This window comes from Bos mutus, chromosome 15, assembly GCF_027580195.1.
Source record: "Bos mutus isolate GX-2022 chromosome 15, NWIPB_WYAK_1.1, whole genome shotgun sequence".
Lineage (NCBI taxonomy): Eukaryota > Metazoa > Chordata > Mammalia > Artiodactyla > Bovidae > Bos > Bos mutus.
The window spans coordinates 75,851,239-75,995,417 of record NC_091631.1 but is presented as its reverse complement, the minus strand read 5'-3'; positions in this window follow the sequence as shown (position 1 = coordinate 75,995,417).

Sequence of the window (144,179 nt, the reverse complement as noted above, 5' to 3'; positions counted from 1 at the left end):
ATGCTGCATTAAGTTGAGTGTTTCTTTCCCTTTCTCCTTTGCTTTTTGCTTGACTTCTTAGCTATCTTTAAGGCTTCCCCAGACAACCATTTTGCCTTGTTAATTTTTTTTTTCTTGAGGATGGTTTTGGTCACAAAAAAACTCCTATTTTTAACTTAAGATAATAAATCATATTAATAAGCTTCTTAATGTTTAACCATCTTCACCTACCCTGATAATGCATAATTAGTCATATTTATCAGTATTTAATTAGCTAGAGAAAGTAAATACATTTTACTAATATTTTACTTAATACTTTAATTCTATACTCATGAGTGGCTCTGGTTTATACTTCTTTGTCCATGACTAAATAGTTAAGCATTATTTTTCTATGTGCTCTAAAAATGCTCCAATAAAACTTAAAGTTTTGCCAGTTTAATTTTAACTCTAAAAATTATCAGCACATACTCTTGTTAATTGTACATTAATCAAGTTAATAATTCATTAGGTCACCAAGTTTTCAAAGCACAATCTAAACTATCTAGAAATAAAGTTAGTACTAAAATTTACCAAAGTGTTTCAACCTTTCTTAATGACTCAAATAAAAAAACTTCAATATTTTCCGAGACTGAAAGGATCCCAATAGAAAACAGATGGCACACTTAAATTATTATAATTTATCAAAATTTTCTTTGCAAATGGCTTATAAAAAGCCTAAGAATGTGGTATTGAGGAACCACATGGAATAAAGATCCCTGGGACCAGGAGCAGAGGACTATTTCCACCTACAAGAATCAAAAGGATGAGGGAGGGGAAGGGCCAGGAGAGAGAAAGTCATGTAAAAGATGCCACCTAGTGAAGTCTATGTGTTAACAGACTCAGGCAGCTTGAAGTAATCCCTTAAGGAAGGCAGCTAGAAGCAGGAGAGCTCGGAAGCTGCTGGTGTATTCTATAGGGGTCAGCTTCCTGAGATAGTAGAGCAGAAATGGAGATGAAGTACATTTATGAACAGACAAAGAAAGATATTCTTTCTGCACATCTTTCCAAGGGATCAGGGACTTCCTGTGCTTTGCTTTTTGTTGTATCCCTACTGCTTACAGTACTGCCATAAGTATTTTTGGAATAAATATGTAAACAATTAATTATAAGAAATATTCAGTGGACATTAGGTTAAAACTAAAATTTTAAAAAGCATTCTTACCTGCAAATATTTTCCATTTACCCTCCATATAATTACTTGATTTGTTAAAGCATTGATATGAAAATGTCCAACCCAATAAATTCTTTGTATCTATGTAAACACAAATTAATAAAAATTTGCTTTTGAAAATAAGTGCATCAGGTGCTTTCTTAACAGATCTCTAATTAATTGAATCTCTTCTCATAAAGTTCTCCCTTGTCCCTGGAAACACATACTCTGTTGCTTACAACACATGCAACATAAATGGCCAAAGGATGGTACCACTCCTACTTCCCCAGTGGAATATGAATTCACCAAGAGCCTGATACTTGCTTGCAAATCTTGTTGTACTTGTCAATATATTATTTAATTAAAATATATGTAAACAGATGATATGTAATACAAAAAAGGAAGTTTTTTATAAAAATTAAGTTGTATATTAGGAAAAGATAATGAAACTGAGTCACAAAAAAACGGTATTGGTTTAGGTGTAGAAAAGTAATGAAAATCCAGACATCTCTCCATGTAAGTACTGCTTTTCAATATTTTTAGGTATTTTCTCTGTTTTAAATAGATTTAAGTTAAAGATCACTGAAGAAGAGATAAGAAAGCCTTCCTCAGTGATCAATGCAAAGAAATAGAGGAAAACAACAGAATGGGAAAGACTAGAGATCTCTTCAAGAAAATTAGAGATACCAAGGGAACATTTCATGCAAGGATGGGCTTGATAAAGGACAGAAATGGTATGGACCTAACAGAAGCAGAAGATATTAAGAAGAGGTGACAAGAATACACACAAGAACTGTACAAAAAAGATCTTCACGATCCAGATAATCACGATGGTGTAATCACTCATCTAGAGCCAGACATCCTGGAATGTGAAGTCAAGTGGGCCTTAGAAAGCATCACTAGAACAAAGCTAGTGGAGGTGATGGAATTCCAGTTGAGCTATTCCAAATCCTGAAAGATGATGCTGTGAAAGTGCTGCACTCAATATGACAGCTAATTTGGAAAACTCAGCGTGGCCACAGGACTGGAAAAGGTCAGTTTTCATTCCAATCCCAAAGAAAGGCAATGCCAAAGAATGCTCAAACTACCTCACAATTGCACTCATCGCACATGCTAGTAAAGTAGTGCTCAAAATTCTTCAAGCCAGGCTTCAGCAATACGTGAACTGTGAACTTCCAGATGTTCAAGCTGGTTTTAGAAAAGGCAGAGGAACCAGAGATCAAATTGCCAACATCCGCTGAATCATGGAAAATGCAAGAGTTCCAGAAAAACATCTATTTCTGCTTTATTGACTATGCCAAAGGTTTTGACTGTGTGGATCACAATAAACTGTGGAAACTTCTGAAAGAGATGGGAATACCAGACCACCTGACCTGCCTCTTGAGAAATCTGTATGCAGGTCAGGAAGCAACAGTTAAAACTAGACATGGAACAACAGACTGGTTCCAAATAGGAAAAGGAGTACATGAAGGCTGTATATTGTCACCCTGTTTATTTAACTTCTAAGCAGAGTACATCATGACTAACGCTGGAATGGAAGAAGCACAAGCTGGAATCAAGATTGCTGGGAGAAATACCAATAACCTCAGATATGCAGATGACACCACCCTTATGGCAGAAAGTGAAGAGGAACTCAAAAGCCTCTTGATGAAAGTGAAAGTGGAGAGTGAAAAAGTTGGCTTAAAGCTCAGCATTCAGAAAACGAAGATCATGGCATTTGGTCCACTCACTTCATGGGAAATAGATGGGGAAACAGTGGAAACAGTGTCAGACTTTATTTTGGGGGGCTCCAAAATCACTGCAGATGGTGACTGCAGCCATGAAATTAAAAGACGCTTACTCCTTGGAAGGAAAGTTATGACCAACCTAGATAGCATATTCAAAAGCAGAGACATTACTTTGCCAAAAAAAAGTCCGTCTAGTCAAGGCTATGGTTTTTCCTGTGGTCATGTATGGATGTGAGAGTTGGACTGTGAAGAAGGCTGAGTGCCGAAGAATTGATGCTTTTGAAAAAACTGGTGTTAGCAAAAACTCTTTAGAGTCCCTTGGACTGCAAGGAGATCCAACCAGTCCATTCTGAAGGAGATCAGCCCTGGGATTTCTTTGGAAGGAATGATGCTAAAGCTGAAACTCCAGTACTTTGGTCACCTCATGCGAAGAGTTGACTCATTGGAAAAGACTCTGATGCTTTGAGGGATTGGGGGCAGGAGGAGAAGGGGATGACAGGGGACACTACTGAGTGACCAAACTGAACTGATCTGATGATATAGTCAGGGTATGATTAATGCCAGGAAGATGATTTTGAAATTCAATCATAAGACAACATTCAAAGAAAATCTACTGAACTTCCAACAAAACCTTCTAACTGAATGGTTACATATAAAACTACAACGTTATTATATCTATAAACTTTATTATAATTCCTTATTTAATAAGAATTTCTAGTTATGTCAGTTAAGAAATATTCTATTAAAGTTGCATTTTCACATAAATGAATCAGAAAAGCATTATTTGTCATAAAATTGCACATGACTGTATTTATTTTCATATCCATGCTTATTGATTCAAAACGTATTTGAGTTCAGTTCATTTCAGTTCAGTCGCTCAGTTGTGTCCGACTCTTTGAGACCCCATGAATCGCAACACGACAGACCTTCCTATCTATTACCATCTCCCGGAGTTCACTCAAACTCACGTCCATTGAGTCAGTGATGCCATCCAGCCATCTCATCCTCTGTTGTCCCCTTCTCCTCCTTCCCCCAACCCCTCCCAGCATCAGGGTCTTTTCCAATGAGGTGAGCAAAGTATTGGAGTTTCAGCTTTAGCATCATTCCTTCCAAAGAACACCCAGGGCTGATCTCCTTTAGAATGGACTGGTTGGATCTCCTTGCAGTCCCAGGGACTCTCAAGAGTCTTCTCCAACACCACAGTTCAAAAGCATCAATTCCTCAGTGCTCAGCCTTCTTCACAGTCCAACTCTCGCATCCATACATGACCACTGGAAAAATCATAGCCTTGACGTATTTAGTAAGTACCTAATATATTCACATCATAATATAGCCAATGAATAGTAATGAATAAAACAAGTTCTGCCTCGTCTCTAAAACCTGCTTGCTAATAGGAAGGAGCATAAAATATTCATAAATACATACATGTATACCTGCATGGTGCTGCTACTAAGTCGCTTCAGTCCTGTCAGACTCTGTGCGACTCCATAGACAGCAGCCCATGAGGCTCCCCAGTCCCTGGGATTCTCCAGGCAAGAACACTGGAGTGGGTTGCCATTTCCTTCTCCAATGCATGAAAGTGAAATGTGAAAGTGAAGTTGCTCAGTTGTATCTGACTCTTTGCGACCCCATGGACTGCAGCCTACCAAGCTCCTCTGTCCATGGGATTTTCCAGGCAAGAGTACTGGAATGGGGTGCCATCACCTTCTATACATGCATACATGCCATACACCTTCTATATATGCATGTATGCAGGTATACCTGCATACATGCATATATAAACAAACAAGCAATGAAAGGAAGGAAGCACAGGGGCAAGGAAGGAAAAATAACATAATCTCAAATATAGAAATGTTATATAATAAAGTAGAGTAAAGGGAGTATGATCTCTTTTAATGGAAGTAATCTCTGAAAATATTTATGGTACATTATAAAAGAATGAAGTTTTTCACTATGTGAGCATAGATTATTACAGAAAAGGACCTGAGAGCATTGATTATTTTACAGAAGGATACAAGCATAGACTATAATAGAGAAGAACCCAGTAAAATAGGCAGTAGGGGATCCAAATTCAACCAATAGGTCAATTATAAATTTTGGAAGCATTTGGAAGCATTCAAAAAAGAAATGTGAGTGTGATTCTGAAGACAAAACCCTGATTATTGTGAGTTAAGGAAAGAATAGATAATGAAGAAGAAAGAGTGAGTATAGATCATTCTATTGAGAATTTTGTTGTCAATATGGAAATAACACCCTCTTTCTACCACTCACTCAGTTAGGAAAATGTGAAGAAGAGGGAATTGAAAACTTTTTGTTTTAATTGTTTTCATCTATATAAGGATCCACAACTATGTATGCAAATAAACATCGTATCATTCAATGTGAACATTACACATTTCATAGGTATATAGTTTTACATTACATTTCATATAGCATACAGTTTGTATATAGTCATCATACTATAATGGCATATGATGTCTACCAAAATAAAGATTTATAAAGCTACTCTGATTTGTGTTATTCTGAGAAAAAAAATCTCCAAATGGTCATTCCCCTGGAAAAATAAAAGTTGGTTTTATAATATGGTGAATTTTCCCTCAGAGGTCTATAAAATTTGAGCAAATCAGATCATAAGACAAATTATAATGAAAATGGATGGCATCATCTTTTCCCAACTGTATGGAATATTGCTGAAGTGGAATCCACTCTAATTTTTCTACTGTCTCAGAATTTTCCAGTAGAAAAAAATGTCCTGTTATATATTACAGTGACAGATATCTTTTATTTCAGATTGTGCGCTTCACTTGACATACATAGAATAAAATAAATCATGACTATATACCTAGTTATCCTCCATAGTTGTTGTTGTTTTATTTTTCCTTCAACCAAGACACATTTTATCGTGCTTTTAAAAAAAGAGTTTAAAATATCCAACTTAAATCCAGTTTAGAAAGCTTAGTCACTTTATTTTTTTTTCCTTCTAATTCTAGTTTATTGAGTGTTTTGGTTTTTTTTTTTTTTTTATTGTTTTTTATTATTTTTTTACTTTACAATATTGTATTGGTTTTCACTTTAAATAAACATACAGATAAAAAGGAAAGAAAATTTCTGTGTTTTTAATCATATGAAATCATAAATGACTTTGAGACTACAAAAATTAAAATAATTGCACAAACATGTTAATAATATCTAGATAATATCCCAGGAATGATGGATAATAACACATAATTTATGAGCAAATACTTTCCTCTGAATATTAAATATATTAGATTGGAATACGAGAGCAAATAGCTCTGTCAAACTTTCAAAAATTCTCTTTGTTTTAGAATCATCTCACAAAGTATTGTTAGTTAAGTACACTGGTTATATCAATAATAAAATAAATCAAGTTATTTTCAGAATAGGGAGCACAAAACATTATAGGTTTGTTCAGAAATATTTCAAATCATAAATATGATCACATCAGGAACAGAAACATGCAGTTTTGTAAGAGTGTGAAGGTCATGAGGAGCCATTTATCTAGAGGAAAACAACTTGGCATCATGGGAAGTTACAGGTTCTGGAGACAGGCAGGGTTTGATATGACCTGGAGACAGGCCATATCACTGTATGGCTTTTGGATTCCATCAGAAGAGGACTCTAAAGTAGGAATTTGTGTGCAAGGAGTTTATTTTGGAGCTAGAAGGTCACTTGCAATGATGTGAGAAAGTATTAGAGCAGGAATTCAGTTCAGTTCAGTTTTGTCACTCAGTCCTGTCTGACTCCTTACGACCCCATGAATCGCAGCATGCCAGGCCTCCCTGTCAATCACCATCTCCCGGAGTTCACTCAAACTCATGTCCGTTGACTCAGTGATGCCATCCAGCCACCTCATCCTCTGTCATCCCCTTTTCTTCTTGCCCCCAATCCCTCCCAGCATCAGAGTCTTTTCCAATGAGTCAACTCTTCACATGAGGTGGACAAAGTACCGGAGTTTCAGCGTCAGCATCATTCCCTCCAATGAAATCCCAGGGCTGATCTCCTTCAAAATGGACTGGTTGGATCTCCTTGCAGTCCAAGGGACTCTCAAGAGTCTTTGCCAACACCACAGTTCAAAAGCATCAATTCTTCAGGGCTCAGCTCTTTTTATAGTCCAATTCTCACATCTATACATGACTAGTGGAAAGTCCATAGCTTTGACTAGACGGACCTTTGTTGGCAAAGTAATGTCTCTGCTTTTCAATATGGTACCTAGGTTGGACATAACTTTCCTTCCAAGGAGTAAGCGTCTTTTAATTTCATGGCTGCAGTCACCATCTGCAGTGATTTTGGAGCCCCCAAAAATAAAGTCTGACACTGTTTCCACTGTTTCCCCATCTATTTCCCATGAAGTGACAGAACCAGATGCCATGATCTTCATTTTCTGAATGTTGAGCTTTAAGCCAAATTTTTCACTTTCCTTTTTCAATTTCATCAAGGAGCTTTTTAGTTCATTTCACTTTCTGCCATAAGGGTGGTGTCATCTGCATATCTGAGGTTATTGATATTTCTCCCAGCAATCTTGATTCCAGCTTGTGCTGCTTCCAGCCCAGTGTTTCTCATGATGTACTCTGCATAGAAGTTAAATAAGCAGGGTGACAATATACAGCCTTGATGTACTCCATTTCCTATTTGGAACCAGTCTGTTGTTCCATGTCCAGTTCTAACTGTTGCTTCCTGACCGGCATATAGGTTTCTCAAGAGGCAGATTAGGTGGTCTGGTATTCCCATCTCTTTCAGAATTTTCCACAGTTTATTGTGATCCACACAGTCAAAGGCTTTGGCATAGTCAATAAAGCAGAAATAGATGTTTTTCTGGAACTCTCTTGCTTTTTTGATGATACAGTGGATGCTGGCAATTTGATCTCTGGTTCCTCTGCCTTTTCTAAAACCAGCTTGAACATCTGGAAGTTCACAGTTCATGTATTACCGAAGCCTGGCTTGGAGAATTTTGAGCATTACTTTACTAGTGTGTGAGATGAGTACAGTTGTGCGGTAGTTTGAACATTCTTTGGCATTGCCTTTCTTTGGGATTGGAATGAAAACTGACCTTTTCCAGTCCTGTGGCCACGCTGAGTTTTCCAAATTTGCTGACATATTGAGTGCAGCACTTTCACAGCATCATCTTTCAAGATTTGAAATAGTTCAACTGGAATTCCATCACCTCCACTAGCTTTGTTCTAGTGATGCCTTCTAAGGCCCACTTGACTTCACATTCCAGGATATCTGGCTCTAGGTGAGTGATCACACTATCGTGATTATCTGGGTTGTGAAGATCTTTTTTATACAGTTCTTGTGTGTATTCTTGTCACCTCTTCTTAATATCTTCTGCTTCTGTTAGGTCCGTACCATTTCTGTCCTTTATTGAGCCCATCTTTGCATGAAATGTTCCCTTGGTATCTCTAATTTTCTTGAAGAGATCTCTAGTCTTTCCCATTCTGTTGTTTTCCTCTATTTCTTTGCATTGATCACTGAGGAAGGCTTTCTTATCTCTCCTTGCTATTCTTTGGAACTCTGTATTCAGATGGATATATCTTTCCTTTTCTCCTTTGCTTTTCACTTCTCTTCTTTTCACAGCTAATGTAAGGCCTCTCCAGGCAGCCATTTTGCTTTTTTGCATTTCTATTCCATGGGGATGGTCTTGATCCCTGTCTCCTGTACAATGTCACGAACCCCCTTCCATAGTTGATCAGGCACTCTATGTGTCAGATCTAGTCCCTTAAATCTATTTCTCACTTCCACTGTATAAACATAAGGGATTGATTTAGGTCATACCTGAATGGTCTAGTGGTTTTCCCTACTTTCTTCCACTTAAGTCTGAATTTGGCAATAAGGAGCTCATTATCTGAGCCACAGTCAGCTCCTGGTCTTGTTTTTGTTGACTGTATAGAGCTTCTCCATCTTTGGCTGGAAAGAATATAATCAATCTGATTTCAGTGTTGACCATCTGGTGATGTCCATATGTAAAGTCTTCTCTTATGTTGTTGAAGTGGCTGTTTGCTATGACCATTGTGTTGTCTTGGCAGAACTCTAATAGTCTTTGCCCTGCTTCATTCTGTATTCGAAGCCAAATTTGCCTGTTACTCCAGATGTTTCTTGACTTCCTACTTTTGCATTCCAGTCCCCTACAATGAAAACGACATCTTTTTTGGGTTTTAGTTCTAAAATGTCTTGGAGGTCTTCATAGAATCATTCAACTTCAGCTTCTTCAGCGTTACTGGTTGGGGCATAGACTTGGATTACTGTGATATTGAATGGTTTGCCTTGAAAATGAACAGAGATCATTCTGTCATTTTTGAGATTGCATCCAAGTACTGCATTTCAGACTCTTTTGTTGACCATAATGGCTACTCCATTTCTTCTAAGGGATTCCTGCCCACAGTAGTAGATATAACGGTCATCTGAGTTAAATTCACCCTTTCCAGTCCATTTTAGTTTACTGATTCCTAGAATGTCAACATTCACTCTTGCCATCTCCTGTTTGACCACTTCCAATTTGCCTTAATTCATGGACCTGACATTCCAGGTTCCTATGCAATATTACTCTTTACAGCATGGGACCTTGCTTCTGTCACCAGCCACATCCACAACTGGGCATTGTTTTTTCTTTTGCTCCATCACTTCATTCTTTCTGGAGTTATTTCTCCACTGATCTCCAGTAGCATATTGGGCCCCTACTGACCTGGGGAGTTCCTCTTTTAGTATCCTATCATTTTGCCTTTTCATACTGTTCTTGGGGTTCTCAAGACAAGAATACTGAAGTGGCTTGCCATTCCCTTCTCCAGTGGATCACATTCTGTCAGACCTCTCCACCATGACCTACCCATCTTGGTTGGACACACAGGCATGGCTTAGTTTCATTGAGTTAGACAAGGCTGTGGTCCTAGTGTGATTAGATTGACTAATACAAATGCCTTTTTTATTTCTTTTAAAGCTAATTCAGAACACTATATATTCATGTGCATATGGGCAATGCATTACAAATAAATATATGGATTCATGTATTTAATAAAAGTTGAATAAACTGGGTGTTACTGATGAAGGCTTCCTCCATTATAGTATGGTCTTTGCCCTAACTTCTTTCATCTTTAATGCTCCTAAAAAATATACTCAGAAATTTCCCTTTACTTTTTTTCTAACTGAATCCCCAACTTCTCTATCTCAACTTACCAAATTCTGACTTTTTCTTTTCAAAAATATGTATAAAAATAAAACTTCTTTCATGAATTGTTTCTTTTCATGTGGTTAGAATCGATCTTACTCTCCTTTGAATCCCTCAGTCTTTTAGTTATTATTGCTGTTATCACACCTATAATAAACAGGTGCATATTCATATGTCTCTCATTAATATGTAAACTCATTTAAGAGCAAAAGTTGACTTGTTTTTTTGTAGAAGTTTCATAAGTTAAAAAAAATGCTTTCCTCTATTTTACTTTGTTTTATTAAAATACAGTTGGTTGGGACTTCCCTGGTAGTCCAGTGTTTAAGACTTCACTTTCCAATGCAGGGGTTTGAAGGTTTGACCCCTGGCTAGGGAGCTAAGAACCCATATACCTCATGGCCAAAAAAGCAAAACATCAAACAATATTGCAATAAATTCAATAAAGAATTTAAAAATGGATCATATTAAAAAAATAGTAATAAAATACAGTTGATTTATAATACTGTGTTTGTTTTATTTTGTTTTCTGATCAACTTTGAATCATCTAGGCATTTAGCATGTGTCCAGATCCATGCAAACATTCCAGAAATGCTTATTTAATTTTGATATTAATTTAAAACCCCTTTCAATATTTAGCAAACTAACTAAACTACTAGGTGTGTAAAAATGTTTATTTAATCAATTGTTTCTCAAGGAGTTAGCTAAACTCTATAACACAGGGCATCTACATTGCTTGGTTTCAGTGTGTATGTTAATAATGCTACTAAGGATTATTTTCATAATGCTTTAAGTTCAAGTTGTCTCATTTTAGACACTGTAATTTTAATTAAAAAAAAAATTGATTCAGGTTTCCTGAGAACAAAAGAAAAGAAAAGCCTGAAAAGCGCATTTATTTTGGGGGTTAATCATTGAACCATATCACACTATGATGAGGTATTTGTTTCTGTGGCATGAGTACAACTGCATCTTTGGTTCAATATATGCTCATAGAATAAGATTAAAGCAGATAAATAGGCATTTCATGTGATATGCAAAGAATCTTTATTCCTGAGAGTGTGAAGTTTAAACTTTTTTTTAAATTTTTTAAAAAATATTCCATAGTTCCACTTTGGCTTTCAAATAAGTGTCTACTTCCTTGATTACATGAGTGTAGTTCTGAATTTCCAGGTTTTTAATGTAGATTTTTTAGTTGAAAACAATTCATAAGGAAATAATTTTTAATAATACACTGGATATAGCTTATGTATTAATTTAACTGCCATCAGCATCGTTCACTTAATAAGCAGTTATTTATCCACTATTATAGGTGTTGGTTGATGAAGAAATACAGCAGCAAAGGGGAAAAAAAGAAACACAAAACTCCTGCTCTCCTGGAGTTTCTGCATGTCAAGGAGTGGTCTCTCATAAGAACAGAGCAGGGTAAGAGGCCAAAGACTGTCCAACTCACGGCATGATTATGTTCAATTTTGGAAAGCTTCATCAGGGTAGCTCATCTGATAAGACGACATTGAAGTAAAACCTTGAAGGAAGGAATGGAGAAAATTGTGGAGATACTATGTATGTAAAGGGTAAGACAAGGGTAATTCCCAAAGAGATAGCACCCATGCAATGACTCTGTTGTAGAAGTTGATTGACATATCTATAAAATAGTAATGTGGTCTTTATGGCTAGAATGCTACAAGTGGAAGGTGGAAAATGACAGAATAAAAGATCAGAGCATTAACAAGAGAACCAGTCCTCTTACAGTGGTCTCTTATAGGACATTTATTTCTTTCTGAATAATAAAAAAAGATACTGCAAGATTCTAAACTGAGGAGTAGCATGACCTAACTTATAGTTTCAAAGATCTCATATTTCTGTGTGGAGGATATTCTGTATAGCAAAGATAGAAGCAAGATATTTTAGAAGACTTTTGGAACTTCTAAGTTGAGAAATTAATGTGGCTAGGTTGGAGATGACAGTAATGGAGGTGGTTAGAAATGGCAAGATGCTGAATATACTTTTGACGTATTTAAAATATTTTTCCTTGCTGGCCTGTGTTTAGAGTGTGAATGAAATTCAAGAGCAACTGAAGGTATTTTGAATTGAGCCAGTGGTAGAATGGAATAGACATTACTAAATCAAGAAGTGGGGAAAGAACAAAAGTGTATGACTGGAGTTTAGGAGTAGATGAGAGTTATTAACATAGTTACGGTACAGAATTCTTTGAGACTGAATAAGATCTCCAAGGAAGTTAGAGAAAATAGACAAGACCAGCTGTCCAAGAACTGAATGTGGAAGATTACAATATTTAGAGCTTGGCAATATGGGAAGAATGGAGAAAAGGAGGCAAAAGTGGCCTGAGAGGAGGAGAAAAAGCTAAATTAAGAAAAGGAGTCAACAACTGATCAACCTTATCAGATGTTGTGGATAACTTGGGGGGCTTTTCTGGTGGCTCAGTGGTAAAGCATCTGCCTGCAATGCAGGAGATGCTGCAGGTTCGATCTCTGGGTTGTGAAGATCCCCTGAAGAATGGCATGGCAATGCAATAAAGTATTCTTGCCTGGACAATCCCATGGACAGAGGAACCTGGGGGGCTACAGTCCATAGTGTTGCAAAGAGTCGGACATGACCTAAGAGACTGAGTACACACTTATGGATAACTTGAATAAGACAGGGAAAGATTATTGGCAATTGGTTAGATAAAGTGTAGGTCATTAGGTAATACAAAAGGAGAAATTTCATGGAGGGTAGAGAGGAAAACCTCATTGGAAGGAATTCAAAAGACAGGGAGGAGATAAAGTGGATATAGAAAATAGTGACAGTTTTCAAGGTGTTTTGTAAAAAACAAACAAACAAAAAACAAAACAACAAGAAGGTTGCAAACAATGGCCCAACAAGTGAAAAACCATTCACCAATACAATTTCTAATCAATCTTTTAACTACTCAAAGAATCTGTGTTTAGACAGTTTAGAACATCTCCTGCCTCTCACAGTTGGGAGGCTCTGAACAATCACATGTGGCCGGAAAAACCTATTCAGGCAGGCTAGAGGATTTCAAAGGAGTTTGTAGGTTAAACACTGTCACACCCAGGAATTATTAACTGGAACTGTAAGCTAACTCTTTTTTCAGAGAGAGGTAGTGGGGGAGAGCCCCCCGTAAAGTCAGAGGTTTAGGTGAAAGCACAAGCAGAAAGGAGGCAGACTCTGGTTTTGGGGTATATGCTCGAGAATTTCAGGGGACTCCTGAAGCTCGATCCCCGCTTTGCGTATGCGAGCCTCCTTCCTCATGACCTTTGTCATGGGCGGAGTTCCTCACTGGCTCCCAGCAGTGATAGAATTCCAGTTGAGCTATTCCAGATCCTGAAAGATGATGCTGTGGAAAGTAATGGTAGCATCCTAAGCAGACCATTCTCTGCTGTGCCTGTTCTCCCTTGTGCTAACACACTTCAGTCGTGTCCAACTCTGTGTAACCCTGTAGTCTGTAGCCTGCTAGGTTCCTCTATCCATGGGATTTTCCAGGCAAGAATATTGAAGTGGGTGGCAATTTCCTTCTCCAGGGGAACTTCCTGACCCAGGGATTGAACCGATGTCTCTTATGCCTCCTGTATTGGCAGGTGGGGTCTTTACCACTGGTGCCACCTGGGAAAAGCTGGTTCTCTGGCATTCAGGTACACCCTATGATTTACTTAGTACTTTTCCACTATATGACTTCTACTTTTTATGATAACCAGAATTGGTTTCTATTATTTGCAAATATGTTAACTGGCAAATATTAGTTGGAGCTACTCAAGAATCATGGCAAATATCTAGGGCCTTGGAAGGAATTCTATCATAAATTAGTAAACTATGATTATTGTTTACAAAGTTTACTTAATCCAATTAACAGGACATCTTTTTCAGCTGGATGATTCCCTATCACAGTCTGTTTACAATTGTCTCTAAAGTTATAATATAACAAGGACATAGGGTGATATATTTAGGAATTTAACCATCACTGTCAGGTATGAAATGACATTTTAATCAAATCCACCAAGAGTATTTTGTAACTAGATCAAGGTAGAAACATATTTTCCTCTAATGAGCTGTATCATGCAAACCACTCCCAAAGGACACACGGGAGGTAGAAGTATTAGCTATTACTTGTAAAAGGTAAATGCTCCAGAAGGGAACTCTCTTGAAAGTTGAATCTCTTGTAGTTTAAAACTGAGAAAACTGAGGAAGGTAAATATGATTCAAGCCTACAACTGTAACATATCCAGGAATAACATTTTCTGAAGACTAGATTGACCTTTAGTTAACTCACGAAAGTGTTCCCTATATAGATTATCTGTCACTGGCTCATAGATCACATGTTCTTTATTGTTCAGGACAGCCCAGATTATTTAAGTTTTATCACAGCCCCCCATATTTCCTCTTACACATGTAGAATTTAAAGGGTCTAAAAATTTCTATACCACTTATGTCAAAGTGCATCCCCAGACAGACTCTGGAAACTAGAAAAACACAAAATTCTTTATTACATTTTTTTCATCCAACTTAAGAGTTTGAAAAAATGTGATTTTTCCATAAAGATATATTTTATTTAAAATTACATAAGCACACATTCCACTTTAGTATTCAGTAAGGATACTGTTATCAGCTGCTTTTATTAAAATTCATTTGGTTTTCAGTCATGGTCTCTTAAATTATTCTTGAATGAATATCTTCTTTCAGCCTTTTCCAAGGAAGATAACAGCCTTTTTCATCCCATCATTTTCTTTTTTTCACTTACCTTCCAATCTGTTTATTTACTTTGCTATCTAATTTTAAAAATGCTTATTTTGACAGGAAGGACATTTTCATTTGAAGTGAAATCAGTAGAATATTAATTTGACTTTAATAATAATAACTTCCTTTCATTTTTCTAAGCAAGATCCTCATAGGAAAAAAGTGAACCCAGGCAAAATCATAAAGTGAAATGTAATTTGACTCTAATTTGAGGTCGATACTCTATCTGTGACTCCTCCATTGTTAGTGGTTTGGCAACTACCATTATTATACTAAACTGAAGCTTGATCCTCTCAGAGCATTGTCTCATATTCTCAAATTAGGATATATCTTTCTCTATCCCATTCTCACCCATAAGGTAATAATTTCAAGTGACTCATTAGGTAATAATAATTGTCAACACTGCCTGAGTCCTTTAGCTTATGTCTGATACTATTCTTAGTGTTTTACATGAATCAACTTGCTTAAAGGTAAAAAAACACCCTAAGAGTTAGGTACTATTATTCCTAGTTTACCCATGATGACCATGTGTTCTGATTTACAAAAATGGATGCACGGAAAAAAAAAAAAAACTTATTATGATTATTTCAAAGTATAGCATTTGAAATATTAATACTATTTATGAATTTAAGTAGTAGTGTGAATAAATAGTGGTGTGAATAAATAAAGATAACACATGAGCATTTCTGTCTCATCTCTTTTTGCTAAACACATGAAGAGGATTTTAAAAAGAGTTAAAAATGAAATTGCTGTTATGAAATTTTTTATAGAAATAGCCATCATAGCCTTTCTCTGAGCCATTTGTAAATATATATTAATTTTTTCCCAATCTTCTATTGTGAAAAAAATTTCAAGTGTTCAAATGCTATGTTCAGAGTTAATTGCACTTGCAAAGTTCTTTCTGTATAGGGTTTATGTAGTTTGCAAATAGGCTGATATGGAAGGAAAATTTACTTTCTAGCCAGTATTTCTCTCTAAAAGAGGTCATCTTTCTTTAATTCTCTGAAGATAAAGCCTAAGAAAACTATATTTGGCCAGGCCAACTCAAATGGCAGACCAGAGAGGAAGCTGTAAAACACAGTCTGAAAGGATTGCCAAGACTCATTCTAGTTCTGTGTACCTCCTTCCTCCCAACCTGACTTCATGACAAAGAAAATCCACAGGAAACCAGATGGGGGAAAAAGTGCTATGGTCTCTGATCATTTGATCTATTCTGTATCAGACTGAGTTAAATTTAATTTTTTACACCTTTACTGAAACCTTTATTAACAAAATGGTTTCTATATTTCTAACCTACATTTGATTCTGGCAAGCGGTACCTGATTTTAGCTATTCCCATGATGTAATCTCATTTTGACTATAAAAAATGGAAAGATAAAAACGGTTTATATTTTTTTTCTAAAGCTACATCTGTTGAGCACAAAATATAAAGAGAATCAGCTGCTTCATATGATCATATTTAGACAAATATTTTTAAAGGACCTAAAAATGAGTGTTTTCTGTTTATATTTTTCCTTTATTCTCTAAATTGGCTTGCTGAATTATAGCAAACAATCAAAACAAAATGGCTAATTTGTTCTTTCTCTTTAAGCTAACCTGAGAAATGAACTACTCACACGAATACAGAACCAATTATTGTGTAGAACGAATCATTTTGACAACAAACTCCTTGAATAATATTGATCTGGGCATCTTGTCATGGATAGGTAGGGGCATAGTATTTTTAGTGCATTAGCTATGATCTAAGCAAAGGCTTGATGCTAAAGCTGAAACTCCAGTACTTTGGCCACCTCATGCGAAGAGCTGACTCATTGGAAAAGACTCTGATGCTGGGAGGGATTGGGGGCAGGAGGAGAAGTGGACGACAGAGGATGAGATGGCTGGATGGCTTCACTGAGTCGATGGACATGAGTCTGAGTGAACTCCAGGAGTTGGTGATGGACAGGGAGGCCTGGTGTGCTGTGATTCATGGGGTCGCAAAGAGTCAGACACGACTGAGTGACTGAACTGAACTGAACTGAACTGAAGGCTTTAGATAACATTAAATATCACGCTTTTTTTTTTTCTTTTAGAAGGTTAAAACACAGAAATAGAGACATTTTTTAAATGTACCATTGCGAAGAAAAACTCATTTTTAAGGTAATATTAAAAAAAAACAAAATAACTTATAGCAATGATACTATGCTATAAAGATAGCTTAAATGTAGCATTTTAAATTCAATACCCTTGAGTACTTCAAGAAGAAAAAAATGAAATAGAAAAGAAAAATATTTCTTAATGCCAGATTTGCTAGTATTCCAAAAAGTTATCATTTCTCTTTACTTGTGTTTCGTCAAAGCCACATTGTCAAGTCTGGATTAAATGCTCATGTATTATTTTCCTTTTCTCTAGGAATACATGTCGATTTTTGATTATTCTATAAAAATAATGTGTGAACCTATGGACACCTTATCTTTGACAAAGGAGGCAAGAATATACAGTAGAGCAAAGGCAATCTGTTTAACAGGTAGTGATGGGAAAACTGGTCAATTACCAGTAAAAGAATGAAACTAGAACACTTTCTAACACCATATACAAAAATAAACTCAAAATGAATTAAAGATATAAATGTAAGACCAGAAACTATAAAACTCCTAGAGAAAAACATAGGCAAAACACTCTAGGACATAAATCACAGCAGGATCCTCTATGACCCATCTCCCACAATAATGGAAATAAAAGCAAAAATAAGCAAATGGGGCCTAATTAAACTTGAAGGCTTTTGCACAATGAAGGAATCTATAAGCAAGGTGAAAAGACAGCCCTCAGAATGGGAGAAAATAATAGCAAATGAAGCAACTGACAAAGAATTAATCTCAAAAATATACAATCAGCTCATGCAGCTCAATACCAGAAAAATAAACGACCCAGTCAAAAAGTGGGCCAAAGGGCTAAACAGACATTTCTCCAAAGAAGACACACAGATGTCCAACAACCATATGAAAAGATGTTCAACATCACTCCTTATCAGAGAAGTGCAAATCAAAACCACAATGAGGTACCATCTCATGTGGGTCAGAATGACTGCTATCAAAAATTCTACAAACAATAAATGCTGGAGAGGGTGTGGAGAAAAGGGAACCCTCTTACACTGTTGGTGGGAAGGCAAACTAGTACAGCCACTATGGAGAACAGTGTGGAGATTCCTTAAAAAACTGGAACTAGAACTGCCATACTACCCAGCAATTCCACTGCTGGGTACACACACTGAGGAAACAGAATTGAAAGAGACACATGTACCCCAATGTTCATCGCAGCACAGTTTATAATAGCCAGGACATGGAAGCAACCTAGATGTCCATCAGCAGATGAATGGATAAGAAAGCTGTGGTACATATACACAATGGAATATTGCTCACTATTAAAAAGAATGCATTTGAATCAGTTCTAATGAGGTGGATGAAAATGAAGCCTATTATACAGAGTGAACTAAGTCAAAAAGAAAAACATCAATACAGTGTATTCATGGATATATATGGAATTTGGAAAGATGGTAACAATGATCGTATATGAGAGACAGCAAAGGAGACATGGATGTAAAGAAAAGACTTTTGGACTCTGTGGGAAAAGATGAGGGTGGGATGATTTGAGAGAATAGCATTGAAATATGTATATTATCATATGTGAAATAGTTCACCAGTTCAAGTTTGATGCATGAAACAGGGCACTCAAAGTCTGTGCACTCAGACAACCCTGAGGGATGGAATGGGGAGGGAGGTGGGAGGGGGTTCAGGATGGAGGACACATGTACAGCCATGACTGATTCATGCCAATGTATGGCAAAAATCACTACAATATTGTAAAGTAATTAGCCTTCAATTAAAATAAATAAATTTAAAAAATAATATGTGAAATCTTTATAGAAACATGTATAATATCTTATATGAAATGAGTCTCCAGTCCAGGTTTGATGCATGATACTGGATGCTTGGGGCTGGTGCACTGGGATGACTCAGAGGGATGGTATGGGGAGGGAGGAGGGAGGTGGGTTCAGGACGGGGAACACGTGTATACCTGTGGTGGATTCATTTTGATATATGGTAAAACCAATACAATATTGTAAAGTTAAAAAATAAAATAAAATTTAAAAAATCTAATCATGTGGAGGCAAAGTTTGATTCCATAGTTAGGAGACAGAAATCTTTATGAAGTAGCCCTTCAATAGATATACATATTTAATTTATAAGACAACCTTCCTTATGAAGTTTCTCTTCCCTGCTGGCTCAGATGGTAAAGCATCTGTCTGCAATGTGGGGACCTGGGTTCAATCCCTGGGTTGGGAAGACCCCCCAGAGAAGGAAATGGCAGCCCACTCCAGTATTCTTGCATGGAGAATCAGATGGATAAGGGACCCTGGTAGGCTAGAGTCTATAGCGTTGCAAAGAGTTGGACACAACTGAGAGACTTCACTTTCTTTATTTCTTTCTTTTCCTTAGTAAAGGAGTTTAAATAACCTAAAAATAATGTATAAAGACAGTCATGTTTGTTATCTTTTTACTGTTTGTAGTATCACCTTACATCCAGAAAATAGACGTTTCTCTTTTCCAAATGTATCTTCCTTTTTCCTACACTAATTCTCTACAAATGTGCAGAGCTTCTCTCCCTCCCATTTTTGAATTGGGTAGAAATAAATCTACTCTCCTTTATTTTATCACAAAATATCGTATTTAAAACTTCTTATTTTTCTAAGAGAACTGCTTTTAAAATTGAGAAGCAATGCATGGGCTTCTCAGGTGGCGCAGTGGTAGAGGAATCTGCCTGTCAATGAAGGAGATGCAGGAGAATCGAGTTTGATCCCTGGCTCGGGAAGATCCCCTGCAAGAGGAAATGGCAACCTACTCCAGTATTTCTGCCTGAAAAATCCCATGGACAAAGGAGCCTGGCAGGCTATAGTCAATGAGTTCACAAAGAGTAAAACACTATTGAGCACACATACTAAATTATAAATTAAATTTGGGGTAGGGAGTGTTGGACAGGATTTTTATGTATGTGCACTCATGCCTTTTTATGCTGCTGTTTTTCTATGTAACATTACTCTTATTAAAAAGAGCTGTGGTCTCAAATCTGCTTGTATATTATATACATCTATGTAGTTTATTTAAATGACATATGGTCATCCCACAAAAACAAGAATCCCTGGGCATGAAGTCCTGGTGTTGGTACTTTTAAATTGCCTGCCCCCACACCCAGGGAATAATAAGTGCAAACAGCTTTGACAATCTGTCAGGTCAGTTCAGTCGCTCAGTTATGTCCGACTCTTTGCGACCCTATGAATCGCAACACGCCAGGCCTCCCTGTCCATCACAAATTTACGCAGTTTACTCAGATTCACGTCCATCGACTCAGTGATGTCATCCAGCCATCTCATCCTCTGTCATCCCCTTCTCCTCCTGCCCCCAGTCCCTCCCAGCATCAGAGTCTTTGCCAATGAGTCAGCTCTTCGCATCAGGTGGTCAAAGTACTGGAGTTTCAGCTTCAGCATCATTGCTTCCAAAGAAATCCCAGGGCTGATCTCCTTCAGAATGGACTGGTTGGATCTCCTTGCAGTCCAGGGGACTCTCAAGAGTCTTCTCCAACACCACAGTTCAAAAGTATCAATTCTTCGGCGCTCAGCCTTCTTCACAGTCCAACTCTCACATTCATGACCACAGGAAAAACCATAGCCTTGACTAGACGGACCTTTGTTGGCAAAGTAATGTCTCTGCTTTTCAATATGCTATCTAGGTTGGTCATAATTTTCCTTCCAAGGAGTCAGATCAGATCAGTCGCTCAGTCATGTCCGACTCTTTGTGACCCCATGAATCACAGCACGCCAGGCCTCCCTGTCCATCACCAACTCCCGGAGTTCACTGAGACTCATGTCCATCGAGTCAGTGACATCCAGCCATCTCACAGGAAAAACCAATCCCTCCCAGCATCCTTGACTCAGACCACAGGAAAAACCATAGCCTTGACTAGACGGACCTTTGTTGGCAAAGTAATGTCTCTGCTTTTCAATATGCTATCTAGGTTGGTCATAACTTTCCTTCCAAGGAGTAAGTGTCTTTTAATTTCATGGCTGCAGTCACCATCCTCAGTGATTTTGGAGCCCAGAAAAGTAAAGTCTGACACTGTTTCCACTGTTTCCCCATCTATTTCCCATGCAGCGGTGGGACCAGATGCCATGATCTTCGTTTTCTGAATGTTGAGCTTTGAGCCAACTTTTTCACTCTCCTCTTTCACTTTCATCAAGAGGCTCTTTAGTTCTTATTCACTTTCTGCCATAAGCGTGGTGTCATCTGCATATCTGAGGTTATTGACATTTCTCCTGGCCATCTTGATTCCAGCTTGTGTTTCTTCCAGCCCAGCATTTCTGATGATGTACTCTGCATATAAGTTAAATAAGCAGGGTGACAATATACAGCCTTGAAGTACTCCTTTTCCTATTTGGAACCAGTCTGTTGTTCCATGTCCAGTTTTATCTGTTGCTTCCTGACCTGCATACAGGTTTCTCAAGAGGCAAGTCAGCTGGTCTGGTATTCCCATCTCTTTCAGAATTTTCCACACTTTATTGTGATCCATACAGTCAAAGGCTTTGGCACTATACACCAATAAATATGTGAAATCATAGATAAGGGATTAATTTTTTATGATTCTTGCCTTTATTTTCTCTAATTAATTCTCATTATGATCTATATATATTCATGAATATATCTGAAGGAATAAATATATTATGACATTATAGATATTTCTCATTTTTTCTCTTTTTCTTTGAATGACTTACAAAAAAAAGTCATATAAGCCCTAAAAAGTCTACCTTAGGACAGTGGTTCCTTAATATAATAAAAAAAAATAATTCTTTATAGAATTTGATTATTAGTACTCTATACCAGTGTTGCTAAAGCTATCATGCTTTCTGGTTTATAACCAAAAGTAAGCACAATTGTGATGTTGGAGAAGACTCTTGAGAGTCCCTTGGACTGCAAGGAGATCCAGCCAGTCCATCCTAAAAGAGATCAGTCCTGGGTGTTCATTGGAAGGACTGATGCTAAAGTTGAAACTCCAGTACTCTGGCCACCTCATGCGAAGAGTTGACTCATTGGGAAAGACCCTGATGCTGGGAGGGATTGGAGACAGGATAAGGGGATGACAGAGGATGAGATGGCTGGATGGCATCACTAACTCAATGGACATGAATCTGAGTAAACTCCGGGAGTTGGTGATGAACAGGGAGGCCTGGCGTGCTGCAATACATGGGGTCACAAAGAGTCGGACACGACTGAGCAACTGAACTGAAGCACAAATTATATGAAGTAAAAAACATTGCTGAGGTTTTGAGATCTGATTCACCGGAAAAATCCTCACTCAAACTCTCAGTCACCACATAATTGCTCCCTTCCTCCAGCCCTGTCTATTCCTCTCTCACACACATTACACACACATAGACACACATTTGATTTTATTTCTTTGACTCTGTCTTTCTACTTGGTATTTCTATGCCAGTATATTGGTATTTCTATGCCAGTATATTGGTATTTCTGTTCCAGTATAAAAAAATCTCTCCTCTTTTTACAATATTTCTATTTCTTTTACTTCATTTGGTGTTGCCATCCAACCATCTCAAGCTCTGTAACCTCCTTCTCATTTTTCCCTCAGTCTTTCCCATCATCAGGGTCTTTTCCAGTGAGTCAGCTCATTTCATCAGGTGGTCAAAGTATTGCAGCTTCAAATTCAGCATCTGACCTTCCAGTGAATATTTAGGGTTAATTTGCTTTAGGATTGACTGGTTTGATCTCCCTGCTATCCAAGGGACTCTTAAGTGTCTTAATCAAGCACCATAGATTGAAAGCATCGATTCTTGAGCCCTCAACCTTCTTTTTGGTCCAACTCTCACATCCATACATGACTACTGGAAAAACTATAGTTTTGACTAAACAGAGCTTTGTCAGTGAAGACTCTGCTTTTTAATATGCTGTCTAGATGGATCATAGCTTTTTCCAAGGTGCAAGCATCTTTTACTTTCATGGCTGCAGTCACCATCTGCAGTGATTTTGGAGCCCAAGAAAATAAAGTCTGTTGCTGTTTTCATTGTTTCCCCATCTAGTGCTGGGACTGGACACTATTATCTTCGTTTTCTGAATATTGTTTTAAGTCAACTTTTTCACTCTCCTCTTTCAACATCATCAAAAGTCTCTGTAGTTCCTCTTCACTTTCTACCATTAGAGTGGTGTCATCTGCATATCTGACATTATTGATATTTCTCCCAGCAATCTTGAGTCATCAAACCTAGATAGCATGTTAAATAGCAGAGACATCACTTTTGCTGACAAAGGTCCATATAGTCAAAACTATGGTTTTCAAGTGGTCATATACGGATGTAAGTGTTGGTCCATAAATAAGGCTGAACACTGAGGAATTGATGCTTTCAAATTATGGTGCTGGAGAAGACTGTTGAGAGTCCCCTTGGACTATAAAGAAATTGAACCAGTGAATCCTAAAAGAACTCAACCCTGAATGTTCATTGGAAGGACTGATACTGAAGCTGAAGCTCCGGTAATACGGCCATCTGATGCAAAGAGCTGACTCACTGGAAAAGATCTTGTTGTTGGGAAAGATTGAGGGCAGGAGGAGAATGGGGTGGCAAAGGATGAGATAGTTGTAGGCATCACTGATTCAATAGACATGAGTTTGAGCAAACTCCAAGAGATAGTGAACGACATGGCATGCTGAATTCCATGGGGTGCAGAGTCAGACATGACTTAACAACTGAATGACAACAATAAATACTTCCTTATGAATTTGACAAAAAAAAAATTCACCAAAGTCTAAACTTTTCCATGAGGGTGCTTGAATCTTTCAAATAGTTCTTAAATGGTTACCAGACTAGAATAGCATTTATCAACTATTGTGCTTAGCATGAATTAAGATCTACCCTATTCCACTACTGAATCTGACGATAAATATATAATTTGTCATTCATACAGTAAACTCTTAAGAGTGAAATGGGATGCTATTAATAATTATGCTGGGATAATAGAAATAAAATAAGTCTGTCTTTCACAAACAAGAATTGATGTCTCCTCATCTATTAATCTGCATTCTGCACTTTTTCATCTTTCATTAGCCTTCTTAGTTCATGAGAGGTTTGGTATTATATACAAAAGAATCCCATATGCAACTCACTTTCATTTGTGTAGCAAATGTGTACTGTATTTAGGCAAGCATATTATTAATAACAATAACAACCAAGTGTCACCTTTATTGAAGACCTTCAAATGACAGGCACTTGACATTCATTATCTCTAGTCCTCACATGGACACGGTAAGAAATTCAGAGTAAGAGAACTGAGATTCATTGATAACAGGTGATTGCCTAAGCTATAACTGATAAAAAGTGTGAGACTAAACTATGCCTGATTTCCTTATATGCTTTTTAAAAATTATAGGATAATTCAAATATTCAGAAATAATAAAGAATAATACAGTATGAACATATGTATGGTAGATGATAATATTTATCTATAATCATAATATTTGCCATCTGCCACAGATATATTTTTATTAGAAAATAGAGACACAGGTGAAACTCCTCTGAATTTTTCCTAAATTATATTCACTACCACCTTCCCTAAAAGTAACCACCAGTGTTTGTTATTTACTTGTTCCATGAAATTCTATAGTGCCTTTTGAGCTTTGTGACATTGTATAAATGAATTATGCTTTCCACATTCCTTAGCATTTTGTATTTTTTCAACTTCATAGTGCTATGATTATGCATTTAATACTTGATATTGCATTCTACTCTTTTTTTCTGTATTTATTATCTTGTTGAACTTTTAAGTTAATTTCAATCTTCGATAATTGTACAATGGCATGGTAAATGTCCATATACATCTCCTATTGTAAATGGGACAATTTCACACCCTTAATCTTTCAAAGACATGACAAAATCCTTTTACACTCTGTCTTATAGTTCTGTAGTTGTGATTCCAGGCTCCCTTACCCCTTTATTTCTGCCAACATGAGGAACTGGCAAAAGATTTGGAAAGGAGCAGAAAGAAGGAAGGGAATATCCTTCCTACATCTCTACAGCAACAGAAAATTTGAGAATGACTCCAGTCTTGAACATCTTACCACTTTCCCAGCTCTAAGTAGAAGCAGCTGCTCTGCAGGGAACCTTCAACTGTCATAGAACCAGTCATGCTCACCCTCAGCCACAGTATTTGGAGTACAACCATACCATAATTTATATTCCAAATTTATAAAGAAAAGTTATCTTATTGGATAGAGATTATTCCAAACACAGGCAAGTCCATAAATTGACATTAGTTCAGTTCAGTTGCTCAGTCGTGTCCGACTCTATGCAAACTTATGGACTGCAGCATGCCAGGCCTCCGTTTCCATCGCCAACTCCCAGAGTTTTCTCAAATTCATGTCCATTGAGTGAGTCATGCTATCCAACCAGTTCATCCTCTGTCATTCCCTTCTCCTCCTGCCTTCAATCTTTCCCAAAATCGGGATCTTTTCAAATGAGTCAGTTCTTCACATCAAGTGGCCAAAGTACTGGTTTCAGCTTCAACATAAGTCCTTCCAATGAATATTCAGGACAGATTCCCTTTAGAATGGACTGGTTGGATTCCCTGGACCTAATCCAAGGGACTCTCAAGAGTCTTCCCTAACACTACAGTTCAAAAGCATCAATTCTTCAGTGCTCAGCTTTCTCAACTCTCACATCCATACATGATGGCTGACACATTCCTACTTTCTGTAGTTCTCAATGTTTCTACATGGTCTTTGTTAAGAATAAGCAAATTATTTGAACAAGGGATTATTCAAGATGAAAAATTACAGGATTCACTAAAATAAATCAGCTTAAAATTCAATACATCAATTTATGGAAATTTTCTTTCTATCCATTGCCTGAATGCTAATGAAACAGAACAATGAGTATTCTATTTATTTATGCTACTAAGAATAGATTCAAGAGATATATTTGTCACTTTCACTGTATAATCATAAGGGATTTGATTTAGGTCATACCTGAATGGTCTAGTAATTTCAGGCAAATAGATTCGAAGGATTAGATATGATAGACAGAGTGCCTGAAGAACTATGGACAGAGGTTCATGACATTGTACAGGAGACAGGGAGAGAGATCATCCCCAAGAAAAAGAAATGCAAAAAATCAAAATGGCTGTCTGAGGAGCCCTAACCAACAGCTTTGAAAAGAAGAGAACCCAAAAGCAAAGGAGAAAAGAAAAGATATACCCTCAATTTGAATGCAGAGTTCCAAAGAATAGCAAGGAGAGATAAGAAAGCCTTCCTCAGTGATCAATGCAAAGAAATATAGGAAAACGATAGACTGGGAAAGACTAGAGATATCTTCAAAAAAATTAGAGATACCAAGGGAACACTTCATGCAAAGATGGGCTCAATAAAGGACAGAAATGGTCTGGACCTAACAGAAGCAGAAGACATTAAGAAGTGGTGGCAAGAATATACAGAAAAACTATACAGAAAAGATCTTCACAACTCAGATAATCACAATAGTATGATCACTGACCTAGAGCCAGACATCCTGGAATGTAACGTCAAGTGAGCCTTAGGAAGCATCACCACAAACAAAGCTAGTGAAGGTGATGGAATTCCAGTTGAGCTATTTCAAATCCTGAAAGATGATGCTGTTAAACTCCTGCACTCATAATGCCAACAAATTTGGAAAGCTCAGCAGTGGCCACAGGATTGGAAAAGGTTGATTTTCATTCCAATCTCAAAGAAAGGCAATATTAAAGAATGCTCAAACTACTGTACAATTGTACTCATCTCACATGCTAGTAAAGTAACACTCAAAATTTTCCAAGCCAGCCTTCAACAGTAAGTGAACCATGAACTTCCAGATCTTCAAGCTGGTTTTAGAAAAGGCAGAGGAAACAGAGATCAAATTGCCAACATCCGCTGGATCATCAAAAAAACAAGAGAGTTCCAGAAAAACATCTACTTCTCCTTTATTAACTATGCCAAAGCCTTTGACTCTGTGGATCACAACAAACTGTGGAAAATTCTTAAAGAGATGGGAATACCAGACCATCTTACCTGCCTCTTGAGAAACCTATATGCAGGTCAGGAAGCAATAGTTAAAACTGGGCATGGAACAACAGACTGGTTCCAAATAGGGAGAGGAGTATGTCAAGGCTGTATATTATCACCCTACTTGTTTAACTTATATACAGAGTACATCATGATAAACGCTGGGCTGGATGAAGCACAAGTTGGAATCAAAACTGCCGGGAGAAATATCAGTATCCTCAGATATGCAGATAACACCACCATTATGGTAGAAAGTGAGGAAGAACTTAAGAGCCTCTTGATGAAAGTGAAACAAGAGAGTTACAAAAGTTGGCTTAAAACTCAACATTCAGAAAACTAAGATAATGACATCTAGTCCCATCACTTCATGGCAAATAGATGGAGAAACAGTGGAAGCAGTGGCTGACTTTATTTTCTTGGGCTCCAAAATCACTGCAGATGGTGACTGCAGCCATGAAATTAAAAGATGCTTGCTCCTTGGAAGAAAAGTTATTACCAACCTAGACAGGATATTAAAAAGCAGAGACAATATTTTGCCAATAAAGATCGGTTTAGTCAGGGCTATGGTTTTTCCAGCAGTCATGTATGGTTGTGAGAGTTGGACTATAAAGAAAACTGAGCACTGAAGAATTGATGCTTTTGAACTGTGGTTTCAGTCAAGACTCTTGAGACTCCGTTGGACTGCAAGGAGATCCAACCAGTCCATCCTAAAGGAAATCAGTCCTGAATATTCACTGGAAGGACTAATGTTGAAGCTGAAACCAATACTTTGGCCACCTGATACGAAGAGCTGACTCATTTGAAATGACCCTGATGCTGGGAAAGATTGAAGGCAGGAGGAGAAGGGGATGACAGAAGATGAGATGGTTGGATGGCATCACCAACTCAATGGATATGAGTCTGAATAAATTATGATTGTTGATGATGGAACAGGGAAGCCTGGTGTGCTGTAGTCCATGGGGTCACAAAAGAGTCCGTCATAACTGAACGCTGAACTGAACTGAACTGATGTTACTAATATTTCACACTCCTTAAAACCATTCCAGAATATGACAGGCACATTAATTAAGCTGGTAAATAACGTTTTCTGCATGCTGATATTTTAAAAATGCCACATGATGAGATGTGTGTTATTAGCTTTCTAATGAAAAGAATAAGAATTACATTATTGTTAAAAATGACTGCTGGACCAGTGTTATTTAGTTTTCTTGAAAAGTAAATTTATATTGGCATATAATGTCTAGAGATGACTAGATTTAAATAAAAAACAAAATGCCTCGTGAAAATTATATTCATAATGTTTTTTAATGACATTAACTATGCCATGACAGCTAAGTCATCTCCTCCTAGATGAGCTTTAAGGCATAATTATCTATAGTTTTGTCTCTCCCATGTGAGGACAGGAAAGTCCTTACATACCTCTCAATGGCAGTATGAGACTTATAAATGATAGTAACTAGTCAATAGATATTTAATGAGATTTTGTTGAAAATCAGTGATTAGACTTAAAAAGAATATGAAGTTGCTATGAGGTTTTGGATCTTCTGAAAGGGTTTGTTTGAAGATGTATGAGGTAAATTTGTGGCCTAGCAGAAGACGTCTCTGTTTCTGCTACTTTTGCAGGAATGTTTTTTTCACACATTGGATCTTTAATCATCTAGCATAAACATATCTGTTCATAATTTTGTAATTTGATCCTGATCCTGTTTTGCATCTGTCTAGCTCTGCTTTATATATCTCATGACCTAAAGGAACTTGAAATTTGGATATTTACATTCTTTTAAAGGATTCTGCTTGCTTGGACAGGTTTTTTGTTGAGACATAGGGTTTTGGTTATGGTAAATCAGTGTGTGTGTCAGGAGAGCAGAGCGAGGTTGGAGGAAGTAGGGCAGGTAGAAGAAAAAGAAAGAAGTTACTGTGTAGTGTGTTAATCCATGTCAGTTTCCTACTAGTAGGTGATGGTCAGTCTGGATCAACATATATTCCCCTTTGTGCTTATCAAAAGCAATATGTAAAGGATCATCTGTTTATAACAAGGAAAAAAAAGATGTGCAAGACATGAAAGAGAACAAAAATTAAATATTTGCAGACTTTTTTTTTTAAAGAAGCTCTTAAGAACATTTGTTCAATGGTGAATAAGAGGACCAGTGGAAGAAATATTACTAAAATGGAAACATTTTAGGTCAGAAAATTGCCTGACCTAAGAGTGTCTTGGGTTCTAACCCCAGTCTTCCCTTAAATATCAATGGGGTTTTGCAACAAGTTGCTTTTTGGGATCAATTTCCCTAATCTGAAATTAAAGCAGATCAGAGAAGATTTCTAAGGTACCCAATTCTGACACTACTGTACTTCTTCCTGCAGGATTAGAGTTTGTAAACAGAAAATATGGTGAAACACAAACATTTTATAATCAGGCCAAGAAAGGATAAGGAACAATCAAATAGAAAAAAATTTAGCTCAATGGGCTAACTAACAAGTGAAGAACTCAGAGACACCCACCATAGTACATTCACTTCAATTGACCTCAATGACTTTTTGGTTTTGTTCTTAACTTCCTTTCTACTCAGTGTAGGGGAAGAAATGAAAGGCTTAATATTGTATTAAATCCTAAGCAATCTAATGCAAGATAGTATTCAGATCTTCCTATATCTGTTCTTTCAGCAAAAACTCATGAAATTTTTGGGAAAAAAATCAGCAGTGATTTATTTCATATTACATCATAATAACCCAAGCTTAGCATTTTAGATGATTTACAAATGTCACCAAATGATGTGAGAAAATGAAGAAGAGATTGATGGTTTGGAAACTTCAATTGTAAACAACTCCCAATGAAATATCATCTCCTAAAAATCTCTTTTATAATGACTAAACAGCAGTAGCTCATGAGAAGGAATTATACTCAAATTGAGAGCTTCAGATTTTAATAGAAAATCACTACACTTCAAATTAATTTATAAAATATGTTGTTAAAATGCTTTTCCAGGTCTTTAAATTTTATGATAATTTCATTACTATAATCTTTCTTTGCTAATTAACGATTGCAATTTCCTTTGGGTGATTGACAATCCTTTTTAAAAATTCATGCTAACTTGAATATTTCTAAAAACATGGTTATATTATCATAACTAGCATGCAATGCAATAGTGGAAAATACTGACAATGCTTACTGTAATATCATAAAAGTTAATATTTAAAATGACCTAATAAGTCTTTCTTTTTCCCCCTTGCTAGTGTAAAAGGGATTTCTAGTGATGCTTTAACATCTGACCTTAGGTCTTTATGGTGACCTGGCTACAGTTTGAAAACAGATAATGCATATTAGCTTGAAATGATAATGTGAGAACTTTTGTTCTAAAAATGTCTTACACATACTAAGTAACAACTTTATAATGAATTCCAATGTATTCACTGCAAACTTTGTGACACCTCACACTTAGATCATCATGAAGAAAAGGGTAAATAGTACTTTGAAAGACAGAACATGTCTATCAAACGTACTTGGATTTAGGAAATTAACATAGCAAGCACCATGCAGTGAAAGGAACACTAGACCAGAAACCATGAGACTGGGGTTCTGGGATTGGAGTCATTTCAAAATACTCTGGACTTAAGAGATTCCTGTAACCTCTCAGTGTTCATCTCTGTATATTGAAGGCAATATTAGCATCCTATTGACATCATACTGTTGCTAAAAAACTGAACTTCATAGCATTATAGGAGTGTATCCAAACTAGTGCTTAGCAAACTGCATTACATTTAATTCTTACCTGACTTCCCCAAAAAGCAGAAAATTTCTTGAGCTCAGAGTTATATCCAATGTTTCTTTCTATCCCAACACATTGCCAGAAATACAATGTTATTTTTCACTCTCTAAGTCGTGTCTAAATCTTTGTGACTTCATAGACTGTAGCATGTCAGGCTCCTCTGTCTTCCACCACCTCTGAAAGTATGCCCAAATTCATGGCCATTGACTAAGTGATGCTATCTAATCATCCTCTGCCATCACTTTCTCCTTTTGCCCTCAACCTTTCCAGCATTTGGGTCTTTTCCAGTGAATCAGCTATTCACATCAGGTGGCCAAAGTATCAGAAGTTCAGCTTCAGCATCAGTCCTTCCAATGAATATTCAGGATTGATTTCCTTTAGGATTGACTGATTTGATCTCTTTGCTGTTCAAGGGACTCTCAAGAGTCTTCTCCATCACCATGGTTCAGAAATATTAACTCCTTGTTCCTCAGCCTGCTTTTTGGTCCAACTCTCACATCCGGTACATGACTACTGGAAAAGCCATAGCTTTGAATATATGGACCTTTCTCGGCAAAGTAATGCCTCACTTTTTCACTATGCTGTCTAGGTTTGTCATTGTTTTTCTTCCAAGGAGCATGCATCTTTTCATTTCACGGCTGCAGTGACCATATTCAGTGACTTTGGAACCCATGAAAGTAAAGTCTGTCACGGTTTCAACTTTTTTCCCCATCTGTTTACCATGAAGTGATGGGACCAGATACTGTGGTCTTCATTTTTTGAATGTTGAGGTTTTTTTTAATAAAAATTTATTTATTATAATTGGAGGTTCCTTACTTTGCAATATTGTATTGGTTTTGCCATACATCAACATAATTCTGCTACAGGTATACACGTGTTCCCCATCCTGAACTCCCCATCCTCCTCCTTCCCAATACCATCCCTCTGGGTCGTCCCAGCACACCAGCCCCAAGCATCCAGTATCATGCATCGATCCTGGACTAGCGATTCATTTCATATACGATATTATATATGTTTCAATGCCATTCTCCCAAATCATCCCACCCTCTCCCTCCCCCACAGAGTCCAAAGACTGTTCTATACATCTGTGTCTCTTTTGCTATCTCGCATACAGGGTTATCATTACTATCTTTCTAAATTCCATATATATGCATTAGTATACTGTATTGGTGTTTTTCTTTCTGGCTTACTTCACTCTGTATAATAGGCTCCAGTTTCATCCACCTCATTAGAACTGATTCAAATGTATTCTTTTTAATGGCTGAGTAATACTCCATTGTGTATATGTACCACTGCTTTCTTATCCATTCATCTGCTGATGAACATCTAGGTTGCTTCCATGTCCTGGCTATTATAAACAGAGCTGCGATGAACATTGGGGTACACGTGTCTCTTTCCCTTCTGGTTTCCTCAGTGTGTATGCCCAGCAGTGGGATTGCTGGATCATAAGGCAGTTCTATTTCCAGTTTTTTAAGGAATCTCCACACTGTTCTCCATAGTGGCTGTACTAGTTTTCATTCCCACCAACAGTGTAAGAGGGTTCCTTTTTCTCCACACCCTCTCCAGCATTTATTGCTTGTAGACTTTTGGATCGCAGCCATTCTGACTGGCGTGAAATGGTACCTCACTGTGAATGTTGAGTTTTAAGCCAGCTTTTTCACTCTCCTCTTTCACCTTCATCAAGAAGCCCTTTAGTTCCTCTCCACTTTCTGCCATTAGAGTGGTATCATCTGCATAGCTGAGGTTATTGATATTTCTTCTAGCTATCTTGATTCCAGCTTGTGATTCATCCAGCCCAGCATTTCACATGATGTACTCTGTATATAAGTTAAATAATCAGGGTGGCAATATGCAACCCTGTACTCCATTATCAATTTTGAACCATTCCATCGTTTCATGTTTGGTTCAAAATGTTATTTCTTGACATGTGTATGGGTTTCTCTGAAGACAGGTAAGGTGGTCTAGTATGTATAGTATTCTTTTCTCTTTAAGTATTTTCCACAGTCAAAGACTTTAGTGTAGTCAATGAAGCAAAAGTAGATGTTTTTCCAGGAAATCCCCTGCTTTCTCCATGATCCAATAAATGCTGGCAATTTGATGTTTGCCACTTTGAAAGCCAGTTTATACCTCTGGAAGCTCTTGATTCACATATGCTAAAGCCAAGCTTGAAGGATTTTGAGCATAACATTGCTAGTATGTGAAATGAATACACCTGTGCAGGTTTTGTTGCTGTTGTTGTCCAGTTGCCAAGTTGTGTCCGACTCTTTGCAGCCTCATGGACTGCAGCATGCCAGGCTCTCCTGTTCTTTACTAGTTCCCGGGGTCTGTTCCAATTTATGGCCATTGAGTTGGTGGTGCTATATAATCATCTCATCCTCTGCCACGCTCTTCTCCTTTTTTCTTCAATCTTTCCCAGCATTAGGGTATTTTCCAGTGAGTTGGCTCTTTGCATGAGGTGGCCAAAGCATTGGAGTTTCAGCTTCAGCATCAGTCCTTCCAATGAATATTCAGGGTTGATTTCTTTTAGGATTGACTGGTTTGATATCCTTGCAGTCCGAGGGATTTTCGGGAGTCTTCTCCAGCATCACAATTAAAAAGCATCATTTCTTCAGTGCTCAGCCTTCTTTAGTTTCGACCTTCTTTGACATTGGCCTTTTTTGGGATTGGAATGAAAATTGACCTTTTCCAGTTCTGTGACTACTGCTGAATTTTCCAAATTTGCTGACATATTGAGTGCAGCACTTTAATAGAAACAACTTTCAATATTTTAAATAGCTCATCTAGAACTCCATCACTTCCACTAGCTGTGTTCATAGCAATGCTTCTTAAGGTTCACTTAACATCACATTCCAAGATGCCTGGCTCTAGATGAGTGACCACACCACCAGGTTATCCAAATCATTAAAACCTTTTATATATACTTCTTCCGTGTATTCTTGGCACCTCTTCTTAGTTTCTTCTTCTTCTGTTAGGCCCTTACTCTTTCTGTCCTTTATTGAACCCATTCTTACATGAAATGATCCCTTGATATCTCCAATTTTATTGAAGAAATATCTAGACTTAACCATTCTATCGTTTCACTCTATTTTTTGCATTGTTCACTTCAAAAGTCTTTCTTATCTGTATTTTCTATTCTGTGGAACTCTGCATTCAGTTAGGTGTATCTTTCCCTTTCTCTCTTGCCTTTCACTTCTCTTCTTTCTTAGGCTTTTTGTAAAGCCTCTTCAGCAACTTTTTTGCCTTCTTGCATTTCTTTTTCTTTGGGATAATTTTGGTCACTGCCTCCTGCACAATGTCATGAACCTCTGTCCATAGTTCTTCAAGCACTCTGTCTACCTCATCTAATCCCTTGAATCTATTCATCACCTTCACTGTATAATCATAAGGAATTTGATGTCAATCGTACATGAATGGCATAGTGATTTCCCTTCTTTCTTCAATTTAATCTTGAAATTTGAAATAAAGGAGCTCATGATTTGAGCTATAGTCAACTCTTTAGTCCTGTTTTACTACTGTATAGAACTTTCGCATCTTTGGCTCCTTCATGGATCATAGCCTTGTCATGGAGAAAGGACTTGCATAACTTAATGAAGCTATGAGTCTTCCCATGCAAGGCCACTCACGGTGGATAATCATATTGAAGAGTTCTGACAAAACATGGTCCACTGGAGGAAGAAATGGTAACCCACTCCAGTATTCTCATCTAAAGAATCCCATGGACAGTATGAAAAGGCAAAAATATATGACCCTGGAAAATGAGCCCCCTAGTTTGGAAGGAGACAAATATGCTATGGGGGAAGAGTGGAGCATGATTACTAATAGCTACAGAAAGAATGAAGAGCCTGGACCAAATCAGAAATGAGACTCAGTTGTGGATTCTTCTAGTGGAGAATATAAAGTCCAGTGCTGTAAGGAACAGTATTGCATAGTAACCTGGGATGTTAGGTCTATGAATAGAAGTAAATTGAAAGTGGTCAAGCAGGAGATTGCAAAAGTGAACATTGGCATCTTAGGAATCAGTGAACTAAAATGGACGAGAATGGGCAAATTTAATACAGATGACTATTGTATCTACTACTGTGGGCAAGAACCCCTTAGAAGAAATGGAGTAGCCCTCATAGCCAATAAAAGAGTCAAAAATGCAGTATTTGACTGTAATCTCAAAAATGATAGAATGATTTTAGTTCGTTTCCAAGGCAATTGATTCAACATGACAGTAATCCTAGTATATGTTCCAACTACTGATTCTGAAGAAGCTGAAGTTGAATGAAACATAGTAGGTTTGATAAATAGCTATTGAATTAGAAAAACTTTAGTTAGATAGGTATTACAGAGCAGACTATCGAAATTTTATAAGAACACCAAATTATTTTCCAAAATATAAGCTCTCATGTTAGCACTACTGAAGCTTGGATGCTGGAAGGGTTTGCCAGGCCTCCTCATTTATGAAATTTGCAAACACAAAGTGAAGTAGGAAATATTAAAACTCTAAATGTTTTATCTCAACTTTTATAAAGAAATTTTGATGACATTTAACAGTCTGATTGAAAGTTGATTCCTCTTTTAGCTTCAAATAAAGACACATCCCACTAGGCTCAGGAAAAATTGTTATTCCTGAATGTAGGCCCTCACACTGTCACATATTTTCTGCATATTGTCACATGTTGCAAATCATTAAACAGACTTACGCATCTTTTCGTCAAGTTTAGTAAAATTAATCATCCAAAAATGCATGATCAGTTACCCATTCAAAAAAGAATGATTAGCTATAAAGTACTTTTTTGATAAACTACATATTAAAAACAATTTCTAGCAATGCAAGTGAAAATAAACAAGAAATAGAAATTATGCTTCTTTTTGTCCTAAAATTAAACTTTTGTCAAATTATGATTTGAAAACAATAGCTATGTAAAAGCTGTATAAAGTTAAGCAAAAATATTCTAAAATATCTAGGGAGCCATTGGAAATATAAATTTACACTCACTGATGCTGGGAGGGATTGGGGGTAAGAGGAGATCGGGACAACAGAGGATGAGATGGCTGGATGGCATTACTGACTCGATGGACATGAGTCTGAGTGAACTCTGGGAGTTGGTGATGGACAGGGAGGCCTGGCATGCTGGGATTCATGGGGTCGCAAAGAGTTGGACACGACTGAGCGACTGATCTGATTTGATCATTGATTCAGTTCAGTTCAGTTCAGTCACTCAGTCGCGTCCAACTCTGTGACCCCATGAATCACAGCACACCAGGTTTCCCTGTCCATCACCAACTCCCGGAGTTCACTCAGACTCATGTCCATTGACTCAGTGATGCCATCCAGCCATCTCATCCTCTGTCGTTCCCTTCTCCTTCTGCCCCCAATCCCTCCCAGCATCAGAGTCTTTTCCAATGAGTCAACTCTTTGCATGAGGTGGCAAAGTATTGGAGTTTCAGCTTTAGCATCAGTCCTTTATAAGTAATCCCAGGCTGATCTCCTTCAGAATGGACTGGTTGGATCTCCTTGCAGTCCAGAGGACTCTCAAGAGTCTTCTCCAACACCACAGTTCAAAAGCATCAATTCTTTGGTGCTAAGCTTTCTTCATAGTCCAACTCTCACATCCATACATGACCACAGGAAAAACCATAGCCTTGACTAGATGGACCTTTGTTGGCAGAATAATGTCTCTGCTATCATTGATTATGTTCCATTAATTTATAAAGTTTATTCATTTAAAATATTGTTCACTTCTTTTATAGATTTTATATTTTTTTATATTTATAACATATGCAGTATGTTAGCATACTATAATTTTTACATTACTGGTACTGAGATGGCTGAGAGATAAACACAGTAGGATAGTGTGTAAAAGTTGTTTTTATTGATAGAGTTAAAAGCTTTCAGACCTCTGAGAAAAAATTGATAGTAATAGTTAATATTTACTGGGCTTGTACTACATGAAGCTTTACAATATTTTCTCTATGTTTATAATCTTTAATGATTTCTATAAATATTACCATTTTATTTTAAAAATATATAAAATGTGATGCACCATAATCACACTTATATTAATTAGATAAGTTATGCATTATAATGATGAAACTAATATTCATTAATGCAATACCTAAGAAAAATAATATTACATAAGCCTTTAAGTCACCATTATGTTCTTCCCTTACCCTCAGATCCCAAAGATGATCTCCGTCATGAAATTCAGTTCAGTTCAGTTGCTCAGTCGTGTCCGACTCTTTGCGACCCCATGAACTGCAGCACGCCAGGCCTCCCTGTCCATCACCAACTCCCAGAGTTCACTCAAACTCATGTCCATCAAGTAGGCAAAGCCATCCAGCCATCTCATCCTTTTCCTCTTGCCCCCAATCCCTCCCAGCATCACAGTCTTTTCCAATGAGTCAACTCTTCACATGAGGTGGCCAAAGTACTGGAGTTTCAGCTTTAGCAAGCATTGATAAGTCCTGTGCCACCTTTAAAAAACATATATGCTTATTTTTAATCACTGTGTTTAATTTTGTGTGCTAAGCATGCTATGTGTAATCCTCTGTGACTTGCTTTCATTTAAAATTATGTTCCCACAATCATTTCATATATATATAACTCATTTATTGAGTGCTATATAAGACTGTGATTGTATCTACCAACAGGGATTTCTTCCCATTTTTTTCTGTTTCCATTTTTTCAGTTACATTCAGTGCTGATATTAACATTTTTTTGGTATGTAAATATGACAGCAAATTTATGTTCCATTTCCAATAAAGAAGTGAACAGAGAGTAAGAAATATGCATGTTTAAATTTACAACATAATACCAAAGTATTTCAGACTTGGTTAGACTGATTTACACACTAACAAAGTCAGGGGCTTTTATTTTTCCTTATTGAGTGGTTCTCACAATGGTGCTAATTTCATATTTCTTTCAGGACTGACAAAATTTAGTATCCTTTCATGTATGTTTCATTTTTTTACCATAAAATTTTTCAGAGAGTCTTATTAACTTTTAAATTTCTATTACATCAGATTATTGCTAATATTGTTTCTGTTTCTCTCTCTCAATTCGTTTTACCATGCATTTCAATTTCACCTGTTTCAATCTTTAGTTGTATTATTTTCTTCTAATTTCTTTGATTTTATGATACTATATTGGTCTTCCCAGGTGGCTCAGTGGTAATGCAGGAGACGCAGAAGATGTGCATTTGATCCCTGGGCCAGGAAGATCCCCTGGAGGAGGAAGTGGCAACCTACTCCAGAATTCTTGCAAGGAAAATCTTATGGACATAGGAGCCTTGCGGGCTCCAGTCCATGGTGTCCTAAAGAGTTGGACAGGAGCAATGCCAGGGAAGTTCTCAATGGGTACAGGGCTCTTTAAGGGTAGTGAAAATGATCTGGAACTAGAGAGAGGAGTAGTTATACAACATGGTGAATACACTGACTGTTATTTGGCTGCTAAAGTTAATTTTTTAAATTTATTTTTTAAATTTATTCATTTTAATTGGAGGCTAATTACTTTGCAATATTGTATTGGTTTTGCCACACATCAACATGAATCCGCCACAGGCGTACACGTATTCCCCATCCTGAACCCCGCTCCAGCCTCCCTCCCTGTACCATCCCTCCGGGTCATCCCAGTGCACCAGCCCCAAGGATCCTGTATCGAACCTGGACTGGCTGCTAACTTTTAAATGATTAATTTTTGTTATCTAGATTTCATCTAAAAAAAGACTTAATTTTGACTATTAGTCTATTAATTTTTAATTTTTATGTTTTCTAACATAGTCATTAGAGACATATCTATATCAATATCTATATTCTGCTTTTGTTGTATCATCTCAGTTTTCAATGTATTATTTTTAGTATAATAAAGTTCTAAGTATTTTCAAAACTTCTATTATGACTTATTATTTGACCAATGTATTTAACCACTGGAACATCCACTATTAAAATATTAAAATGCATGCACTAGATCTTTATTTCCTGAAAAAATACTACAAGATAAGTATTATTTTCCTTATACAGAGGCCTACATACAATAAACCTCCCATCTATAGTTTTTTAAAACCAGAAATTTTACCCTATGAAATCCCAAAGTTTGACTGTACATACATATAGAAATTATTGAAATAATTAAATGAAAAGGGAAATTATTGTACAACTAAAGTTTTGTTTTGAGGGAATTTACATTTTCCTGGCATAAAACTATAGTCCCACTATCTTAATATAAATGTAAATGCTCTCAAAGATACCTAGGAAATATTTCTCAGCTATCTTCTTGCTGCTGCTGTAGTTGCTAAGTCGCTTCAGTCGTGTCTGACTCTGTGTGACCCCATAGATGGCAACCCACCAGGCTCCCCCATCCCTGGGATTCTCCAAGCAAGAACAATGGAGTGGGTTGCCATTTCCTTCTCCAATGCATGAAAGTAAATAGTGAAAGTGAAGTCTCTCAGTCATGTCCTGTTCATCGCAACCCCATGGCCTGCAGCCTACCAGGCTCCTCTGTCCATGGGATTTTCCAGGCAAGAGTACTGAAGTGGGGTGCCATTGCCTTCTCCGAGCTATCTTCTTAGAGTTACTGAATTCACCTTTAATCTAAACAAGATTAAAATGTACCAAATATAGTGTACATATTTAATAAATATGCATTGAATTCATTAGGTAATGTAGACCAACAAATAATTTCGTACTCTGAAAACTGAACATTGATTGTTCAGGCTTAACCACTAAAACACAAGACCCTTAACAACAAATGTAAAAGCAAAATTTAAAAATACCTTAATTTCTTTATTTCTCCTGTATTTATATTTTGAAAGACAAATTTTATTTTGTTTTCTTGGTAGGAAGGACCATGGATTTTAGGATTCCTCATGATGATATTGAAAAGAATTTATTAGATCCTTTGCTACCAATGTTGCACTTGACTATGACTAAAGATAGTTTGATACAAAATTTGCCTTTACATTTACTCCTTCTGACTGTTGGTTCTTTCAGTGCAAATTTTCTTTACCAGATCATTAATCTCAGTGGGAGCAGTGAAAACAGTTAGAGCAGAAATAGGGTAAGTAATTGAATAATTGAATTATTTTCTCCATAAGAAGTTTCTAAAAGTATTGGTGTTAGCTCTAGATGTGATTATGACTAATTTCTCCTCAAAGCTAATATTGATATTAAATTGTTCATTGAATGAAAAATGTATAAATTCTATATTAAGTCAACTCAGATTACACAAAGAAGAGAATCACAAAGTTGATTTAATAAATAGGTAAATTCAAAGCACTATAGGTAAATTAGATAATATCTATTCAGAAAAAAATATCTTTTTTAAAGTTATGGAAAAATTTGGCTAAATATCATTCATAACCAGGTACATAATTTCGTTTATTTACTTATTTATATACACATATTTGCTTATTCAGTGATAAGTATACTTCTCCAATAGAAAATCAAAACTATTGTGAAAATTTATTTGAGAAATCAATTCTAATTTATAATCTATAATTAAAGTTTGCTAGTCTATAAAATAATGTTAAGTAATGACTAATAATGATTTTGTTTCTAGCATAAATCAATAAGAAACACAGTTACTATATTAAAGTCACTGTGCTAAACACTGCATTGCTCAATCCTTATATTCATTTATAGAAAGAAACAAAAAATTACTCCTTACCTGGAAATAATTTTTTTCAATACAGTCTACATTTTTCAGAGCCTCAGGTTTTGCAAACTTGTTTGTTTGAAAGCACATAATGTGGAACCATTTTTTGTCATTGCTTGCTCATGATTAATTTGTTTTTTCCAGTTTTTGAAAACATCTGCAACACTACCAAAAGACAACATATGTGTTGTTGAATTTAATCTCATAGCCATGCACTTACAAAAGCAACTTTCTGGAATAACTGTGTCTAAAAATTAGCCCCAAATGAAAAGAACATGAAAATGCTATCAACTTTAAGTTTTAAAAAATACCTTAGAAAGGATGATCACACCAAATGCTTCCTTCAGTTTACAGGTAAGGAAACTTGACTCATCTATATCATGTTTTGATATAGACAAAGTTTGTAAAATCTTATGCAATACTCATCCTGTGGCATCAGAAGTTTGCTTCTTTTTCTTAGAATGTCCTGGTTTATACTGAGGAAGTATTTCCCCAGTATAATTTTAAATCACAAACATTTAAAATGTGGAGCCTGACTAGAAAGAAAAACACAGTAGCTAGATATAATTGTGTTACTGCATCATAGAATTATATATGCATACACATATATACATAAATATAAACAGCTGATAGATGATAGATAGCTGATACACAGATAGATAGCTTTAACCGAGATAAAGTTAAAAGTTTCTTGGAAACAGTTTAGGTCTTTTGGGTCTTGTTGTTAAGCCTTGTAAGTAGGAGTCAGTGTTCTTTAATCTAGAATTAATTTGCCTTCTTACTGAGGCAAGACCCTTTTGAGCTTTCTACCCGATGCCCCATAAATATGAGGTTCCACTCTAAGTGGTGGGAATCGGTACTTTTACAGAACCTGTGGGCAAGTCGGTATTGTTTCTTTTAATCCTTTTGGGTGCTTGCTGCACTGGTCCCAGGTAATTTCCTTACACAGAGCACTAGTCAGAATTCTGCAGAAGACTCAGGGGGTGCTCTGCAGATTGCTGAAGTTCCCTCCCTGCACAGCTCCCCCCTCTCCACTGTGCCCTGTACTCTCAAATCCCACAGCAGAAAGGAGGTGATTCGGTCTCTCCATCCTCACTGCTTCCTCTCCTCGGCTCAGGAGACCACCAGAGTCCAACAAGTTTCTGTCTCCTGACTCTGTGGTCTTGGAACTTTCTGGCAGAGACTTGGGACAATCCTAGAGCATGTGTCATTTGTTTCTTGTTTCTTAGGGATTACTATCCTTCATGGTCTAATGTCCAATGTTTAGAAAACTATGGCTTCATAATTTTGCATTTTTTTTTTAGTTGTTTCTCATGGAAGGGTAAATCTGATCCCTGATACTTCATTTTAGGTAGAGTGCATTCAGACTTTTTAACTCTTCTTATTCTTACAAGTGAACAGCTCAATACTGAATATTTTACTAAAAAACTCTTTTGTGCCAGATTCTGGGAAATGACAATGAGAACAGCACAACACCTTGCCTTAAGAAACACGGAGTTCATTGTGTGCAAGACACATAGTAGTTCCTAACAATATTATATGCTCAGTGCTCTAAAATAAGCCTGCACAAAGCTCAATGGGAACATAAGATGCACTGCTCTCTTTAGAAGGTAAATTGCTTATATACGTTTGGATTCAGGCCTTTAACAGTGCCTCTTACACACTTGTTACTCAATAAATGTTTGAACATTTAACAAATCCGGAGGTTTCCCTCCTGATAAGCCTTTATGATATAACATATGATATATAACCAAATCCTGAGTTTGCTGAATCTCATTTGTATGTTCAAATAAACCACACATTGTAAAGTATATCTGCATAACTCTATGACTGTGTTGATATTGTAAGCAATAAAAGTACATTTTGTAAAAAAACAAAATTACATACTAATTTTTGTCCCTCTTAAAACTTTAGAATTTACCTTTTTACTTATTTTTGGAAAACTTTCAAAGTTTTTGGGCTTCTCTTATGCCTCAGATGGTGAAGAATATGACTGCAGTGCAGAAGACCCAGGTTTGATCCCTGGATCAGGAAGATCCCTTGGAGAAGAAACTGGCAATCCACTCCAGTATTCTTGCCTAGAGAATTTCATGGACAGAGGAGTCTGGCAGGCTAGTGTCCATGGGGTTGCAAAGAGTCAGACACAACTGAATAACTATGCTTCCAAAGCTTTTAAACTGTAGTTTTCAATTTGAGAGATACAGTGAGTTACTAGTTGTGACTAATCATTGAGACTGAATTAATGAATGTGTGTGTGTGTGCTCAGTCGTGTCCACAGTAATGTTCAGGAGGTTGAATCAGGCCTTCACTAAGTAAATTACATTTTTTGTTACTACCTAAGTTGCTTAACAGAAGGAGGTGGGCTGGCCAGGTCAAGACTCACATTCAGGAGTCCCCAGGTCAACAGTAATCTGAAGGCAGCACAGAATCACAGCTTAAAGACAGTTTATGTGAAATTTCCAAAGAGAGTCAAAGAAAATCAATCCCATTTAGATGGAAGAAGCAAGGAAACCAAAGAAGCTGTATGAACAACTTGTAAGGAATGTGCCAAATCTATGTTCCTGCATCATCAGCAACTATATCGATTAAAAGGTCAGGCTTGACTTACAATGTGAAAGTGGGAAGTGAAAACAACACAATGAATGTTTGCTCCTAGGTTAATGGTTAGTGCCTATTAAATGACTAATCACATATTTATTGAATTAACCGTGTGAAAATATATACAGAAGAAGAAATGAAAAGTTCAGAAAAGTATTTTAAAGGTTTTATTTTGAAGTAATAGAGATAGAATTTTTTTCTACCTTTTTCCTGTATTTTCCAAGTTTTCAATGTTTCCATTGAAAGAATTTGTTCTACAAAAATATACATTGTATCTCAAAATATATATGAGCTCATTTCCCAAATAAAGGAGAGAATGCTAGAACTAAACAAATAAATGGTGTCAAGGCTATGGTTTTTCCAGTGGTCATGTATGGATGTTAGAGTTGGACTGTGAAGAAAGCTGAGCACCAAAGAATTGATGCTTTTGAACTGTGGTATTGGAGAAGACTCTTGAGAGTCCCTTGGACTGCAAGGAGATCCAACCAGTCCATTCTGAAGGAGATCAGCCCTGGATTTCTTTGGAAGGAATGATGCTGAAGCTGAAACTCCAGTACTTTGGCCACTTCATGCGCAGAGTTGACTCATTGGAAAAGACCCTGATGCTGGGAGGGATTGGGGGCAGGAGGAGAAGGGGATGACAGAGGATGAGATGGCTGGATGGCATCACCAACTCGATGAACATGAATTTGAGTGAACTCTGGGAGTTGGTGATGGACAGGGAGGCCTGACATGCTGCGATTCATGGGGTCGCAAAGAATCGGACATGACTGAGGGACTGAACTGAACTGAACTGAATGATGCATTATGCTAGAATAAAAACAATTTTTAAGTAAGAAAGAATTCTAAGGATAAAAGCACAAATTGCATTTTATTGAAGATATACTGTGTGCTCATCATGATCCCAAGCACTTGGCATTATTAATATCACTTACTCTCTATCCATACTGGAAGGTAGGGTTAAGTACCATGGTTTACAGATGTGAATTTATAGATTCTAAGTGTTCAATTTGCCCAAGCCATGCAGCCAATAAGCTGTAGAGACAAGGTTTAAGCCTATGCTTTTCAGACAGAGGTCTCCATTTTAAGGAGATAATACTATTTTATCTAATCAAGACTAGTTTGTTTATGGAAAGACCAGTTTAAGTTTCAACAGTTTCTCAATTCTCTGTGGTTTGTTCTAAACAATGCACACGCCAACGTTCTCATATGATTTTCCTTTGTGATTCAAAAACTCATATAAATCAATGATTAGAGGCCTTAAGCAGTTTCATTCTGGGTTCTAAGTTGCATTGCTTTTAAGGTTTTTAGGGGTATTTAACTTCAAAGACTTCTAAAGCAGATCACTGTGGTCTAATAAAATCATGGTTGTACTCTTAAAGTCCTTTGAGCCTCCTTTTGAAGCTGAATTCCGTTCCTTTATGCTTTAACAAAAAAAATTGATACTGTTTTTATACATTATTTTTTTATATTTTGTTATGTCAGTGCATTGAGTTTTTGAAGTGCTGCTTTATCACTATATTTTTCTGAGACATTTGAAATTTTGTTCACTTAAAACCACTCTTTGAAAAATATCTGTAATATCACTGGGAGACATCAATGAAGGGTCAATTAACAATTTATTTCCCAAACTCAGTAATTGGAAGAATTTATTTATTTGTAAGTAATGTGACCAAAGTTATACATTTGAATTTTTTATACTATAAAGTAAATAATATCTGTATTTTCACTACAATTGTGAAGACCATGGGTTTCAAAATGAATCATACAGACTTGTGTTCAAATTTCAGTTTTATAGTTTACAAACCAAGTGGCTTTAGGCAGTAGACTGAGGGCAATGGCATTGCCTCATATATTATTTTAAACATTAATTAAGCTAATACATTTACAGTGATTAGCAAGCTCCTGACACCTGGGCTCAATCAAGGATCGCATTTTTATCCTTATTGTTATTGTCATTATTTTTGTTGTTGACTGATATTTTATGTATTTTCTCCTCACATGACATGGCATGAAATAGAGGCTTAAAACTAAAATTACTGTCTGCTGCCACACTTGTGTGTCTTCCTTTCACATGCGGAAAGTGACTTCAAAGTATGGCTGCTTTCCTGGACCTAGAGAGTCAATTGCATTGGACACAATTAGTTTATTTTAAATCCTGAGGAAATGGCCTTCCTGCCTGAGAATGCAGAACAAGGAAGAGGGTATCCCTCTCCTTTGTCAGGAGAACAAAAACCCTCCCGTTTTTCAAATGTCAGAGTTTTAGGGAAAAGTGTTGGGCCAGTTGCCTAAACATTAGCAAATGCCTGAGTAAGTGCAAAAGGGACAGTCAAATGCACAGGCTGGCCACACTAACGTAATAATGATAGGCAATTCATTAGATCCAAGAGAAAATCACAGCCTGCAGGTTGAAATTTGTACTAAAGTAAAAAATCCATGCATGAATTAGAACTAAGCAAAACACAGAACCATTCCTTAGATTGAGGAGAGATTATGTAATGTAATTAACTTAACAATGACCGACTAGAGCTTTCAGAGTAAAAGTGTGTATGTGTGTGTGTGTGTGTGTATCTATCTATATACAAATGTATATGTGTCACGCTATATAAATATATATGGAGAGAGAGAGAGAGAGAGCTGCTCAACTGTTCACCACAATCTTATCATATATGTGTTGAGTAATAGCTTTGAAATGGAAAACACAAGCTTTGTGAGGACAGTAGGTACTGTGCAGCCTCCCAAGTGAAGTGTGAGAACCAGGATTTAAACTTATTTCTCAGGCTTCAGACCATCATCATCACTGGAAAACAGATGAACAATGAGCAAGCAGCTGGGGTACTGAAGGACCCTGAAACACTCCTAAGAGGGAAGGAGATCAAAATAACAATGTAGACGCTAGTAAGCTTAAGACAAAACAGACTGTGCTTATAATCATAGGCCGGTAGTACCTGACTCCAGGTCCTCCTGTAGAAAAATTGATCAGGAAATGCATGGTTCTCAGCTAAAGCTCCAATACTTTGGCCACCTAATGTGAACAGTGGACTCAGAGGAAAAGATCCTGATACTGGGAACAAATTGAAGGCAGAGGAGAAGAGGATGGCAAAGGATGAGATGGTTGGATGGCATCACTGATTCAATGAATATGAACTTGGGCATATTCTGGGAGATGGTGAGAGACGGGGAAGCCTGGCATACTGTAGTCCATGTGGTTGTGAACAGTTGGATATGACTTGGCGACTGAACAACAACAGCCTAATGAGACCCAGCACTCTGTACCACATCAGATATTTCTTATAACATCTTTCTTTTCCTGTGCCAAAATAAAATTACTAGATAGCATATTCTAACTACCCACTTCATTTTTCAAAGAAAATAAACATTGTGGTCTTACTGCAACATCACTGGAAGGACTGTTGATGAAACAATCTCCAATACTTTGGCCACTTGATGGGAAGAGCCAACTTGTTGGAAAAGACCCTGATATTGGGAAAAATTGAAGGCAAAAGGAGAAGGGGTGGCAGAGAATGAGATGATTAGATAGCATTGCTGACTCAATGGACATGACTTTGAGCAAACTCTGGGAGATAGTGGAGGAGAGAAGAGCCTGGCATACTTAGTACTTGGGATTGCAAAGAACTGAACATGACATAAGTGCCTGAACAACAATTGCAAACTAGAGGAGAAATTAAAAAAAAAAAATACACAGTTAGAAAAAATGATATGGACTACATTGTGTAAATTATCAGGCATGACTATCCTAGACAAACTGATGGAACAGTCAGATTCTTGCCCCTACGGGTAGATTCAGAGGGATGTGACAACTCCAAACACAGAATTATATAAAGGAGCCTCATTGACAACTTAAATGTTATGAGTGGCTTCCTACCTATGGATAATCTTTGGCAAGATCCCAACCTCTCAAAAAAAGCATGCTATCCCTTCATTGGTATGGTCATTGCATCCTTAAAATTTTAGTGTATATCAAAGACATGAAAAAAAAAGAAAAACATTGGGCTTATATGTGAAGTAGAATTAGATTTTGGCTCAGTTAATAGAGAAAATGAGTTTCACCTCATGCTACATACATCTGATTTTTGATATTCAGCAGGTCACATGGAAGTTTTTGTTGCATGAAATTGTCTCAACAATTGCAGGAATTCTAGAACCCTTGCCAAATACTCCTTTCTACCAATAGCAATAATATCAGATTCATCCCTTACACTCATTGTTACAAGCAAAAAGCCATCCACATGTCTACAAATCACCATTAAGAGACCAGACCAAAACTCTCATTTTCCTTTTATATCATAAAGCAATTTGTAGCTTTTAGATGATTCAATTAGCCTAGTGTTTTACTGATCAGAAATCAAGAGAAAATTGATTTTGGAGTACACAGTTCTAAATTCAAACCCCAGCTCTTGAGTTCACGTTCTTATGATCTTGGGCTAGTTGTTTTACCTTTCCTAAGATTCTTCATTGAAAAATGAGAATAATGCAGAATTTGAGAATCTCACAGAATTTTTGTGATGGCTAATTAAAACAAAACATAGTGATTGGCACAATGACTACACATTATGATTGCTTACTAAATTATTTTTGCTATACTTGCACATAACTATTATACCATCTGACAATAAAATATTGAAAATATCTTTGGTTAGCGTGAAGAGGTAAGCTAGATATAGAGTGTTTGGAGTCTCTTCCTAGCTTGGGCTGGTGAAGTAGTCTGGCATGAAGAAGGGGCATTTGAGACAAAGTATCAGGATCATCAATTTAGGTTAAGAAGTTACAGCAAGTCAACTTTGTCTATGTCCCATAATTTAAAAAACCCCATATGACTGGCATAACTTCCTACTCATATGTCTGCTTCTCTTCAAGAAGGAAAATTGGTTTCATAATGCAGCTTCTGTTTTTTATTACTTTTGTGAATTTTCCTAAATTAAAGCATTTTGATAGGGGATTAGAATGCATTTTGAAGTAAACAGTTATTTCCAGAAACAGCAGGAGTAAATGTGCAAAATCTATAAACCATGGACATGCATATAGACACAGGGAAATACCTAATTATATTTAAACTGCTAAAGCCTTCAAAATAACCTGACAAAATGTGCTTTAAAATTTGTTGTTTTATTTTATAATTGGCTTTAGGATGAATATAACAGACTTCTTTTCTCATTCCTTTGAAAATTAGCATTCTTTCCCATACAATAGAAATCTCCATTATTCCTTTTATCTTAGGGCTTCATTGTAAAATCATTAATAGAAACAATAGGAAGTTACTTAAGATGTTAAAACAGACAACTAAACTAGGAAATAATGAGACAACTGAAATAGTCATATCTGAATAGGTCAAGCTTAAATTTTTTAATGAACTTTAATAGTATAGTCAGTATATGATAAAATTATTTCCATGTTATTACAATATTAAAATACTTAATAACATAGGGTCTTGATCCTAAAACTTCATTGTATTGTTGCTTTGTTAAAGCAACAATAAAGCAATGTTATATAACAATGTAAGCAATCTATGTATACAATAGGAAAGTAACATTTTAGTTAAGTACATTATACAGAAAATATTTTTTTTGGAAATACTTCCCAAATAACCCATATTTGAAGTAATACAGCCACCTTAGTGCATTCACAAGAGTGAAGGGTAGTTTGTGGGGTTAGGAAGGTAGGATTGTAAGTTTTTGGAGAGTCACAAAGATGGTTGTAGAAATAAGAAGACAAGTTATGCACTGATATCCTGGGAGTTTTTAGTTAAACAAAGCATACATCCTATTCAACAACTCAACAGACAATAAAAATTAATTTTCAATTTCAGTAACATTGTTTTATAATCAGAGGTATAGCTATGAATGCAAGATAAATGATTATTTTGTGTCCTACAGCAGCAGACATGTAAAACTTATGTTTTTACTTTTTTTTTTTGTATAATGTAACATTATATATGATTGTATGTGGAACCTGTAAATATGCCAATTGTATATTATCAGTAAAAGAGCAAAGTCCCACATTACCTGTTTGCCTCAGGTTAAGGCATGAAGTCGGAGAAGGCAATGGCAACCCACTCCAGTGTTCTTGCCTGCAGAATCCCAGGGACAGAGAAGCCTGGTGGGCTGTTGTCTATGGGGTCACAGAGTTGGACATGACTGACACGACTTAGGAGCAGCAGCAGCAGCAAGGCATGAAGTAAGATATACTGAGGTCAGTTAAGCTTTATGGCTTAATAAAGCTTAACAAATAAGACAGTCTTTCTGCCTATTTGGTGCTTCTTTTGCTCAACATTTGAAAACAGGAAGACAAATTATAAAAGGCATTTAGGAAGAGAAATAGATTGAATCATAAGATACACTGCTTTTGAACTAAGAGCAATATAAAATGAAAATTAAAACTATTTAACAACTAGTATTTTTCCTTATTATAGTGTGATGTGTGATTATTTGGCATTTTTTCCACAGACTTTTTTCATGTATGTGAATTGATGACAGATCAAATTTCTAATGATCTTCAAATCTATCTTCAAAAGTACTAACGTGCTTCCTAAATTACTGAATTAACATCTTCAAAATGTCTTAAAAGACATTTTGAGAAACATGTCATAAGAAGAACAGAAATGCATCTTAATATATACAACAACAATCTCATATATGCAAATGATTCCACTCTAATGGCAGAAAGCAAAGAGGAACTAAAGAGTCTCTTGATGACGGTGAGGGGGTAGAGTGAAAGAGCTGGGTTAAGGCTACCCATTAAAAAAAAAAAGTAAGATCATGGCATCTGGCCCCTTTATAGCATGGAAAATAGAAGGGAAAATGGGAAAATGTGGAAATAGTGACAGATTTCCTCTTCCTGGGCTCCAAAATCACTGCAGATGGTGCCTGCAGCTATGAAAGCTGAAGATGATTGTTTCTTGGCAGGAAAGCAATGGCAAACCTAGAGAGTATGTTGAAAAGCAGAGATATTAGTCTGCCAACAAAGGTCCACATCGTCAAGACTATGGTCTTCCCAGTGGTTAAGTATGGTTGTGAGAGCTGGACCGTAAAGAAGGCAGAATGCCAAAGAATTGACACTTTCAAACTGTGATGATGCGGAAAATTCTTGAAAAGTCCCTTGAACAGCAAGGAGATCAAGCCACTGAATCTTAAAGGAGATCAACCCTGACTATTCACTGATAGGACTGATATCAAAGCTTAAGTATTTTGGTCATCTGATACGAACAGGCAACTCATTGGAAAAGTCTCTGATGCTGGAAGAGATTTAGGGCAGAAGGAGAAGAGGGAGTTAGAGGATGAGATGGCTGGATGCATCACTGATGCAATGAACGTGAATGTGGGCAAACTCCGGGAGATGGTGAGGGACAAGGAGGCCTAGCGTGCTGCAGTCCATGGGTAGCAAAGTGTCACAACATGACTGGGTGACTGAACAGCAGCAACATATGCACTATGTACTTTAAAGCTGAATGAGCCACATAAAATCTAAGAATATTATAAAAACAAGGTTTTAAACCCAAAGATCAAGTCCACTCCGATTGTGCTCATCCACTGTTCAGGAAACCTAGAAAATGTGTTTCTAGCTTTCTCATTACAATGAAATGTATTTTATCTTTCATACTTCTGCCTCCAGGAATGATATATTTTCTACAACTGATTCTTAGAGCTACAAAGGAATTGTACCATTATACAAAGGAAACAAGCTTTTTCATTTAGAAGAATGAAATTTCTTTCACACTATCAGTTCAAACACACAATACACATACAAAGGGACCTTGGTTACCTCTTTGGTTATAGAACTTGGAAACAGGAACATGCTGTCTCAGTTTGCCTTTAATTCTGACTGACTGCTCAGTCCAGGAGAACTCAGTTAACAAATCTGGGTCTCAGTGTTTCCCATGGAGAAGAAGGCACTTTTTAAAAAGGCTTTAAAAACTTACACAAAAGTCTTTTTTGCACTTCCTTATTTATATTAATTTTTGAGTGTACTTTAGATATTTTTAGACAATTTCTCAGAACTTATCAAAATATTATCAAAATTAATCTAGATTTCCACAAATCAGTAACATCCCAAGACTCTCTTTAGTTTATGGCTTTTTTATCCTATCTAAGGAGGATAGCTTATACAAAAAGAAGTAGTCCTAAGATGAAGGAGAGTGGTAGAAAGTGATCAAGCAGCAATATTTAATGAGATTTGTGAAGTGAATAAAAATCCATCCTGTAGTCATCAACATTTCTACTGCTTAGTAGAATAAGATTAGGTTCACAAAAGTTATGAAGAATATTTGGAGCATGAATTAAAATAGGGAGGTAGACTGAAGAAATAATATCACTGAATAGGCAAATGGCTCAGTCTGTAATGCAGTCTACAATGCAGGAGACCTCGATTCTATCCCTGGCTTAAGAAGATACCCTGAAAAAGGAAATGGCAACCCACTCCAGTATCCTTGCCTGGGAAATCCCATGGACAGAGGAGCCTGGTGGACTACAGTCCATGGGGTTGCAAGAGTCAGACATAACTTAGTGACTAAACCACCACCACAGTCTAAGCAAGTGAGGATGATGTCAAAGCTAGAACAGTAAGATAAGAGTGAGGAGTTCCCTCTTTTCAACAGACACATGGTAAAGCAATAATTAGTTAGCCTCAAGCTCAAAAGAATTTTCTGTTCCACCATTTATTATAAAATATAATATACCACAGTACCTTTTCAAATAATCTGCATGTGACATTGTAAAATTGTTTTGCTAGAGACTTTCCTTCATAACCTGGCTCTGAATCTGGTTGGAATTTTTCATTATTGCTTTAAGAAACCAAAGGGATAAGAAAGATAATTTATCTATAACTGTAAATCTCAGCAATGAAGAAGGTCCCATCAGTTACCACTGTCCCTAACACATGTTGAATGAACCTTTCAAGTTGTGTCTCTCCTGCTCTTGTATTGCTTGCATTATCTAATCTTACTTGTGGTCACATTTCCAACAATGATATTGTACAGGACCCAGGGAAATGACCACTGGATAAATCTGGAATATCTGTTTCTCTCTTTGACCCACACTAACACAGATTACCACATTAATCATTCAAGTCAGCATTCAGAGGCCAGCACTCCTACTGCCCTGGAGCCCTGGCCATGGAACCCTAAACTTACTTTGGCCTGAAGGAGAGTGCTCTGTAGAATGCCAGCCTGCCATAATCCTGTCAGACTGAGGCTCCTGGATCACTGCAGTTTTCAACCCTTCAGAATTGAGAAGCTAGTTCTTAAAAAAAAAAAATTGCTCAAAACGATCTCTCCACAAAAATGTATTGAGTTCACCTTGTTTATCTCCCAATTAAATTCTGCCATATTTTTCTTCATTTTTTAAAAATGATTTTACAGTTATCATGCACAAATGAGGCCCCAGAATCCTTAAAACTCTGATCTTATTTTCCAGACAAAATACTGGTGCCGTGAGAGACTTCCTTAGTATCTGACCCTCACATATGCTAATTTGTCTTTATAATTCCCCTCTAAAAACTAATAAATTACAACAACCTTATTCTTCTGTTGAAACATTATAACCCCCTGTCTCTAATGGATGTTTGGGTTCTGACTGGTTAAGATGAAATGAAAAGCTCCCTTTACCTTTTAAGTCTACTAGAAATGTTTCTGTGAATACTCACATTGGACTTCTACCTTCTCTGTGAACTACCTTCAGCTAATGACTCAAAAACAACAAAAAATTATTGAGTCCCAATCCTGTGTCTTGGATTGTTTGTGGCATTGAGAGCTAAAAATGTGAATAAGATAGAGACTCTGACCTGAAAGGGTAAATACACATGGAAAGCAGTATACAGAGTTACAAATATATCAGTGAGACCTAACTATTGGGTTCAGAGAGTAGATACCCAATCTCTGTGTTCATGGAAGTCTCTTGGAGAATATTACAAAATGAGTTGAATCTGAAATAATGAGTAGAAGAAAAATATTGGCAGTAGAAAAGACAGCATGATTATCAATGCTAAAGCAAGGAACAGCAGGGAAGCTGTGGAAATCTCTATATGGTATTCAGTTCAGTTCAGTCACTCAGTCATGTCTGACTCTTTGCGACCCCATGAATCGCAGCACCCCAGGCCTCCCTGTCAATCACCAACTCCCGGAGTTCACTCAGACTCATGTCCATTGACTCAGTGATGCCATCCAGCCATCTCATCCTCTGTCGTCCCCTTCTCCTCCTGTCCCCAATCTCTGCCGGCATCAGAGTCTTTTCCAATGAGTCAACTCTTCGCATGAGGTGGCCAAAGTACTTGAGTTTCAGCTTCAGCATCATTCCCTCCAAAGAAATCCCAGGGCTGATCTCCTTCAGAATAGACTGGTTGGATCTCCTTGCAGTCCAAGGGATTCTCAAGAGTCTTCTCCAACACCATAGTTCAAAAGCATCAATTCTTCGGCGCTCAGCCTTCTTCACAGTCCAACTCTCACATCCATACATGACCACAGGAAAAACCATAGCTTTGACTAGATGGACCTTTGTTGACAAAGTAATGTCTCTGCTTTTGAATATGCTATCTAGGTTGGTCATAACTTTCCTTCTAAGGAGTAAGTGTCTTAATTTCATGGCTGCAGTCACCATCTGCAGTGATTTTGGAGCCCCCAAAAATAAGGTCTGACACTGTTTCCACTGTTTCCCCATCTATTTCCCATGAAGTGATGGGACCAGATGCCATGATCTTCGTTTTCTGAATGTTGAGTTTTAAGCCAACTTTTTCACTCTCCACTTTCACTTTCATCAAGAGGCTTTTGAGTTCCTCTTCACTTTCTGCCATAACGGTGGTGTCATCTGCATATCTGAGGTTATTGATATTTCTCCCGGCAATCTTGATTCCAGCTTATGTTTCTTCCAGTCCAGCGTTTCTCATGATATACTCTGCATATAAGTTAAATAAGCAGGGTGACAATATACAGCCTTGACGAACTCCTTTTCCTATTTGGAACCAGTCTGTTGTTCCATGTCCAGTTCTAACTGTTACTTCCTGACCTGCATACAAATTTCTTAAGAGGCAGATCAGGTGGTCTGGTATTCCCATCTCTTTCAGAATTTTCCACAGTTTATAGTGATCCACACAGTCAAAGGCTTTGGCATAGTCAATAAAGCAGAAATAGATGTTTTTCTGGAACTCTTTTGCTTTTTCAATGATCCAGCAGATGTTGGCAATTTGATCTCTGGTTCCTCTGCCTTTTCTAAAACCAGCTTGAACATCAGGAAGTTCACGGTTCACATATTGCTGAAGCCTGGCTTGGAGAATTTTGAGCATTACTTTACTAGGGTGTGAGATGAGTGCAATTGTGTGGTAGTTTGATCATTCTTTGATATTGCCTTTCTTTGGGATTGGAATGAAAACTGACCTTTTGCAGTCCTGTGGCCACTGCTGAGTTTTCCAAATTTGCTGGCATTACTGGGACACAAAATGTGAGGGAGGGTAGTAAGTGATAGGACAAGAGTAAATCAGAAAGAACAATATTATGCTAGGGCATCAACTGCTATGACAACTTCAAGAACCAAAAAAAAGGATAGAAATCTCGCTTGGTAGAGTAACATGGCTTAACAGGTTGTCTGTAGCCTCAAAACTGTCTGTTGATAACTGTACATTTTGGTGAGACAAAACTTAAGTTATAACTTTAAATCTATTATTTCTATATTTGCTTTTCTAGTTATCAAACTTGTGGTATGATAATTGATCTGCTAATAGTAATTACAGTGGGTTATAACCTCTCTAAAGGCTTAAAGCAAGGTTGTATTAAGTGAACATTTTATACAATCTGTTTTTCTCAGGAATACATGACAAGCCACAAGAATCCTGAAAGCTGGTCTTACAATATGCTTCTAGTTCTCCAGGAAACTCTTCCAGCTCTTTGAGCTATGGGCATACTTGTAAATTCCTGAGACAAATATTTAGATTTTTTTTCTAAATTTTATTTTTAAACTTTACAATATTGTATTAGTTTTGCCAAATATCGAAATGAATCTGCCACAGGTATACCTGTGTTCCCCATCCTGAACCCTCCTCCCTCCTCCCTCCCCATCCCCTCCCTCTGGGTCATCCCAGTGCACCAGCCCCAAGCATCCAGTGTCATGCATCAAACCTGGACTGGCGACTCGTTTCATACATGATATTATACATGTTTCAATGCCATTCTCCCAAATCTCCCCACCCTCTCCCTCTCCCACAGAGTCCATAAGACTGATCTATACATCAGTGTCTCTTTTAAATTGCTGATTGCTTATGACTATGTTCTGGAAATACAAGTTCTAGCAGATATTGGGCCAAACATATGTAAAAGCTTACCAAATACTTGAAATAATGATGTGCAAGAGAAGAAAGATCTTCATGCTAAATTAGCATAGTGTTATGAACTATACTGGGCCAAAAACAAAGTTCAAGCAGTAGCAGAATGAAAAAAGTTTCCCCTCATGACATATCATATGCATAAGGATCAGAAAATTACTCTGATGCATTATTCATTACGTTAATACAGCTGAAGAATCAATCTTAGATTTACTCTTTCTCATAAAATATTAAATCTTCAAAATAGAACTTAAGATCTGTATTTACATTTGTTCTGTATATTCATCATCATTTATTACATGCCAACTAGAACCTCCCTCTGATCCATCCAGTTTTTTACTTACCTAAGCCCATTCATCTATAATATACATGCAAGCCTATACACACACACACACACACACATACACAAACATATACACACACATATATACACAACAATACTAATTCCTTTCACTTTGATATATTACATGTTTCATAATTTTCTTGTATTCATTTGTTTAATCAAGTGGTGCAAATATGAATGTTCTAATTGAGACTTCCTTTTCTATGAGCATTTGAAATTCTTTCATGTTATAGGAAAAAAATAAGAAATCTTGGGTTACATCATTTTCATCTATGAATTTGCCCTATTTTATGTTCTGGGGATGTTATTTAAAACTATATGATCTATTTTTCCCTTTCTATAAAAGGAGGCTAACAGTATTGATTCATGGGAAGAATATGTTAAACACTGATTTGGTAAATGACTGAGAAGCTGCTTTCCACTGGGACTGCAACCTGGAGAATGTAGAATAAATGTTAGATGAATAAGAATGTACTATCTGATTTTAAAATGGCATTTATTCATTTAATAAGCATGTACTGAGGGTACCTGTTCTATGCCAGGTACTGTGCTAGATGCTAGGATATGCTTTCTGCCTTCAAAATTATTCACTTATTTTGGCTCATTCAGTTTAAAAAAAAGTGTGTTTTTATAAATACATATGGATAAAAGAGAGATTTGTAATATGAATGCATTTTTAAAATTATAGTATTTTAAATTCTGATTCATAGATTTCTAGGATGAATATAAATTGAATATTCAAGGAGGAAAAAATTCAGAGGGTAATACGGCTTGCTTTTGATTAAAATTGTTTCACTAAGAAACTGTCTATTATTGTTTGCCACAAGCTATCAACTATTAGAAACCGCAAGTCAACTTAAATCTCTATTGCCCTGTTCTCCCTAATTCACCCTATTTCAAATGGCTACTAGGAATAACATCAAAGAATCTTCTTCCTAGTGGAGCATGAAATTAAAGCTCAGCACACTGAAACAGGCAGTGGGTCTCTTGTTTGCTAAGGGCCAATCTGTGAAGTCAATAGAGAATGCAATAGGAGAAAGTAATCTCTAGGAAAATGTTTAAGTTTTGATATCAGGAGAGCCTAATGATAGGGAAAGGCAATCAAGGGTAATCAGAGTAAAGCCTTGAGAGTTTGAGTAGGGTACTCGAGGGCAGATGAAAAAAACAAAAAACAGGAAATTTACTTACCTTTTTTTATATAATTTCTAAATAATAAAAATGACCTCTTTCCAGGAAAAAAAAAAAAGAGCTTTTATATGAAATCTCTGTTCTGGTCATAGAGAAATGTCTTCTCTCTAATAGCCCATGGCAATTAGGACTTTAAACTTTTGGTATTTGTGTATAAGATCATGATACTATTTACCATCTTCTTTGTATTTATAAATTCAATTTTACAATAATAGAGAATTGTTTTATAAACTATTAATATTCACTGAGCTCTCATCTTAGGCCCTGTTCTAATCACTTTATGTATACATATTCATTCAATTTCTACTACAACACTATAAAATAGGCATTCAGTTATCCTTATTTTATCAAAGTAGACACTAGGTACAAGAGGATAAAATAAGCAGTCTACAGTCACACATCTAGTATACAATCAAACCACTATTTAAACCATGGCAATCAAACTTCAGTGTAGTTCAGTGATGAAGAATCCACCTGAGAGTGGGATGATTTCAGAGAATAGCAATGAATATGCATATATTACCATATTTAAAATAGATGACCAGTGCAGATCCAATGCATGACGCAGGGCACCCAAAACTGGTGCTCAGGGAAAACACAGAGGGATGGTTTGGGGAAGGATGTGAGGGCAGAGTGTTCAGGGTGGGAAAACATGCATTCTTCTGGCTGATTAATATCCATGTATGACAAAAACTATCACAATATTATAAAATAATTATCCTACAATTAAAATAAATATTTTTTTTAAATTTGCCTGATCAGGAGGGATTTCCTTTAGGATGGACTGTTTGGATATCCTTGCAGTCCAAGGGACTCTGAAAAAAGTAAATTAATTAAATAAAAAAAAAGAATCTGCCTGAAATGCAGTATTGGGTTGTTCAGTCCCTCAGTCATGTCCAACTCTTTGCAATGCCATGGAATGCAGCAAGCCAGGCTTCCCTGTCCTTCTGATCTCCTGGAGTTTGCTCAAACTTATGTCCACTGAGTCAGTAATACCATCCAACCATCTAAACCTCTGTCATCCCCTTCTTCTACAGCCTTCATCTTTGCCAGCATCAGGATCTTTTCCAACGAGTTGGCTGTTCACATCAGGTGGTCAGATATTGGAGCTTCAGCTTCAGCATCAGTCCTTCCAATGAATATTCAGGGTTGATTTCCTTTAGGAATGACTGATTTGATCTCCCTGCAGTTCAAGGGACTCTCAAGAGTCTTCTCCAACACCACAGTTAAAAAGCATCAATTCTTCAATGCTCAGTCTTCTTTATGGTCCAACTCTCACATCCATACATGACTACTGGAAAAACCATAGCTTTGACTAGATGGGCCTTTGTTTGCAACATATTGTCTCTGCTTTTTAATATGCTATCTAGATTTGTCATAACTTTTCTTCCAAGGAGCAAGCTTCCTTTCATTTCATGACTGCAGTCACCATCTGCAGAGATTTAGGAGCCCAAGAAAATAATGTCTGTCACTGTTTCTATTGTTTTCCCATCTGTTTGCCATGAAGTTATGGGACCAGATGCCATGATATTCATTTTATGATAGTTGAGTTTTAAGCCAGGTTTTCACTCCCTTATTTCACCTTTATCAAGGGGCTGTTTAATTACTCTTCACTTTCTGCCATAAGTGTGATGTCATCTGCATATTTGAAGTTCTTGATATAGCTCCCAGCAATCTTGATTCCACCTTGTGCTTCCTCTAGCCTGGCATTTCTCATGATGTACTCTGCATATAAATTAAATAAGATGGATGACAATATATAACATAAAATAAGTATAGATTCTAGTCTACTTTATCATGCCCTAGCATAAAATATGTACACATCTGTTATTAAGTTAAAACTTATACATACTTATATGTATGTATAAGTATGTATACAGGACAGGGAGGCCTGGTGTGCTGCGATTCATGGGGTTGCAAAGAGTCGGACATGACTGAGTGACTGATCTGATCTGATACATACTTATGCACATAAACTCTTACAAACCATAAGCAGCACCATTCCCAGTCAAGAAAAACATACACAAATGTAAAGATGCAGTATTAAATCACAACTGCATAGAATTCCTCTAGGACATATGATTCTACAGAAATAATTTCATAATATCCTCTTATTGCTTTTGTGGTTAGCTCAAGTGTTATATCTGCTTAAAATGCTGTGTGATGCCATGAATAGTTCATCTCTCTGGTAAATTGCATATCACAGTAAAGAGTGATCTCTTATGATTCTTGCATATTTTTCATGTATTTAGTTCAATTCACCAATAATGGTGAATAATAATATGGGACCCATAGCAAGTGCCACCAGTGATGCTGGAAGGGTTCCCAAGGAGCAGAGAAAAGGCACGGCGTGGTAAGAAAATGGAAAATTGCTTAATATGTACTATAGATTGAGGTCTGCAGCTGCGGTGGCCCACTATGTCTAGATAAATTCATTATTTAAATAAAAGAAGAAGAAATAAATAAAGGAAAAACAGTTGATGCAGTCACCCAATCTGGTGTGAAAACCTTGCATTTTTTTGTAAAATAACTTTTATCTCATATTAAAAATGCAGCTTTTGGCAGAATTGACATAAAAAAGACATACCTATAGACTTATATGATTAAAAAAAAAACAACCCATTATGTGAAAACTTAGAGCAAAAAGAAGGAGAAGAAACTAAAGCTGGAGAACTAATTGCCAGAAAAGGATAGTTTGATAATTTAGAAAGACATTTGTTTTTAAAAATGTCAAGAAAATAGGAAAAGCAGCTTCTGCTGACCAAGAGTCAACAGACAAGTTCCCAGATGCCATTAAGCAAATCATTAAGGAAAATGGATATCTTCCTGAATAGGCTTTTCTTTTTAATTAATTTATTTTTTGTTGAAGGATAATTGCTTTACAGAATTTTGCTGTTTTCTGTCAAACCTCAACATGAATCACCCATAGGTATACACATATATCCCCTCCCTTTTGAACCTCCCTCCCATCTCCCTCCCCATGCCACCCCTCTTTTTTCACTCAAACAGAGCACCTGTTTGAGTTTCCTGAGCCATACAGCAAATTTCCATTGGCTATCTATTTTACATATGATAATGTGAGTCTCTATGTTATTTTTTCCATACAACTCACCCTCTCCTCCACTCTCCCCATGTCCATAAGTCTATTCTCTACATCTGTTTCTCCATTGTTGTCCTGTGAATAAATTCTTCAGTACCATTTTTCTAGATTCCATATATATGTGTTAGAATACGGTATTTCTCTTTCTGACTCACTTCACTCTGTATAACAGATTCTAGGTTCATCCACCTCATCAGAACTGACTCAAATGTCGGGGTTTTTTTATGACCAAGTAATATTCCATTGTGTATATATACCATAATTTGTTTATCCATTCATCTGTCGATGGACATCTGGGTTGCTCCCATGTTCTAGCTATTGTAAAATATGACCCATCAATCCCACCCTAGGCATACACCCTGAGGAAACCAAAATTTAACAAGACACATGTATCCCATTGTTAATTGCAGCACTATTTACAGAGAAGCTGAACAAGTTTTAATAAAGATAATTTCCCTATTTGGAAAAAAAAAAAGCCACAGAGGAAATTTATTAGTAAGAAAGAGGAGTGAGCACTAGGATTTAAGGCAAGGAGGTACAGGCTAACTCTATTGTTTTCTGAAAATGTAGTTGGGTTCTGATCAGAACTGCCCTTATCCATAAAGTTGCTAACACTTGAGTGTTGAAGGGAAATTATACTCACAAGCTGCCTGTCTTCTGGTTGCACAATAAGAAGATCTGGACAACCAGAACCCTTTATCTGTATTGCTTCCATTGATTCTTGGTTCCTGAAGTTAGGAAGCAGCTTCCTAGTAAAGCACTGCCTTTTAAAGTTCTTTTAACATCGGAAAATACCCCTCATCACCCATAAACCCATGGATTCAATACCAAAGGCATTTAAGTGGTCTACTTGCCCCCAAACACAATGTCTCTAATTCAGCCTCTAGAACAGGGGACTTCAAGGACTTTTAAGGCTCATTGTACACAGTACTCTATGGAAAGGACTGTCAACACAATAGAAAATAAACCTATAGAAAATTGTGAAAGTTTGGAACGATTACACCATTGAATAGGCCATTACTGTTGTAGAAAAAAATCATTAAAGCCATCAGGTTCAAGATAGCATATTTCTGTTGGAGAAAACTGGGTCCAGATGTTGTCCAAGACTTCACATGATTTACTACAGAGCTAATTAAGGAAATCATGCAACACATTGTGGATATGGCAAAAAAGAGTAGGAAACGAAGGATTTCAAGATATGGATCCTAGAGAAATTCAAGAGATAATGAACACCACATTTAGTCGTGTCATTTAATTGTGTCCATCTTATTGTGAACCCATGGACTGTTGCCTGTCAGGCTCATCTGTCCATAGGGTTTTCCAGGCAAGAATACTGGAGCAGATTGCTATTTCCTCATCTATGGGATCTTCCTGTCTCAGGGACTGAACCTACATCTCCTGTGACTCCTGCATTAGCAGGCACTTTCTTTACCATTGAGCCATCTGAGAAGCACAAAACAGCACACTAGAGGGATTAACAGGAGACAACATGATGGAGATGAGTGTTTTCAAGCCAGATGAAGAGGTAGAGATAGAGAAGAAGCAGTTCCAGAAAACAAATTGACATTAGACAGTTTGACAGAAGAGTTCTGATGATTCAGAACCGCATTTGAGGTCTTTTACAACACGGACCCTGCTATGACATGAGCACAAAAAGTACAGAAAGTGGTGAAAGAAAGACTGGTATTGTATGGAAATATTTCTAGAAAAATGAAAAAGCAAAAATGTCAGACAGAAATTACAATATATTCCTCATAAATTTACACCAAACGTGCCTGTGTCTCCTGCCTCCCCTTCCACCTCCTCCACCTCTCTCCTTCTACCACCTTGAAACAGCAAGACCACCCTTTCTCTCTGCTCCTCCTCCTCAGTGAAGTCAAGGTGAAGATATTTATGATGATTCACTTCCACTTAATGAATAGTAAATAACCGTCATGAGGATTTGATGGAGGAGCTTTACACAGGCAGTAACAACTACCCCTGGAGCTGACAGTGACTCAGGTCATGAGCTCCTTATTGAAAAATCCAGGCTTAGATAGAAGAACATAGGGAAAGTCAGTAGGCCATTCAGTATAACCTAACTAAAATCCCATTCAATTATCAAGTGACGGTAACAAATAGATTCTAGGGATTAGAAATGATAGACAGCGTGCCTGAAGAACTATGGACAGAAGTTCATACCACTGTACAGGAGGCAGTGACCAAAACCATCCCAAAGAAAAAGAAATGCAAGAAGGCAAAATGGTTGTCTGAGGAGCTTTACAAATAGCTTCGGAAAGAGAAGTGAAAGGTAAGGGAGAAAGGGAAATATATATCCAATCGAATGCTGAGTTTTAGATAACAGCAAGGCAGAAAAGAATGCCTTTCTAAATTACCAATGAAAAAAATAGAGTAAAAATTAGACTGGGAAAAACTAGATTTCTCTTCAATAAAATTGGAGCTATCAAGGGAATAGTTCATGCAGGGATGTGTACTATAAAGGACAGAAAGTGTAAGGACCTAACAGAAGCAGAAGAGATTAAGAAGAGGTGGCAAGAATACACAGAACTATTAAGTATGGTCTAAATGATGCAAATAACCATGATAGTGTGATCTCTCACCTAGAGCCAGACATCCTAGAGTGTGAAGCCAAGTAGGTCTTATAAGGCATTAATACGAACAAAGCTAGTGGACATGACATAATTCCAGCTGAGTGATTTAAAATCCTAAAAGATGATGCTGTTAAAGTGCTACACGCATTATATCAGTAAATTTGGAAAACTCAGCAATAGCCACAGAACTGGAAAAGGTCAGTTTTCATTTCAATCCCAAAGAAAGGCAATTGCAAAGAATTTTGCAACTACTGTACAGATTGTGCTTATTTTACATCCTAGTAAGTTTATGCTTAAAATTCTCCAAGTTAGCCTTGAACATGAACCAAAAACTTCCAGATCTAAAAGCTGAGTTTCAGGGAGCAGAGGAACCAGAGATCAAATTGACAACATTTGTTGGATCATAGAGAAAGCAAAGGAATTCCAGAAAAACATCTAATTCTGCTTCATTGATTATGCTAACACCTTTGACTGGGTGGATCATAAAAACTGTGAAAAATTCTTAAATGTGAGTACTTTCTACCTTACCTATCACCTGAGAAACTTGTATAAGGGTCAAGAAGCATAAAACTCAGACATGGAACAACTGACTGGTTCAAATTGGGAAGTTTTTCCACCTTGCTTATTTAAGTTATATGCTGAGTACATCATGTGAAATGCCAGGTTGGATGAATCGCAAGCTGGAATCAAGTTTTCCAGGACAAATATCAACAACCTTAGAAATGCAGATAATGCCACTTTAATGGCAGAAAGTGAAGAGGAACTAAGGTGCCTCTAGTTAAGAGGAGAGTAAAAAGCTAGCTTAAAACTTGGCATCAAAAGAAATAAGATTTTGGCATCTGGCCCCATCACTTCACGACAAATAGAACAGGAAAAAGTGGAAGTAGCGACAGATTTTATTTTCTTGGGCTCCAAAATCACTGTGGCTGGTGACTACAGTCATGAAATTTAAAGATGATTGCTACTTGGTACAAAGAATATGACCAAACTAGACAGCATATTAAAAAGCAGAGACATCACTTTTCCAACAAAGTTCCATATAGTCAAAGTTATGATTCTTCAGTAATCTTGTACGGATGTGAGAGTTGGACCATAAAGAAGGCTGAACACTGAAGAATTGGTGCTTTTAAACTGTGGTGCTGGAGAAGACTCTTGAGAATCCCTTGGGCTGCAAGGAGATCAAACCTGAACCCAGTTAATCCTAAAGTAAATCAACTCTGAATATTCACTGGAAGGACTATTGTTGAATCTGAAGCTCCAATACTTTGGCTATCTGACGCTAAGAGCTGACTCACTGGAAAAGACTCTGATGCTGGGTAGGCCTGAAGGCAAAAGGAGAATGAGGTGGCAAAAGGTGAAATGGTTAGATAGCATCACTGACTCTTTGCTTTACTTTGCCTTCTTGCAAATTTTTTTCATTGGGATGATTTTGATCACTGTCTCCTGTGTGATGTTACAAATCTCTATCCATAATTCTTCAGGCACTCTATCTTTCAGATCTAGTCCATTGAATCCATTTGTCACTTCCACTATATAATCATAAGGGATTTGACTTAGGTCATACCTGATTGGCATAGTGGTTTTCCCTACTATCTTCAACTTAAGCTTGAATTGTGCAATAAGGAGCTCATGATCTGAGCCACGGTCAGCTCTAGGTCTTGATTTTACGGACTGTATAGAACGTCTCCATTTTTGGCTGCAAACAACATAGCCAATCCTGTTCAATATTGCTCTTTCCAGCACCAGACTTTACTTTCACCACCAGACACATTCATAACCAGGCATCATTTCTGCTTTGGCCCAGCTGCTTCTTTGTTTTTGGAGCTATTAGTTATTTCCCTCCACTCTTTCCCAGCAGCATACTGGACACCTTGCTACCAAGGGGTCTCATCTTCCAGTATCATATCTTTTGCATTTTCATACTATTCATGGAGTTCTTGCAAAGAATACTAGAGTGGTTTGCCATTCCCTCCTCCAGGGGACCACATTTTGTTAGAACTCTGCACTCTGATCTGTCCATCTTGGATGACCCTTCATAGTATGGCTCATAGCTTTTTTGAATTATGCAAACCCCTCGCCGTGACAAGTCTGTGATCCATAAAGATTATTCTTTTTATATATCTTTAAAAAATGAATTTTGAAATAATATTCACAAAGTGCCAACAGGTTATTTCTTGGTGATGAAATTTATTTATCACTATTATTTTTTGGCCTGTGTGTATGCATTGGTTCTCTGTTCCCTATGCTCAGTATTGTAAGCATGTTTTGCTGAGAATGTATTAATTGATTTATTTCATTTTAAGGAAAAAATTATATAGTGCTTACTATATTCCAAGCATCATTCTAAGTGACTTATAAACATTAACTGTATATTTATATCTATACTATAAATATTATTATTATACACATTTCTTAGAAATGTGATATACAATAGATATATGTATCTATACAATAGGTATATGATATACAATTGAGGGACAGAGAGGCTGTGTATCTTGCTCAAGGTCACACATGTAGAAAGTGGCAGAATCAGGATTTAAACCCGGGCATCTGGCTCCGAAGACTATATTTCTACCTGTTATATAGAACTTCCTTCAATAAATTATTTCAATAAAGTCTCTAGTTTTAAAAAGTGATGAAAAAGGCTATAATTCGAAAAATCAGCATTTTAAAATTCTAATGAAAAGGATTATAGTATTAATCAGTCATCTCCAATGCCTTGTGACAAATTTTAATTCCCTTGACATAGCCTTTGTGAATAACAGTTACTATAAATTCTAAAGAACTGCCAAGTTTAACCCCAATTGGCTAGTGGTAATTCCTTGATAAAAAGTTGATATGCAATTTGGGAAGTAATAAAGCAACCTAAATAACCAGATGCATCCTGATGAAGGACAGGAAGTCCGATATTCTGGAGATACCTACACATACAAATCGATTTGACTCAATTCTGATAAAATAATTAGTTTTTAAACATGTTTGAATTTAATTTTTACATGGATGCAGCATAATGACTGAATGGTTGCATTTTTTTTCCATTAGTTGTTTTAATGTAGATACCACCTCATATAGGAGAGAAGAAAGCTGCTTTGACACATCATCAGTCAGTTACTATTTATTAAATTTTCACTAAATGCAGAGTATTACACTGCACTAATTTCACCAATGATTTCAGATCCTAAAACAGGAATATGCTCCTCAAAATAGTGATGAAGATACTGACAATATTAAGAATTATTATACAAATAGTACAAAATCTTTATCTTTTGAAAAATTTTAAAAAGACTTCTTTATGTTTTTGTGCTAATTGAAAATATATTGTAAAAACTGATATTTCCTGACTGTTTTACTTCTGAATTAGCTAGTGATTTTCTTAATTAATTAGTTATATTTATTAGCTTTCAGTTGGCATTAATGTATACCTTATTCTGTGGAGTATTAAAAATGCTACAAAGAATGAAATGAAGTTCATTCAGCTTTGACATGGGAACTATGTCTGATAATATGTGAGAGCTTTTAAACTTTGTTTCCATTTAGAAAACTCATAAGTTAAACAAAATATACTTTAGAATTTGAAAATAGAACTGACTGACTGAGTGAATAGAAAAAAAAAGAAACCTTGTCTAAATCAACATCTGTCTTTCTGTCTTGTATGTAAATTGGAAATGGAATGACCAGGTTTGTTATTGATATCCACGAGATGAAAACACAGTTATCAATTCCAAACATTTGGCTCCTGTTTATATCAGTGGCAGTTGTCTTTGCCACGTTTAATCCTAAAAAAAAAAACAAAATACAAACAAAAAAGTAGCTTAATAGTGATGTTACCAAACTTAAACACTTGATGTTCAAAGCAGCCCCAAGATACCCTGAATCCAGAAGATCCAGTCAAATATATCCAAAATGAACATTTTTTTTAAGAAGCAAAGAGTTAAAATGGGAACGATTGTTATGAAAACTATAAATGAGAGAGTAAGCAAGAATCTAGAACACTGAATCAGGATAAGAGTGAAACGTATACAGGTTAGGATTGATCAAGAGAGGTCTAGATACATTACATAGGTACATTGAAGCATTAGTTATCCAAGGCTTGGTTTAAGGTGTATTCATTATAGAATGCGTGATTTCACAGATGTATTGTTGATATACACATTTAAACCTTCCTTCCATGCTTCTTTGTCCTGGAGCCTGACTCAGATCACACAAATGTACAACTTGTATGCAAGCATTATATGAAACTACTTGCATTTGACTAAAGAACCAAGTTGTTTCATACTTTTGTGCATGTTCTATCTTTCCAGTTAAAATTCTCTACCTTATCTGTCTGGAAAATTGCTGGTCATTTTTAAATTGTGTAAGTGCTGCTTTGTAAACTCTATGAAAACTCCATACTCCTGAATTTGAGAGGCTCCTTTCCTTCTTTATGCACCCACTGTAACTAGCATATACCTTTTTATTATAACTGCTAGATCATATTTCAGTTCAGTTCAGTTCAGTTCAGTCACTCAGTCGTGTCCGACTCTTTGCGACCCCGTGAATCGCAGCACGCCAGGCCTCCCTGTCCATCACCAACTCCCGGAGTTCACCCAGACTCACGTCCATTGAGTCAGTGATGCCCTCCAGCCATCACATCCTCCGTCGTCCCCTTCTCCTCCTGCCCCCAATCCCTCCCAGCATCAGAGTCTTTTCCAATGAGTCAATTCTTTGCATGAGGTGGCCAAAGTACTGGAGTTTCAGCTTTAGCATCATTCCTTCCAAAGAAATCCCAGGCCTGGTCTCCTTCAGAATGGACTGGCTGGATCTCCTTGCAGTCCAAGGGACTCTCAAGAGTCTTCTCCAACACCACAGTTCAAAAGCATCAATTCTTCGGCGCTCAGACTTCTTCACAGTCCAACTCTCACATCCATACATGACCACTGGAAAAACCATAGCCTTGACTAGACGGACCTTTGTTGGCAAAGTAATGTCTCTGCTTTTCAATATGCTATCTAGGTTGGTCATAACTTTCCTTCCAAGGAGTAAGCATCTTTTAATTTCATTGCTGCAGTCACCATCTGCAGTGATTTTGGAGCCCCTAAAAATAAAGTCTGACACTGTTTCCACTGTTTCCCCATGTATTTCCCATGAAGTGGTGGGACCAGATGCCATGATCTTCGTTTTCTGAATGTTGAGCTTTAAGCCAACTTTTTCACTCTCCACTTTCACTTTCATCAAGAGGCTTTTGAGTTCCTCTTCACTTTCTGCCATAAGGGTGGTGTCATCTGCATATCTGAGGTTATTGATATTTCTCCCGGCAATCTTGATTCCAGCTTGTGTTTCTTCCAGTCCAGTGTTTCTCATGATGTACTCTGCATATAAGTTAAATAAGCAGGGTGACAATATACAGCCTTCATGTACTCCTTTTCCTATTTGGAACCAGTCTGTTGTTTCATGTCCAGTTCTAACTGTTGCTTCCTGACCTGCATACAGATTTCTCAAGAGGCAGATCAGGTGGTCTGGCATTGCCATCTCTTTCAGAATTTTCCACAGTTTATTGTGATCCACACAGTCATATTTAGAATTATCTATATCCTGCCTCCCCTATCATGCTCTGAAGTCTTAAATATTATATATCTACTTCATTTACCTCCACATTCCGGGTGCCTGAAACATTAGTTGGCACATAAGAGTCACTTAATATGTGAGAGAAGAATGATTAGTAAATTTGGTAAAATCTCTGGTGAATCTCTATTGAAAATTAAATAAAAGGGAAAGTTTGTTCATCATCAATAGCCTTAACCAATCTCTTTTACATATCTTGATAAATAAATGATTCTGTATTTTAATAGTAGAGATGCAAATAGTAGAGTGGAGTAAAAATTTTATTTTTACTATATAATGCAGAGTTTTGCATAAATATGTGGTTCAGTGTGAGTGCTTTACTCAGCCCTAAGGTCATGGCAGACACTGTATTGAGGCCCCAGGATTCTGAGCCAGAAGCCTCTGTCCTGGTACCAGGACTTCCAGGCTCCTAAAAGGCTAGGGTTTGGGATCTGTACTTGCATAGTTCACTTTACAGTTCTGGCTCCTTGAAGGTCACACCATGAGCCCCATTTGTGCCAGAGCTTCTTCCACACTGAGCCAGGCCTCTGGTGCCAGATACCATACCACAGTGACTCTAACTTTGGAGGGGAGAATGAAGAGTCCACAGGCACTGGGGATTGTGAGCTCAGGGGTGTGAGGCAAACTACCCAAGGACAAGGAATGAAGGAAGGGCCTTGGCACAGGGGCACCCAGGTGTTTCTCATCCCAGGACCCCTCTGCCACCCACAGAGCTCCAGATACCCTGTAGTTTCAGGCTGTCTCTGGACAGGGGTTGTGGCTGCACGTCCACAGCCTTGTTCTGCCACTCTATGAGCCTCCTGACCTGGAGCAGCCTAGCCCATCCTCTCCCTGCCCCTGCATCAGGACGGGCACTTATTTCCCCAAACACTGGGAATCATGTATCACACCCTGCCAGTTGAAACTGCACCTTGTTTGCCTTCCTAGGAAACTTCATGCTTCATTCACCCCAACCAAGCCAGACTTCTCCCCTGGAACAACTCCCATGATCTCCAAAATTTAGAATAACCCCTCGTGAGGAGGATTGGCTAAGAGGGTCATTTCCCTCTACACAGGATGCTAATTGATGGGCTCTGTCAGAAGTAGAGGAATGCCCTGAGGCTGCTTTTCATGGCAAATGTTCCAAGAACAAGCAGAGACAGTCTCTAGGATGAATTTTAGACCCTGCAGCTGCTCTGGAGGATGTTCATGAGTACTTGGTGTGTCTCTTTGTTGTATTTTTGTCTTCATGTGAATAAAGAAAAAAAAGGATGACTAAATGTATTCTTCGATGACTTTCTGAGAAACAGTGTATGGAGGCTAAATGTTTGGAAGTTTTCTTCCCTAAAAAATTACATTAGTTTATCCTCACTCACATTTAATTCATAGTTTTCACAAGGAATTATATATAATAGCCTGTGATATACCATAATAGAAATATTCCAATACTTTGGCCACCTGATGCAGAGACCCAACTCGATGGAAAAGACCCTGATGCTGGGAAAGGCTGAAGGCAAAAGGAGAAGGGGGCAGCAGGGGATGAGTTGGTTAGATAACTTCATTAATTCAATAGACATGAATTTGAGCAAAGTCTGGGAGAGAGTGGAGGACTAGAGTGCTGGAGTCAATGGAGTCACAGAGTTAGGACTCAGTGACTAAACAACAATAGAATGAAAAAGAATGTATATATAGTGTATATTAGCAGCCTCTGGAAAAACCTCTCAGTCTTCCTCATAAACTTTTTACTTGAGTTCTTTATCTGTCTTCTGTACATATTTTTTTTTAATTTTAAAAGTATATTTTTTTCTGATAGTTCTTCTACTTATTGCTTTTACTGTTCTTATTTTAGAGTCAAAATACCCTTTCTTATTTCTCTGAATAAATGATGATTGTTCTGTTTTTCATATCAAGGCATTTCTTATTTCTTGTTATATATTCTAATTCAGGTAGTTTAACATTTTGTACAAGTGTAGGGCTTTTGAATAATGGGCTGCAGTGAAAATTGGTAGTGTTGTATCAATTATTTGGGAACAAACAGGCACACAATAATCTTGCTTCCAGAGTTATCTGGTTCCACCAATTTATAATCCTTTGGAAATTTCTGCAATGCAAGTTAAGATGTATCTCCATTTCTTCACTGGGATTAAACTTCCTCTGATTTGCTACACTACTGACCATTCATTTTTTAGCTTTATAGATACAAAATGCTGCTGTTTTTCTTTTAAAGAGTGTAGTATGAATTTGGAGTAAAGAATATCTTTATAACAAACAATGATTAGGCAAGTGATCAAAGTCCGCATCAATCAATTCAGTTCAGTTCAGTTGCTGAGTCATGTCCGACTCTTTGTGACCCCAGATCTCTTGGGACTGCAGTATGCCAGGCTTCCCTGTCCATCACCAACTCAAGAAGCCTACTCAAACTCATGTCCATCAAGTCGGTGATGCCATGCAACCGTCTTCTCTTCTGTCACCCCCTTCTTCTCCTGCCTTCAATCTTTCCCAGCATCAGGATCTTTTCCAGTGAATCAGCTCCTCTCATCAGGTGGCCAAAGTACTGGAGTTGCAGCTTCAGCATCAGTCCTTCCAATGAATATTCAGGACTGATTTTCTTTAAAATGGACTGGTTGGATTAGTTTGCAGTCCAAGGGACTCTCAAGAGTCTTCTCCAACACCACAGTTCAAAAGCATCAATTCTTCGGCACTCAACTTTCTTCATAGTCCAACTCTCACATCCATACATGACCACTGGAAAAACCAGAGCTTTGACTAGACAGACCTTTGTTGGCAACGTAATGCCTCTGCTTTTTAATATGCTGTCTAGATTTGTCATAGCTTTTCTTCCAAGGAGCAAGTGTCTTTTAATTTCATGGCTGTGGTCACCACCTGCAGTGATTTTGGAGACCAAGAAAATAAAGTTTCTCACTATTTCTACTGTTTCCCCATCTATTTGCCATGAAGTGATGAGACCAAATGCTGTGATTTTAGTTTTATGAATGTTGAGTTTTAAACCTGCTTTTTCACTCTCCTCTTTCACTTTCATCAAGAGTTTCTTCAGTTCCTCTTTGTTTTCTGCCATAAGATTGCTGTCATCTGCATATCTGAGGTTATTGATATTAATTTCTTAGTCAATTGATATTTTGATTCCTGCTTGTACTTCATCCAGCACAGCATCTTGCATGATGTACTCTGTATATAAGTTAAATAAGCGGGGTGTCAATATACAGCCTTGACGTACTCCTTTCCCAGTTTGGAACCAGTCCATTAGTTTTAGTCATGTTGACAAGGTACATGCTTATATAATATGATGAAAATGACACTTGACCCCTCTGATATTCTTCTCCAAAACCCAAACCCCAGTCCTGTCAGAAGCAACACTAGACAAATACCAATTGCTTTCACCAGTGTTCTTCACAATTGTCAAAATCAATAAAAACAAGGAAAGCTTGAAAAACTGTTACAGTCAAGAGCAGCTTGAGGAGACATCATTACTAAATGTAGTGTATTATCCTAGATGGACTAGAAAAGAGACATTAAGCAAAAATTAATGAAATCCAAATTAAGCATGGACTTCAACTAATGACAATGAGTGAATATTAGTTTCTTACTTGTAATAATGTGCCATACTAATGCAAGATGTTAATGATAGGGAAAGCTGGGTATGGGGCATATGTCAGTCTATGTACAATCTTTGTAAGTTTTTGGTAAATCTAAAACTGTTCTAGTAAAGTGTATTTTAAAATTTCAGTATCATTCTTCTTTGTCCTTTCTTTACTTGTGATTTTCTATAATAAAAAGTTTTACATTACTGTTATTATGTAGAAATAGCTAAAAATACATTTTAATTTATCTGTTCTATGAATCTGTGATAACCCCATGACTATCACTGGATATCCTTAAATGCAAGCACAACATCCTTCCATGAATGAAAATGGAGAGAGAGAGTGAATCATCATAATGAAAAGAGTCATAGTCCATGGAGAATTCACACACGGGGCATGGTAAACCTAGAATAGTATGTTGTAAATTAAGAAATGAGAAATCTGCAAACTGGAAAGCTAACCAGAAGTTACTATGTGAAACAGAAATACACAGAAAATTTTTTAAAAGAGACAGAGAAAGAATCTTGGAGAATGATAGTAAATCTTGGACAGGCATTTAATATAGTTTCAATAGGATTCAGGGTCAGAGTGACCTTGCTTACTTAGTGTGCTTAAGTCCATCATCCTTAAGTCTTAGAATAGCTATGGTAGTAAACTTTATTGCAGTCACAACTTTGTCTTCTATTTCATTTATATAATCTCTTGATACTGAGTTTGCAACAAAATAGATATATTAAAAATCCTTCTGATTTAATGATAAATGACAACTGCTCCTAGAATTAAGAATGTACTTTGTATTTATTCTGCCCTGAAGTGCAGTGAAAGTCACTCAGTCATGTCTGACTCTTTGAGACCCCAGGGACTGTATAGCCTGTCAGGCTCCTCTGTGCATAGAATTCTCCAGCCAGAATACTGGAGTGGGTACCTGTTCCCTGTTCCTTTCTCCGGGGGATCTTCCTAACCCAGGGATCAAACCCAGGTCTCTCACATTGCATGTGGATTGTTCACCATCTGAGCCACCAGATAATCCCAAGAATACTGGAGTGAGTAGCCGATCCCTTCTGCCAGGGATATTCCCAACTCAGGAATTGAACCGGGGTCTCCTGCATTGCAGGCGGATTCTTTACCAACTGAGCTACCAGAGAAGCTCAGTTCTACTGCTCTAGGACTTAGTTAAACATCCTGACTTCACAGTTATGGCTAGGTGCACTTCCGTCCAGTAAAAGGACAGATTCACCAATTACTTTTGAAAGAATTTCTTAAGTGACAATTAAAAGCTGATTGTCTTGCTAAAATCTAATTAAAATTATTTCCGCAAAAACAGTCCTAAATAATGTACTTTGAGTGACTTGATAGATAAGCCTAAAATAGCCAGTAGTGCTACAATTTCAATGTAGCACCAGTTTCAAATAGCTTCCATCTGAAAACAAATCCCAACATTCTAGCATGACCCTGGCCAGAATTCCAAATAGGAAAACAGTTGGTACCACTTCACTATAATAAAGTTTCTTAAAGGTGCATTCTAAATTTAACTTTTTATTATTGCATTCCTCTGTTCCAGATTCAATTTCATAGTTTCATGATGCATTTTGCTGTGTCACACCTTTTGATTCCTACCAGTTTCCCATCTCACCTGTCCCCTTACTCTAAAAGTTAGTTCTTTCCTTTGTTCTATGTGTGTGTGTTAGCTGCTTAGTCACATTCAACTCTTTGCAACCCCACGGACTGTAGCCCACCAGGCTCCTCTGTCCATGGAATTCTTCAGACAAGACAAGAATACTGGAGTGAGTAGCCATTCCCTTCTCCAGAGGATCTTCCTCACCCAGGGATCAAACCCAGGTCTCCTGCATTGCAGGCAGATTCTTTACTGTCTGAGACATCATGGAAGTCCCTTACTTGATACATATACACACATATATCTCATATCAAGACCGTTTGTTTCCCATGTATCAGTCCATCATTTTACATGTACCAAGTAATTCTCTTTCCTTATATTTAATTCTAAGTTCCTATTTTCTTCATCTGAAGAATCTGAATTAGCTATCGCAATAGAGGTTAAGATCTTGATTGATTAAAAATAAAACTTTCAGAGTTTACAACAATAAAAGTCCTACAGAATATAGTATTATATTTGAAATCTATATGATTATATTTGAAAATAAATAGAAGAAAGGGGACTTTTCTTAAGCATATGATCTATTTAAAACTTGGCAAGTTTTAAAGCTATACGAGTCTTAATAAGCTGTAACACTGTGTGCTGGTACTGAGTTCAAACTCACTGTGTATATGCTGTGCCCTAGGCTATGGTTAAACTTTCTAATCCCCTGCTTTTAAGGGGATATCTAAGGAAAGATATACCTTAACATGCAATAATTCGGGAAAATTCCTAGATCCAAAAGAAAACGGTATTATATATGTGTGCCCAATTGATCTTGGCTGAGGACACTTTGCGAAAGAATAAATTTTAAAAGATAATTTTTCAGGCATTAAAATTTATAAAGTAGGATGTAATTCTGATCATATTTCTTTTATACCACTTAGTAAACTATCCCCAGAATCTTTAATCCCAAATCACACCAGCTTTTGAATTCCTGAAATCAGTTGCTACCAAGAGTTCAACCAGATGCTGGTCTCTAACAAAGGTTCTCAAAGGAATGTTGTTGAGCCACTAAGTTGTGTCTGACTATTTGTGACCCCATGGATGGTAGCCCGCCAGACTCTTCTATCTATGAAGTTCTCCCAGCAAGAATACTGGAGTGATTGCCATTTCCTTCTCCATGAAGGAATAGTAAGGAATAAATTGCACTTTATTTTAGCTTTAGTTCTAATCTCATCTTTAAGGATTATTAGGAGTTGAGTCATATTCCCTCTCTCTGCTCAGAGATACATCTGTTTCTCATTATCTAGAATTGCTTCCATTGAAACTGAGGGTTCAGAACTGCCCACAAAGAATAGGTCATCCTCAGCAAATGCAAAACTTAAAATATGGCAGAATTTTAACCAGAAAAAAAAAAAAAAGTTATTGGCCACGTTCTCACTAAGAGACAGCTGTCAAGAGTGATTTCCTAAATCCAGAATATATTTTATATCACCTTTATTCAAAATAAGTAAGTCCTATAACTTTCAAAGTATCTGACAGACTGGAAGTTCTACATGTGAGGCTTCAGAGGTCCTAACAAAGACAACATGTGTTATTGGCAGCTATTACTTAGAGTGTGAGCACATAGGGTTGAAAAAAACCTCAATATGATGACAGTGTTAGGAAGCTCAGGAAGAGGGTAAGTCAAGTCTTAGATGGGCCTAGTGTCAACTCTACAACATGAGCCTTCCATACATAATAACATTTAATACTCAGAACAATAACAAGAGATAAGTACCACTGTAGCCAGTTTACAGTTGTGAAAACAGTTCTGGAAAAGCTAAATAGGAATTTATGAATCAGTATAGTTGATTTCCATGATTCATAGTATTAAGAGTTATGTTCTATAAAGTTACTGTGACCAATGAATTAACAAATATCAAACCCTTGCTACTAGGGAAATAGAGTTTTATTCCTACAAGCCTCAAGTCACAACATTTTTGTCAACTGACTTATATATAACATGGTTTTATATGAATTTTTATTTAAAAACATCTTAAAAATATATTATTGGCTCATTAACTTTGAATTCACAACCAATAGTACAAGAACTATACCTTAACTAACATATTTGTTTTCTGTGTAGGATACATCACAGCCTAGAGAACTATCTTAGGGCCTAAAAAACAAGGTGCTCAACAAAAAGCTCAAGATGAGAAAAATAGACCAGACTAAATATACCAGAAAATGGACATTTGATTACAGTGTGAGATGAAACGAGAAAGCAGAGTGTCACCTTGTTGCACCTCAGCTGCGATCATACTTTTCAGAAAACTCAATTTTTCATCACCTTTCACATGTCTACAAAAGACCTAAAAGTGTGGTGAATATTGATTTTCAGTTTGCAAATACATTTTAGCAAGTAGGCATATTCACAAATAGTGAAGTTGGCTGTATTTAGTATCAGTTTTCTGTTCTCCAGCTTATTTTTCCCTTGACTTTAAAAGTAATGCTCTCTCATGCAGAAGAATTAAGACATACAGAAAGTATTTTTAAGAAAAATTTTAATCAATAAAATTTCATCACCAGAAAGCAATGATGCCATTATATATATAATGGAAGTCACCATTAACCCCAACATATATATAAGTTGTTGTTGTTCAGTCACTAAGTCGTATCCAACTCTGTGACCCCTTGGACTGCAGCGTGCCAGGCTTCCCTGTCCTTCTCTATTTCCCGAAGCTTGCTCAAACTCATGTCCATGAGTCAGTGATGCTATCCAACTGTCTCATCCTCTGTCACCCCCTTCTCATCCTGCCTCAGTCTTCTCTGGTATATACATATATGTGTGTGCTTGTGTGCTAAGTTGCTCTAGCCATGTCCATCTCTTTGTGACCTTATGGACTGTAGCCTACCAGGCTCCTCTGTCCATGGGAATTCTTCAGGCAAAAAGACTGGAGTGGGTTGCCATATTCTCCTCTACAGTATCTTCCTGATTCAGGGATCAAACCTGTGTCTCTTCCATCTCCTGTACTGGCAGGTGGGTTCTTTACCACTAGCGCCACCTAGGACGCCCATGTTTATATATACATAATGCTTTTAAATCTACCCTTAAATGGTGGAGTAGAAGGGCATGAACTCATCTTCTTCTGTGAAAATTCCAAAATTACAACTCATTGCTGAACAACTATTGACAGGAGAATATTGGATCCCACCAAAAAAGGATACCCCACATCCAAGAACAAAGGAGAAGCCCCAGCAAGATGGTATGAAGGGCAAAATCATGTTTAGAAAAATCAAACCCCATACTGGTCAGAGATGATCGGAGGGCTCAAACGAAACCTTGTGCACACCAGGACCCAGGAGAAAGGAGCAGTGATCCCACAAAAGATTGACCCAGACTTACCTGTGAGTGTCCAGGAGTCACCGGCGGAGGCACAGGTCAGTGGTGGCCTGCTACAGGGTTGGAGACACTGAGTGAGGCAGTGCATGCAAGGCGCCTTTTGAAGGAGGCTGACATTGTCTTTATTACTTCCACCATGGTTTGGTCTCAGGTAAAACAACAGAGATGAGACACAGACACTCCCAACAATAGAAAATCAGGTTCAAGTTTTACTGAGCATGGCCCCACCAATCAGAACAAGATGGAGTTTCCCCCTCAGGCAGTTCTCCTCATCAGGAAGCTTCCATATGCCTCTTATCCTTATCAGACAGAGGGCAGAGAGATTGAAAACCACAATCGTGGAAAACTAATCAAACTGATCACATGGATCACAGCCTTGTCTAACTCAATTAAACTATGAGCCACATCATGTAGGGCCACCCAAGATGGACAGGTCATGGTGTAGAGTTCTGACAAAACATGGTCCACTGGAGAAGGCAATGGCAAACCACTTCAGCATTTCTGCCTTGAGAACCCCATGAACATTATGAAAAGCCAAAAAGATATGACACTGAAAGATGAATTTCCCAGGTTGGGAGGTGCCCAATATGCTACTGGAGGAGAGTGGAGAAATAACACCAGAAAGAATGAAGGGATGGAGCCAAAGCGAAAACAATGCCCAGTTGTGGATGTGACTGGTGATGGAAGGAAAGTCTGATGCTGTAAAGAATAATATTGCATAGGAACCTGGAATGTTAGGTCCATGAATCAAAGTAAATTGGAAGTGGTCAGACAAGAGATGGCAAGAGTGAATATCGACGTTTTAGGAATCAGTGAACTAAACTATGCTGGAATGGGCAAATTTAACTCAGATGATCATTATATCTATTACTGTGGGCAAAAATCCCTTAGGAGAAATGGAGTAGCCATTATAGTCAACGAAAGAGTCTAAAATGCAATACCTGGGTACAATCTCAAAACCAATAGAATGATCTCTGTTGGTTTCCAAGGCAAACCATTCAATATCACAGTAATCCAAGTCTATGCTCCAACCAAAAATGCCAAAGAAGCTGAAGCTGAATGGTTTCATGAAGACCTACAAGTCCTTCTAGAGCTAACACCCAAAAAAGATGTCCTTTTCTTCATAGCAGACTGGAATGCAAAAGTAGGAAGTCAAGACATACCTTCAGTAACAGGCAAATTTGGCCTTGGAGTACAAAATGAAACACGACAAAGGCTGACAGAGTTTTGCCAAGAGAATGTACTCGTCATGGCAGACACATTCTTCCAACAACACAAGAGACGACTCAACACATGGACATCACCAGATGGTCAATACCAAAATCAGATTGATTACAGTCGTTGCAGCGAAAGATGGAGAAGTACTATAGACTTAGCAAAAGCAAGACTGAGAGCTAGCTGTGGCTCAGATCATGAACACCTTATTGCCAGATTCAGACTTAAAGAAAGTAGAGAAAGCCACTATACTATTCAGGTATGACCTAAATCAAATCCCTTACAATTATACAGTGGAAGTGACAAATATATTCAGGGATTAGGTCTGATAGAGAGAGTGCCTGAAGAACTATGGACGGAGGTTCGTGACATTGTTATAGGAGGCAGTGATCAAACCATCCCCATGAAAAAGAAATGGAAAAGTCAAAATAGTTGTCTGAGGAGGCCTTACAAAGAGCTGAGAAAAGAAGAGAAGCTAAAGGCAAAGGAAAAAAACAAAAGATATACCCATTTGAATGCTGAGTTTCAAAGAATAGCACAGAGACATAGAAAGCCTTCCTCAGTGATCAATGCCGAGAATAGAGGAAAACAATAGAATGGGAAAGACTAGAGATCTCTTCAAGAAAATTAGAGATACCAAGGGAACATATCATGTAAACATGGGCACAATAAAGGACAGAAAGAGTATGGACCTAACAGAAGCAGAAGATATTAAGAAGAGGTGGCAAGAATACACAGAAGCTATACAAAAAAGATCTTCATGACACAGATAATGACGATGGTGTGATCACTCACCTAGTCAGACATCCTGGAGTGCAAAATAAAATGGGCCTTAGGAAGCATCTCTACCAACAAAGCTAGTGGAGGTGATGGATTTCCAGTTGAGTTATTTCAAATCCTAAAAGATGATGCTGTGAAAGTGATGCACTCAATCTGTCAACAAATTTGGAAAACTCAGCAGTGGCCACAGGACTGAAAAAGGTCAATTTTCATTCCAATCCCAAAGAAAAGCAATGCCAAAGAATGTTCAAACTACCACACAATTGCATTCATCTAACACACTAGCAAAGTAATGCTCAAAATTCTCCAAACCAAGCTTCAACAGTATGTAAACCATGAACTTCCAGATGTTCAAGTCAGATTTAGAAAGGGTAGAGGAGCCAGAGTTCAAATTGTCAACATCCGTTGGATCATCAAAAAAGCAAGAGAGTTCCAGAAAAACATCTATTTCTGCTTTATTGACTACGTCAAAGCCTTTGACTGTGTGGATCACAACAAACTGGAAAATTCTTCAAGAGATGGGAATACTAGACCACCTTACCTACCTCCTTAAAAATCTATATGCAGGTCAAGAATCAAAAATTAGAACTGGACATGGAACAACAGACTGGTTCCAAATAGGGAAAGGTGTATATCAAGGCTGTATATTGCCACCCCACTTATTTAACTTATATGCAGAGTATATCATGTGAGATGCCAGGCTGGATGAAGCACAAGCACGAATCAAGATTTCCAGGAGAAATATCAATAACGTCAGATGCTCAGATGACACCACCCTATCGCAGAAACCAAAGAAAAACTAAAGAGCCTCTTGATGAAAGTGAAAGAGGACAGTGAAAAAGTTGGCTTAAAACTCAACATTCAGAAAATTAACATCATCCTATCCAGTCCTATCACTTCATGACGAATAGATGGGGAAATAATGGAAACAGTGGCAGACTTTGTTTTTTTTTGGTCTCCAAAATCACTGCAGTAGGTGACCACAGTCATGAAATTAGAAGACACTTGCTCTTTGGAAGAAAAGCTATGACCAACCTAGACAGCATATTAAAAAGCAGAGATATTACTTTGCCAACAAAGGTCCATCTAGTCAAGGCTATGGTTTTTCCAGTAGTCATGTATGGATGTGAGAATTGGCCTATAAAGAAACTGAGCATTGAAGAATTGATGCTTTTGAACTGTGGTGTTGGAGAAGACTCGAGAATCTCTTGGACTGCAAGGAGACCAAACCAGTCAATCCTGAAAGAAATCAGTCCTGAATATTCACTGGAAGGACTGATGCTGAAACTGAAACACCAATACATTGACCACCTGATGCAAAGAACTGACTCATTGGAAAAGCCCCTGATGGTGGGAAAGATTGAGGGCAGGAGGAGAACAGGATGACACAAGTTGAGATGGTTGGATGGTATCACCAAATGGATGGACATGACTTTGAGCAAGCTTAGAGTTTGGTGATGGACAGGGAAGCCTGGCATGCTGCAGTCCATGTGGTCACAAAGAGTCTGACACACTGAGTGACTGAACTGAAAGCTTTTAAAAACATCATTCTGGTTTAAGAATTATGGGAAAATAATAATTGTAGAGCTGTTTCCCTTATGTATTGAGTATAGCTATCTATCGTCATTTAGTCTCCTAGTGATGACCATAGAAACTATTCTAAATATCTATTATGAACACTGCTGAAAACTCTCATCTGTTTCTGTATGTTTATTTCTGAAAAAAATTCCACAAAGCACAAATTATACTTACATGCCTATTATATTGCATTCAAGAAATGGTTTCCCAAATTTAAGCCAGATTCTATCTATTGTCCTTTGTGCAACAGTGTCAGCTTCCCTGTTTATTTTGATGCTAAGACTTCATAACTAAGTGGACAATATATTCAGTAACTATGGGAAGAAAGATAATTATCTGACACAATTCATACAACCAAATGTCTGTATGTGATACAGTACTAAAACACTAAGCACCGGAAGAATTGAAAGGGTATACAAGCTTAAAGAACCAATATTGGTGGATTGTAGAAGGTGTCAGTTGTGGCAACACAGATTGTAAATTTCTACAAAAATAGAAAAGGGAAACAAAATTCCATGGACAGCATAAATAACAAAACTAGGGGAAAGGGTATCAAAATTCAAGCAGATTCTCAGCTATAAGACCTGAAAGTTATTAACATTTGTATGGATAAAAAACAGGAAATCAAACAAGCAGCTTGATTGACCTGAAATGGAAGAAACCAAAAATAGCAACATATCTTTACTGGAAAGCATCCCTGGTCAATTTGAGAAAGACAACTGAAAAGGGAGGAACTTCCCCCACTCCAACAGCAGATGAGTGCAGGGGACACAAAACAAGGCCATATGATGAAAAGAGGTCTGCTAGCTTTTATGAAGCTTAAAAACTTGCTTTGTCACCTCCTTTCCAGAATAGGACTTAACACTGAGGAAACCCTACTCAGAGTGGATTCAAAATTTAGCATGTTAGGGGTCACGGAGATAGAAGAAAGAGAATGTTCACAGAAAAGGAGGAAAACAGAAGTGAAACAGGGCTCAGATTGTCACAAAATAGTCATATTCTGAACAAGGGAGGAGAGAGAGAGTGTGTGTGTGTTCTGGTATATACTGTAGTAGAGGCTTCCCACCTGGCTCAGTGGTAAAGAATCCACCTGCCAAAGCAGGAGATGAGCGTTCAATCCTTGCATCAGAAAGGTCTCCTGGAGAAGGAAATGGCAACCCACTCCAGTATTCTTGCATGGGAAACCCTATGGACACAGAAACCTGAATGGCACAGTTCATAGGGTCAGCAAAGAGTCGAACGTGACTTAGTGCCTAAACAACAACTGTAATAATAAATCAGTAAACTACAGAGGTTGTGGAAAACTGTACTGATATAACACCCTGTAGATAAAGAATCAGATGGAGACTTAAGGATATATTAGATTGAAATTTTTTAATGGAAAAGTTAAAGTACGGTGTCTATGAGTGCATGCCTGGATTTAATATACAAAGACACACACGCACACAGATATATGCAGGCACACATGAAAGCGATTATTATAAAAGTCAGGATACCGTGTATGTATGGGGATGAAAAAAGGTAAAATCTAGGATGGATCACAGGAAGGGAGCTTCTAGAGTGACTGACAAAGTTTTATTTCTTGACTAATTAGTTTCACCATACATTCACTTCATGTGGTTTTGTTTGATCTTCCAATAAATGGTCTTAAAAGGGAACTATTTCTTCCAGTGCTGTGCTGTGCTTATCCACACAGTCTTGTCTGACCCTTTGTGACGACGTGGATTGTAGCCCTCCAGGTTCCTCTGTCCATGGAGATTCTCCAGGCAGGAATATTGGAGTGTTTTGTCATGCCCTCCTCCAGGAGATCTTCCCACCTAGGTATCGAACCCAGGTCTTCCAAATTGCAGGTGGATTCTTTACAATCTGATCCACCAAAGAAGCCCAAGAATACTGGAATGAGTAGATTATACCTTCTCTAGGGGATCTTTCTGACCCAGAAATTGAAATGCAGGGGGTCTCCTGCATTGCAGGCAGATTCTTTACCAACTGAGCTACCAGAGAAACCCATTTTTTTCAAACCATATGACTAATTCCCCAAAAGATCTGGAAAATAACATGAAGAAATATGAATATTGACCTAATATCTGTTGCAATTACATACTTTTAATACAGAATGCAGTCATTGATTTAAACCATTTAGCCTTACAAGATGCCAAAACAATTAAATGAACTGTAAAAACTTCCACCAAAGATGGCATTTTATCCAATCTTGCCAAATAGTGATCTAACTAAATCTCATTAAATTAATTATATTTTGCTGAATTGAATGAATTACTTATTATTTGGGCTTCCCAGGTGGCTCTGAGGTTAAGAATCTGCCTGTCAATCCAGGAGACTTTGGAGACACTGGTTTGATCCCTGGGTGGGGAAGATTCCCTAGAGGAGGAAACAGTAACCCATCCCAGTATTACTGCTTGGAGAATCCCATGGACAGAGGAGCCTGGCAGGTTACTACTGTTCATAGCATCACAAAGAGTTGGACATGACTGAGCACACACACACATGCATGACATATTTAAGACAAAGATTCAAGAGCTTGACTAAACTGCCTTTAATAATATTGTCTAACTCTGTTTTTTTGAAGTGAAAAACACAAAAGATATGACAGGAATTAACATCACAGTACATGTAAAACTTGATAACATGAAAAAAGACCCTATTATGAGAATTCTCACAAAGATCATCCAATAAACATCTTAATCTATACTTCTTCAACTCTGTTTATCTAAAGTAGACAAGGCTGATATGGTTGTCATCCTCAAAGTCTGCAGAGAATATTTCCATCTTCATGGTTATTTATTACACAGAATTATATTTTGAGGAATTAATTATAATTATATTAAGAGTTCAGTTCAGTTCAGTCACTCAGTCAAGTCCAACTCTTTGCGACCCCATGGACTGCAGCACTCCAGGCCTCCCTGTCCATCACTCTAACTCCAAGAGTTTACTCAAACTCATGTCCATTGAGTCAGTGATGCCATCCAACCATCCCATCCTCTGTCGTCCCTGTCTTCTCCTGCCTTCAATCCTTCCCAGCATCAGGTCTTTTCAAATGAAACAGCTGCATTAAGTGACCAAAGTATTGGAGTTTCAGCTTCAACATCAGTCCTTCCGATGAACATTCAGGACTGATTTCCTTTAGGATGGACTGGTTGGATCTCCTTGCAGTCCAAGGGACTCTCAAGAGTCTTCTCCAACATCACAGTTCAAAAGCATCAATTCTTCAGTGCTCAGCTTTCTTTATAGTCCAACTCTCACATCCATACATGACTACTGGAAAAACCATAGTCTTGACTAGATGGGCCTTTGTTGGCGAAGCAATATCTCTGCTTTTTAATATGCTGTCTAAGTTGGTCATAACTTTTCTTCCAAGGAGCAAACGTCTTTTTATTTCATGGCTGCAGTACTTTTGGAGCCAAAAATAAATAAATAAATAAAGTCTGCCACTGTTTACACTGTTTCTCCATCTATTTGCCATGAAGTGATGGGATCAGATGCCATGATCTTTGTTTTCTGAATGTTGAGCTTTAAGCCAACCCTTTCACTCTCCTCTGTCACTTTCATCAAGGGGCTCTTTAGTTCTTCTTCACTTTCTGCCATAAGGGTGGTGTCATCTGCATATCTGAGGTTATTTACATTTCTGCCGGCAATCTTGATGCCAGCTTGTGCTTTATCCAGCCCGGCAGTTCTCATGATGTATTAAGAAAATTTATATTAATTACATTAAGAAAAAGTAATGTGTTTGCTTCCTTTTCATTCCTCCACTCCTCACCATCTTCATTCCCACCGGCTGGAGTCCCAGTGGCAGGCAGTCACGCAAACTGAAGCCCAAAGTTGGGTTTTGTAGGACTGGGGAAGGGCAGAGGGGCAATCAGCTAAAATAATCAGAACAGTCCAGTCATTGTGGGAACATCGGAATTGTTAGCCTCAGGGAGAGCCTAACTACAATCCCAGATTAACAGCTATGGTCCCTCATTAGGGATCTACTGAAGCTCTGATGGAGATAAGGAAGCATATTAGCAAGGAGAGTCCTACTCGAGGACAAATTAACTTGTGGAATCTTGCAAGTTTCTCCAGTGGTCTCAGCCTGCAAAAGAGTATGAAGCAATTTGCACAATTCTGACTTCTCCACAGTCTAGTATTTTACTTTATTATGGAGATTTTATATTATTTAGTCTACATTTTTAATATAAATTTATCTATTTTAATTGGAGGTTAATTACTTTACAATATTGTATTGGTTTTACCATACATCAACACGCTAAATTTCTATTCATTATGCCCTGCTGGAGCTGACTGTGGCTCAGACCATGAACTCCTTATTGCCAAATTCAGATTTAAATTGAAGAAAGTAGGGAAAACCACTAGACCATTCAGGTATGACCCAAATCAAATCCCTTATGATTATACAGTGGAAGTGAGAAATAGATTTAAGGGCATAGATCTGATAGATAGAGTGCCTGATGAACTATGGAATGAAGTTCGTGACATTGTACAGGAGACAGGGATCAAGACCATCCCCATGGAAAAGAAATGCAAAAAAGCAAAATGGTGTCTGGGGAGCCTTACAAACAGCTGTGAAAAGAAGAGAAGTGAAAAGCAAAGGAGAAAAGGAAAGATATAAACATCTGAATGCAGAGTTCCAAAGCATAGCAAGAAGAGATAAGAAAACCTTCTTCAGTGATCAATGCAAAGAAATAGAGGAAAACAACAGAATGGGAAAGACTAGAGATCTCTTCAAGAAAATCAGAGATACCAAAGGAACATTTGATGCAAAGATGGGCTTGAAAAAGAACAGAAATGGTATGGACCTAACAGAATCAGAAGATATTAAGAAGAGATGGCAAGAATACACAGAAGAACTGTACAAAAAAGATCTTCAAGACCCAGATAATCACAATGGTGTAATCACTCATCTAGAGCCAGATATCCTGGAATGTGAAGTCAAGTGGGCCTTAGAAGGCATCACTACGAACCAAGCTTGTGGAGGTGATAGAATTCCAGTTGAGCTATTTCAAATCCTGAAAGATGATGCTGTGAAAGTGCTGCACTCAATATGCCAGCAAATTTGGCAAACTCAGCAGTGGCCACAGGACTGCAAAAGGTCAGTTTTCATTCCAGTCCCAAAGAAAGGCAATGCCAAAGAATGCTCAAACTACCGCACAATTGCACTCATCTCACACGCTAGTAAAGTAATGCTCAAAATTCTCCAAGCCAGGCTTCAGCAATATGTGAACCATGAACTTCCTGATGTTCAAGCTGGTTTTAGAAAAGGCAGAGGAACCAGAGATCAAATTGCCAACATCTGCTGGATCATGGAAAAAGCAAAAGAGTTCCAGAAAAACATCTATTTCTGCTTTATTGACTATGCCAAAGCCTTTGACTGTGTGGATCACTATAAACTGTGGAAAATTCTGAAAGAAATGGGAATACTAGACCACCTGATCTGCCTCTTGAGAAATTTGTATGCAGGTCAGGAAGCAACAGTTAGAACTGGACATGGAACAACAGGCTGGTTCCAAATAGGAAAAGGAGTACATCAAGGCTGTATATTGTCACCCTGTTTATTTAACTTATATGCAGAGTACATCATGAGAAACGCTGGACTGGAAGAAACACAAGCTGGAATCAAGATTGCCAGGAGAAATATCAATAACCTCAGATATGCAGATGACACCACCCTTATGGCAGAAAGTGAAGAGGAACTCAAAAGCCTCTTGATGAAAGTGAAAGTGGAGAGTGAAAAAGTTGGCTTAAAGCTCAACATTCAGAAGACGAAGATCATGGCATCCAGTCCCATCACTTCATGGGAAATAGATGGGGAAACAGTGGAAACAGTGTCAGGCTTTATTTTTCTGGGCTCCAAAATCACTGCAGATGGTGACTGCAGCCATGAAATTAAAAGATGCTTACTCCTTGGAAGGAAAGTTATGACCAACCTAGATAGCATATTCAAAAGCAGAGACGTTACTTTGCCAACAAAGGTTCATCTAGTCAAGGCTATGATTTTTCCTGTGGTCATATATGGATGTGAGAGTTGGACTGTGAAGAAGGCTGAGTGCCGAAGAATTGATGCTTTTGAACTGTGGTGTTGGAGAAGACTCTTGAGAGTCCCTTGGACTGCAAGGAGATGCAATCAGTCCATTCTGAAGGAGATCAGCCCTGGGATTTCTTTGGAAGGAATGATGCTAAAGCTGAAACTCCAGTACTTTGGCCACCTCATGTGAAGAGTTGAATCATTGGAAAAGACTCTGATGCTGGGAGGGATTGTGGGCAGGAGGAGAAGGGGACGACAGAGGATGAGATGGCTGGATGGCATCACTGACTCGATGGACGTGAGTCTGAGAGAACTCTGGTAGTTGGTGATGGACAGGGAGGCCTGGTGTGCTGCGATTCATGGGGTCACAAAGAGTTGGACATGACTGAGCGATCTATCTGATCTGATCCTTCCTATTCTTGGATACCATAAATTCATTCTTGCCTTATAGCTTTGACTTTTAAATAGCTTGCCACCACTAAGTTATTGCTTATTCATATTGTGATTACTTAGCTCTGCTTCTTTTAAGTCACTCTCATTATTGCCTTAATTGTGGCAGTTGTGCTTCTGTCAATCACTATCCTACCAATGTTAACACTGGTAGTAAAGTACTGGATCTCAGGGATAATTATTGTTTGACATTTATATTATTATTATTTTTCACTTATATAGGCTCTTTATTAATCTGAAACTTTATTCACAACAAGCACTGTTTTTTGGTCATTCTTGCTAAACAAAAACAAACAAAAAAAGCATTGCATAAAGAAGTGCAAGAGGAGATTTCATGCATCATCTTACTTTATTTCTTAATTTTTAGATGTGGAAACAGAGTCCAATAAAGTTTGACTGAATTGTCCAAAGGCTCTTGTCTGTAGCAGAGCCAAAATTAAGCAACAGTTTTCTTGACTTGGCCAGCACAAACTAATTTTGAGAAAAGGCAAAATATAAATGCATTAATAAATAAAATTTTAAAAATATGACTCAGAATCAAGAGTAAAAGCTGTACAATTGTAGGTGCTGCTTGCTGAATAAGACTTATTAAAATACATCCTCTGAGGTCAGTAGTTAACCTAAAATTTGTTGATAGGCTTGATAGATGAGTTCACCCAGATACAGATTCATACCTATAACAAGTCTCAGGATGGGACAGGGCAGTATGGAGAATTGCTCACTTTAAGGATAGCAAGACAAAGTTCCTTCTGTTGTCCCACACATTCTGTTCTGTGTTCATCTCTTTATGGTTGCCTTCCCACTAAAGAGATGTCTAGGTTTTCTCCAGTTTTCAAATCTTACATTGTAAATGAGTTTTTTTCACGTCTTCAATATGTTATTTAAAAGTGCTTGCTACCTGCTTTGCTTGTTAACTTTGTGAGGAATTTTATTTCCTTCTTCATGCAATTTTCTACAATGTTTTCTTAGCAGGCAGGCATTTATTTAAAAATTAAAATTACTGAAAGGGCAAATTTCTCATGAGGCTCAAGTTTCAAGCAATTTCTCACTGGATAAAAATATGATGCCATCGTCCCTTGATGTATAACACTTAAAATTTTACTTGATTGAAACAGCTAAAGGAAAATGTCCGGTTAATTATTGCATTTCATTATGTAGCAGGCAAAAGAAAACTATAAATGTCACTTTTTAAATTTGGATATTAGATAAATTATACTTTATCTCTGAAAAAGTAAAATAGGTGCAGTTCACAAATTATATGCTTACGGGTAAAATATCTGACTCACTTGTTGTATCATTTTGGTGTGCTGAAAGCTAAGACATTAACTAGGTAATTAGGATTGTCATTTACTAGGTATCTATTGTGCAACTTTTGCAAGTTCTATGAATCTGCAAGAGATATAGGATATAATTTATGACCTACAGGTATTTACAATCTAATTAGGAAACCACATAACTGAAATAATTAAAGAGAAACTGAAGAGTAAGGTGACAAATTCAATCTGGTTTTGTGGAGTAGGATAGTCCAAAGTGGGAAAGATGTGAGTTGTGCCCTGAGGTAGAATGAGATTTAGATAATTAGGAAGGATGAAGTAGGCATGCCAGAAAAGAAAGATTCTACAGGAAATAATAATAATAATAATCACAAGGAGGGTAAACAAGTTGTTGTATGTTAGAAATAGTGACATGCCCTACCCAAGTGAAGCTATATTCAGTAGAATAGTGAAGAATTATTAATGCCCTTGAAAGCATGCTGATGACTTAGAGAATTCCAGGCATCTTTGTATTCTCTGGCACCAGGCTGCTCAGTAAATCCTCACTGAGTTAAATGATCTAAGAGATACATTAGTCCTTCTTATTCATTTACAAAAAATGAAACTGAAGGTCAGAGAGACCAGGATATCAGATGTCGCTGGTAGTGCACTGCACACACTCGCCACTACCTCTTAACTCCACAATAGAAAGTTCCAGATAGGAGAAGTCATGTTTAAGTTCACCCATGCCGAATCCACCCGATGCTTCTAAAGTTTCTGTTGAAGACCATATGCAGGCAGGAAAAGTCAAATTTCTTTGGAAGCTCTCGTTCAAGTAGAAGTGAAAGGGAAGTCACTCAGTCGTGTCCGACTCTTTGTGATCCCACAGACTGTAGTCTACCAGGCTCCATTCGTCCGTAGGATTTTCCAGGCAAGAGTACTGGAGTGGGTTGCCATTGCCTTCTCCAGAGGATTTTCCCAACCCAGGGATCGAACCCGGGTCTACCTGCATTGTAGGCAGGCGCTTTACTGTCTGAGCCACCAGGGAAGCCTTCAAATGGAAGGGATCCTCTTCAAATGAGATGTGACTCTGAGTTAATTTTCCATGTGATCTACAGTACAAAGAGGCTGAGACTAATAAAACTGAGAATTCAAGCTTCTCTATCATCTTTTCTTACAAGGAAAAGAGAGAAAACACTTCCGTTAAACTCATGTATGTTAAGTGATGGAATGACAGGGTGAAAGTCATCTGGACAGAATTTGGAGGGGAGTCTTTCATTGTAAACCTTTATTTATATGCCTTCTCAAGAAAATTTAAATGCATCAGTGCAAATTGGAAAATGCCCTTCAATCATTTGCTAATTGTTCCATATCCCTCCAGACATCAAGCTTTTCAATTTTTAATTTTTTTTAATTTTATTTTTTAACTTTACAATATTTTATTGGTTTTGCCATGTATCAACATGAATCCACCACAGGTATACACGTGTTCCCCATCCTGAACCCTCTTCCCTCCTTCCTCCCTGTACCATCCCTCTGGGTCCTCCCAGTGCACCAGCCCCAAGCATCCAGTATTGTGCATCAAACCTGGGCTGGCGACTCATTTCATATATGATATTATACATGTTTTAATGCCATTCTCCCAAATCATCCCACCCTCTCCCTCTCCCACAGAGTCCAAAAGACTGTTCTATACATCTGTGTCTCTTTTGCTGTCTTGTATACAGGGTTATTGTTACCGTCTTTCTAAATTCCATATATATGTGTTAGTATACTGTATTGGTGTATTTCTTTCTGACTTACTTCACTCTGTATAATAGGATATCCTCCACCTCATTAGAATGGATTCAAATGTATTATTATTATTATTGGCTGAGTAATACTCCATTGTGTATATGTACCACAGCTTTCTTATCCATTCATCTGCTGATGGACATCTAGGTTGCTTCCATGTCCTGGCTATTATAAACAGTGCTGTGATGAACATTGGGCTACACGTGTCTCTTTCCCTTCTGGTTTCCTCAGTGTGTATGCCCAGCAGTGGGATTGCTGGATCATAAGGCAGTTCTATTTCCAGTGTTTTAAGGAATCTCCACACTGTTCTCCATAGTGGCTGTACTAGTTTGCATTCCCACAAACAGTGTAAGAGGGTTCCCTTTTCTCCACACCCTCTCCAGCATTTATTGCTTGTAGACTTTTGGATCGCAGCCATTCTGACTGGTGTGAAATGGTACCTCATAGTGGTTTTGACTTGCATTTCTCTGATAATGAGTGATGTTAGGCATCTTTTCATGTGTTTGTTAGCCATCTGTGTGTCTTCTTTGGAGAAATGTCTATTTAGTTCTTTGGCCCATTTTTGATTGGGTCATTTATTTTTCTGGAGTTGAGCTATAGGAGTTGCTTGTACATTTTTGAGATTAGTTGTTTGTCAGTTGCTTCATTTGCTATTATTTTCTCCCATTCTGAAGGCTGTCTTTTCACCTTGCTTATAGTTTCCTTTGTTTTGCAGAAGCTTTTAAGTTTAATTAGGTCCCATTTGTTTATTTTTGCTTTTATTTCCAATATTCTGGGAGGTGGGTCATAGAGGATCCTGCTGTGATGTATGTCGGAGAGTGTTTTGCCTATGTTCTCCTCTAGGAGTTTTATAGTTTCTGGTCTTACATTGAGATCTTTAATCCATTTTGAGTTTATTTTTGTATATGGTGTTAAAAAGTGTTCTAGTTTCATTCTTTTACAAGTGGTTGACCAGTTTTCCCAGCACCACTTGTTAAAGAGATTGTCTTTAATCATTGTATATTCTTGCCTCCTTTGTCAAAGATAAGGTGTCCATAGGTGCGTGGATTTATCTCTGGGTTTTCTATTTTGTTCCATTGATCCATGTTTATGTCTTCGTGCCAGTACCATACTCAGACATCAAGCTTTTCAAAACTCTAGCTGAATGTGACAAAAGTAGTAGTTCCCAGATTTCTTGATATTTCCACTACATGTATCAGGCTGATGAACTGAATTTCTCAATTTATAGCCACATTTTTTTCATAATGTAGGACGTGTCCATTTCTGTCAACCTAAATACCATGTTCCTACTGCTATTTCAAATTAATAGCTTCTTTAAGTTAACTATATTTTTGTTGTACTACTATTTTGTTTGTGGCTTTCTCTATTTCAGCCTTACTAAAATTAATGAATTAATACAGAAACTAATGAAACTATAATACACTGAAACTTGACAACATCCACATACTATCTCTTGCTAAATGGTCCTTTCTGTGTTTAGTTTTGTCCTTTTTTATCCTGATTTGCTGTATCCAAGTGCTAGAACCAGAAGATACTCAGAGCTATTTGTTGAATGAATAATTGAGTGCTATCTTCTTAAAAAGTAAAGAAAAAGGAATGCTTAAACCAGGATAGAAACTGTAACATTAAAAAAAACTGAAATATTTCATTCAATGGGTAACAAGAGAACTAATTTGCTACATACATTAAAGACTTGCATGTCTACTGTTTCTTATAGACTTTCCAATATCCCTATTATCCAGGGAAAGCAGGTACTTCATTGGCCAAATGCATTTATTGACTTATCTAAAGGTTACATATTCAGTAAATAGAAGTGTTCAGACTCTTGACTCTGAGTTTATTGTCCTACCTACTATAAAATGCTACACTCTGAATTATTATGGGTTTCACAGACATCACAGTAATAATTTGTCCAGTTACTCAGTATTTTCTCTTTAGAAGAATTAATTGATGTGAAAGCTAGCAGCTTCTGGATTGTGACCTGCTGGAGGAGAGAGTCACTGGAGTTCTGAACACTTTTTAATAAAAAATACAAACAAGATTTAGCAAGAAGGGCCATGAGTCAAAAACATCAGTAAAATATTTCCACAACTATTTTGGTTCATTTATTTTTTCCTATAAGAAATGCAAGCCTTTGTTTATTTAAAGATATGCAACTTTCCATTTATTAATATCCTTTTTAGTCAGACCACATAATGTAGGCAGGGAATGTTAGATAAAACATCTGCAGAACAGACTTGCTTTCCATGACTGATGTTGTTCCACAGAGATATGTCATAAGCAATATAGCTGCTGGAAACTCAAATAGCAGCATAAATAAGATATATCCGTGGAAAGTTTTGAAAAACCTTAAAATAATTCTCCTGTATTTTTAGTTTCCTAAGCTTATAATCAAGGCATCGTATTTATCTTACTATTACAGAGTTGTGCGTCCTCTACCAAAATGGTTTGCATGGAGACAGATGCTCTGCACTGAGAAAATATCAAGAAAATAATGAATTGGAAGTTACAAGTGCCTTCAGCCAAAAGTCCAAAGGGAATTGTCACCTTGAAATTATATGTAGCAGAAGGAGCCAAAGAAAACAATGAAATGGCAAAAGTGCCAGTGTTAATCCAGAAATTAATCTCAGGGGTGTTTAGGCCAGGTTAATTGAACCAACAATAGTCTTTCTTTCATTTTGAACCAAAGCATGTCCAAAAGGAGAGGGGAGGCCAAAATATCTTCAACTAGATTAGGTGAAACAGGACAGCTGAATCAGCAGCATAATCAAGAAATATTTGAAAAAGTGACATGTATTTATTGGGCAGGATATATAAATGTAGCTCCATCACTTGAGTTTACAAATTAGAACTGACAGCACTTACCTGGGAAAAGGAAACCATCAAAAACAAAGTACTGATTGAGTGACATTAAGCTACATGCAGTTTAAGCATTCTGTGCATAAATAAAATTCATTCCTGCCTTCCAGAAACTTAGATTCTAAGAAATACAATAGCAATATTAGAAACAACAATAACCTCTATCATTATTGGTGCCATTTCTTGAGCTACTGGTTAGTGCTAACTAATATGCCAGGGGCTCCTTTGGTGGCTCAGTAGTAAAAGAATCTGCCTGCAATGCAAGAGATGCAGGAAACATGGGTTCAATCCCTAGGCCTAGAAGATTGCTTGGAGGAGGAAATGACAAACTGCTCCAGTATTCTTGCCTGGAAAATTCCGTGGACAGAGGAACCTGATGGGCTGCAGTCCAAGGGGTCACAAACAAACATGACTAAGCAACTGAGCATGAAAATAATATGCCAAGTACTTTACAGGCAGTATCTCTCCCAATCTTCACAATCTAAAGTGTTAATATTGTCTCCATTTTAATGTTAGATAACCTGAAGCTTAGAGATAATAACCCACCCCATTTCCATAACTAGTAATAGGTGAGTGGATGAACAAAAATAACACTCCAAAGCCTGTGCACTCTTCCTCTGTATTCAGTTCAGTTCAGTTCAGTCACTCAGTCGTGTCCGACTCTTTGTGACCCCATGAATTGCAGCACACAAGGCCTCCCTGTCCATCACCAACTCCCAGAGTTCACCCAAACTCATGTGCATCGAGTCGGTGATGCCATCCAGCCATCTCATCCTCTGTCATCCCCTTCTCCTCCTGCCCCCAATCCCTCCCAGCATCAGGGTCTTTTCCAATGAGTCAACTTTTCCCAGGAGGTGGCCAAAGTATTGGAGTGTCAGCCTCAGCATCAGTTCCAATGTGTCCTAAATTAGCCACATGTAAAATGTTTCCCTGGTGGCTCAGATGGTAAAGAACCTGCCTGACAATGCAAAAGACATAAGAAACACAGGTTCAATCCCTGGGTTGGGATGATCCCCTGGAGTAGGACATGGCAACCCATTCCTGTATTCTTGCTTGGAAAGTCACATGGATAGTGGAGCCTAGTGGGCTGCAATCCATAGCATTGCAAAGAGTCAGACATGACTGAAGTAACTTAGCACAAATGCAGGCAGAATGAATGAAAAGAAGCATGTTATTTGTCCTAAATGGAATTGGACAGTGAAGACAAGAAAATGATTATGCCACACACACAAAAAAAAGAACAAACAAGATATTTATTTTTAAAAGTACAATGATTGCATAGAGAAGAGATAGCTAGCATACACATTCAACCTCAACTGTAAGTGCATAATTTGAAGTTTCAAGAAATGTAAAATGAAGAATTTGACTCTATTGTCTCTTAATGTCAGGTGCAATGACTACAGAGAACTAAGATTCACTGGAGAAGGAAATAGCAAGCCACTCTAGTATTTGTGCCTGGAGAATTCGATTGCCAGAGGAGTCTGGTGGGCTGCAGTCCATGGGCTTGTGAAGAGTTGGACACGACTAACAAGCTGGAGTGACTAATGCACACACACACACAAAAATAAGTCTTAATACAGTCAGCTAGTGTTTGATAGCTACAAAAGGATGTTAAGATGATCTTATTAATATAATTCATATTAATTTCTTTTTATTTATAAATCTCCATAGGATTAAGCAATGAGAGAAACTCTAATTCTAAATTAAATGTAAGCATAATTTGTTACAAATGGACATGGGACAAATGACTGGTTGAAAACAGAAAGGAGTGCAACAAGGCTGCATATTGTCACTCCGATTATTTAATGTATATGAAGAGTATAACACATGAAATGCTGCATTGGATGAATCACAAGGTGGAGTCAAGATTTATGTGCTTAATCACTGATGCTGGGAAAGATTGAAGGCAAAAGGAGAAGGGGACTGAAGAGGATGAAATGTTTAGATAGCATTACCAACTCAGTGGACCTGAATTTGAGCAAGCTCCAGGAGATAGTGGTGACCAGAGAAGCCTGACATACTAAAGTCCATGGGATCACAAAGAATCAGACATGACTTAGTGACTGAACAGCAACAACAGATAATTTGTTCTCGAATGGCAATACATGTGAGATACACCATTAATTACAACAGTCAATAACTATTTGAATAAATACAAAGCAATAGTGGGAATGCTTAAAGAGCCATAAATGGAAAAAAAGAAACAGTAGTTCATCAGTCAAGCCTCGAAAATAAACTCTATTGGAACAGCATATGTAAAAATCAGATATATCTTTATTAAGGAGAAAATACAAGTAGGTAATAACCCTCATATTTATTGTTCAATATACTTGCATGTGCATGAGAAGTCACTTCAGTCATGTCTAACTCTCAGCAACCCTATGGACTGTAGTCCTCTGGGCTCCTTTGTCCATGGGATTCTCCAGGCAAGAATACTGGAGTGGGTTGCCATGCCCATCTCTAGGGGATCTTCCAGACCCAGGGGTCAAACCCGCATCTCTTATGTCTCTTGCATTGGAAGGTGGGCTCTTTACAACTAGAGCCACCTGACAATTAATACTTTTTCTTTGCAAGCTCTCTATCAGACTGTTAGAGTAAGTAAATCATCTCATTTGAGGGATGAAGAAAGTGAGCTTTAGGGATACTAAGTGATTTTACAAAGATGAGACAGCCACTGATGGTTGGCATGGTATTTTAGCTGTTTTTTTTTTTTTTTTTTAATTAAAGCTGGTTGCCTTCAATGTGAAAGAGAAGGAGAAAGTAAAAGAAAACAGATATAACAGTTCTATTTTTAGTTTAATGAGACTATCTGTTGAAATTGTGGAAATCTAAAAAGTAGGTCAAAAGAATCTGTTTTGCTGAGTAACTTCTGCTTTGAATCATATATGTATCTGAGATTCATATGAAGCTGCCATACTTGCTTCATCGGTGTTAAAAACAGCATTTTGTACAAAAGTCACTTGGCATTTCTGCAGACTTCTATATTTGTCTAACCCCTCATGCTGAAGGTCACCTTAGTACACAGAGAAAGAGTTTATCACCTTTTTTGACAAAATAAATCCTTTTCCATCTGCCACTAGAGTGGAGTAGGAAATGTATTCATTCCTAGAATCCTAAACTGATGTAAAGCAGATTTCTGCTGCTTTTTGTGGGGAGGAGGCTGCAGTATAGGAAGAAAGAATTGAAATCCTCTCTATCCCCTACCCTGTTAAGCTAAATCACTTCAGTCGTGTCCAACTCTGTGTGACCCCAGAGATGGCAGCCCACCAGGCTCCCCCGTCCCTGGGATTCTCCAGGTAAGAACATTGGAGTGGGTTGCCATTTCCTTCTCCAATGCATGAAAGTGAAAAGTCAAAGTGAAGTCACTCAGTCATGTCCGACTCCTAGTGACCCCGTGGACTGCAGCCTACCAGGCTCCTCCATCCATGGGATTTTCCAGGCAAGAGTACTGGAGTGGGGTGCCATTGCCTTCTCCATCCCCTACCCTACATTTGTATAAAATATAGATGGGTTGCACTGAGGAAGAGTAGAAGACTTGCCTGCTCTCTGGACTCTGGACTGAGTGAGAGATAGTAATTACTGGCATTTCAGGAAAAGCAAGAATGCTGAAAAAAGTCTCTCCCTGGAGTTTACATGCAAATAGCCTACCCAAGACTAAGGCAAGAGCAGAATAACTAAGAAACACCTCTGCCCCCATAATATGACTTCAATTGACTGTGAAGTGTTAGCAATATATCTTGGGAAGAGTGACAGGAGTATTGCACCAATATAAAGAATCTGATGAAATAGGAAGGTAGAACAAAAACACTGAGAGAAAACCTGTAGCATCCAAGATCTCACATTTAGCTCAAGACAGCTACAAGTCACTCTAGGAGGTGTTTGAAAACTGTAATGTCCTTAATGTAACTAAAGCAACAACAAGTCAAATTCAGTTCAAATTAAAAAAAAAAAAAATTGTCAGTCCTTCAGTCTGGCAGGAAAAGAGGCATGTTCAGAAAAGTCATTTTTGACATCAATCTCTATTATTCTTACATGACATGTTCAGAATTCAATCAAAAAATTGGAATACACAAGACACAAGAAAAATACCTCTGTTGTTAAGAGATAAAGTAGTCATCAGAATTAGGCTGCTGCTGCTGAATCACTTCAGTCGTGTCCGACTCTGTGCGACCCCAGAGACGGCAGCCCACCAGGCTCCCCCATCCCTGGGATTCTCCAGGCAAGAACACTGGAGTGGGTTGCCATTTCCTTCTCCAATGCATGAAAGTGAAAAGTGAAAGTGAAGTTGCTCAGTCGTGTCTGACTCTTAGTGACCCCATGGACTGTAGCCTACCAGGCTCCTCCATCCATGGGATTTTCCAGGCAAGAGTACTGGAGTGGGGTGCCATCGCCTTCTCCCAGAATTAGGCTAGAATTTCTGATTCAGAACTTGGGTCAGGAATTTCATCCAAATGTGATCAAACAAGTAGATACTTTAAGGTTATGTTAAAAGATCTAAGGAAAATGTGAACAACATGTGTGAATATGTGGAAACTTCATTAGAGAGAAGCAAACAATAAAAAAAGGAAATGCTAGAGATGAATAACACAGTATCAGAAATGACAAATGACTATGGTGGGATTATTATTAACAACATACTGTACGCATGAGATGGAAAAGGAAATGGAAACCTTTCTAGCAAGATTCTAGCAAGATTGCTAGATGGTGAGATTCTAGCATTCTTATCTAGAAAATCCCATGGACAGAGGCAAAAAAAAAAAAAAAAAGGTCAGGCACAATCTTTGGGATGACAAAGAGTCAGACAGGATTGAGTGACTGAGCATGCAAGCACACAAGAGAAGAAATAATTTACAATCAGTAAAATAAATCAATAAAGATTGTGCATGCTTATAGCAAAAGAAAAAGATGAAAAGAAAAATTCAAAACAGAATACAGGATCTGAGATTTTAGAACATTATCAATCTAATACATGAGTATTTGATGTCCCAGAAAATTGTGACAAAATAGAACATAAAAAATGGGACAAAATAAATATTTGAAGAGATAAAGTCCCATTTTTTGCTAAATTTAAGAGAACAAAGATCTTAATAGCTTCAGTTCAGTTCAGTTCAGTTCAGTCACTCAGTCCTGTCTGACTCTTTGTGACCAAATGAATCACAGCACGCCAGGCCTCCCTGTCCATCACCAACTCCCAGAGTTCACTCAGACTCACATCCATCAAGTCAGTGATGCCATCCAGCCATCTCATCCTCTGTCATCCCCTTCTCCTCCTGCCCCCAATCCCTCCCAGCATCAGGGTCTTTTCCAATGAGTCAACTCTTCGCATGAGGTGGCCAAAGTACTGGAGTTTCAGATAAATTCATAGGAAGAACGTAAAGAAAAATGTAGGTGTATTGTATTTAAATGTTAAAATCAAAATGAAGATAAATTTTTAATGGCAGCTGAGTAAAAAAATATATGCATATTACATGCTGCTGCTGCTAAGTCGCTTCAGTCATGTCCGACTCTGTGCGACCCCGTAGACGGCAGCCCACCAGACTCCCCCGTCCCTGGGATTCTCCAGGCGAGAACACTGGAGTGGGTTGCCATTTCCTTCTCCAACGCATGAAAGTGAAGAGTGAAAGTGAAGTCACTCAGTCGTGTCCGACTCTTAGCGACCCCATGGACTGCAACCTACCAGGCTTCTCCGTCCATGGGATTTTCCAGGCAAGAGTACTGGAGTGGGGTGCCATTGCCTTAGAGGGAAGCAAATATAACAAGTTCAGCTAACTTCTCATCAGGAAAAATAAAATCAAGGAGTCAATGAAATAACATCTTTGATATGTTGAAGTTTTAAAAATAAAAACAAGCTCTTAGAATTCTACCAGTAAAAAAATCCTTCAAAAATTAAGGTAGAATAGAAACATATTTAGAAATGCAAATTTAAAGCTAATTCATCTTTCATAAAACTTCAAGACAAGAGGTACTAAAATAAATTCTCTAGGTTGAAGCAAATGTTATCAAAAAGAAATTATTCTGCTTTTAACCTATGAAGTTTCATAGTTAAAGTATGGTACTTATTAAAACAACAGCTACAACAATACAACTTATAGTTGACTCTTGCTTTTTTAATGTTAATTATGTATTAAATATTTTTCAATTTTAAAAAAGTTTAAATCTTTTATAAAATTTTAAAGTTTTCTTTACAGTTATTGATACAATTATTGCAAATTATTGGTTATATTTTCTGTGTTCTACAACACATCCTTGGGCCTATCTTAAACCAAAAAAGTCTGCTCCTCCCACTCCTCCACTCTTATAGTACCCTTCCTACCACTTTCCAGTGGTAATGACTACTTCATTCTCTATGTTTATGAATCAGCTTTTTTCTTTTTAATTCACTAGTTTGTTGTATATTTTAGGTTCCACATATATCATATTTACCTTCCTCTGTCTGAATTATTTCACTGACATAATGCCCTCCACGTCCATCCATGTTGCTATAAATGGCAAATTCTCATTCTTTTTATCTGGTTGAGTAGTGTTGAATTGTATATATGTACCATGTCTTCATTATCCATTCATCTGATGATGGACACTTAGATTGCTTCTATATCTTGGCAAATTTAACTAATGATACTATGAACATGGGGGTGCATCCTTTCGAACAAGCGTTTTCATTTTTTCCAGATATCTACTTGAGTGGAATTTCTAAGTCCTTTGTTAGTTCTACTTTTAGGTTTTTGACAAACACCCAGGCTGCTGTCCACAGTGGCTATACAAATAAATAATATTATATATAATATATATTATGTTATGTATATCATAATTTTATAATTATAATATATAATATCATAATGATATATCATAAATATTATAATTTTTATTCTACATATTATAAGTTATAAATTTATTATATATTATATTATATGCAATATATTTATATACAATATTATATAATATACATTATATAATGCTGTAATTAATATATAATATAATTTATATTATATCATATATATTATATTATAATATATACAACATATATATAACATATGTTTTATATATAACATATATACTCTAATATAATATATTATAATACAATAATTTATATATTACATAATGTGAAATTTATATATTATATACTATATATAATATAATACAGTATATAACATATATTATACATATGATATAATATGTTCATTATTATATTATATATTAATTATATGTAATCATATATAATATATAAAACAATAATTATTGAATAGTAAAATAATATTAAAATAATATATAATTTTATACATGATAATAATATAATATTATGATATAATGATATAATATACTTATATATAATATATATAGTATTATGATATATGATATAATGTATTTAATAATAGATATTATATTATATATTATAACCTTACAGTAATATATTATTAAATATTATATTTATATATTATTCATTCATATTATATGTATATTACATATTATATAATATTATATATTATATTTATTATATATTATATTGTTACATTATATTATATTTTATTAATTATATTATATAATATTATATGTTGTATATAAATATATACATGAAAAAAATATATAATATTATAAATAATATATGATTATAATATATAATCATATATTATATGATTATATATCATACATATAATTATATATTATATTATTTTATAATAATATTATATATGATATATTAGATATTATTATAATAGTATATGCATTATAATATATAACATATTAAATACAATATCATCATTTATATATAAATAATATTATAATTATAATCTATTGTAATATATGATAATTATACACTAAGTAAATTATATATTATATTATATTATTTCATATTTTATTATATGTTATAATACATAGTATACATTAATATATAATATAGTATTGCATAATATTATATGTATTATATGCATATATGCATACATATATATTACACACAATATATACATATATGTATATATTAATCACTTATGTTCATATCATTGGCAAATATTTTTCCTTCTTGGTAGGTTGTCTTTTTGTTTTGTTGATGGTTTTCTTTCTTATGCTAAAGTGCTTAAATTTAATTAGGCCCAGTTTGTTTATTTTTGCTTTTATTTCCTTTACTTTAGGAAACAAAGCCAAAAAGAAATCTTTCTGTGACTTAATTGCAAAGAGTCTCCCAATGTTTTCCTCCAGAAGTTTTATGGTATTTGGTTTTAACTTAGTTATTTAATCCACTGGAAATTTATCTTTGCATGTAAGGTGAGAAATTTTCTAATTTCATTTTTTACATGTAGCTGTCCAGTTTTCCCAGGATCACTTATTGAAGAGACTGTCTTTTCTCCATTGTATATTCCTGCTTCCTTTGATGTAGGTTAATTGATCATATGTGAGTGGGTTTATTTCTGGGCTCTCTATCTTGTTCCATTGATCTAATTCATTCTAATGTAGGGGCTTCCCTGGTGGCTTATTGGCAAAAAATATTTCTACCAATATAGGTGACATGGGTTTGATCCCTGGATTGAGAAGATATCCTGGAGAAGGAAATGGCAACACATTCTAGTCTTTTGCCTAGGAAATCCCATGGACAAAGGAGCCTGGTGGGTTACAGTCCACTGGGTTGGAAAAGAATCAGACATGACAGCAACTGAACAATTCTTATATGTATATACTGATATCTCACTGTAATTTTAATTTGCAAATCTCTGACAACTAATGAAATGAACAACTTACAGTTGGCTTCCTGGCCATGTGTATATCTTACTTGATGAAGTTTCTGTTCATTTTTGTCCATTTTTAATTGAGTTCCTGGACTTTTTTTTTTAAATTAAATTGCATGGATTTGTTATAATCCTGACCATGCTTTATAAAGCAGTTATCCTACTCTGCAGCTTTTCATTCCATTTTCCTAACAGTAAGTTTCAAACAGGAGGAATTTTTAATTTTGATGAAGCAAAGCTTGAAATTTTTTCTCTTATGCTTCATGATTTGGGGAGTTATACAGGAAATTGTTCTCTAATACAAAGTCAAAATTATTTTCTTCTAAGTGTTTTGCTAGAAAATTTATAATTTTAGATTTTTAAGTTTAGAGCTATGATCCATTTCAAGTTAATATTCTGAAGTAGGGGTTGAGAATAATTTTTGTGTATAAATATTGTTTCTCTAGGATCAGTTGTTAGAAGGATAATCATATACCTACTAAACAACCTAATAACAATTATTAAAATCTTTGGGAATTGTCCTCAGGGCGTATAGTCAGTGGAGAAACATTCATTCACTAAAACCTACTAAGTCTCAGTTAATAATGATTTATTGTGATCCTCACAGTCAAAGGCTTTGGCATAGTCAATAAAGCAGAAATAGATGTTTTTCTGGAACTCTCTTGCTTCTTCCATGATCCAGCGGGTGTTGGCAATTTGATCTCTGGTTCCTCTGCCTTTTCTAAAACCAGCTTGAACATCAGGAAGTTCGTGGTTCACATATTGCTGAAGCCTGGCTTGGAGAATTTTGAGCATTACTTTACTAGCGTGTGAGATGAGTGCAATTGTGCAGTAGTTTGAGCATTCTTTGGCATTACCTTTCTTTGGGATTGGAATGAAAACTGACCTTTTCCAGTCCTGTGGCCACTGCTGAGTTTGCCAAATTTGCTGGCATAATGAGTGCAGCACTTTCACAGCATCATCTTTCAGGATTTGGAATAGTTCAACTGGAATTCCATCACCTCCACTAGCTTTGTTCGTAGTGATGTTTTCTAAGGCCCATTTGACTTCACATTCCAGGATGTCTGGCTCTAGGTCAGTGATCACACCATCGTGATTATCTGGGTCTGTGGAAAATTCTGAAAGAGATGGGAATACCAGACCACCTAATCTGCCTCTTGAGAAATTTGTATGCAGGTCAGGAAGCAACAGTTAGAACTGGACATGGAACAACAGACTGGTTCCAAATAGGAAAAGGAGTTCGTCAAGGCTGTATATTGCCACCCTGCTTATTTAACTTATATGCAGAGTACATCATGAGAAACACTGGACTGGAAGAAACACAAGCTGGAATCAAGATTGCTGGGAGAAATATCAATCATCTCAGATATGCAGATGACACCACCCTTATGGCAGAAAGTGAAGAGGAACTCAAAAGCCTCTTGATGAAAGTGAAAGTGGAGAGGGAAAAAGTTGGCTTAAAGCTCAACATTCAGAAAATGAAGATCATGGCATCCGGTCCCACCACTTCATGGGAAATAGATGGGGAAACAGTGGAAACAGTGTCAGACTTTATTTTTATGGGCTCCAAAATCACTACAGATGGTGACTGCAGCTATGAAATTAAAAGATGCTTACTCCTTGGAAGGAAAGTTATGACCAACCTAGATAGCATATTCAAAAGCAGAGACATTACTTTGCCAACAAAGTTTCGTCTAGTCAAGGCTATGGTTTGTCCAGTGGTCATGTATGGATGTGAGAGTTGGACTGTGAAGAAGGCTGAGGCCGAAGAATTGATGCTTTTGAACTGTGGTGTTGGAGAAGACTCTTGAGAGTCCCTTGGACTGCAAGGAGATCCAACCAGTCCATTCTGAAGGAGATCATCCCTGGGTGTTCTTTGGAAGGAATGATGCTAAAGCTGAAACTCCAGTACTTTGGCCACCTCATGTGAAGAGTTGACTCATTGGAAAAGACTCTGATGCTGGGAGCGATTGGGGGCAGGAGGAGAAGGGGACGACAGAGGATGAGATGGCTGGATGGCATCACTGACTCGGTGGACATGAGTCTGGGTGAACTCCGGGAGTTGGTGATGGACAGGGAGGCCTGGCATGCTGCGATTCATGGGGTCAAAAAGAGTCGGACACGACTGAGTGACTGATCTGATCTGATGGTATTAGAGCAACAACCAGCTCCCTTACCACCAGAACTTCTGTATTATGAAAGCTCAACCATAGCCATTGTACTCCAGGGAAGTCTGACCAAGAGCACTGAAGTTCCTTCTCATACCAGCTGTCAGTCTGGGACTATGATTTTGCCCCCAAAGGGAAAGATTTATCAGAAAGCTCTATACTAAGTGTAGCAGACCCAAAACTTTGAGGCACTAATTATCACCACCTCCAACTCACTAACAGACTAGGAAATGCAAAAATAAGATCATAAGGTGCCATACACCCATTCAAGTACACACTCGTAGAGTAGGACTATCATTCCAGGAAAAGCTGTTCCCAATCCTCAGCTTCAGTGCAAAGCATAGGGCTTCTACCCAGGTGGAAGCATAGGCTATAGGGACAAAGAATTCCACAGTTCTACGTGAGGGGCCTGACTTTATCTGGGAGAAACTGTGAGAACTCCATGCTTAAGGGGCTTGTCAAAAAATAAATAAATAACAACACTGAAGATCTTATTGAAAAGCAATTAAAAGAAGACTGACAGCCCTGGGGTACAAGAAAAATAGCAGAGCAGTTAGAAGTTTAATAGCACCAAGAAACAACCAAGAAGAGCATTCCTATAATCAGTTACCCTGGGGATCAGGAAATCTGTATACATGCACTAGACTGCACCCACTCAGAAGCCATCACTGCAATATGTGGAACAGACTTGAAAGCATTCCATAAACTAAAACAGACCCATCAACTTAGAATGAACCCTCACTGGCATAAGTTTAACAAAACTCCTGATGAATCTCCAGTCATCCCTGACAATTTTGAAGATTATTTGCTTGCCCAGTGAAGCATCCTTTCATGAAAAAAGAGAAGAAAACAGAGCAGGAGTGTCCAAACTAGTCATCACTGGCTGAATGTGAGGCAAAATAATAATAATAAACTCCCTAATCAGGCTTCAAACAACATTCATACATGTAAAGATCAAGGGTAAAAATCTAACATTGAACCAATAACTGGCATACCCAGGAAGCAAGAACTGGCATACCTAGATGGCCAGATCAAAACCTGAAAACAAGGAAAAGCAAATATGAGCAGCAATATCAGAAGGCACACACTGGTATGGAAATAGGTAAGCTGAGTCACTAAATAAACAAATGTCTGTGCAAGCAGTAACCAAAACAGCTCCTGAAGATGGAGGTCAGCATCCAGTATTTTTTTTTTTTATAGTACACTATCTAGTTTTCAACAAAAATATATGAAGCATACAAAGAAACAGGAAGAACATATGACCCATAAACTGAAAATAAGCAGGTAATAGTAACTACCCACATGGCAGTTGAAAGGGTCTACAAGGTGGACCTATCAATCAAGACTTCAAAACAGGATAATAAACATGCCCAAGGAAAAAAGGAAGCCATATTTAAAGAATTAAAGGAAGGTATAAAGATGATGCCTCTACAAATAGACATTAGAAAAGAGTCAATCGAAAATTCTGAATTTGGAAGTACAATTGTAAGGAAATTTTCATGAGAAGGGTTTTTACAGCAGATTTGTGCTGGCAAAAGAATCAACAAACAAAAATAAATCAGTAGAGATTATACAATAAGACAAAGTCTTTGCCAACAAAGGTTTGTATAGTCAAAGCTATGGATGTGAGAATTGGACCTAAAGAAATCTGAGCACCAAAGAATTGATTCTTTTGGACTGTGGTGTTGGAGAAGACTCTTGAGAGTCCCTTGGACTGCAGGGATATCAAACCAGTCAACTCTAAAGGAAATCAATCCTAAATATTCATTGGAAAGACTGATGCTGAAGTATTGATATTGCTCCAATACTTTGGTAACCTAATGCGAAGAACTGACTCCTTAGAAAAGACCCTGATGATGGGAAAGATTGAGGGCTGGAGGAGAAGGGGATGACAGAGGATGAGATGGCTGGATGGCGTTACTGACTTGATGAACATGAGTTTGAGCAAGCTGCAGGAGTTAGTGATGGACAGGGAAGCCTGGTGTGCTGCAGTCCGTGGGATCACAAAGAGTTGGACATGACCAAGTGACTGAACTGAACTGATACAATAAGAAGAACAGAAAGTAGAAAAAAGGTTAAAATATATGAATAGAGCCTTAGAGAAGTGTGGGACACTATTAAGGTCACTAATATATGTGTAATATGGGTATCACAGGGAGAAGAAAAAGAGAAAGAAATATTAAAAATATTTCAAAGGAATAATGACTGAAAACATCCGAAGTTTGATGAAAAACCCTGACCTACACACCCAAGGTGCTCAATGAATTCCAAATAGGATAGACACAAAGGGATTCACAAATAGACACTTTATAGTCAAAATGAGAGCCAGAGATCTGAAATCTTGAAAGTAATAAGAGAAAAGTGACTCATTATTTATAAGATGTGGAGGCCAGAAGGGAGTAGGAGAACATATTCAAAATGTTGAAAGTAAAAAAAACTTCTAATAAAAAATCTTATATCTGGCAAAACAAACTTTTAAAAAATAAAGACTAAATAGGCTAAATAAAGACATTTCAAGATGAACAAGAGAGTTTATTGTTAGTAGGCAACAAGATTCCAAAAACTACTTACAATGCTCTTCATCCAGCCCATGTCGGCAATTGTCTTGCTGTATCTCACTGTGCACAGTGTTCGTTGAACCCTTGGTAGACAAGGTGTGAGCTAAGAGGCTGGAAGAAGACTCAGGGAGCATAGGAAGTAGGAACTACAGACGGGTTTATTCTCTCCTGGCTAATGCAGTAGCCATAGGAGCAGCCACGCTATATTCTCCCCTTTTGTGGGTGACCCAATGAACTCAGCTGGGACAAGCAGTAATGCGGCCACTTTCTTAGGTGAAGCCCATACAGGTGTCCTGCACAGAGCAACCCGTGACCAAAAAATACCTGATGATGTGCGTGCTCAGTGCAGTAAGTGACCTCAGCTCTTACACAGTTACTATTTACACAGTGTGGGGCAAGAAAACCTGAACACGCCATCTTGGCTAATTTGCTCTCCTCACACTCCACCCCTTGAGGGTCTCTCACCTCACATTCTATGTGCAGTCCATAGTCTGTGATATTCCCTTGGTGAGTAACACTGACCCATGGATTTACATCTTGCAACAGCAGTATCTACAACACAGTTACATCACCAACACATAACAAAACCCAGTTAGGTATCACCAGGAACTCATGTTGCAGTCCTTGCCCTTATGGGGCTTGAAGAGTCACCCCCTGCATGTGGGGTGCCTTTATCTTCCATGGCCAAGTCCAGTTCACCGCCTGTCCTTGTGAAATTTGAGGAAAGCTTCCACAGGGGCAACTTCACCCCTATGGGATTTCTCACCAAGGACCTGCAAAACCCCCCATAGGTGTGGGGCCCACCCCTTCAAAGAGTGGACTTTATGGCATTCACAGCCCACCCATAAGATTGTAAATGCTTTCACATGTTCTAAATCTGCAAGAGAATCAGAACTTAGTAGCACATCATGGGACACAGCCTTTATCCCAGGATGTAGCCTTTACAGTACATTGTTCTAAATCTTCAAGGAAGGACACAGACTTTACAGCACACTGTTCTACACGAGGCCTCTGGTCCCTGCTTGGGCTCTTCAGGAGGACACCTTGATCTGAGCCCTATTCAAATTGGCAAAAGGCATCATCAAAAGGATCATCCTAGGGCACCATGTAATCTTTTAACTGAACTGCCTGTATCTCTTGCTGTGGGTGCTTCCCAAGCTTGGTAAACTGCTGCTCTGGTCTCAGTTGCCTCCACAGCTCTAGGAGCAGAGGATGGGGCTGTCTATCAGTTTGATTTCTGCCTACTCTCACTGCTAGCAAACCAGCCCACATTTGCATTCTCATCATCTAGACGGGGTCTTTACCAGCTCGGGCCACTTTTGGGGTCTTCACACTTCTAATCCCCTTTGACTGCCACTCTTTCTCTACTTCTTCCAAACTAGCCACCATCAAGGTCACCTCATAGATGGGGTGCCCCATATAGGATGCAAGAATAGCAATCAGAGATCCAAAAGCAGTAGACAGGGCATTGTTCAAAATGGCATCTCAAATGTTGCCAGTAAAACGCTCATAACTTGGGCCTCAGGTATTTGGGTTAAATATCGACTGTTTCATGCCTAGTTCTCTCACTACTTGGGTCAACTTGCCATAAGTATATCACTTCCTCACAGTATCTGGGAGCTCTCTGGCATTGGACCACATGGTGAGGATGGCAGCATTAATCCGTTCCATGAGGGTGTGTGATTGGTTACGCGCACACTGCATGGGTCGCCTAGTTTTCTGCAACCTTTGTCCCAACGAGGAGTGAGTCGTTATAGATGCCAATAGTTCTACTTTGTCCCCAGAAAACAGGATACTGTCCACCCCTATGTCCCAAATTCGCAAGAGCCATGCTGCCAAGGGTTTCCCTTGCTTTGCCAAAATTGCTTACACAAGTTGACCAACTCCACTGGAATATATGATTGATATGTCATGACCTCAGTCCCATGACATGGGGACCCCTTGAGGATGCCCTCCCTGGACCATAGGCTGCTCATGCTTCACTTTCTGCTGCACAACATACCTCTCTGCCAAGCAGGGACGTGACATGTCACAATGTGCATCATCACCATCACTTCCTGCCTCCCTGTTAGAGATGCTGGGTTCTTCAGGACCACAGGGTTCCTATTTATTTGGACATTTCTTTTTTGCCTTGCTGAATCAGCTAAAGATTTATCAGTCAACTTTATTTGTCTTTTCAAAGAACCAGATCTTAATTTTATTGACCTTTTCTATTTGTTGTTGTTGCTGTTGTTAGTTCTAACACCAATATATGTTGCTCTAGTTCTTCCAAGCATCTCTGCACACTGTGTACTGGTGCAGCAAACGGCGCTATTCATATTTGCCTTCAAGGGAGTCAGGAAAATCCACCCCACAGTGCCAGTGGCAGTCCCTGCCACCTTGTTCAGAAAATGAGAACGCACAGCCTGCAACACCTTTTCAATACTATCTGGTGAACCGTCTACTGTTTCCCAGTCTTCCACTGGAGCCCACACCAAGAAGATTGCAGCCACCTGGTACCACACGCTATACGGCGGCCACTGGCTTCCTCCATCCAGTGGCACCTCAGGCTCCCCAACCTGCTGGGTATCCTGCCGACTAGGCCAGCTGTAGTGCTCTTCATCTTGTCCACATCACCAGCTGTCCAGCTGTATCTCACTGTGCACACTGTTCGCTGAATCCGTGGTAGACAAGGTGCAAGCTAAGAGTCTGGAAGACTTGAGGAGCCATAGAATGACAGACAAGTTTATTCTCTCGTGGCTGATGCAGCAGCCATAGCATAACCTAACAAAACACAACCTGTCTCCTGACTGACACAGAAGCCATAGCATGTTCTCTCCTGGTTGACGAAGCACCCATAGCAGCACCCACACTGTATTCTGTCCTCTCATGGGTGACCCATAGACACAGCCGTGACAGGCAGCAATGCTGCAGCTTTTTAGATGGAGGCAATATGTGCACAAAGCCACCCGCGATCAAGCAAGTGCATTGTGGCCTGTGCGCTCAGTGCTGTAAATGATTTCAGCTGCTGCTGCTGCTAAGTCGCTTCAGTCTTGTCCGACTCTGTGCGACCCCGTAGACAGCAGCCCACCAGGCTCTGCCGTCCATGGATTTTTCAGGCAAGAACACTGGAGTGGGTTGCCATTTCTTTCTCCAATGCATGAAAGTGAAAAGTGAAAGTGAAGTCGCTCAGTCGTGTCCGACTCTGTGCGACCCCGTGGACTGCAGCCTACCAGGCTCCTCGGTCCATGGGATTTTTCAGGCAAGAGTACTGGAGTGGGGTGCCATTGCCTTCTCCGCAGCTGTTATATAGTCATTATTTACAAAACAAAGGGCGAGAGAGCCTAAGTACACCATCTTGGCTAATTTGCTCTCTCCCTACACTGCTAAAGAAAGTTCTTCAGGCTGAAAGCAAGTGACCTAAACAGTAACTTAAATCCATATTAAAAAATAAATAAATAAAAATAAGGTAGGTAATTACAAAATATAGTATAATTTCATATTTGTTCTCTCCTTAACTGATTTAAAATTAATTATTTAAAGCAATATGTATATAATTGTATTATAAGGCCCATCACAGAAGTGATATATTTGACAGTAAAAACACAAAGTGGGGAGGTGAGAGTAAGCTTCTGAGTAAGGAAAGGATACAAGGTGGCAAGAAGAATCCACAGGAAGAAATTAAATAAGAGAACTACAAATGGTATATAAGATATTAAATTTATAAATATGCACATTCTTTGTTTTCTCTCTAAATTGTTTTAAAAGATATAAAATTTTGTAAAGTCATAATTATAAAAAGAATTTTAAGTGTTTACCATATATAGGTGCAATATTAATATTATTATTAATATTTATTTTTGTTGATATTTTACCATTTAAATTTTTAATCATTATGATTATTTGATTATTTTCCATATTAACAGTATTAATATAAAGAGATTTGCAGAAGTGGAAAAGTTCAGAACTAAAATTTCTATATTTAACTAGAAACTTATATGAGAATATCATGAGTTTGAAGAAACACAAGCTGGAATCAAGATTTCCAGAGGTTCAATAACCTCAGATATGCAGATTCACCCTTTGGCAGAACCTAAATAAATCAAAAGCCTCTTGATGAAAAAAAAAATTCAAAGCTCAACATTCAGAAAATGAAAAGGTTCCTAACTTCATGGGAAATAGATGAAACAGTTCTGGAAACAGTGGCTTTATTTTTCTGGCTCCAAAACAAATGGTCTGCAGCCATGAAATTAAAAATCGCTTACTCCTTGACCAACCTAGAATGAGAGACATTAGCCAACAATGGTTTGTCTAGTCAAGGCTATGGTTTTTCCCTGGTCATGTATGGATGTGAGTTGGGTTGGCATTGAGAAGACTCCTGAGGTGGGGAAGATCCAACCAGTCCATTCTGAAGGAGATCAGCCCTGGAACTTTGGAAGGAATGATAAAGCTGAAACTCCAGTACTTTGGCCACTCCAGTTGATTCATTGCTGATGCTGGGAGGGATTGGGGGCAGGAGGAGAAGGGGAACAGAGGATGAATCAACTCGATGGACGTGAGTCTGGGTGTCTGGACAGGGAGGCCTGGGGTGCTCCGATTTGGGTGCTGCGATTCATGGGGTCGCGAGAGTCGGACATGACTGAGTGAATCTGTTCTCATCTGAAGAGAATAAAAAAACAGTGGTTAGATATTTAAGACCTAAATAAATCACTAAAAAACAATTCAAAGCTATAATAAAAGGTTTCTAACTTAAATTGGACTTCTCCAGTGGCTACTTGGAATCTACCTGCAATGAAGAAATATTGAATTTACATTTGATCCTATACAAGAGGGTGAACAAAAAGCCAACACACTCCAGTATTCTAACTGGGAAAACATGAATAAAAATGGGGTCTCAAAAGTTGGAAATGATTGTGCGATTAAAGAGCAACAACAACAAAAAAAACTGTGTTACCCTTTAAGATAAATACAATAATTACTTTAGAGCATTATTCCTTTTACTTGGAATTCTGAGAGCCAAGATATATTGAATTTACATTCTGATATACAAAGGGTAGAAAATTATCAACAAAAAATTATTCTACTTATGGAATATCTTAAGATATGACTAATATTATCAACAAAACATTATTCTACTGTGTACATAAAATTGAGTAATTTTGGACTGAATGTTGTAAAATATGTTGGCCATTTGGTTTAATTGATTCATCTGATTTTGTATTGCATTCATAGGCTTTTTGTTTTAAAGTCCAGTAAATATTTTTCACTTGTATGCCAAATGGCTAGCTAGGTGAAAAAAAAAAAATATTCCTTGAATATCATCTACTTTTAGCATAATTAGAAGCATGAAACAAAATGAATAAGTCAAATATATTTCCAAAAGAAGGCTAATGTTGAATTTTTTTCCTTACCTTTGGATTTTCATATTATTTTGATTGTGTAAATTCAAGATGAATAATTAATTTGAATGTTCTATTGTATAAGATTGTTTCTTATAATGTCTGTTTCCTTGAATAAAATAAACATTTTAGCATTATATGAAGGATTTTTTATTTTTTATAACTTATAAAGGGCTTTGCTGTGGCACAGCTGGTAAATAATCTGTCTGCAGTGTGGGAGACCTGGCTTCAATCCCTGGGTTTGGAAGATCTCCTGGGAATATAAAGGCTACCCACTCTAGTATTCTTGCCTGGAAAATTCCCATGGGCGGAGGAGCCTGGCAGGCTACAGGCTCACAAAGAGTCAGACACAACTTATTGACTAAACCACTAATAAATTATGAATATCTTATTCTGATATGACTTTATATCAATTTTTATTTTAATTTTATTTTATGTCCTATGATCAGAAGTAATGATACAGAAAAAAGAATAATTTTCCATGTCCTTATGTAGTTTGAATTTAGTCATAAAAATATTTTTGCTTTGATTATATCAAAATTAATTCATTGTCTTCCCCAGTTGCATCTTTATGTGAATAAATAAATAAACGAAGACATGGACTGTGGTATCCACTTGTGTTATTAACATCTAAGCAGCAACTGAGCATATGAAAGAGAGAAATATTTTTGATACACATAAAACTCACAGGACTTTAACTGTGAATTTTGTTTTTGAAATGAAAGAATCACTATCCCATGAAAATTATATTGATACAAATTTTTAAAATATCTGAATTAAACACAATATTGTTCTTATGTTGTATTACTCTCAAATGGATTTTATTCAGTTAGTAGATAAATATGATTCCTTGGAGTAAAATGAGATGATATATAATTCCCAGAAATCACCCTAAAGATAAAGTTATTGCAAAACTACAGCTTTTTCTTGTTAATGAGAGTATTTTCCTCTAATTCTCTCTATATGCACATATATAAACATGTATATAACATGTAAACATATATAAATATATATAACATATAAAAATAGAATAAACATATATAAACATGTATATGTATATTAATGTGTATATATATATATATATATATATATATAAACAAAAACAACAAGAAGTATATCACTTTACTTCTTCTTGTTTATTCACTAGGTCATGTTAAAGTCTTTTGGGACCCCATGGACTATAGCCACCAGTCTCCTCTGTCCAAGGGATTTCCCAGGTAAGAATATTGAAGTGGGTTGCCATTTCCTTCTCCAGAAGATCTTCCTAATCCAGAGATCGAATTTGCATCTCCTACATTGGCAGGTGTTTTCTTTTTTCTTTTTTTTACCACTGAGTCCTAAGCAAAATACTAGGTGCTAATAATAAAACAATACAAGAGATAGACATAAACCCAACATTCCAAAACCTTAAAGGTTAGCACATTCCACTAAATTGAATTTTGAAGGACTTTCTGAGATATGGACATGTGACAACATGACTGAGGTTTTAACAAATACATCAAAGTATAGAAGTGGTGTTTACCTCTATGTAACATGCATTTAGTCCAAAGAGGAAGCTAAAAGTCACTTGCCCCTATCCTTCTGAAAATTTTTAGAATTTATTTTATGTTCTTTTAAATCTCCTGTGGTCTCAAATTTAACCCTTGGAGATAAATTTGACTTTATAAGTAAGTAATAAACAGTAGAAATTTTAAAATATTTTTAGCAACAAAATAGCAAAGTTAAGCATATTTAAGTTAGAATTGGTTGAAAATAGCATTCTCACTATTTGTACCCTATACTCTTTCCAGGAGAACAAGGTTATTATATTCTTGAGGCATCTATTCCATGGTCTCTAACCACTTTAGGAATTTTATTTTCTCTAAGCTCAACATGCCCTCTACAGAATAAATTAGAATGATTTTGTATGCAAACTGCAGTTTCACAGAATGTCATATTCTGTCAGAATGAGTGTACTTACAATTTGATTAATTACTCTATCAATATGATAACATATTGAATAAGAACTTAACGTATTAGAGCAAAAGGGCCTTTATAAAAGTAATGCTTAATTTTTTTATTGTAGAGAAGGCAATGGCACCCCACTCCAGTACTTTTGCCTGGAAAATCCCATGGACCGAGGAATCTGGTAGGCTGCAGTCCATGGGGTCACTAAGAGTCGGACACGACTGAGTGACTTCACTTTCACTTTTCACTTTCATGCATTGGAGAAGGAAATGGCAACCCACTCCAGTGTTCTTGCCTTGAGAATCCCAGAGACAGAGGAGCCTGGTGGGCTGTCGGACATCTACTGGGACTTCAGCACAAAGCAATAATTTCGGACATATGAGTTTTGAAGGAATTCTTCCTGTGACCTTTAATTAAGTGATAGTTGCCATGTTAAAGGGTCATGTCCTAAATCAAATCAAAATTTGAATGTTGGCAGTAAGAATACACAGAAGAACTCATCAAAAGATCATTCATAAAATGATCACAATCATACCTATGAATTTGTTTTGGATTAAAAGAAAAGTTATATAAAATATTTGAATAGAACATGCCTTATTCAATCAAAATTAAATTGAAGAAAGTAGGGAAAACCCAGTATGACCTAAACATCCTGGATTAATGACAAAAGATTCAAGGGATTAGATCTGATAGACAAAGGCCTGAAGAACTATGGACAAGGTTCATCACATTGTACAAACAGGAATCAAGACCATCCCCAAGAAAAAGAAATGCAAAAATGCAATTCCAGCCTGAGGCTATTTCAAATAGCCTGAAAAGAAGAGCTGTGAAAAGCAAAGGAATTCAGTATGCCAACAAATTTGAATGCAAGTTCAGAAAGGTAAGACAGCCACAGGATCAGTGCAAAGAAAAGAGGAAAACAACAGAATGGGAGACTAGAGATCTCTTCAAGAAATTAGAGATTCAGGGAACATTTCAACCAAAGATGGGCTCAATAAAGGAAGAAAAGCAACAGAAGCAGAAAGAATGTTCAGTACTCTTGCCTGGAAAATCCATGGTAGACCAGTCCACTAAATTGCACTCGACTTCACTTTCACTTTTTTTCATGCATTAGTGGCAACTCCAGTATTCTTGTGGCTAATCCCAGACAGAAGCCTAGTGGGCTGCAATCATGGGGCAGAGTCGGACATGACTGAAGGGACTTAGCAGCAGCAGCAGCAACAGAACTGGCAGGAATACACAGAATGCAAAAAGATGTTCAAGACCCAGATAATCACAAGTATGATTTTAAAATGGCCTTAGGAAACATCATTACAAACAAAGCTAGTGGAGATGAGACCAAACTATTTCAAATCCTAAAAGGTGATCTGAATTGGCCATCAAATTTGGAAAACTCAGCAGGAGAAAAGTCAATTTCAATCCCAGAAAAACAATGCAAAAAAGAATGTTCATACTTTATTACAATTGCACTCATTGTACACATTAGTAAAGTTTGGTCAAAATTTCCAATGCAGGATCAATAGTAAACTGAAAGACTAGATTTTTAACCAGGGATCTGTTGGGCAAGAGAGTTCCAGAAAAACATCTACCACTTTACCTTTGTTTCCTCAAGAAATCTTTTTAGGGATGGGAATACCAGACCACCTTACCTGCCTCCTAAGAAATCTGTATGCAGGTCAAGAAGCAACAGTTAGAACCAGACATGGTACAACAGACTGGTTCCAAATTAGGAAAGGAGTTTGTTAAGGCTTTATAATGTCACTCTGCTTATTTAACTTATATGCAGAGTATATCATGTGAAATTCCAGGTTGGATGAAGCATAAGCTAGAATCAAGACTGCAGGGAGAAAAGCCAATTATCTCAGATACTCAGATGACACCACCCTTATGACAGAAAGTGAAGAAGAACCAAAGAACCTCCTGATTAAAGTGAAAGAATAGAGTGAAAAAAGCAGACTTAAAACTCAACATTCAAAAAACTAAAACCATGGCATCTGGTTCCATCATTTCACGGCAAATAGATGGGAAAACAATGGAAACAGTGTCAGACTTTATTTTTGGGCTCCAAAATCACTGCAGATGTTGACTGCAGCCATGAAATTAAAAGACACTTACTCCTTGGAAGAAAAGCTATTACCAACCTAGACAGCATATTGAAAATCAGAGACATTACTTTGCCAACAAAGGTCCATCTAGTCAAGGCTGTGGTTTTTCCTGTGGTCATGTATGGATGTGAGAGTTGGACTGTGAAGAAAGCTGAGTGCCAAAGAATTAATGCTTTTGAACTGTGGTGTTGGAGAAGACTCTTGAGAGTCCCTTGGACTGCAAAGAGATCCAACCAGTCCATTCTAAAGGAGATCAGCCCTAGGATTTCTTTGGAAGGAATGATGCTAAAGCTGAAACTCCAGTGCTTTGGCCACCTCATGCAAAGAGTTGACTCATTGGAAAAGACTCTGATGCTGGGAGGGATTGGGGACATGAGGAAAAGGGGACGACAGAGGATGAGATGGCTGGATGGCATCACCGACTCGATGGACGTGAGTTTGAGTCAACTCTGGGAGTTAGTGATGGACAGGGAGGCCTGGAATGCGGCTATTCATGGGGTCACAAAGAGTTGGACATGACTGAGCGACTGAAATGAACTGAACTGAAGAATCTAGGACAAGTAAGAAGACAGGAGAGAAGTTCTTCAGCCATAAAAAGTGCTTTAAAATTCACCGTTAATAAAGGATGAGCTCATTCTTCAACAAAGACACTCTCAGAGTGACATATGCTAAAATATCATCTATCACAAGTTGTAAGAAACAGAAACACCTTATTCCTTCATCCCTGGAGATTCATTTTCATTTTCTGTGTTTCTTTAACAACCCTTAAGACCCAAAAGACAGTTACCACAAAAAGGTCTTCATGCCCTAGAATATTATTTCCATCATTTTTTTTAAACTTTAAGTTTAACATATATATATATATTTTTTTTTTCCTCCCAGTAGAGACCATCAAATTCATAATTGGTCAAATATCATAGAGGTTTCACTATGTGATTGATGCCAGCAGGACATGGGTTTGGGTAGACTCTGGGATTTGGTGATGGACAGGGAGGCCTGGAATGCTGCAATTCATGGGGCTGCAAAGAGTCGGACAGGACTGAGTGACTGAACTGAACTGAACTGAGCACTGAAGAATTGATGCTTTTGAACTGTGTTGTCGTAGAAGACTCTTGAGAGTCCCTTGGACTGCAAGGAGATCAAACTAGTCAATTGTAAAGGAAATCATTCTTGAATATTCATTGGAAGGACTGATGCTGAAGCTGAAACTCCAATACTTTGGCCACCTGATGCAAAGAACTGACTCATTGGAAAAGACCATGAAGGTGGGAAAGATTGAAGGCAGGAGGATATGGGGATGACAGAGGATGAGATGATTGGAAGGTATTACTGACTCGATGGATCTGAGTTTGAGCAAGACCCGGGAGTTGGTGATGGACAGAGTAACTAGGGCTGTTGCAGTCTTTGGGGTTGCAAAGAGTTCGACAGGACTGAGCAACTGAACCAAACTGAAATAATAATATCTCACCTCTCTGAGTAAACGTCCCTTTTCTGTGTGTTTTTCAATAGCAAAATTTTCAGGTGAATACCTTTTTTTTCACCTCTCCATTTTTTCCCATTTCCCTCCAACATGGCTTCCATTCCCATTGCTAAGAAAATTGTGTAGATCCGTGTCATCCAAAACTTCCATATTGCCAAAGCCATAAGACTCTTGTGCATCCCTTTTTCTAATCTTATTTCTTAATTTCTACTTATCAATACACAGAATATTTTTCCTTAGACCTTTTTAATCAGTCTTCAGCATGATATCTGCATTCTCAATCTCCTCTCTAAAATTTCAATCACCTTAAATAATTAATTAAACCCAGTCTGTTAGTGACAACACTTCTTCCTTTAGGCCTCTCATAAAAATAACTACTCTCTTACTCCCCTCTCATTTCTGATCTGGATTATGGTAGGTGTCCTTTTTTTTTTTTTTTTTTTTTGAATTGGTAGTTATATATTTAAGGCCCTTTAACACAATTGATTTGCTTTTAGAACTGCTTACAGTGGTTTAAAAAAAGTTGCTAGAAGATGTTATAACCCAGAGGATAAAATTATGCTACAAATATCACAGCCTGAAATTCTAAGATTTGAAAGCCCTATAATTTTTCTGAAAGCTTTGTATACAAGATATGCAGCCTGGTATGATAATACAAAAAATTAATGTGTTATACAATTGTGCTTTTTGTTATCATTATGTTTTTTTTTTCCCTGTACATTGTCTTTGGTTTTAAATTTCTTTATTTAAACAGCCCTATGCAGAGACATCACTTTGCCAACAAAGGTCTGTCTAGTCAAGGCTATGGTTTTTCCAGTGGTCATGTATGGATGTGAGAGTTGGACTGTGAAGAAAGCTGAGCACCGAAGAATTGATGCTTTTGAACTGTGGTGCTGGAGAAGACTCTTGAGAGTCACTTGGTCTGCAAGGAGATCCAACCAGTCCATTCTAAAGGAGATCAGCCCTGGGTATTCATTGGAAGGAATGATGCTAAAGCTGAAACTCCAGTACTTTGGCCACCTCATGCGAAGAGTTGACTCATTGGAAAAGACTGATGCTGGGAGGGATTGGGGGCAGGAGGAGAAGGGGACGACAGGGGATGAGATAGCTGGATGGCATCACCAACTCGATGGACGTGAGTTTAAGTGAACTCCGGGAGTTGGTGATGGACAGGGAGGCCTGGCGTACTGCAATTCATGGGGGTCTCAAAGAGTCGGACATGACTGAGTGGCTGAACTGAACTGAACTGAATGCTTTTATAGTGTCCCAAGTGCTGAACCCAAGGTACTTTTATGGAGTCATACCTAACCTCAATCCCTGGGTCATATATTTACTGATAACACTGATGAGGTTCTTGGTTATATGTGATTGACTTGTCGCTCTTTTTGTAGTGACTTTGTTGTGTATTCACTAAAAAACAAAGATGACAGAGTCTCAATCCCTGTTCTCAAGTTAGGAAACATAATTATATAGGAGAAGTGAAAAGTGAAGTCATTCAGTCGTGTCCGACTCTTTGCGACCCCATGGACTCTAGCCTACCAGGCTCCCGTGTCCATGGGATTTTCCAGACAATAGTACTGGAGTGGATTGCCATTTCCTTCTCCAGGGGATCTTCCCTACCCAGGGATCGAACCCAGGTCTCCTGCATTGTAGACAGACGCTTAACCATCTGAGCCACCAGGGAAGTCCCTTAAGGAGAAGTTCCCTTAAATAAACCTACACTTAACAAGCTAACTCTCCATTCCTTTAAAACAACTACTAATGTTTATCCATCTGCAATGAAGGAGACTGGGGTTTAATCCATGCATTGGAAAGATCTCCTGGAGAACGAAATATCAATCGACTCCACTATTCTTGCTTGGAAAATTCCATAGACTGAGGAGCCTGGCAGGCTACAGTCCATGGGGTGGCAAGAGTTGGACACAACTTGGCACTAAACCACCACTAATGTTTATAACATTGTGAAAGGTTGTGGTTAGTAGACGGATCTTGTAATTCAAACTGTAATCCAAGGACCAATAGCATCAGTTACATCTGAAAACGTTAAAAATGCTGCATCTCAGGCCACCACTCTAGACTTGCCAAATCAGAATACGCATTTTAACAATATCCCCAGGAAACTTCTAAGCAGGCTGAATTTGAGCAGCACTGCTTTAGTATACCCACTTACATATGCTCCTTCTAGCTGGGGTGTATGCTCACCAAATGTCAGTTGTGTTTCATCCATATGCACCACTACTTACACTAATTGATGTATGTGTCTGTTCTTGTAATGCAAAATGATAAAATGAGAACAAAGACAAAGATAGTGTTTTTATGAACTAAGCTGAATCCTTTGTCAAGATTCAAAAACTGAATTGCTACTATTATTGTCATTGGATAACTTTTAGACAAACAACAATTAAAGAACAGGAGAAAATATACTATCTGGAAGGATTCTGAATTGTTTCAAATATACATTTAAGTCCAGACTTTAATGTAAATATGCCAATACAAGAAATCACAGATTTTGCAGGAAACACAACTTGAAACTCTGGCTTAGATCAATATCGGTAAACAAATTGCATCTGTATGGTTTAAGTAATCATGGATCACAGCCCTGTCATGGTGAAGGACCTTGCATAACTCAGTGAAGCTATGAGCCATGCCACGTAGGGCCACCAAAGATGGATGAGCCATAGTAAAGAGTTCTGACAAAAAAAAAAAAAAAAAAGAGTTTGACCCTTGACTTGGAAAGATCCCCTGGAGAAGAAGGAAGAATACCTACTCCAGTACTTTTCCTGGAGTAACCCATGGACAGTATGAAAAGTCAAAAATATGTGACCCTAGAAGATGAGCCCCCCAGGTCATAAGGTATCCAATATGTTACTGGGGAGGAGCAGAGGGCACTTACTAATAGCTCCATAAGAATGGCTGGGCCAAATTGGAAGTGATGCTTAGCTGTGAATGTGTCTGATGGGTGAAAGTAAAATCCCACACAGTAAAAAACAATATTGCATAGGAATCCGGAAGTTTAGGTCCATAAATCAGGATAAATTGGAAGTTGTCAAGCAGGAGATGGAAAAAGTGAACATCTACATCCCAGGAATCAGTGAACCAAAACAGGCAGGAATGGGCACGTTTAATTCAGATGATCTTTATATCTACTATGGAGGGCAAGCATCCCTTAAAAGAAATGGAGTAGTCCTCATAGTCAACAAAAGCGTCTGAACTGCAATACTGGGGTTCAGTCTCAATAAGCCAAAATAACCTAGATTCATTCCCCTGAAGAAAGAAATGGCAACCCACTCCAGTACTCTTGCCTGGAGAATTCTGTGGACAGAGGAGCTGGACAGGCTACAGACCATGGGATCACAAAAAGTTGGACACGACTTTACAACTAACTTTCACTTCACTTCATTCCCAAGGAAAACCATTCCACATCACAGTAATTCAAGTCTATACCACACTTACTGATACCAAAGAAGCTGAATTTGACCATTTCTATAAAGATCTAAAACACCTTCTAAAAAAGTTTCCTTTTCATTATAGGTATTTCATTACAGGGGTGGTTGTTCAGTTGATAGTCACGTCCCACTCTTTCAATCGCATGCACTACAGCACTCCATGCTTCACTGTCCTTCACTATCTTCTGGAGTTTGCTCAAATTCCTGTTCATTGAGTCAGTGATGCCGTTCAACCAAGCATCGTTTGTCAGCCCCTTTCTCTCTGATACTCAGTCTTCCCCAGCATCAAGGTCTTTTCCATTGAGTCAGCTCTTCCCAGGTGGCCAAAGTATTGAACATTGACATCATAGGAATCAGTGAACTAAAATGGACAGAAATGGATGACTTAATTCAAATAGATTCAAGGAATTACATCTGGTAGACAGAGTGAAGAACTATGGATGGAGGTTTGTCACATTGTACAGGAGGCAGTGACCAAAACCACTCAAAGAGAAAGAAATGCAAGAAGACAAAATGATTGTCTAAGGAGGCTTTACAAATAGCTGAGGAGAGAAAAGAAGCAAATGGCAATGGAAAAAGGGAACGATATACGTAATTTGATGCAGAGTTCCAAAGAATAGCAAGGGAAGATAAGAAGGCTTTCCTAAATGAGCAATGCAAAGAAATAGAGGAAAACAACAGGATGGGAAAGACTAGAGATCTCTTCAAGAAAATTGGAGATATCAAGGGAACATTTCATATAAGGCTGGGCAAAATAAAGGTCAGAAATGGTAAGGATCTAAAAAAAAGTAGAATAAATTAAGAAGAGGTGGCAAGAATACACAGAAGAACTATACAGGAAAGGTTGTAATGACACAGATAGCCATTATATTGTGGTCATTCATCTAGAGCCAGACATCCTGTAGTGTGAAGTCCAGTGGGCCTTAGGAAGCATTATTGTGAACAAGCTTGTGGAGGTGATAGAATTTCAGCTGAGCTACTTAAAATCCTGAAAGATGATGTTGTTAAAATGCTGCACTCAGTATGTCAGCAAATTTGGAAGACTCAGCAGAAAAGGTCAGTTTTCATTCTAATTCCAAAGAAGGGCATTGCCAAAGATTCTTCCAGCTACCATAATACTACATTCATTTCACATGCTATTAATAGCAAGATTATGAGTAGGAAACAGCAACACAATCCACTATTCTTGCCTGGAGAATCACATGGACAGAGGAGCCTGACAGGCTACAGTCCATGGGGTCACAAAGAGTCAGACGTGGCTGAGTGACTGAGCATATGCTTAAAATCCTTCAAGCTGGGCTTCAGCAGTATGTGAACTGAGAACTTTCAGATGTACAAGCTGAGTTTAGAAGAGGCAGAGTAACCAGAAATCAAATTGCCAACATTCACTGGATCATGGAGAAAGGAAGGGAGTTTCAGAAAAATATCTATTTCTGCTTTATTGACTATTGTATAAACCTTGACTCTGTGGATCACAAGAAACTGTGGGAGACCATTTACAATAAAAATGTTCTTTTCCCTAGTGAAATTTTCCAAACTTATTTAGTTCATTCTGAGGCATTTGTTCCCATTTCTACCCTACCAGATCCACTCTCCAATTAACTGAGTAGCTTTATTCTTGAAGTGTATTACTCATGCATGCAAACAAAAAGCATATAAAATCTCTGGACTATTTCTTGCACCTTGAATGGCATCTTCTTTGTGATATATTGAGATGAATATTTTCTTAAAATTAATTTAGCCACATATAGACAAGGTCCAATTATTTTCAGTCACACCTAAACAGTTTGCCCGTTGCTTTCAGTACCACAATGAAACAGCCTCAAAATGAACAACCTCACCCTTCACTACAGGCTCCAAAATCCTTATGTTACTACAAATGCCTTTGTAGAATCTCTTTCAGCAGCTCTTATCTTTTCACAAGTTTTTTTTTTTCCCATTGATAATAAATCAATGGATTTTATCCATTGATAACAATAATCATATAATCATCTTCTTATTGTGTGTATAGTCATTAGGAAAGGAAGATATTTATTTCAATTAAGCCAAATTTCTTAATAATTTAAGAACTAAGCAATATAATTCATGATTCTGAGAATTTTAAGAAATTAATAAAATAAAATTAAGCTTTCTATTTCTTAAGATTTAAAAAAAAATACTAGAAAGACTGAGTCAACTTATCCTTCTGCAAAATGCCCTGCTGGGTTATGTTATGCTTATAATTCTATGACTACTTGAGTACATACTGCTCTCATGCACTCTTTGAATCCATTCTTTCCTTGAAACTTAAGAGTCCAGTGGTTCCCCCATGTAACTGCTTTGTCTGTTTTCTATTTGCAGTGTCAAAGCAGAAAAATGGTTATATCTACCTCCAGTTCTGAATAATTATAGAACCAGGAAATGAATCAACTCAAAAGCAGTATTCTCTTAAGAGTATATTAGTTATAGTTAACAAATTAACTCATAAATATAGGCTCAGGTGGTTTGTGAAGAAAGGAAGCAATATTATAGGAGTGCCCTGGACGGACAGACCTCAATGTGTTTCCAGGTCTAATAAAAGTACAGTGTTAACCAGGGCAAAGAAATATCTTCAACCTTCCAAAATTCAACAAAATGGACAATACTAGAGGGAGTCACAAAGAGGTCTTTGAGGATTAAATGTGTAGTTCCAGGCACACATTGTAGATTCCAAATAAATAATACTTATTGTTGTGATTTTATTTATTCCTTTTAACTGTTTAATGATTTAATATTTCTATTTCTCCTCTTTGACTTTAATCTTAATCTCTTGGAGGAGGAAAAAGAAAGAAGAGGTTGATTTCTGTCTCTCTACCAGAGTCAGGAGCCTAGTATATTTCCACTATGTATCTCAGCTCTATTTATTATTCATGTTTCCTCCTTTCATTCATTTATAAAATATTTGAGCACCTGTTAAATAGTTAGCCCTGTGCTTGTTTCATCTTCCATGCCATACAACAGAGACATGTTTTCTGCAGCATATTTCCTCAACACTAGCACAATGAAGTAAGTTCCTGAAAAGAAAAATCCATTATCCACTCCACTTATGAATACATATACTACTACAGACAAGGTTTACCTTAGAATGAGTGCAATCCACTGAATATGTATGTAATTTAAATGTGTGTACTCTACAGAACACTCATATGTTCTTAACTCCTAAAAGCTATAAGCAACAGCTACATGTACAGCATTTGGTAAAACGTGGTAACAAATGAGAATACAAATATTACTGACAATCAAAATTTTCAGTAGAACCCAAGGTAGATTTGGTTATTGTCAAGAATGCCAAAACACATAATGCAAGTTTTTTTTATTTCTATTTTTATTTTAAGCAGTCAGATGGTTAGAATAATAAATATATCACAAATTAAACATATATCACAGATTAAGCAACAAACATTAACCATATGGTTAATATGAATCAACACAACTACTTCTCATTTAAATTAAAACTTCTTTACAACTCAAAATTTAAGAATTTAAGTTCAACAGGATAAAATTGGCAAAAGCATAAAATGAATTTGTATACTGAATAAAACGAAATTCATGAAGATTCACAAGCAATTCACAATCAAACAAATTATTTTGGATTTAAGAAATAATGCTAAACCATGATTTATTCTCGTTGTTTTTCTTTTATATTGTTATTAATATGGTTATTAAAGTCAATAAATATTTTACAATTAAGCTTCACACTTGAGTCTGCACATGTCTATTCATTCTCTACTTTATAACAAATCATTAAATGAAAATACACTGCCAAAATTCTTAGCAATTTGAATGCAGATTAAATCAATATAATAACTTAGAAGGATTTGCCCTTGGAAGGAGTGCCTGTTCAGGCATCTGCTCAGGATCTTCATTTTGTTTATTCAGTCTCTAGCAGTATAACTATACTCAAGGCATGTACTTGAAAAATTAAGCATTAGTATATCATTTCATTCTAAACCTAAAAATATGAAATTCAATTGTTGAATTAAATAGGAAGTGCTTTTGTCTGTGCCAATAATTTATTCATGTAACTAACACTGAATGAGCACAGTTAGAGTTTAAAAAGTATAGTTTAGCCATAAAGGATTTTTTTTAAAATATTCTATTGAATAATCCCAAAAGATAAACATGTTATTCTAGGAGCTTGTTTTCAATCTATAGTTTTTCCTACAAGAAAAATAAACACCAAAGAAGAAATAGCACTACAAAGACAAATTCCAAACATTAAGTAGGAACTGAAATGTGTTTTGAAATAATTTTTAGTGACATCAGCATTTTAATATGTATCACATTTATGGAATAGCAGTATTATTAGATAAGTTAGAAGCTTATTTTTTTATCTTTTTCTTTTTTTAACATAAATTTATTTATTTTAATTGGAGGCTAATTACTTTGAAGGATAATTGCTTTATAATATTGTGTTGGTTTCTACCACACATCAGCATGAATCAACCATAGGTTTACATATGCCCCATCCCTCTTGTAAGCAAATAAGTTCAGACATTGTTATAATTAATTTAATCAACATATAATGTTGAACACTTATTAATATCCAGGCTTTTGAGCCAGAAAGGCTTTGGGAATATAGAAATGAATATAGCACTCATTTCGTATGGTGTGATGAGTGTGGGCACATGTGTAAACAACGAATAAATGTACAATGAGGCTAGACACACATACAGATGTGGGCATGACTCGTAGGAAGAAAGAAAAAAAATCCCTAATTGTGCCTTAGAAAAAGTCTAGGTTCTCTGTCTGACTTCTTTCAGTTAGCATAATACCCTCCAGATCCATCTATGTTATTGCAAATAGCAAAACTTTCTTTAGAAGGAATGATGCTAAAGCTGAAACTCCAGTACTTTGGCCACCTGATGTGAAGAGTTGACTCATTGGAAAAGACTCTGATGCTGGGAGGGATTGGGGGCAGGAGGAGAAAGGGACGCCAGAGGATGAGATGGCTGGATGGCATCACTGACTCGATGGACATGAGTCTGAGTGAACTCCAGGAGTTGGTGATGGACAGGGAGGCCTGGCGTGCTGTGATTCATGGGGTCGAAAAGAGTCGGACACGACTGAGCGACTGATCTGATCTGATCTGATTATTCCATTCTATACTGATATGCCACATCTTCTTTATCCATTCATCAGTTGATAGGCAAGATAGAGGTATGCAATTAAGAAGTACACACTACTACATATAAAATGAATAATATACAAGGATGTAATATGCAGCCAATATTTTTTAATAACTTTGAGTATAATCTATAAAATATTGAATCACTTGTTGTACATCTGAAACTAATATAATATTGTAAATTATAGGTTAATTTTATTTATTTTTTTAAAATTAATTTTATTTTATTTTTAAACTTTACATAATTGTATTAGTTTTGCCAAATATCAAATTGAATCCACCACAGGTATACATGTGTTCCCCATCCGGAACCCTCCTCCCTCCTCCCTCCCCATACCATCCCTCTGGGTCGTCCCAGTGCACTAGCCCCAAGCATCCAGTATCGTGCATCGAACCTGGACTGGCATCTCATTTCATACATGATATTTTACATGTTTCAATGCCATTCTCCCAAATCTTCCCACCCTCTCCCTCTCCCACAGAGTTCATAAGACTGTTCTATACATCAGTGTCTCTTATAGGTTAATTTTAAAAATAATAAAAAATAAAATTAAAAAGTCAAGATACTTTTGAAAGAGTAAATAAGAGACACAGATGTATAGAACACTCTTTTGGACTCTGTGGGAGAGGTAGGGGGGGATGATTTGGGAGAATGGCATTAAAACATGTATAATATCATATAAGAAACAAATCGCGAGTCCAGGTTCGATGCAGGATACAGGAAGCTTGGGGCTGGTGCACTGGGATGACCCAGAGGAATGGTATGGGGAGGAGAGGGGAAGGGGGTTCAAGATGGGGAACACGTGTACACTCGTGGTGGATGCATTTTGATGTATGGCAAAACCATTACAATAATGTAAAGTTAAAAAAAAATAATAATTAATTAATTTAAAAAATAGTGAAAAAAAAGAAAGTAAATAATTGTGTTGACAGGAGAAAAGAACAACAACCAAATAATAATAATCATAATAATTTCATTCTTTCTTCAAAATTATGAAGACTGTGAAATACTCCAGAAGCTCCCAAAGCCCATAGATCACCAGTGACAGATGAGTGAGTTCAGTTCAGTTCAGTTCAGTTCAGTTCGGTTGCTCAGTCGTTTCCTACTCTTTGCAACCCCTTGAATCGCAGCAAGCCAGGCCTCCCTGTCCATCAACAACTCCTGGAGTTCACTCAGACTCACGTCCATCGAGTCAGTGATACCATCCAGCCATCTCATCCTCTGTCGTCCCCTTCTCCTCCTGCCCCAATCCTCCCAGCATCAGAGTTTTTTCCAATGAGTCAACTCTTCGCATGAGGTGGCCAAAGTACTGGAGTTTCAGCTTTAGCATCATTCCTTCCAAAGAACACCCAGGGCTGATCTCCTCTAGAATGGACTGGTTGGAACTCCTTGCAGACCAAGGGACTCTCAAGAGTCTTCTCCAACACCACAGTTCAAAAGCATCAATTCTTTGGTGCTCAGCCTTCTTCACAGTCCAACTCTCACATCCATACATGACCACTGGAAAAACCATAGCCTTGACTAGACAAACCTTTGTTGGCAAAGTAATGTCTCTGCTTTTGAATATGCTATCTAGGTTGGTCATAACTTTCCTTCCAAGGAGTGTCTTTTAATTTCATGGCTGCAGTCACCATCTGCAGTTTTTTTGGAGCCCCCCAAAATAAAGTCTGACACTGTTTCCACTGTTTCCCCATCTATTTCCCATGAAGTGGTGGGACCAGATGCCATGATCTTCGTTTTCTGAATGTTGAGCTTTAAGTCAACTTTTTCACTCTCCACTTTCACTTTCATCAAGAGGCTTTTTAGTTCCTCTTCACTTTCTGCCATAAGGGTGGTGTCATCTGCATATCTGAGGTTATTTATATTTCTCCCAGCAATCTTAATTCCAGCTTGTGCTTCTTCCAGCCCAGGGTTTCTCATGATGTACTCTGCATATAAGTTAAATAAGCAGGGTGACAATATACAGCCTTGACGAACTCCTTTTCCTATTTGGAACCAGTCTGTTGTTCCATGTCCAGTTCTAACTGTTGCTTCCTGACCTGCATACAGATTTCTCAAGAGGCAGATCAGGTGGTCTAGTATTCCCATCTCTTTCAGAATTTTCCACAGTTTATTGTGATCCACACAGTCAAAGGCTTTGGCATAGTTAATCAAGCAGAGATACATGTTTTTCTGGAACTCTCTTGCTTTTTCCATGATCCAGCGGATGTTGGCAATTTGATCTCTGGTTCGTCTGCCTTTTCTAAAACCAGCTTGAACATCTGGAAGTTCATGGTTCATGCATTGCTGAAGCCTGGCTTGGAGAATTTTGAGCATTACTTTACTAGCATGTGAGATGAGTGCAATTGTGCAGTAGTTTGAGCATTCTTTGGCATTACCTTTCTTTGAGATTGGAATGAAAACTGACCTTTTCCAGTCCTGTGGCCACTGCTGAGTTTGCCAAATTTGCTGACATATTGAGTGCAGCACTTTCACAGCATCATCTTTCAGGATTTGAAATAGTTCAACTGGAATTCCATCATCTCCACTAGCTTTGTTCGTAGTGATGTTTTCTAAGGCCCACTTGACTTCACATTCCAGGATGCCTGGCTCTAGGTCAGTGATTACACCATCGTAATTATCTGGGTCATGAAGATCTTTTTTATATAGTTCTTCTGTGTATTCTTGGCACCTCTTCTTATATCTTCTGCTTCTGTTAGGTCCATACCATTTCTGTCCTTTATCAAGCCCATCTTTGCATGAAATGTTCCCTTGGTATCTCTAATTTTCTTGAAGAGATCTCTAGTCTTTCCCATTCTGTTGTTTTCCTCTATTTCTTTGCATTGATCACTGAGGAAGGCTTTCTTATCTCTTCTTGCTATTCTTTGGAACTCTGCATTCAGATGCTTATATCTTTCCTTTTCTCCTTTGCTTTTTGCTTCTCTTCTTTTCACAGCTATTTGTAAGGCCTGCCCAGACAGCCATTTTGCTTTTTTGCATTTCTTTATATGGGGATGGTCTTGATCCCTGTCTACTCTAGGGATCTTGATCCCTGTCTACCCTGTCTACTATTAGGGGGGTAAACAGAGGTAGTGACTCCTTTGTAAGTAGCCCATTCACAGCTGCGGGGTCCACTTGCGGGTCTAGTCTATTGATTAGAAATATTTGACTAGCCATATGAAAATCCTATAAGCCTGGACAATTGTGCCCATGAGCTATGGATTTGACACATGGGTGAGTTCTGACTATGCAGGGTCAATACCTACTTTAACTGTTTAATTGACAAAATGTATTCTGGATTCTTTGTCAGAACCAAGGCTGGATACTCTTTCTTCATCTTCATACCAAAATGCTCACAAAGGGCATGTATTTTCCCAGACTTTTTCCTAATTAAAATCTCTCTCTCCACTTCTCGTAACTTCAGCAACCTTGTGAAACTCCAGGAGGTGTGAGACACTGAAACAGTCTTTGCTACAGTTATTTTCTCCCTGGGATTATAGAAAAGAGAGCCAAGTCATCAAAGTCATGGCCAGAAAACAAGTCAAAATGTTCTTGGAGAACTGACCTTTAGGACAGAGGAAATGAGAGATATTTGGCCAAAAAAAAATATTGGGCTAAGGCAGAATCCAAAGTCCGATGGATTAATGTAATCAAAGCCAAAGAGACACAGTACTGATAAAAAATAATGTAATTAGAAGAAAAAGTACAAGTATATATAAGGTAATAGCCACAGACTAAATCATGACCTTTTGAAAAGTAGAACATCTGTTCCAACTTCTTAAAAAAACAGAGTTAAGACACTTAAAACATAATCTAGTTTTTTCTGGCTAATTTGCTAACAGTTGTGTTAATGGTGGATATTTTGCTTAGAAATAAGTATATGTTTGAATCATTACTAAATCTTGTTGCAGTAATTTCAAGCAAAAAATGTAAGCAGATAATAAAGAAATTTATAGATAAATGATACTTTTTCCATCCTTAAAAAAAATAGTAGTTCTCTCTGGGTGTCAAGTTCCCCAATAGCTATTTAATGCATATAGGTTCCCATGAGAGGAGTAGAAGAATAGAGTATGGAGTAAACATTATCTAATGTTGATTTTAAATCACAAAAAATAAATATACTTACTAAGAGAAGAGCTAGAAATCTATATAAACCACATGAAAACGGTTTTCTCTCTTTGTTCTGTTTTCATCTGACCAAGGGTTGCCTCAAATGACTTTCAGTTGACAATGAATCTCAGCAGAAATGATCCTATTATATAAATAACAAACGAATGTATTTAGTTATATACCATGCACATAAGTCACTAGTTCCAGATAAATGAAATATAAATGTGGTCTCTTTAATATTGCATTTAATTTGTATGTCCAAGCAAACTAAGCTGTTACTTTAAAACAACACACTTCAAGAGTATTGAAAAAGAGCCTTAGAACTGTTACATCTAGCTTTTATTTATTTTTTATTTTATTTTATTTAACTTTACAATATTGTACTGGTTTTGCCATATATCAAAATGAATCTGCCACAGATATACATGTGTTCCCCATCCTGAACCCTCCTCCCTCCTCCCTCCCCATACCCTCCCTCTGGGTCGTCCCAGTGCACCAGCCCAAATCATCCAGTATCATGCATCCAACCTGGACTGGTGGCTTGTTTCATATATGATATTATACATATTTAAATGCCATTCTCCCAAATCATCCCACCCTCTCCCTCTCCCACAGAGTCCAAAAGACTGTTCTATACATCAGTGTCTCTTTTGCTGTCTCGTGTACAGGGTTATTGTTACCATCTTTCTAAATTCCACATATATGCGTTAGTATACTGTGTTGGTGTTTTTCTTTCTGGCTTACTTCACTCTGTATAATAGGCTCCAGTTTCATCCACCTCATTAGAACTGATTCAAATGTATTCTTTTTAATGGCTGAGTAATACTCCATTGTGTATATGTACCACTGATTTCTTATCCATTCATCTGCTGATGGACATCTAGGTTGCTTCCATGTCCTGGCTATTATAAACAGTGTTGCTATGAACATTGGGGTACATGTGTCTCTTTCAATTCTGGTTTCCTCAGTGTGTATGCCCAGCAGTGGGATTGCTGGATCATAAGGCTATTTCCAGTTTTTTAAGGAATCTCCACACTGTTCTCCATAGTGGCTATACTAGTTTGCATTCCCACCAACAGTGTAAGAGGGTTCCCTTTTCTCCACACCCTCTCCAGCATTTATTATTTGTAGACTTTTGGATCGCAGCCATTCTGACTGGCATGAAATGGTACCTCATAGTGGTTTTGATTTGCATTTCTCTGATAATGAGTGATGTTGAGCATCTTTTCATGTGTTTGTTAGCCATCTGTATGTCTTCTTTGGAGAAATGTCTATTTAGTTCTTTGGCCCATTTTTTGATTGGGTCATTTATTTTTCTGGAATTGAGCTGTAGGAGTTGCTTGTATATTTTTGAGATTAGTTGTTTGTCAGTTGCTTCATTTGCTATTATTTTCTCCCATTCTGAAGGCTGTCTTTTCACCTTGCTTATAGTTTCCTTTGTTGTGCAGAAGCTTTTAAGTTTAATTAGGTCCCATACATCTAGCTTTTAAAAAGTCATAATATAACTACCCCCTTCTCTAGATGTGTGTTCATGAGAAATGCATACACAACCCATGCATCACACAAGATGTCCCATGTAGTAGCTTCATGATATAAGTCATGATATAACTACCCCCTTCTCTAGATATGTGTTCATGAGAAATGCATATACAACCCATGCATCACACAAAATGTCCCATGTAGTAGCTTCAGCAAACTCAACTCTTGATGTATGTCCTCCTTTAGGCCTTTGTAACTGGCTCATCAGAAGGTGTTTTATATTGGAAATGAAACTCACTCACTAAAGAATTAGTTTGGTTCAGAAATAGTATCCATTCCATGAGTTAAGAGGTCTAGGCCTGTACTAAATGTGAAGAGAATGGAAATCCGTGGACAAGTTCTATTGTAACATATTCCTATGTCACATCATAATCACAAACATACCCATACATAACACTTTTACACAGAAAGAGGCTAGACTAAAATAGCTATTTTACAGTATCTATTGCATGTCTGTGGAAAATATTACCATAAAAGTTTATTTTTTAAAGGAGATTGAACTTCTAAGTTCAGCAGGAAACTTATTTTCTCTCTTTCAGTAAATTTATTTTCCATAAATTAAGTTTAAATAAATCCAGAAATTTATTTTCATCTCATCTCACAGCAAAAGAAAATTCATCCATTACTCTGAATTGTGGAACCACCCAAAAAGGCCCTACTTCTGGTTCACCTTAACTAGTTTATGAATATAGTAAGCTCTGTTTCCATTCATATCTGGTGACTGATGACTTTATCCATCTGAAACAAATCAGAGATTTGAGTCAAATTATTGAGTTGACCAGAAAATCAACACAGTAAAGGTTAGTTCTAGATAAGGAATAAGTAAGAGAATCATTTATGAGCTTTAGTGTTACCTTCCTGGTGGCTCAAGAAAAGTACACATTGGAAGCTGAAATTCCAGAACAATGTCCCTGAGCCAAACCACAGATTTCCTCCCACTATGTCTGGTGTAATGGGAAAAAGCAGATTTCCACAGCAGGACTTTAAAACAGGGTGCTCCATTAATTCTTCATTGAACCATGTTACTACTTAGAACGTATCAAAGAATTTTCATTTTAAAAAACACTCAAGTGAAAGAACAAACTAGAATTACAACTGGTCAATGTCCCTTTTTTTTTCCCCCCCAAGGTGATTCTTTAAATGTATGGGATGAATGGACATTGTGTGGAAATTTGTAAAGGAGCCATACTTTGCCTGACTGATATGAAATAAAGTGAGATTACTTGCAGGAGAATGTCTACCAAGGCAAAGAAACCATAGGTCATGGAGGAGGGGATATTGGAGAAAGCTTACATTGACAAAAGACAGAGATTATGGACAAAACCTGGGTTGTCTGAGGAGAGTATGATTCATGGCTAGAAAGAAAATAAAAATAGATTTTGAGTCACAGAGTTCTGCTTTGATTTCTGAGTAAGTAATTGTTAAAATATATCACATATGATTAGTTCATCCAATAATTCAGTTCAGTGCAGTCGCTCAATCGTGTCCGATTCTTTGTGATCCCATGGACTGCAGCACGCCAGGCCTCCCTGTCCATCGCCAACTCCTGGAGTCCACCCAAACTCGTCTCCATTGAGTCGGTGATGCTATCCAACCATCTTATCCTCTGCCATCCCCTTCTCCCACCTTCAATCTTTCCCAGCATCAAGGTCTTTTCAAATGAGTCAGCTCTTCAGATCAATTCAGTTCAGTTGCTCAGTTGTTCCAACTCTTTGCGACCCCATGAATTGCAGCACGCCAAGCCTCCCTGTCCATCACCAACTCCGCATCAGGTAGCCAAATTATTGGTGTTTCAGCCTCAGCATCAGTCCTTCCAATGAATGCTCAGGACCAATCTCCTTTAGGATGGACTGATCAGATAGCTTTGCAGTCCAAGGGACTCTCAAGAGTCTTCTCCAACACCACAGTTCAAAAGCATCAATTCTGGGGGGCTTAGCTTTCATTATAGTCCAACTCTCACATCCATACATGACTACTGGAAAAACCATAGCCTTGACTAGGCAGACCTTTGTTGGCAAAGTAATGTCTGTGCTTTTTAATATGCTGTCTAGCTTGGTCATAAATTTCCTTCCAAGGAGTAAGCATCTTTTAATTTCATGGCTGCAGTCACCATCTGCAGTGATTTTGGAGCCCCCAAAAATGAAGTTTGCCACTGTTTCCACTCTTTCCCCATCTATTTGCCATGAAGTGGTGGGACTGGATGCCATAATCTTAGTTTTCTGAATGTTGACCTTTAAGCCAAATTTTCATCCAATAATCACCACTCAGTTTAACAAGAACCAGGATCTCTTGTTAACTCAACTTTCTTTCTCTAATAGATAATTCTTTTCATATCTTCCTGTTGCATAGATTACCTTACACAACCTTAACTACCTTACACAACAATTAACTACCTTGAGAAGAAAGAATAAAACCTCTACCAAGAGTGTCTAAAATACAGACTACTACACCAAAGCTTAATGTCTACCAGGGCTGTGCTATGGTCTAGAGATATAGGTTTTGTGGGGATAAAAAATTAGGGTGAAGTTCTAAAAAGTATAAACAAAAAACCAAAATCACAAATGCAAAATTATATATTATATATATGAATTAAATATATGCATTATATTCATAAATTTTATATATATATATGTTCAGTAAAAAGATAACAAATAGCATATTTTAAAAGCTGACAAATATAACATAAAAATTCAAGGAAATAATAATTTATTAGTTGTCTAATATCCTCTATGCTAGTCTCTTTCCTACAGTTTTCTGGCTGAACACTCTTGATCTTCTCTTCGAATAATGATAATATCATAATATAATTTTCTATAGAGAAAAAAGTTGATTGAGCTATTCTTCAGTATGCCTAATTGTCATTTGTTTTCACTTACTGATAATTTAGAACCTTAACCTGAAACTAAGGACTTCCCTCGTGGCTCAGATGGTAAAGCGTCTGTCTACAATGCGGGAGACCCGGGTTCAATCTCTGGGTTGGGAAGATCCCCTGGAGAAGGAAGTGGCAATCCACTCCAGTACTATTGCCTGGAAAATGCCATGGACAGAGGAGCCTGGAAGGCTACAGTTCATGGGGTCACAAAGAGTCGGACGCGACTGAGCGACTTTACTCACGAAGACATACAAGAGTAATTCAAAAACATTTCAAATTGTTGCTGTTATGTATTGAGCTACATAATATGGAATAAAATTACTCTTATGTTATACACATTGATTTATTGATGATTATGTTTGGGAGTTTTGTTACCAGACCCCTTGCTTCTTCAGATAATTTAATTGCATGGTGATTTTGCCTGTTTTCTCTCGAAGTACTAGACTTAATTACACACACACACACACCAAAGCTGTGCCAAATATACTAAGAAGAAATTCTGTAGATTTGCATATAGAATTAGCAACTTCACATAAAGATAAACACTTGTGTATACAAAGATATAATTTGCATACAGAATTTGCCACTTCACACAAATGTATATTGGATATTTATAGAAGTGCAAGAGGTTTGTTCTCTAGATATGAAATTATACTCTTTTAAGAATGCCCTTGTAAAAACTATGATATTTATATTTTTAGCATATTTTATGCATTTAATTGAGTTACAATTGATTTATGATACTACAGAAGATTCAGGTGTACAACATAGTGTTTAAAATGTGTAAAGATTGTATTTTATTTATAGTATTATAATACCAACTATATTTCCTGTGCTGTACAATATATTCTTGTAGCTTATTTATTTTGTTCATAGTAATTGGTACCTCTTAATCCCCTAATTCTGTCTTGCTCCTCTATCCTTCCCAACCTCACTGATACCTTTTAGTTTGTTCTCTATATTTGTGTCTGTTTCTTTTTTATTATATTCACTAGTTTATTTTATTTTCTAGATTTCACATATAAATATTAACATATAGTGCTTGTCTTTCTCCGACTTATTTAACTAAACTTAATACCCTCCAAGATCATTCTTTTTTATAGCATCATATATATGTATTACAGAGAAGGCAATGGCACCCCACTCCAGTACTCTTGCCTGGAAAATCCCATGGATGGAGGAGCCTGGTGGGCTGCAGTCCATGGGGTCGCTGAGGGTCAGACACAACTGAGCGACTTCACTTTCACTTTCACTTTCATGCATTGGAGAAGGCAATGGCAACCCACTCCAGTACTCTTACCTGGAGAATCCCAGGGATGGGGGGAGCCTGCTGGGCTTCCATCTATGGGGTCACACAGAGTTGGACACGACTGGAGTGACTTAGCAGCAGCATATATGTATTAACACATATCATGTGTGTATATATGTATATGTACACACATATATATACACACATTCATTATCCATTTGTCTGTTGGTAGACACTTGGGTTGCTTCCACACCTTCCACGTGGAGAATAATGTTGGTATGAACATTGGAAATATGCATTTTTTTAAATTAATGTTTTCATTTTCTTCAAATATATGCCTAGGACTGGCATCGCTGCATCAGTTTCTTTTTAGTTATTTGATGAACCTCCATATTGCTTTCCACAGTGGCTGCACATATTTACATTCCCACCAGCAGTGCACAAGTGTTCTCTTTACTCAACATTCTTGCACATAATTGTTTTTTGTGGTGTTTTTGATAGTAGCCACTCTGACAAGTGTGTGGTAATATATCACTTTGGTTTTGATTTGCATTTCCCTGATGATTAGAGATGTTGAGCACTTCTTCATATACCTGTTGACCACTTGTATATCTTCTGGGAAAATCATCTATTCAAACCTTCTGCCTAGTTTTTAAAAAGTTGTGTGTATATATATATATACACACACATGTTGAGAGGTAACTGAGGAGATATTTAAGAACTAAAATAAATGAATTTCAATTGCCACAAGTTCAGAAGATAAACTATGGAACATACTTGGCCATGCTTTTTAATGAGAGAATGGGCTCATCTACCTTGAAGAACTAGTACATATTGATATTCTAATGACACAATCTTGTTTCTCCTTACTAAAGTATTGGTGAAAGCCCATTGGGCAAGATAAATCAAGCCTTAATCTACCCTGGGTTATTTTTTAGTTTGGTTTAAGAGCTTCTATTGAGAGCTTCAGTTCAGTTCAGTTCAGTTGCTCAGTCGTGTCTGACTCTTTGCGACCCCATGAATCGCAGCACGCCAGGCCCCCCTGTCCATCACCAACTCCAGGAGTTCACTGAGACTCACGTCCATCGAGTCAGTGATGCTATCCAGCCATCTCATCCTCTGTAGTCCCCTTCTCCTCCTGCCCCCAATCCCTCCCAGCATCAGAGTCCTTTCCAATGAGTCAACTCTTCGCATGAGGTGGCCAAAGTACTGGAGTTTCAGCTTCAGCACCATTCCCTCCAAAGAAATCCCAGGGCTGATCTTCAGAATGGACTGGTTGGATCTCCTTGCAGTCCAAGGACTCTCAAGAGTCTTCTCCAACACCACAGTTCAAAAGCATCAATTCTTTGGCGCTCAGCCTTCTTCACAGTCCAACTCTCACATCATATATGACCAAAGGAAAGACCATAGCATTGACTAGACAGACCTTTGTTGGCAAAGTAATGTCTCTGCTTTTGAACATGCTATCTAGGTTGGTCATAACTTTCCTTCCAAGGAGTAAGCGTGTTTTAATTTCATGGCTGCAGTCACCATCTGCAGTGATTTTGGAGCCCAGAAAAATAAAGTCTGACACTGTTTCCACTGTTTACCTATCTATTTCCCACGAAGTGATGGGACCGGATGCCATGATCTTCGTTTTCTGAATGTTGAGCTTTAAGCCAACTTTTTCACTCTCCTCTTTCACTTTCATTGAGAGCTTACTATATGTCAAGTACTGTACTTAATGGCTTTGATTACAAAGTGAATAATGTTTAGTCTTTCTCCTCATGAAGCTTATAATCTCTCTTCATTTAAATAATTAATGCATGTAAATATTATGATAGTGCTTGATTAATAAGTACTAAGTATCTGTAGGCAATAGCAATGGCAGCATGACAAGCAATATTGGTAGTTGTAGTATAAGCTCAACTTCTGTTGGTCTTCTCCTGTACTGCTCTTAACCAAATTGACAGCACTGGGATTTTCATTTTGTTTTCTTTCACATATTCAAATATCAATTATTTATGCAATTTCATTCTACCAGTTTTTCCACACATTCATATTCAAAGATGGGCAATTATGCTCTGTTCCTTTTGGTAAAAAGAATAACTTCCTGGATTTGATCTGAGATGAAATACATTCCTGAATATCTGTCCTTAGGGAAAAATGGTGGTGGTGGTGGTGGTTTAGTGGCTAAGTCGTGTCCGACTCTAGCGATCCCATGGACTGTAGCCCACCAGGCTCCTGTGTCCATGGGATTCTCCAGGCAAAAATACTGGAGTGGGTTGCCATTTCCTTCTCCAGGAGGGAAAAATGGTAAATGAAATATAATCCAACATACTCCAATTGATTGAATCAGCGCAAGGGTACTACAGTATTGGCAGCTCTCTCTTTTACTGTCTCTTATTCAAGACACTGAAAATCAGGGTGCTATGTCTTTCTTAATAATGAGTTCATGAATGTTCTTGATCATCTAGTTTCTCTTTCCCTTCTTCCAGTTATGTCTCCTTTTTCTATTGCATCTTTTAACTCTTGTAGGATTAAGGGTTATAGTAACTATAACACTTTCTTGACAGAGGCTTTTATTTACAATTTTTCACAAGTATTCTGAGGAGTAGACAACATGAATTCAGTTTATTCCAGACTTTAGGATTTTCACACTGAGATTGGCCAAATATTCTGTTAACTTAGAGAGTTACTCACATCTAGTAAAGTTCTTTTTTATCTTATGTCCACTGTTTCATACAGAAGCAAAATATAATGTATCTAAAAGAAAATGCATGGAAAGTCTTTTCCAAGATCCCATGGCAAGTTACATTATTGCTTATGAAACTTTGATGATGTAATTTGATTAATATTCAGAGACTAAAAAGTGATCTCTTAGATTACTTTAGAGAAAATATGAGCATCTCTTACCATTTAAATGCACATGATTCTGAATTTTGATAGAGCAAGCAAGTTTGGACTGTGAGGAAAACTACATGTCCCCTTGGGTTTCTTCCTGTTTTAGAGAGCCAGAAACAAAACTTTAGTGAGTCCTTTTTTTCACTTTCTCATGATGCATATATGCAGGTCAGGAAGCAACAGTTAGAACTGGACATGGAACAAAAGGTTCCAAATAGGAAAAGGAGTATGTCAAGGCTGTATATTGTCACCCTGCTTATTTAACTTATGTGCAGAGTACATCATGAGAAATGCTGGGCTGGAAGAAGCACAAGCTGGAATCAAGATTGCCAAGAGAAATATCAGTAACCTCAGATATGCAGATGACACCACCCTTATGGCAGAAAGTGAAGAGGAACTAAAAAGCCACTTGATGAAAGTGGAGGAGGAGAGTGAAAAAATTGGCTTAAAGCTCAACATTCAGAAAATGAAGATCATGGCATCTGGTCCCATCACTTCACAGGAAATAGATGGGGAAACAATGGAAACAGTGTCAAACTTTATTTTTGGGGGCTCCAAAATCACTGCAGAAGGTGATTGCAGCCATGAAGTTAAAAGACACTTACTCCTTGGAAGAAAAGCTATTACCAACCTAGATAGCACATTCAAAAGCAGAGACATTACTTTGCCAACAAAGGTCTGTCTAGTCAAGGCTATGGTTTTTCCTGTGGTCATGTATGGATGTGAGAGTTGGTCTGTGAAGAAAGCTGAACGCCAAAGAATTGATGCTTTTGAACTGTGGTGTTGGAGAAGACCCACGAGAGTCCCTTGGACTGAAAAGAGATCCAACCAGTCCATTCTAAAGGAGATCAGCCCTGGGTATTCATTGGAAGGACTGATGCTAAAGCTGAAACTCCAGTACTTTGGCCACCTCATGCAAAGAGTTGACTCGTTGGAAAACACTCTGATGCTGGGAGGGATTGGGAGCAGGAGGAGAAAAGGACGACAGAAGATGAGATGGCTGGATGGCATCACCGACTCAATGGACATAAGTTTGAGTGAACTCCGGGTGTTGGTGATGGACAGGGAGGCCTGGCATGCTGTGATTCATGGGGTCACAAAAAGTCGGACACGACTGAGTGACTGAACTGAACTGATATCTCTCTAAAGGGCTTCCCAAGTGGTTCAGTGATAAAGAATCTGCCTGCCAATGCAGGAGGTATAAGAGACATGGGTTCAATCCCTGGGTCCAGAAGATGCCCTGAAGGAGAGCATGGAAACCCACTCCAGTATTCTTGCCTTGAGAATCTCATGGGCAGAGGAGACTGGTGGGTTACAGTCCATGAGGTTGCAGAGTCAAACGCAACTGAATGACTGAGCATGCACTCACATATATCATTCTACAAACCAGCTTTTACAAAGTCATCAACCCATCGACATTGCCTAGAAAGATGAAGCTAAAGCTTCAGTACTTTGGCCACCTGATGCAAAAAGCCAATTCATTGGAAAAAATTTTAATGCTGGGAAAGTTGGAAGGCAAAAAGAGGAAGGGAGTTGCAGAGGATGAGATGGTTAGATAGAGTCACCAACACAATGGACATGAATTTGAGCAAAGTTCAGGAGAGAGTGAAGGACAGGGAAGCCTGCTCTGCTGCAGTCCACGGTATCATAGAGAGTCAGACATGACTTATTGACTGAAGGACAACAACAAATCTTACATCAGCATTTGACACAGTTGATTACTCTATGCTTCTTGATATAAGTTCTATATTTGGCTCTCTTAATACTGTCTGCCTACATTGCTGGTTTCCTCTTTTAAGCTTCCCTTACTAGCCCTCCAGAAACTTCACAACATCCAAATGTTAGACTTTCCAAGATTCAGCCTATATACCTCTCTCCTTCTTTATTACCATCTTTGCCTTAGCTACATCATCAGACTCTTACAGGGTTATTGTCTTTCACAATTCCAGTGGTCTTAATCGTTATGACATTTAATGTGAATACTATTCTGAGGAACCAAAAGTAAGTGGTACTTCTTAAAAGTATACTGTGTGGAGGAAGTGGTCTCATAATGCCACCTGTACCTTGACAATCCCCAAATCTATAACTTAAGCCTGGGTTCCCTGACCTCTATATTCATTGTTTGCCCCAAATTTATTTGCCATCTTCACTTAGATATCTAAGAAGTAACTCAAATTCTATAAGTAAAAACACCAAAATTCTGACGAGACAGCATCCCACCTTATGCCTCTTTTCACCCCCAATTCCTACTCTAATGTAAAGAGCCTTCTTCATCATAGTAAGTCGAAATTCCATTTACAGATGTTCAGGCAAGAGTACTCATGTCATTCTTGACACGTCTCCAGAGTCTTTCCACTATGCATCTAATCCAATCCATCCATAAACATACCTTCTTTACCTTCTGCATATATTTACTTCTCACTCTACTGCATGCTACCACCATGGTCTGAAACACCCATCACCAAGACAATTACAATGGCTTCCTAATTCTTTCCTTCCTCCCTTGTCCTTCCACATATAAAATGTACCATACATTTTATAAAGTATATATGTGTGTGTGTGTGTGTGTATGAATAGATATCATTCCTTTGCTATAATCCTTCAAAAGCTACCCAGTTTACTCAGTATTAAATCCAACAGCCTTACCAAATCCTTCAGAGCCATATGTATTCTTTACACCTACTACTTCTCTGACTTCATGTAAAACCACCCCCTTCCTCATCCATTTTCCCCCTATAGCCACACTGGCTTTCTTGTTCTTCCTCAAAAAAACTCCACAAACTTCTGCCCAAGGATATTCATATCTGAGATCTTTATATAGTATGTCCTCCCCAGCAATCCACACAGTCCAATCACCCTCCTCATTTCAGAATTTGGTTCAAACGTCATATTGTCCTGTGGTCTTGTCTAATCACTCTATACAAAATTGTAACACATGTCATCCAGCCTGCTCCCTGAAGCTTCCAGTTCCCAAATGGCTCCTATTATCCTGAATAATTTTTCTTCAAAGTTGTTTAATTTATGGGACTAGAGAGAATAAATTATTTATCTCTCCTATATTTATACATGCTGGAATAACTAAATACACCAAAAATTAACAGCATGAAATAACAAACATTTTATTATCTCATAAATTCTATGAAGTAGGAATCCAAGCATTGCTTTGGAGTCTCTGGCTCAGGGATTTTTAGAGGCTATAATCAATTTTTTTGGCAAGGACAATAATCATTTCAAGGCTGAACTGGAGGAGAAGCCACTTCTAAACTCATCACTGATGTCTAGCCTCAGGTCCTCACTGGCCAACTTCTTGCCACATGGGACTCTGTATAGCATAACTCACCACATGGCAGCTAGCTTCCCTGACATTGAGCAAGAAGACAATGAAAGAAAAGAGGAAAGATAGAAATCACAGTATTTTGGAAACCTAATCTCTGAAGTGACATCCCATCACTTTTGACGTGTTATCATTAGAAGCAAATCACTAAATCCAGTCCACACTTAAGGCTGAAAGAATTATATAAGCAGATAATTTCCAGGAGATAGGGCTCATCACAGACTGCCACTTTGCAGACTGCCCTTGTGGCTCAAATGGTAAAGAATCTGCCTGCAATGCAGGAGACCCAGGTTCAGATCCTATGTTGGGAAGATCCCCTAGAGAAGAGTATGGCAACCCATTCCAGTATTCTTGCCTGGAGAATCTCATGGAAGCCTGGACGGCTACAGTCCATGGGGTCACAAAGAGTCAAGACACAACTGAAGCCACTTAACACCTACACACCACATCCTCTACTAGAATACAAGGTTCATATTATTTTTGCTACCATATATCAGCATAGAATAATACCTGGATACAGAGTAGTCACCTGTTAATTACATGACCTAGCATTACTCTCCCACTGCTTTCTTGCCTAGGCCTTCTGTTCCCACTAAAATGTAGAGATATTTTCTGTGATGTCTTAGATTTAGAATTTATACATACCTGATGATACATACCCACTGATGGGCTTCCCAGGTGGTGTAAGTGGTAAAGAATCCAGCTGCCTATGCAGGAGACATAAGAGACACAGTTCAGTCCCTGGGTCCAGAAGGTCCCCTGGAGGATGGCATGGCACACCACTCAAATATTCTTGCCTGGAGAATCGCATGGACAGAGAAGACTGCTAAGTTACAGTCCATAGTGTCACAAAGAGTCAGACATGACTGAAACGACTTAGCATGCACACGTCCCCACTGAGTTTTCTCCTTCCAACCCTAGCATGTTATGGCTCTGCCCAGCACTTCAGATCTCAGGTCAGATGGTGAACCGCTATCCTCTCTGTCTCCTGCCCCTCCCCCCAATCCCCATGACTCCCTTTAGCTTCTGTGAGTTCATGTGGTGCTTGTACTACTTAGCTGTGTGGTTACTTATATATGTCTTATTCATTCAGACTGTGAGCTTCATGATAACAAATGCCATATATTCACCCAATATAAACTCAGCCAAGTTTGGTGCAGTATCTGTCTATATAGCTGTCATACATACCTGGCAGAGTCCTTGCATACTTCAAGCACTCAACATATATTACTGGCAAATACTCTATTGGTTTCATTATTTGTTATTTCCAGTCCCAACTAAATGTACATATATATTTGCAAAATAGCTGAATTCAAGTTCTTGAATCATTTATGAATGAACAGTTTGAGCCTCTGTTTTCCTCTTGACTCTAACATTTATATTGGTTAAATGCCATGACTTTAATTTTAGTTCTAAAATGGAGTTTTCTGCCACTCTATGTATCTCAAGTGAAGTGGAAGAATGGTCAGAGAGAAAGAAGGTAGAATAGAAAGAAAAATAGAGGCAAACTAGAAATCAAATGGATTAGACAGCAAAGATTCTTGGACCTTAGCTTTCCCAGCAGTGAAAATGGCAAAGCAGGCAGCACTTGTATAAGAACTAGAGTAGTTTCCTTTATGTTCTAAATTGCTGTCTTCATAGATAGGCTCTTAGGAAGTTCTTCAAAGCAGCTGAAATTGCCTGGACTCACATTTTCTTTTAATTTTACCCACAAATTCTTAAGCACAACAGCAAGGAAGGCTCAAGCCAAACTAATCCAGTTGCTCATTAACTACATCATTTACAGAGACTAATTGCTCACTGCCCCTGTTTCCACCCAATATTGGCTTATGTAGAGAGAGTAATTCAAGCTCTGCTCCCAGATATAGGGATTTGTTATCTAAAAGGACATCCTTCAGAACACATAATTAAAGACTATTCATGTAGGGCAGAATAACAGGGATCATTTTCCTAATTTCACAAGATTCATTAGAAGAGAATAGTAATAAGAGGATGCTTTTTGATGACATGGGAAGAATTTGTATAAAGTCAAGCCAAGGATTTTGTGAAGACATATCATAACTACCATATTTGCCATGTTGACCTAATTATCAAAATATCATATTCCATTGGGCCAACTATGGCAGTCCAATAAAGCTATCTAACACCTCTAGAGTTCAACCAATTTTCCTTTACCTGAATCTTAGAGAGTCAACACATGATACCTGAACAGTGTTCATCTCAAAATTTGATACAAATCTGGAGTTACAACCCAGCTAGGTTAGTGCATGTTCTCCAGAAGGATGGAAGCAAGAACAGATTTGAAGACATATTTTACTGCCTCTTTGGATGTAAGTAGAATACCTTCTAGTGAGAAAGTTTTCTGGCTATTTTAGGGCATTCAGGTTGTACTAAATATGTAAGACTGGGCTCAGAATCAAACCAAAAGTTAAAACACATTTTTGAGTATGATAATAGTTTTCATTAGAAGTCAAGCAAACAAGTTTTATATCTAAAATAAGCATGTATATTTGGCAAAACTAATACAATTATGTAAAGTTTAAAAATAAAATAAAATTTAAAAAATAAAATAAAAATAAAATAAGCATGTAACACTTTAGTCGCTTGATGTTTCAAAGGTCAATAGGCAGTGCCATATGGTGCATGGTGTGTGTGTGTGTGTGTGT